Source organism: Emys orbicularis, chromosome 2 (genome assembly GCF_028017835.1).
Source record: "Emys orbicularis isolate rEmyOrb1 chromosome 2, rEmyOrb1.hap1, whole genome shotgun sequence".
Classification (NCBI taxonomy): Eukaryota; Metazoa; Chordata; order Testudines; family Emydidae; genus Emys; species Emys orbicularis.
The window spans coordinates 76,597,034-76,741,212 of NC_088684.1; the positions used below are offsets into that span (position 1 = coordinate 76,597,034).

A 144,179-nucleotide genomic window follows, 5' to 3' on the forward strand; every position below is an offset into this window, starting at 1 on the left:
GTCACAGAGTGTCTCTGCCCGTGCTCTTCTGCAGCATTAAGTGGACTTGTATTGCTCAAGAGCAACCAGTTGGAATTATATATAGTTAGTATTCCTCATTTGAGCTGGTGCAGGGAGGAATTGTTTAGCATCTGCAGAGCTCAGATGGGGTGACAGACAGTAATGGAATGGCTACTATGGTCAGCTTCTTGCTTACACTCCTGTCTTTGCCTAAGAAACCAAGGACAATTAAATTACCACAATGCAATGTATGACATTGGAAGAGTCCCCATCTTTACAGTAGTGGCCAAACATTCCATCATTTACTTAATAAAAGTAAAGGGGAGAGAACAATGCCACTACTATGCTTTTTTAAAAAAAAAATCTTGCACCTTTCATCTGAAAGGATCCTACAGTACTTTCAAGCTGTACATGAGAATCACCTCATCTGCCACAAAAATGCATCTATTTCTGGTACAGAGCACTGTAGCTATGTAACAACACATTGCTACCACATAGAAGTTTAGGAGAGGAAATGTTGAGCATCTTATCCAATACCCCAAGCCCAGTAAATATCTGCTATGCAAACCTTTTTTGTTTCATAGTAGCCGAAGGGAGGCTTGGGAGTATATGTTTCTGGGGCAGGCTGATATTTAAAAAGAGTGTTTAAAGTTTCCTGCCTACGCCTCTGTGTGTACAGTACTTTTATACAGAGGAATCAAAAATATTTTTGAAAACATTTATACTGTAATTTAGGTCATCATAGCATTAGTGAAACATTAAAAGGGATCCAGCTCACTGGACTGAATCAGTTTGAAAGGGTGGAATTCAACCCTGTGTATGCTTGAACAACCTGTACAATGCCACGCTTTCTTTGAGCTGCCTATGTCTCTAGGTTAAAAGAAAACTGTAGCCATATTCGTGAGCCCAGGAGCAAAAAAATACAGGGCAAGAAGAACTTGTCACCAGGATTAAACAGTGAAATGTATTTTTTTAAAGTTGCCAATTCCATTTGGCTTTGCTGAATCTAGTGCTGGAAACATCTATATTGTTAGAAAATGATATCATTTGAGACACTGGCAGTGCTAGCAGTCAACAGAATACAAACCTGCTTCTAGCCTGCTTTAATAATGATTTAACAACCATGAAAATAATCAATATTTAGGGCTAAAGTTTTATCTGGGCCTCTCGCCCCAGCTTGTGTATACATGAAACTGTGCACACTTGTACATGCCCCTGCAAATACCTGTGCATGCACTTTAAATATTCTAACTGTTTTTCCATGTCTGTTAGCCATTACATCCATAACAGCTATTTGTCTCCAGGGGAATTTGTGTTTGACCCTGAAAATAAGAGGCCCGATATTCCCTTACCAATTCCCTGATTATCCAGTCACCATGTTCTGGTATTTATATCTGGTGAATCAAAATATAGATTGGGTTATATCTTTTTGCTTTTGCATATATTTGTATAAACACCTAATTTTTAGATATGATGTTATAGAAAAACAAACAAACCCATAATATCTTACAATTGGATTTCAGGTCTTTGTCACTGACTTAGCCAATCAGTATACAACTGATTTTTTTTAATTGTATAATCCAGTCTTATTGGTTAAGAATGTCACAAGCTCAGTTTTCTTCCAGACTCATTTCATGGCTATGACAGCAAAATACCAGCCTTTCAAAAGTATCATTTTTGCAGATTGATATTGGAACTTTAGCTATATAGCAGTATTAATCATAGAATCATAGGACTCGAGAGGTCATTTAGTCCAGTCCTCTGCACTCATGGCAGGACTAAGTATTATCTAGACCATCCCTGACAGGTGTTTGTCTAACCTGCCCTTAAAAATCTCCAATGATGGAGATTCCACAACCTCCCTAGGCAATTTATTCCAGTGCTTAACCACCCTGACAGGAAGTTTTTCCTGATGTCCAACCTAAACTTCCCTTGCTGCAATTTCAGCCCATTGCTTCTTGTCCTATCCTCAGCCATTAAGAAGAACAATTTTTCTCTCTCCTCTTGTAACAACCTTTTAGGTACCCAGTCTTCTATATTAGGCTGTCTAACCATATTGAGGGGTTCTGGAAACATCATACACAAGTGTGGAAATTAAGTAATTTCTCCTCAAAATCCTAGGCCAAGATTTTCAAAAGTAACTAGTGATTTTGAGTACCTCAAATTTTTTGATGTCCATCTTGAGACACCTTAAAGGGGCCTGATTTTCAGAGAATGAATGCTCAGTACTTTCAATAATTGAGGCACTCAGAATCACGAGTAGCTTATGAAAATCTTGGCCCTGATGTGGAATTATATCCACATATTACATTACTTAATAGTCTTTAAGGGTTTGTGATAGTGAGAATGATTCTGTTTTACTGTCCAAAATACTCATGTTAGTATTGACAGTAAGGCACATCAATACTAACATGTTTATATGAAATCATTCTGGTTTATGTTGTTTTCCACACAGGATATACTGTATTATATACCAATATATCCTAAGGGCCAAATCCTTGCTCAGTTTTCACTTAGGCTTTTTTAGCTTGGAGGGCTTGTGTGTGTGGAGAAGTGTCAGCTGAGAGAAGATTCAGAGATGAGAGTGATTGTGAGCTGTGGGGATGTTAGGGAGGAGGAGGGATTCTCCACCTGGAGCGTAGGTCTGAGGTGAGGATGTGTTTCTTAGCAAGTGGGGGTTGTTGGCTAAAGGAAACTGAGAGGGCTTGGGGAGATTCCAAGCCAGGAGGTGAGGATGGGTTGCGTTGGATCGAGTACAGGGGGAAATGGAGTCAGACTGTGAAGGAGATTGTGGGTGAATTGATTCGATGTGTCTGAGGGTGATGCTATGGTAAAAACTAGATTAGATGGAGAGAGGCTGAGACTAGGAGAGAGCCGCAGGAGGGTCAGGGAAGGATAAACACTGTTTTTTCTCACTTTGTCATTTACTGTAAAGTGTCCTGGATTTCCATTTTGAGAAGGGAGTGAGAGTGCCTTTTTTTCTTCCCTCTTATTCATCAATTTCATTACTCCTCAGAGAAGCACCCTGTCCATTAGCCTATTGTACAGACCCTTCAAAAGTACAAATCTCCACCCTAATCTCAATACTCTGTTCTCAGAGTTGGATAGGAAGGTTTCTTATCCAACCAACCCATGTTAGTTTGTTTCCTCAAAGCACAGGAGAAACTGCAGCAAGTGAAAAATCTTCAGGTGCCCAATCCAGGACATCAGTCTGTTACTACAGGCCTTCAGGTCTATATCTGTGTATTTCTTGACCTCTAAGGTAACTTCCTAGTGGTTATTGCATCAGCTCAGGGCTTTCAAGCTGGGAGTTTAGTCAATAAAGCTCCAGTATTGTGTATTTATCGAGGATGAAGTGACAACGTTGAAAGAATTCATGACCAAGTGTTCAGTTTTTCACAGATCCCAAAATATTGCCCAAAGCCCAAGCACCAGAAAGAAAAAAAATAATCACACCAAAGCCTTAAGGCAGGGCAATCAAAATACACTTGCAAAGAATGGAACAGGTTAGAAAATGGAAAGCTCTCCTTGTGAACTAGTGCATGTGGGGTCAGCAAGCCTATACGGTAATTATCTTGACCTGAATATGTAACTATATCAATGAAGTATACAAAGCAAAGGACTGCTTTGACTGAAGTGATGAAAGCAGTTCTCTAAATCAGCTGTGATTCTGCGGTCAGAAAAAGTACACACTTTGGCAGCAGAGATATGCAAGTTGGCTACTCAGTCTAACATACTTTATGAAGCAGTAGAAGCTTGATCTTCAGATGTCCACTGGTGTGGATTTTGGCAAATATGGCCTCCCTATCTGTGATACTTCTGTAGCTCACACTAACTCTATTGTTTTAGATTTTTTACTTCAAAATCTCTATTACTCCTTTCTTTCCACCCTCTTTATTTTTCCTACAGCAGATCTCTTCCCAATGATAAGGGAGCAGAGGACATGCCCAGTAGAGGGACATGCCCAGTAGAGGAAGAAAAAAATGTTGACTTAGTCATTTTTTCTTCTCTGAGAATAAGCATATTTGCTCACACAAACTTCCTGGTTCTGCTAGAATAGGGGTCTGGCATCAATATCAATGTTTGTTTGTTTGTTTGTTAAGTCACAGAATCCAATTGTCCAAGGGCTATGTCTAAGTATCAGAAATATATTAACCCAGCTGAATGTCAATCCAGGGTTAACTCACCACTCATAAACTGTTCTGATAATGTTCCATGTTTGTAGGTGGTTTAATCATCAGTATTTTTGGAAGAATGTTAGAGAATAGATGGATTGGGGTCCTGACTTCCACAGCTCACCTAGATCCACAACTCTAGCTGCCTCTATGCAATCAGCAGTGGGGACCTGACCCACTTGTAAAGAATCAGCAGCCATGCCCCTTCTTTGAGAAGAGCAATTGAATGAGAAGGTAAGATTTGTCTCTTTGCTTCTTATTTGTATAGACTATTTGGCTCCATGTTTCAAATTAATGATTTTGGAGGGTGATGCTCGGCTTTAGTCACAAACAAAAGGGTCTTTTGGACCCATTCTTGTCTGCTGTTTGTCCATGTTTGCATAGAACTGGAATAACAGGAGTCTGTCAATCAACAGAGGTACACTGGCAAAAAAGCTAGTACAAAGTCATTGTTTGCAATATGCGTTGCTAATAAGTCCTGGCTAGCATAATTCTTCAGTTTCATAAGCATCAAATTCACATCAGATTTAAGGGTGAAAAAAGTAAGCAACGCCTCATTTTGTGTGTGTGTGTGTGTGTGTGTGTGTGTGTGTGTAGGGTGGGAGATAATGGGCCAGATCATCAGCTGGTGTATATCAGCATGGCTCCATTGACTGTAATGGAAACATGCCATTTTACCCCAGCTCACAATCTGACATGTTTTGCAAGTTCTGGTATTTCAATTAAAATTTAACTATAAAAGTTCAAATTCTGATATGTTACACTGGTATAAATTGGGAGTAACTTTACTGAAATCTGTGGAGTCATGCTGGATTTATGTTAGTCTCAGAGCAGAATTTAGCTGAAAGACAATAATATTTTAGCCAACATTACATTTATTTTCTTTCTTTGATCTTTATTTTAAATATCAAGTACTCTTAGAAATTCTTGACTAAATATTTTTCCTCCATTCTCATTGCCACGTTCTGTGTAACTAGTTCCTTTGATATAAAACCCCCTTGACAAAAGGTTGCCTCCCTTCTGCTCTATCTATCATGGCTGGTAGCAAGAAGAGAGAGAGAAAAATCACACAGCTGGTAGTACAGTGAACCCAAAAACATACAAAGATGTACCAGAGGGAATAGTCATCAACATAAAGTGAACAAGCACCCAGACTATTGATTACATGCTGCTCACAGAACACTAGGCATTTCTGCCAACTTCTTTCCACTCATACCCTGAGCTGCAGACAGCATGTTGTACTTTGCATCATCAGTTTTGATGAATAATGCACTGATAAACACTGCAGCCAATATTCTGGAGGAGCTGAGAAGCCAGATGTCATCTGGACCTCCAATAGTTTTAACCCTGGGTCTCTGACAGACACTGAAATAAACACTAGACATGCACTGCAGAACGGGCAATGCCTAAACTGTAAGGTTACGTACAATATTACATTTTACTGGAAAACATATGGAAATTGAATGGGTGTCGTAATTCTTTCACGAATAACTTCAAGTGATGCTAAGGCATTAAGAAAATACAGTGGCATTAGCTGTTTACTGGAAATATCTGCCAGGTACATTTTACTCCATGGAGTGCTAGGAAAATTTCTGAAACAAAAGAAACATTTCACCAGCTATAAGGACCCAGTCTTCTAAGTAATGGGCATCCTCATTTCCAGTTAAGTGAATGGAAGATAGGTGTTCGGCACCTCACAGAATCAAAAGGCTACTCCATTTGGAAGACTAAAAAAGTTCTTCCTGTATCAACATTTTTATTGGTTGTTATCATGGCAAATCTGCCTGTTACCTTGGCCATACAAAAGGTCATTTCTGTTCACTACCACAATGCATGCTAGTGTTTCTACAAGGCCTTGAACATAGTTTTTGGATTTACAATATATAAATCCTAACACTAAGGATAAAAGGCCTGATCTGCAAGCTACCTGTGCGTGTGCTTCCCAGGCCCATCTGTTGAAGCAGACTGAGCTCAACGGATCTCAAGGACTGTGACTGTACAGGTTTCAAAATGAGTATGGGAGGCATACATCTTATATGCCCAGTTCTGCCCTCTTATCCATAGACACAGCTCCCTCTGAAATCTCTCAAGAGTGCAAAATAGCATCAGCACCAGAAGGTGTGGAGACTAAATCTCTATGGGATCCAGTAGTCACAGATTTCAGAGCTTCAACACACGTTTACTGTGACATTCCTACCACTCATCGCCCAATAACCCAAGCACTCAATGTGCATCACACATTAGGGAATAGTACTTTGAATCCAGACAAGAAGGAGTGCAGAGCTAATTCATTTATTAAATACAATTAAGGGCCCATGTTTGCCCTCCAATACATGGGTTAAACTGTCTCTGAATGTAATGAGAGTTGCCTCTCTGTGTATGAGTTTGGAATTTGCACTTGTTACTCGCTATTTGGTTTAAACGCCTTGGTTGAAAATCCATGTGTCTAAATCTTTTAGGCTGCTTTGAAAATCTACCCTGGATACTACGGTGACTGATACCTTTGCAACTGCTTGTACAGAGTGCTGTACCCTTCCTAACGTGTGATTCACAAGAACCTTTTGGATTTTTCCAATAGGAAACGGGTGGTTAAGCTGTCACAAACCACTTGTGTGGATACTTTCAATTCTGTAACTTCTGGCTCCCCGAAAGAAGTAATCACCACAGCTGCTGATGCTAATGCACATTTTTAAGACAAGGGGCAAAGATATGTTTTGGATCTTCAAATAAAGGCCAAATAATCTGTCCAACTGTCTCAATCCTTGCTCTAAAGAAGGGCTTCTTAACTGGCACACAAAAACAGGTGTCAGGAGCTTGTGACCATTCTGTCTTTCCTAAATTGCTCAAGAAGAGGCAAGTCCCAGTTGGGTCCTGGTATGGAAAAAGCTGAGAGTCACTGCTCTCGAACACTAAAATCTTGACAACCATACCCAGAGTTACAATAGAAGGAGGAGAATCTAACTCAAAGTTTTATTTAAGGAAAAACTGCTTAGGTTAAAAATGACACACTGGCTTCTTAAAGCCTGTTTGTGCCTAATAAATTGGAGAAACTGTTCAAGATCAGTTATGCTATGTGAAAATATGACCCTGTAATGCTCCCAGAGTCAATAAGACCCCTGGTGCCTTCCTCGGCAAATGCAGGTTGTGTGATTTAAAAGCAACCCAAGTTGCAACTTTAATCTACCCACCTAATTTTCTAAGAAAACTGTGTAGAAAAGACTTGTGACTTGTATATTTGGAACAGCTTCCCTCCCTTTGCCCCCCTTATTTTTTTCCCCTCCATTTTCTTTTAGACATGAGCAACCACTCATTGTATACTTGGCAAGTGTCCTAAGATGAGCACTTACTCTAATCCTAACTGGGGGGGAAACATCAGATAATATGAGCCTCATAATGCTATTTTTTCATTTAACTTACCAAAAATCTGAAAGAGGCAGAGCATGAATAAGGACATTTTAACATGGTATAAAACAATCACAAAGAAATTGAGCTGGACCCGGGACGTGGTAAAACAAAATTGTTGATTGGGAAATGCTTATATAGATAAGGAGTAAGCTGTAAACAGACAGAGGCAGTGACTATAGTAGAATTTCAATTACCCTGACACTGATGGGTATAGCAGTAGTGAAGTCATTAAGGATGGATGCATGTTTCTAAGTGTGGTGTACAGAACTGCATCTTCAGTTTGAGGAGTAATCAACAAGACCAGGGGCTATTCTGGACTTAGTCCAAGGAAATGAAACTAGGTGAAATGAATAACATGGAAGCTAATAAGCCCTTAGGGCTAAGTTATCATAATATCACCAGATTGGAAACACTTCTGGGAATATTTGTGAATGGTTATAGACGCACATCAATATTGCGAGTGGAATGAGTTGAAGAAAGTTGATTGGTATCAACTGTGGACAATAATGACAAAGTATGAGGTATTTAAGAAATAGAGAGTCTGACATTGTTATTCATTTTGCCTTAATCAAAATGATAATAGCAACAAGCCAGTGAGGTCCAAAAAAGATATAATAAAAGTATCAGAAGGCTTCCCTTATTTAAAAGGCCAGGCATCCTTGAAAAATGGGAAGGTTTGGCAGATTTAAAATGAATGAAAACAACATCATGAGAATATCAATAATGAATAATATTCATTAAATATTTCAATCAAGACTGAAGCCAAGTTTCTGAAGTATATGCATGCAATGTAAATGGTGAAAGGAAAAAAAGAAAGGAAGATGATAATGAATCAGAGAACACTCTTTCCTGTCTGTGTCTACAACTGAAGGGACCCATCCTTGAACCATTGTTACTTTCACATGAGTAGGGTTACAGGATTGGGCACTTAATGAGACAAGCATCTGCCAGTATACAGGGCAACAATACCTTTGCCACTGGAAGCTGACCACCATCTCGTGGAGGAAGTATTTAGAATGTTTAGAAATGGCCTGATAAGAGCGTGTGAGACTCAGTGGTAGACTGTGGCCATTTCTGTTCATTGTAGCAATCTGGAAGTCCCCTAGGTGAGAAGCATGTCTTGCTGCATATAAACTATTCAGACTTTTAATTGCAAGTGTCATTTCTGGGCTGACTGTTGGTGCAAGCCATCTTTCTCTAAAATGACACAATTTGTGATACCAGAAAGACACTTGGGAGCCTAATTTCCATTCTGTTTTACTACTGGCTTGACAGCTAGAAGAATTGTAGGGCTAAATCCTACCCTGGTCAGTGAAAGGAAGGAGACCAAAGTAATGCCAAATGAATCCTTTGCAAAGGATGAGACTTCTGTCAGCAAAGGCAAGACATCTTATGGTAGGCAAGGAGAATGTGCTGAGGAGAGTATTTTGCTGCTTTTTGGAGAAGCAGTGTGCCCTTGGTTAGAGCTTGCTGCTGACTGCAGCACACGCTCTAGCCAAATGGGGGAAGGGCTAAGCATGCCTGAATAACCAGCAGCTCCTGCCCCCTTAGGAATGTGTTGTCTTGCTGGCAGTCTCTGCTAATGCCCTGAACTATATGAGAAAGATTCTGTCTTGCTGCTTGTGTGGGGGAAAGAGGTTCTCCACCCCTCCTTCAGCGCTATCCTGGGGCAGCGTGTGGCAGAATTTAGCCTTGGGCAGTGAAGCTTGGGTCCAAACTTCCCCAAAGTTCACAGGTGTTTAAATTTGGGAGTCCAGTTCAGTCCATTATAGAAATAGGCCTGAGTTGCAAATTTCAGATTCAAACTGCCCCACAGTCCTTAGGAGTTTGTATCCCAAATTTCAGTTTGAGCCTACCGCTACAATTTATGTAAAATTCTTCTCCTGATTTTCAACCAGTATTAAAGCTGGAGAGAAAATGGGCTAGATTCTCATACACTGGTTTCCTGTATTAGTGGTTCACAGACAACATAACAGAAGACTTAAAATTATCCATTGTAATTAAAAACCTTTCTTTACAACTACAGTTACCAGTTTATAAATGTTGATTCTTAACATGCACTTTCAGAATGCCACCGAGCTGATGAAAATGGCTAGCGTGATCTTTGAAAATGTAGCAGACTCTGTAACTAAAGAACACAAGCCTGAAATGCTGAAACGACGTGGAGATGCACATCGAAGAAGGTTAATTTACATTTTCACAATGTAATGGGCTTTGGAAGAGATCTCTTATGGGTGAGTAATATTTTAAATGCAAAGGAACAGATTCAAAATGCCAGATTCTGATCTCACTTGCACTGGTGTGAATTGGGAATAACACTGAAGTCAGCTGAGTTACACCAGTGTAAACCTGGTGAAGGTGAGAGAAGACTCAGACCGCTAACCTATCGATCCTCAGAAACATAATTCGCTAGGGTATATGGTTCTGAGGAGAAAGGTGAAAGCTGTTGTTCTTCAAACTGTGTGCTGTGAAAATGAATCTGGGCAAAAATTAGGTTTACTACTGTCCTCAGCAAGGAGACCTGAGAACCTTTTCAGCTAGTCTAGGCTCTGGAAAGCAGCACATATCCTGAGGAGGAGTAATCTTCTTCTTATGTGGCCAGGTATCAGCCACCCAGTCTCTCCTCAGGGCAGAATCCATGACTCCAGCTAGCCTGGCCACTTTACATATGGCAGTCAAGGCCCTTAAGATGACCTCAGGGGAGGCATAGAGCTCATCAAGCTGAAAATCCACCTCTGACCCTGAGGAATGGAAATGGGAGAAGACAACCCCCCCACTCCCTCAGCAACCACAGCACTCCAGTAAAGGTACATGTTGTCTGAGGGGGAAAGGATGCTATGTCTTTCCCTTGTGAGTCACCTGTGCAGCTGTAACTGCAGCCCTAATCCCGGAGTAACCCCTGCGATCCAGGCTGGATTGTGGGGAGAGGGCTGCTTCTGGGGGAACAGGAGCATATTGCATGATTTCTCTGTCCCCTGAGCAACTCCGCACCTCCCAGCTACAGAGTGGGTACAGATTCTCTCCTCTACACCAGGCTGATTATCCTTAGGACTGCTGCGTAACTGATTTACATGGCCTGCTGAAGCTTAGAGGCACCCTACTGGCCTTTACTGTAAACTGGCCTGAGGAGATGGCTCACACTCTGTTCACAAAATCACGAACTCTGTGGAAATTTCAGCCCTCCGATAAAGATCCGAATTTCCATGAAGATTAACTCGTAAACAGCTCTTAAAAAAGGGGGGTGGGGAGCGAGCAAGGTCACGCATACCTGTGCAGCATTATTTGTCTATTATGCAGGGTAGCAGGAAAGAGAATGTAAAGAAGAGAGCACAAGAGCACAAATACGGCAACTGTACCTAAGCACATACCCCTGTAGAATTTAATAACTGCAGGGGCACAAATATCTGTTCCCAAGGACAATGCTTTGTTTTGTTTTTAAGTGAAATCTGGAGAAAATGGGAATGATGGTAAGGCAAAAAGCTCCGGCAAGCTGAAATCAGGGTGTCCACCCTCTTTTCCAGCCATCACATTCATCTGAGAAACAAAGAGAAAAGGCAAAACTAAATTAAGGTACATTTTTAAAAAACCATACAGTACAGAATGGCTTACTAGAGGAGAGAGCCACAGCCTTTGTGACTGTAGGGCCCACCACATATTTGCACTGGTAACGAGCTCAGAGGAGGAGATTTAAAAGAAGACTTTGTATTGTTCATGGAGTCTCTCAAGCATACTGAGGGTGGAATTCCATCTGTTCACTTCAGTTCGGTTCAATGAACTAGTTCACTTTTAATGGTTCACTAGGCTGTGACACTTAGTAGAAATTATGCTAAATGTTTTTTAAAACCTTTACATTATCATTTAAGAAGCTGCATGACAAGATCACTGGAAAGCAAACCCTTTGATCTCTGTCTCCTGAGTTTCTTTCATCTGATAATGGAGAGCTACGTAGCATATGCCGTTAAGGATGGAGACTGTGGTGATGTGCTGCATGTTCATTTTGCATGCTGCCTTAATTTAATTCTATATAATTTTCCAGACAGTCACAAAAAATGCACAAAACATGCAGGTCATTGCACTGAGAGTCTGCAGTCACTTCGGTCATTCCTGTGTAGCTCTTAACACAACCTGAGAGCTTTAGCTGCAAAATGTGTCTTGCACCAGCTCATATGCGAAGTACCCTGTGCTACTGACCAGGTGGAATTGCTTGAATGACTCTTCAAACCAGGGCCTGCTCCAGGCACCAGATGAGCAAGCTGGTGCTTGGGGCGGCAGATTGTTGGAGGCGGCATTCTGCCCAATCCTAGGGCGCCACGGCCGCTTTTTGTTGTTGTTGTTCTTGTTCCGCTCCGGCCGCCCTGTAGGGGGCGGCGGCGCGGAGAACCAGAGCGCCCTGCAGGGCAGTCCTCTTCCTTCCCTCCCCGCCGACCGGAGCGGAGCCCTCGCGGCAGGCGGCAGGAGGCGGCGCAACGGGAGGGGCCGCGTGGCAGCGCCCCTGCTGTAGCCCTGGCCGCCCCCTTCTCTCTCTCTCCCGCCCGCTCCCTCCCCCTCCCCCGCCCTCCCCAGCTGGTCCCCCTGCACCTGCGCTCCAGCCGCGCCGCAGGTTTTTTTTTTTTTTGCTTTGCCGTCCTGGCCGCCCTGTTTTTTTTTTTTTTTTTCCGCTTGGGGCGGCCAAAAAGCCAGAGCCGGCCCTGCTTCAAACAATGTAAATCATTAAGTCTTTGCTGTGGTGCAGAAGGGTGATGGGGGGGAGGGAGCTCTCCATATCTGATACCTTCTCAATGGAATCTTAGAGAAAGTCTGTTTATTTTCCATAAACATTTTGGAGAAGACCAACTAGTGAGCAACAATTTGAGTTTGTTTGGGAAAATGTTAATGGTGAATCAGAGTAAATTTTGATTCAGTCATAAATTTAATTAACATTTGTGACAGATCCTGTTTTTTTTTTCTCCCTACCTTTTCTAGTATGTATGTTCAGTACTGATTCCTAGGCCTTCCTTTCTTTGGGTAAACCCATCTTCACTGTGGGATGTCTACATTGCCTTGCAGGGACTGGCTTGGATGTCTTCATTCTCACCGGAGAGACCTGTGGGGATCAGCAGAATGTCTTCACCTCCTTACATGGGGGAAAGGAAACACAGACAAATGGGCACAGACTCTCCAGTGGGTCTACAAAGCCTGCCAATATCTTCGCTGTGTTCAAGAGGACAAAGTACAGCCTTTCCAAGGAGCCAGCTAGCATCTCCACTGCATTACAAAGATGAGGTACGCTGAACACAGCCAGTCTGACCAAATTAATTCAGACCTTGAGCTGTAAAATTTGGTTCTAGATCTTAACTTCTCCAGTGTTTGGATCCTGTATTTACTGTCAGCCTATTATTGTGCTAGGGGCCAGCCACAACATTCATTCTCAGCTCTGATTTTCCCTATAACTGTGAGCTGTTTGTATCTAGGGTTTTGGTTCAGACCCATCTTTATATAAATGTGTCTTATGAGAACTAAAAACCTCAAAATCACAGGTTCTGTCACTGAGATAATTGCCATGATATTGTCCTAATTATGATAGCATCACTTTCGTTTGCCTAGAGGGAAAAAAATATAGGGTACAGCGTGAAATGACTGATGATGTTGCAGTGCATTTTACAAGCAGCACTTTAGCCATCAGGAAAGAGAACTCTTGAATAAAGTTTAAGTAAATCACTGAAAGATGTTCTTACTACAGTTTTAGATCCCCATCTGAAAGACACGATGCCCACTCTTCTCTTTGAAGCATAATACCTGCTGGTGCTCCCCCAGGGTGTAGATGGGGGACTCTACATTGCCCCCTACAGGTGCCAATGCTGCAAGAGCACTATTTGGCCATGAGTATTTATCTGCCAAAACAAAAAATAACTATTAAAAACCTAAATAAAGAAAAAATCAGCTAAATGCTGAACACTATAAATGGGCTCCCATTGTGCCCTGAGGCTTACCAGACTCAAATTCTTGACAGTACTATAAGAGGGGTATTTTTTGTGTGGACTTTGACTGGTATCAAACTGGCTCAGTTATTGCCAGGACATTTACTCAGAGATTTCTGTTCTGCAGTAGAGCTGCTAATTCCCCTTGAGCACTATTACTGTCGCTGCTTTTTATGCCTCTCGCCATGATACTACTCAATGCAAGTTACAATTAACTCAAAGGAAGTAGGAAGAGATGGATTCTGTCTATATAGAATGAGATGGGTGCAGAGTGGGGAAAGATGCTGATTTTCCCTAATCTGCCCTTGATTATTTCTTTTGTCCTTCAAATAGTTGGACTTTGGTTATTTTTACACCTTGTCTTGTTACAGAGGGCCAGTACAAGGCCTATGGGCCACTTGAACCCCACTTAAGCCCTCAAAATAGGGTTATTTTGGCTTTTTTGAGAGGTTAAGTGGGACTTAAATGGTACAGAGATTTTGTGTTGGCCCTCTGCACAGGGCTGAGTTTTACCCATGGACTCACTGCAGGTTCAGTCCTTTTGTTTGTGAGAACAGTGTCAAGGAGGAAAACATTTTCCTTCTGCTGAACAATTAGAAGAATAACTTAGGGCCAAAATGTCAAGCCTGGGAGCAACCAGTACTCCCACAGAATCCCACATTTATGCATTCAAATTTTGTCCATACAAATTGGCAAGTTATTATTTGCTGATTTAGGGATGCAAATCCAGGTGCAGTGAGTGGGGCCCATCATTTTTAAAGGTGCACTCACCAGCCCACACCTAAAAATTTGTCCCTAATCATTTTGCTTACATTTTCTGCAGTAAAATACTGCATTAAAAAAACAAAATTAAAAATATCACATTGCATGTGGTTTTGGTAGAAATATTATTTTCCTGATAATAAATAATATAGTCTAAGTGTTGATAAAGTGCATGGTACTGTACAAGAAAAATTAGTCCCTGGACTGAGCCGCTAACAAGCTAAGCACTGCAAGCACTTATGCCTGTAAGTAACTTTACACATCTGAGTAGTCCCACTGAGTTCAACAGTACTACTCAAATATGTAAGTTACTCACATGGGCCTTAATAAATAGGAGCTCACAATCTAAACAGTTCATATTTGTGAACTATTCAATAAGTGCATTTTTGACCCAAGAGACCATTGCAATTTAAAGACCTATTTTGATCTGCATTCTAATTTTGAAAACTCATTATTATTTACATGATAAACTTAAATGGCACGTTTGGATTTGTCATCATGTAGATCCAGATTTAAGCAATGTGAAAAAGAGGATTTTTAACTCAATAAATCATATTAGCTTAGAAGCAGCTATTTCAGTTGATCAAATCAATTTTGTTGCTGCTCAATGCACATCAAGCCCATGTAAAATAATTTGGTCATTTTTAATTTCTTTGTATTTTGCCTATAATACTCTAAGCTGTGTTGCATTCTCAAAGGAGGTGGCATTATTACTGTACGTGACACCACTTAGATCTTGGCTAGAATACAATGAGTGATGTGCTGCCACAGTTTTAACAAGAGGCTCCCACAAAATTTTCTGCCTCGCTCAGTGATACACATGATGTTACCTGGACAAAATTCTCTCCTCTTTTTTCTCCGCACTCTAAAAATGTACCAATTCCATACTCTTTTTCCTCAAAAAAACATCAATTTCACACTCTTCACCCAACCCACCTGTGATCCACCTCTCTGATCCATTGTGCTTTCCCATCCCCAGTAACTCATTCAGGCTCCCAGGTGTCTGGCTGATGGGTCTTGTCCACATGCTCAGGGTCTAACTGATTGCCACATTTGGGGTTGGGAAGGATTTTTGCCCCGGATCAGATTGGCAAAGACACTGGGGATTTTTTCCCTTCCTCTGCAGCATAGGGCACGGGACACTTGCAGGTTTAACCTAGTGTACGTGGTGGATTCTCTGAAGTCTTTAAATCATGATTTGAGGACTTCACTAATTCAGCCAAAGTCAGTCAGTCTATTACAGGAGTGGGTGGGTGAGATTCTGTGGCCTGCAATGTGCAGGACGTCAGACTAGATGATCATGATGGTCCCTTCTGGCCTTAAAATGTATGAGTCTGTGAACTGATTTCCCTTCTAGGCAGCTGTTCTTCAAAGCTGCAGGAGCAGAATTGGCATACAAGTGTCTTGTGATTTTTGCAATAAGCAGTGGTGGCAGGCTAGTCATGCTGAAGACTCTGGCTGTGTGATGGTCAAGTGGAGAGTGAGAACAGGTCACCTTGGATTCATGAGTTTGGCAGTTTTCACTTGAGTGCTGAAGCTCTCTCCAACTGATGTCAAAAGTGGGGACTGGGTATCCTCAGGATCATACTAGGGGATCTCTCCTGCGTGGTGCATAGGCAGACAGGCTTTTCTTTCTGCAGACTGGGGCTGAGCAGACAAATTCTGGTGGAAGTACAGATGGGCTACCATGGCTACAGGATTCCCATTGACTGCAGCAACAACTTGGCTCCATTTCTTCTCCAGCTGCTCCTTGTGTGCTGCTGGAGTGGAGGGCTGCAGAGGAGGTGTTGAGAGGACTAGTAAGGTTCCAATGTGTCTTTATTCCACGCACCTAAGCAGTGCCTCATCGTCTGCAGTGCTGTTTGTACCAATGCTAGGGGAGTGTGCTGTGTATGTATGCTACACACCACCATAAGTGCAGACATAGCTTATGAGGTGTCTCCCCCACATGCATACCTGGAGGTAGTAGCGGGAGAGGCAAGAAGAGAGTTCCCCGTCCAGCAGCTTGCACAGTTTTATCAATAATGCGCATTCAGAGAGGGGCTGAACATTTTAACAAGTAGGGTTGGCCTCAGCACTTTGGGGTGAGTTGTAAAACAGTTTTTTGCTGTCTCACTCCCAAATGTAACCAATTTCTGTCTGTTCTGATTATTGCACCACTATACACCGGGCATAAGGCTTTAAGTGAAGATTAGTGAGCTGATTTTTTAGGATAGCCCAGAAACTTAGCTGGCTCATACCTAAATTGTGTGTGTGTGTGTGTGAGAGATTTAGTGCCCACAGCCTCCTGCTATAGAAGTGGAGTGCAGCAGCATGTTCCTTCCACTCTCTGCAGTCGGTTTGCATCTTAAAGGCTAACTTTGCAAAGGAAAGAGCTAGAGGCTTCCTTTATTATTAAAACTGAGACTATCCTTTACAGAGCCCTCGAGTTGGCTCTGTTAACAAGGGGCTTGTGGGAGCCTCCACAAATCCCCTCAGTGAGGACAGTATACAGTTGAATTCTGGTCACACCTGTGACAACATATATGTATGTTTTATTAATCTTTCTTGGTGACTTATTCAGCAATTTTAAACGAGGAAATAAGGGAGAGAGGAATAACATTGTGAGGATAAACACAAAACAAATGAAATTGCTGAATAAGGGTAGCCTAGATGCCCCTACCAGATATTCTGTATTCCTATAATCCCCTTATCTTTGTTTGTTTGAACCACTACACATAGTTCAATAAACCAAACAAATGCAAAATTTACAAGAAGATATTAGGAGAGAATTTCAAGGCACAGTAAGCCATCAGCATGTCTTCTGGCATTGTGATTTTTGGTCCAAGATTAGAAATCTGTTGTACGAATTGTTCCCAGATCATATCCCACCGGCTCTGATTACCTTGATATTGGGAAAATGTCCCGGGGGACTTATATTGACTAGAATTGTTTGCAACAGCTGCCAATAACTGCAATTCTTTAGTATTACAAAAGCAATCTCCCTTCCCAGGAATATGATTTACAAAAATAAAAGAACTGACAAAGACAGGAAGAATGACAGTAAACTAGGGGCACATCTTCACTACGGAGCTAAATTGGTGCTGCTGCATCGATGCAGTGGCATCGATTTAGCGGGTCTTGTGAAGACGTGCTAAATCGATGGGAGAGCACTCTCCCATCAATTTCGATACTCCACCTCCCCGAGAAGAGTAAGGTAAGTTGGTGGGAGAGCATCTCCCATTGACACAGTGCAGTGTAGACACTGCGGTAAGTGGATCTAGCTACATCGACTTCAGGTACATTATTCATGTAGCTGAAGTAGCATAACTTAGACTGATTTACCGCGGTAGTGTAGACCTGGTCTAAGACTCATCTCCAAACTAAGGATCCAGTCTTGCAAACTTTTTCTCACGAGTAGTCCCATTGAAGTCAAATGGGAATACTTGCAGGAGTAAGAGTTGTAAGATCGCCCAACTTAAATTTAAATTATATCACTGCACTGAATTTGGGCCCAGTTCAGTACTTCTTTCACAAGAAAATCTCCCATTGAAGTCAATCGATATTTTTTGAGCAAGGAATATTGAATTGTGCCCATTACTTTTGTCATGGATATCTACCATTTTGTGCATTCCATATTCCACTGAAATCTTCTCTTTCTTGCTTGTAAACAAACATTTTATGTTTTCAATTATCACTATTACGTTTAATGAAAAGTTAGGTACTGACCGAGCAAACCTTACTCATAGGAATAATTGCTACTCACATGATTTCAATTGAATTACTTTCTTGAGTAAGAATAAGTTGTTTGAATGAGGGTTTGCGGGACCAGATCCTTCATAGCTTAAACACATTCTCATTGACATGATGTTGAGGAATAAACCTTACTTTAAAGCTTTAATGCAATTAATGTTTTTGTAACAACTGATATAATTCTGTTTTCAGTGATAACTTATTGTAGTTGACTATAATGTAAAGCTCCCTGCAAGCTGCCTTCAAAAATCCTCTATTAGGCACAGTGAGAGAAGCTGCATTAACTCGCATAAAGCATCTCTCACAAATAGTGTGAAAATATGAGAGAAAAAAAGACACATTAGTTGTGTCTTAATTTTAAGACCTAACTAATTCGGCTACAAGATATTGTGCTCAAAAAATTTTAAAATTCCTACCTGGTATCATGAAAGAAACAAACTGATTCATTTCAATAATTTTGCATCAGAAAAAGAGTCAGATACAGTAGTCAGTCTAATAAGTGATTAATAGCTAAAGTGAGCTGCTGGGACTCTATTTCCTATCTCCTGCTCTGTCTCCTCTTTAACACTCAGGTAACTGTCAAAAATGGACCTAGCTATTATAGATGACATGGGGTAAATGCCTTCATGTTGTCCTCCAAAGGTTAAGGTTTACCAACCTCAGTTGGAAGCCACAATCTCCAATAACCATTAATCCACTAAACTCCAGTACAAGTGAACATATTTATGGCTGCAGTCACTAAAGGGTGAAATAAAGATTAGTTTTTAGTTAGGAACGCAAAGCTTTTGAGATCAATACAGACCCACTGCTGAAATCAATCTAAAGTTTGGAATTTTTAAGTAAAGATTTACTGGGCTTCCTTGTACAGTTAATTTTCCAAAGGGGGAAGAGTCTCAGCAGTGCTACATAGTAATCAAATTGAGTAAACACTAGTCAGTTCGTAAACTGACCTCAGTTATGCACATAGCAAATGAGTGTACAGCAATAAAAACACCCCATAATGTGTATAGTAAATTTGCCAATAAACAGGTAAAGCCAAAATGAACATATAGACTAACATGATAAAATATTAGTAGCTACATTTGCCTATTTGAAAACATAAATAATCAATAGACATTAATAATGAAGTTGTTCGTGCGTTTCTTTATTACTGTGCATATTAAGTGTTTCAATTATTTCTACTTAGTTTAATAGATAAATGTATATGCACATTTTATGCATGGCTTTGAAAAGAATATGGGTTTGTTCTTCAAAACAAAAGCTACTGTTTAGATGAAAGAACAAGTGGACTGGAAATACACAGCTTGTTATACCCCTCTGCTGTTCATGTTTGATGCATGTATACAATTTATTATGCAATTTCTTGAGATTTGACAAAGTAATTGTCTGGCAAACCATAGCTTTAATGATGTTTTTTTTCTGCTTCATACCAAAGGTCTGAAGGTATTGTACAAAAATGACTTAATAGATCAGTGTCTATAAATGCTGTTAATGCATATTATATATATATGTGCAGTGGTGATCCAAGTTATTTTCTGAGTTACCGCACAATATGTTGTGAGATTCCATGTGGTAAATTCATTTTAGTCCACGGAGCTACTGCATGAAATCTTATGATATGTTGAACTGTAACTTCCAACTTGGGTCACTGCTGTATCTTTAGCCTATAACTGTCACTAGGAGATCTGTGAGTAGACCTAGGGCAGTACAGGGTCATAAGTGTTATAGCAGCACCACTTAAGTTAAAAACATGCCAGAATTTCCATTATTAATTCCATTTTCAAGGGTTTGTCACTCAACAGTTAAAATCCATTCAGGTCTGAGACCAAAGTCTGAAGCCAGCTGCAATATATATATTTGCTTTTAATCATATTCATTGTAAATCCTTGTAGCTGTTCTTAAGATAAAGGAGGACAGAAATCCTTACGTTTTATCATTTTAAACACTTTTACAGGCTCCTATAACTAAAATATGTCCAATTTAGAAAATGAAATTCCCTAGCAAAGGGCTGTTCTTCATTCTTCTTATCTCTCCATTATACTGTCAATAAAATATGATTGGCTAGATTCATAGCTGCTGGGAGTGGGCACAACTCCATGTCAGTCAATAGGGTTGTAACCTGTACACCAACAGTGAACTTAGATGTTGTCTCACAGGGCACGTCTTCACTACCCGCCGGATAGGCGGGTAGCAATCGGTCTATCGGGGATCGACTTATCACGTCTAGTGAAGACGCGATAAAATCGATCCCCGATGGCTCTGCCGTCGACTCCGGAAATCCACCGCGGCAAGAGGCAGTAGCGGAGTTAACGGCAGCGCAGCAGCGGTCGACTTGCCGCCGTCCTCACAGCCAGGTAAGTCGACCTAAAATACGCCACTTCAGCTACGCTATTCACGTAGCTGAAGTTGCGTATCTTAGGTCGACCCCCCGCTGTAGTGTAGACCTAGCCTCAGTTAGCTGTATGTGGCTGAAGTTACAAGTCAGTTCATTTTGTCCAGTGTCGGTTCTCAGCCCTAAGGCATTTGGAAGTTTTACTTATTGTTATATGTAAATAAATACATGCCATCGGGGAAGGTCTTGTGGATCAAGAATATTGTCTCATAGGTGGAGTGGGTCAGAAAACCTGCACCAAGTGCACTTGAGTGGTTCTGGCAGCCAAATCAAAAATGAGATGACACGCTGGTACTATTAGCAAGAGCCCTGACAGCATGTATCATTTTATTATACACCATCTATGTTTTTCAGAATTTACATTCTAAAATATTTACATTTTTGTTTGCTTTTGTTCTCATTTTTAGCTGAATTCATTGCTTATGAATGATGCCAGATTGCTGGCAATGCTGAAGACTAAAGTGTATCCAGTGGTATAACACAAGCAGGGCCGTATAAAATATTCTCCATTCCCCACTGAATCCTGTGAGGAACCATTGCAAAGATCTGGCAGGACACCTTCTAAAGATGAGAGGGTAGTAGAATCTCCATGCCAAATCAGACCTTGGACTCTCTATTTATACTCCAACAGGATGTCACTTAGTGCCAAATGTGATCGTGTTTTCTGTTACGTGAACTAGAAACTGGACTTAGACAACCAATTCATCTCACATAGGCCCCCGTCAGCTATCAGACTGTAATTGCTTTTAATCTCTATTGACTTGGGCCAGATTTGAACCAGCCACCTAGCTTGAAAGGCTCTGTATCCACCATCAATCACGTAAAACATCCAGTCCCCCATGCAATTTTGTTTCTCTATCTAATTTTTTTTTTAAGACAGAACGTTCTACCTAAAGTGGAATGCTCCACCAGGACAAAAAAAAAGCTAATTTCCTTGTTAATCCCCCACATTTCTGAGAGTGGCACAAAAACCTTAACAAACTAGTGACTTATTTTCCTCCTCCCACTCATGTTCTCCCTTCATTCAGTACGCCATTGACTAAGACTATGTCTTCATTGACAAAAAGCTGCATTTTTTAAGTGAAATAGCCAACTCGAGTTGCCAATCTCACTGTAAAATCCTAGTGGAGACAAGGCCCAGGTAGTTTTTACCTCACTATAGCTAGTCAAGGTGAACTGCAGGTGAGGTTATAGTGTTGACCTCAACAAGCATTGGCAATAAAGACATAGCCTAACAGTGCTTCAAGACTGCTGGGAAAGTAATGATATATAATCTCAGTCAACAGAGTGCCTCCCTTTGCCAATGGAATGAGGTTGTGCTATTTAAACACAGCCCTGTGGAAAGGCAGTCAGATGAGTATGCTGACCATGTAATTATATGACAAATTAAGGATAGAGTATAAGCCTTAACTTGCATTTTCTTTATTTTGTTTTTTATGCTTATGTTTAACTTATGCCCCCATCACTGTGTTAATGAATAAATATCTTAGGCTAGGTCTACACTACAGCGGGGGTCCGACCTAAGATACGCAACTTCAGCTACGTGAATACCGTAGCTGAAGTTGCGTATTTTAGGTCGGCTTACCTAGCGGTGAGGACGCGGGAAAGTCGACCGCTGCCGCGCTGCCGCCGACTCCGCTGCCGCCTCCTGCCGAGGTGGATTTCCGGAGTCGACGGCAGAGCGATCAGGGATCGATTTTACCGCGTCTTCACTAGACGCGGTAAGCCGATCCCCGATAAACCGATTGCTACCCGCCGGATCGGCGGGTAGTGAAGACAAAGCCTCAGTGGTCAAAGTTAACGCTACATTTTATTTTATATCATGATATCCGCAAAAGTCAATCAGCAGTCAACCAATTCTCTGCTAGATCTCAGAGGAGGGGCCAGGCAATTCAAATGAGGCACTGAGGGAAGTGGTACAATTGTTTGTGGTGTTCCTGCCATCTGACTCTGAAAATCATTGTCAGTGGAGGTTGGGAGATAAGGAATGGAAACAGGTTTGCAATCCCCTCACAAATTACTATTAGCATTCCCCTGGGGGGTTGTGAACAATAGACTGAGAACCACTTTAAATCTAAGAAATAAATACTATCCGAGTAGGAAGACTCACTCCAAGTACAACTACTGCAATCCAGCTGTTTCCACAACTTCTAGAGCCTACCCTTGGGCCTGGTCTACACTATGACTTTAATTCGGATTTAGCAGCGTTAAATCGAATTAACCCTGCACCCGTCCACACAGCGGAGCCATTTATTTCAAAATAAAGGGCTCTTAAAATCGATTTCTGTACTCCACCCCGACGAGCGGAGTAGCGCCAAAATCGATTTTGTCAATTCGAATTAGGGTTAGTGTGGCCGCAATTCGATGGTATTGGCCTCCGGGAGCTGTCCCAGAGTGCACCATTGTGACCGCTCTGGACAGCAATCTGAACTCGCATGCACTGGCCAGGTAGACAGGAAAAGCCCCAGGAAAATTTGAATTTCATTTCCTGTTTGCCCAGCGTGGAGAGCACAGGTGACCACAGATACCACAGATACCTCAGCTCATCAGCACAGGTAACCATGCAGGCTGATAATCGAAAAAGAGCACCAGCATGGACCGCACGGGAGGTACTGGATCTGATCGCTATATGGGGAGAGGATTCAGTGCTAGCAGAACTTCGTTCGAAAAGACGAAATGCCAAAACTTTTGAAAAAATCTCCAAGGGTATGATGGAGAGAGGCCACAATAGGGACTCAGATCAGTGCCGCGTGAAAGTCAAGGAGCTCAGACAAGCCTATCAAAAAACAAAGGAGGCAAATGGTCGCTCCGGGTCAGAGCCGCGGACATGCCGCTTCTACGCCGAGCTGCATGCAATTCTAGGAGGGGCCGCCACCACTACCCCACCTGTGACAGTGGATTCCGGGTCGGGGATAGTCTCATCAGCTACACCTGAGGATTCTGCGGATGGGGAAGAGGAGGAGGAGGAAGAGGAGGACGAGCTTGCAGAGAGCACCCAGCACTCCGTTCTCCCCAACAGCCAGGATCTTTTTCTCAGCCTGACTAAAGTACCCTCCCAAGCCATTAGCCAAGACCATGACCCCATGGAAGGGACCTCAGGTGAGTTTACCTTTTAAAATATAAAACATGGTTTAAAAGCAAGCGTTTTTTAATGATTAATTTGCCCTGAGGACTTGGGATGCATTCGCGGCCAGTACAGCTACTGGAAAAGTCTGTTAACGTGTCTGGGGATGGAGCGGAAATCCTCCAGGGACATCTCCATGAAGCTCTCCTGGAGGTACTCCAAAAGCCTTGCCACAAGGTTTCTGGGCAGTGCAGCCTTATTCCGTCCTCCATGGTAGGACACTTGACCACGCCATGCTTGCAGCAAGTAATCTGGTATCATTGCCTGACAAAGCCTGGCAGCGTATGGTCCCAGTGTTTGCTGGCATTCAAGCAACATCCGTTCTTTATCTCGCTGTGTAATCCTCAGGAGAGTGATATCGCTCATGGTAACCTGGTTGAAATACGGGAACTTAATTAAGGGGACAGAGGTGGCCGTTCCTACTGGGCTGTTTGCCTGTGGCTGAAAAGAAATCCTTCCCTGCAGTTAGCCAAGCACGGGGGGGGGGGGGGGGGGGGGGAATTGGCCCTGAGCTTTTCGCGTTTGGCTAGCAGGGATCTTCCCTGTTACCAGCCACGCGGTCGGGGGAGGGGTACATTGATCATCCCAGGGAATTCATGGCGGAGGGGGGCGGGGGGGTTAGTTTGGTTTCTGCAGGGATCTCCCCTGATACCTGCCACGTGGTGGGGGGAGGGGTACATTGATCATCCCAGGGAATTCATGGCGGGAGGGAGGGGCGGGGGGGTTAGTTTGGTTTCTGCAGGGATCTTCCCTGATACCTGCCACGCGGTGGGGGGAGGGATAAAGCGATCATCCCAGAGAATTGGATGGTGGGGGGGTTAGTTTGTTTTCTGCTGCTGAAGGTTAACAGGAAAACTGCAGCAGTCAACAGGCTTTGCTTGGTATGTGGGAAAGGAGGGCGCAGAAGCCGAAAGACAATGGCTTACCATGGCTGCCTGCAAGCTGAATTCTGTTGCCCGGACCTGCGTCTGTGATCTCTAACACCAAAGCCACAGGCACTCAATATTAAGATGGAAAATGCGACCTTGTACTGAAATCACATGTGCTATGTAATGTGAATAGTGTTTTTCACCATGAAAGAGTATAAGCATTGTTCTGTAAAATGTATCAGTTTAAAAACTTCTCTCCTTTCTTTCAAACCTCCCTCCAGCAGCTGCAAATTTTTCAAGCCTCCCTCCTCCGTCCCGAAGGCTATCTCAGATAAGGCGGCGTAGAAAGAGGACGCGAGACGACATGTTCACAGAAATAATGGAATCCACCCGCAATGAAAGAGCTCATTTGAATGAGTGGAAGGACACTGTATCTAAATTTAGGAAAGATGCCAGTGAACGTGAGGTCTTGAGGGACGCTCGAGATGAGAGGTGGCAGGCTGCAACGCTGGGGCTGCTGCGTGAGCAAACGGACATGCTCCGGCGTCTGGTGGAGCTTCAGGAACGGCAGCAGGAGGATGACAGAGTGCCGCTGCAGCCGCTGTATAACCTCCCTCCCCCCTCACCCTGTTCCATATCCCCCTCACCCAGACGTGTAAGAACGCGGGGGGGGGAGGCTCCGTGCACCCTCCCACTCCACCCCAATGGACAGCCCAACCAAAAGGCTGTCATTATATTGAATTTATTCAGTGGCCTTTTACTTCCCTCCTATCCTCCTCCCAAACCTCACCCAGATTACCTTCTTGGTTCTCTCCCTATGTTTATAATCACTTAATAAAGAATACATGATTTTTAAACGATAGTGACTTTATTTCCTTTGAAAGAAAGCTGGGGGAAGGGGGAGGGTGGGTTGCTTACAGAGAATGAATGAGTCAATAAAGGGGGCTGGTTTTCATGAAGGGAGAAACAAACAGAAATTTCACACTGTAGCCTGGCCAGTCATGAAACTGGTTTTCAAAGCTTTTCTGATGCACGGCGCTTCCTGGTGTGTTCTTCTAATCGCCCTGGTGTCTGGCTGCGCGTAATCAGCAGCCAGGCGATTTGCCTCAGCCTCCCACCCTGCCATAAAGGTCTCCCCCTTACTTTCACAGAGATTGTGGAGCACACAGCAAGCAGAAATAACAATGGGGAGATTTCATCCACCATGACCTGTACATCTCCCAGAGTCACTAGCTTGTGTAGCAGCACCTCAGTGATTGCTTTGGCTACTTGCATCACAGCAGCCCCCACAGTAGATTTGCCCACTCCAAATTGATTCCTGACTGACCGGTAGCTGTCTGGCGTTGCAAGCTTCCACAGGGCTATTGCCACTCGCTTCTCAACTGTGAGGGCTGCTCTCATCCTGGTATTCTGGCGCTTCAGGGCAGGGGAAAGCAAGTCACAAAGTTCCATGAAAGTGCCCTTACGCATGCGAAAGTTCCGCAGCCACTGGGAATCGTCCCACACCTGCAACACTATGCGGTCCCACCAGTCTGTGCTTGTTTCCCGGGCCCAGAATCGGCGTTCCATGCCTATAACCTGCCCCATTAACAGCATGATCTCCAAAGCACCGGGTCCCGCGGTTCGATAGAATTCCATGTCCATATCCTCATCACTCTCGTCGCCGCGCTGCTGTAGCCTGCTCCTCGCCGCCTGGTTTTCCAGGTTCTTGTTCAGCATAAACTGCACGATAAGGCGCGAGGTATTTACAATGTTCATGACTGCTGTCTTGAGCTGAGCGGGCTCCATGCTTGCCGTGGTATGGCGTCTGCACTGTTCACCCAGGAAAAAGGCGCGAAACGGTTGTCTGCCGTTGCTTCCTGGAGAGGGGGGAGGATATACCCAGAACCACCCGCGACAATGTTTTTGGCCCCATCATGCATTGGGATCTCAACCCAGAATTCCAATGGGCGGAGGAGACTGCGGGAACTATGGGATAGCTATGGGATAGCTACCCACAGTGCAACGCTCCAGAAATCGACGCTAGCCCCGGTACATGGACGCACACCGCCGAATTAATGTGCTTAGTGTGGCCGCAAACAATCGAATTTATACAATCTGTTTCCCAAATTCGAATTATATCAATTCGGATTAATCCCGTAGTGTAGACATACCCTTGGCCTACAAGCACCTCCTTCATCATGCATCATAAGCACTGTCCTACCATGAAGTTGCATAAGGAAATGAAGCAATTGAGAAAGAACATTGTAATATTCTGGGGATATGTCCTGGATTCCTGGTGGGACTTTGGGACAACCAATTAAGAGACTGTCTGCCACATACCACTAAAGAATCCCTTCTCCAGTTTTACAATGAGCCCAGTGCAAGTTTTAATCAGTCCTGGGTAAATGCACATACAGTCTCCAGTTCAGGAAAGTAGCCTTATTCAGGAAAGCACTTAAGAATGTGCTTAAAGTTAGGCATGTACTTAAATGTTTTTCAGAACAGAAAGAGACTTAAGCACAGTCATGTTTCCCTGAAATGGGGCCATAGTGCAGACGCAATTACTAAAACTTATATTATGTACCTGAGTGTATGAGCTCCCAGTCATCTGGTACACAACATGTAAAGGAGCAATGGTTAGAGGGTTTTAGTTACAGCATGGCTCTGTACAAAAGGACTTGCTTAACCTACCTTGCCTTTTGACTGTAATTTCCCCAAGCTTAGCTGCTTCCTTTAACAGTTCTGAGTTCTGCCCCAAAAACTATTTGTGACAACTCTTTTAGATGCAATAAATCTAATTTTTTTTCAAAAACTATTGGTTTTCTAAAAGCTTTATTCACTTAAAACACTTTATTTGCTCCATCTTGATTGCACATCAGTGTAATCTCAAATGAGTGACTAATTTTTGTCTGACTTGCTCTAAAGGCTAGTGGGGAGAAATTTGTGGTTGACTTTTGTGCAATTCACTGCTTTTAGGGTCAAAACCGGTCCTTTTGGTGCACCCACAGCTCCCCTAGACTTCAATTCGAGCTTTGGAGACACAGAAATACATGACTGAGTACTTGATGATATCATGATTCTTTGTAATATGTTATCAATAAATTTCTGCTCTGTATATATTCAGTTATAGTAACAATACTTTGCTACTTAAATATGTATTTATAATATTTAGCACCTTTTCCTGGAGGATCTCAAAGCACTTGACAAACATTAATTAACTAAGCCTTATAATACCCCTGTAAAATGCTGTAGAGTATTATTATATCCATTTTAAACATGAGTACACTGAGCACAGAGCTGCTAAAAATTAAATGATTCACCTTTGGTCAGGCAATGAGTCAGTGTCAAGAATAGAATCCAGATATCCTAACTGCCAGTCCCCTGCTCTAACCACTGAACAACACTTCTTCCTTCCATACATTTTTAAAGGTGCCATTATTTGAAAGTGGATTAACAAGGTTTGTCTGTGTATAGACATATAAAAATATATCTATACAGATAGACAGGTGAGGAGTGTCATACCAGATATATTTTCACAGTTACAATTTAACTCACATGTAAAAATGCACAAAGTGGTGTATTATATAAAGTTATCTGGAATAAGTGGTAATATTACTAAGAACACATCTTCCATGCTGTTGTGCTAGATGCTGTCCAAACATACGATATGACACTACCCCTGCCCTGAAGAACTGATATATCTTGTCTGTTTATTTAAGATTGGAGGGGGTGAATTTTAGTTTCCTATAATGAGAAATCACATCTACATGGGGTTGATACTTCTGAGTGCTACCAACTAGTCATGTCTGTCCTGCCATTTTCAAAGCAATAGTGGCAGAGATGCAAGTTGCTGATTGTGCTCAGCAGGCCGGATCAATCACACAAAGGCAAGTTCTGTACATTGTAGCCTATAGGATTAACCTGCTTGCTTGCATATATATATATATATATATTTTTCCTTATAGTTTAATATAAATCTATAAACCTATTACAATAAACGAAATACTTAAAGTAAGTTTGGCTGTAATGCAAGAGACCTACAGGCCATATCCTGTATGTTAAGCTAAGGCAAAGTTAGCATATCTATATTAAGACCTTTTACCCAGAAAAGTAAAGTTGACTTATAGCTTGTTACCTAAATAGATAAGTATCCACACATATGTCGAGGACCTTTTATCTAGACCGATAGACAATGAAGAATGGCATAGGGGGGGTTTCAATTTGTATCCAGAGACTTAACAGGTACACCATAAGGAAACTTATGTGTGTATGTACATGTCATCAATACGCACATACATACTAGCCTATGGAGTAAGCATACCCTAACATTTTGTGGGTGAGGAATGAAATTTGGGCATAGGAGGAAGGATTTCCGGCACTTGTGCCCTATAAAAGAGGTGACCCACCTCGCTAAAGTATTCTTCCTCCACTCTCTCTATCTATTCTATCTATCTATGATGACTGCTACTATTAGTAGGCTATACTTGTTCTTCTTAAACTTTAAGTTTCAAGGGAACTAGGCTAAGCTTGGTTTCCCTACGTTTTATTCTTAGTTTATTAGGTTTTGATTTTAAGTTTAAGTTAGTCAAGTAAACCCTAAATTAGATTTGATAATTCTTAGCATTAGTTTCCTCTAAGCACTGCATCCCTCACTCAAGAATTGAGAAGCCTGAACTGCAAGGCTGGTCCTGTGTCTCTTACCACCAGGTTATCAAGGAAGGGTGTGAGTATATTAACCAAAGCTTTGCTGCATATAATACTATATTATCATACGTATCTTTTGAATAGCAGTAATGCAATTATAACTTTGTAACTCTGGGTATTTTACCATTTACTTACTATTTCATTGATTTTAATAAAAAAGTCTTTACGACTATATCTGTCTCAGTGTGAGCTTCCTGTCATACCCCCGAGGGTCCTTTGTAAATTCTGTGGAGCCTGATTCGGGACAAGAACTTTTATCTTCTGATCAAACAGATTGGCGAGCCTAAGACCCATACTATTAATATTAATAATTAATTACTATTGGTATGATTAATTAATTAATTAAATAAAATAAAAATTAAATTGAGAAATTAAATTAATATTATTAATACACCCTAAATCAGGCTACAACATCGAACAATGAAGTAAGCTAAAATTCAGTTACCACCACCAGCTTTTACAACAAAAAGATAGGTGTTTCAGATTGATACTCACCTTTGTTCTTTATTAAGATCCTGTGCAAAGAGCACCTGCTGATTTCTGATCTTTATGATGGTGTCTATCGCGGCATGAATCTACTACAGCAACAAAATATGTAAAAATTCAAAAAAACGGACCACAAATTGAATATAGAATATACAGGGAATTTTAAAAACCATAATCATTTTTAAATGAATTTGTATTGAAAATATTTACCCTGGTCAGTTACTGAGTTTATTGTTAATTGGGAGTTTAAAGACAGGGCCCTATTTTGTCATGTTAATGCTCATGAAGATCTATTTCCTCCTTCCCATACAGTTGATGGGAAGTGGTGGTGGTGGTGATGCGGGGTTCAGCTGCATCTGCAGCAAGATCTTCCCTTTCACAAGATTGTCAGAGGATCCTCCATGGGTTCAAGAACCCACGTGTGAGGAATCAGGTGAAATGCAGGAACAGAGATTGGTGGCTAACATGTATTAACCTCCCTTCAGCAGCCAGCAGCAAATCTGCTGAAAAGTTAACAGCCTGAGGCAGAGCCCTCTATTCTGTGCAACTCCCATGTGGGGTTGGGGCGTTCCCCAGTTGTTGGCAAGAGGGCTCAGGAGCTAGTGTGGAAGCTCAAAGCCTGCATGTAGATGAGCGTGACCTTCAGTAAATTCTCTGAAATCTGTGATGTTCTCAGGAGATCTGTAAGTTCTGGATGGCCACTCCCCTGCTCATTCCAGTGGGTAAGGAGAACACCCCCTCCTCCCTTTTTGAAACAAGTTAGCAGTTTGGCTCGTTCAAGATTTAGGAGAAACCCCACAAGAATCAGAGTTTCCTCCCTCTGCTGCCTTGTGCAGGATTTTCCATGGGAGGAGGCAGTCTTGCCCAAAGAGACAAACAATAACTTTAAAAACTCCTACACCATTTAGGAGCCTAAATCCCCTGGACTTTTGAAAATTTTACCCAATTTGGTTTAACTCAGTTTTTTCTCTTGCAAAGACTTTGATTGCTGAAGGTATGACGCTGGCAGACCAAGTGCCAGTTCATGCCATGGCTTCACTGAACACTGACAAATGCATAGCTGGAAATCTGTCTGACTTTTCTGTGGGCTAGTATAGTTAAAAATAGATATTCGTGTTCTAAGAATATGTTCAGTGTTTAGATTTTATGGAAATCTAGTAGGATGCTTCATGTATTAATTCTACTTACAATAGCTGCATTGCATGGTATAAAGTTATATTGAGTGTTTGCATTGTAAACCTCTTTAATTGTGTAACTCACCAAACAGGAAAAGAAGCATTAATTAAGGGAAAGTGCTTGTCCTGCATACAAGATGGACCACTGAAGGCAAATGAGGCATTGTATAGCATCAAAAGACAGAAACCTTGTTGACTGCATTCCTCACTCTCTCCAGGAAGAAGAGGCCTGCACATGAACTCATCCCATCAGTTTGGATTCTGTGGTGAAGGGAATAAAAATTCTTGACAAGGAGAAACTGGGGCAAAGATTCCTAAACATAAGCGAGAGATCCCCATGCTATGTATCCTAAAGGATATACAGAGCTGCTTATTACAGATGGTTATATTACCTTTTTAAATCTAAGATGTAACTCATTTGTATGTATATGTTTCCTGTTTTAACCTTGCAAAAAACTCTCATTTCTTTTTCCTAGTTAATCAATCTTTAGTTAGTTTATTACAGGACTGGCTACAGACATTGTCTTTGGTTTGAAATCTGAGTACAAATGGCCTCAGGTAAGTGACCGGTCCTTTAGGACTGGAAGTAACCTGAATATTGTTGTGATTTTTGGTGTAAAGTGACCATCTATCACATAGTCCATCTTGCCTGGGTAGCAAGATAGACAGGAATACCCAAGGGGACTATCTGTGACTCCATACTGTTATAGTGGGGTTTAAGACTGTTATAGTGGTTTAAGAGTTCACATTTGTTACTGGGTTGGTGATATCTAATTACAGAACATCCAACCAATTTGTGAGCCACTTCAGACAGCATGAGAGAAGGTTACACATTTATAATGCGTAAATGGCCAAAGCTCATTTATGGAAATAAGATTAAGCTTCATTTTGATATTGGTTTGGGTAGCAAAGTGAAAAACAAAACAACAAACCATGGTGTTTTCCACTGAGCAAAGCATTTCAACGTATTAGTGCTAGAAATCTGCAAGATGTTGGCTGGGTCAGTCAAAACCTTCAAAGACATCTTTTTGCAGACATCTTTTTGCAGCATATGTAAGAGTATGTGACACAACATTTAATGAAGAACTATACAAAAACCTACTGGGATTATTTACAGCCATTACAGCAGTAATATAGTAAAGTTTAACAGCATAAAGATGATATAAAAATTGCTCTTCCTATCTACCACAATTTAGTGACACTTTACATTCAGGGAAGGCAGCACTGTACGGAGGAGGAAGGAGATTCTTGCTCTAACAGGAGGGAGCTTTTAGATAGGAAAAAACTGAAAAGATATGGCACAGTAGATTTTTCTTTTGGGTCACCAAAAAAGCAAGTTAAAGTGAGAACTGTCCTGGAAGTTACAGTCCAGCTTCTTTCAGTTCCAGCATTTCAAGATGAGACTGTCGACATCCTGAGAAATCTGACTTCCAGCTTGGTATCTTTTTGCAAGTTAAGGAGAAAGACAATGAGGGCTGCCTTTCAAGGAAACACCATTAGTGTTTATTTTAATGATAAGAGTCCTGTTATTAGCTGGAAAGCGTGGTGCTTATGGATTTCACACCAGCTAAAACTTTCTGTAAGTGCTCTTCAGTCTCCTTTCATGTACATTTAATTCAAGGACATACCTTCCTGCATGCACACACCCCTCGAATGGAGACTTGACAACAGAAGAACAGAGCTATAAATGTGAGGGTGTAGTATATCATGAGATAAAGTGTGAAGAACATGTCCTCTACCAAAATGCCCCTTGGTGTAAGAAAAAAGCCAAAATGCCTAAAAGAGAACTCCCTCCGATTGTTAATTCTACAAAGGAGTCAAAAAACCATGAGCTGTGCACGTTCCTAAGGCATCAGATCTGGCAGAAAGTTGAAAGGTTATGTTTGTGAAATAGCAGCTGCTTTCCTGCCATTTGATTCAGGTTTCTGCATTGCAAAGTCTCCAAACCGAAAGACAAATCTGACAATATGCTAATCTTCCAATAAAAAAAATGTGACTTCTGAACCCTTATCTGTTGAAGAGCTGACAGTGAAGTTCAGAGACGGTTGTCTAACCACACAAAAGGATAGAGAAAATATGCCTTCAAACAAGATCATAAATCTTGAATAGGGCAGGGGAACAAATGTAAAGGGAACGATTTACCACTAATACCATTCACTAGCCTCACTTTCCTCCTCTCCTATCTACCTCACCCCCAGCCCCATCACACATGCAAGGACGGAGGATGTAACCTGTCAAACCAGTAACATAAATGCAACGTTGGGGGAGAAAAGAAGTGACAATATATTGTCATTAAGATCAGACGTTATTTCCTTCCCATCCAGGGGGAAGGCAGAATACAAATATAGTGCAACCTGAATAGAACAGTATATACACAGACACACACACAAAAAGTTTGCATATTGCACAGGGCGCTTGAAGATCATAAATCTATGCATGAGAAAGATGTAGTGGAAATTTTGGGGGGGATTAGAGTTTATTTTTGTCATCTCTGTGAGACAGCTACTCATTCATCCAGATCACAGCTAAGAAAAAAGCTGGTCACAGAAATTAGCAGTTTCAGCTCAGCAGCAAAGTCGCCAGCCTGTGAAGGCAGAGAGAAATTGACTAATTAGCAATGCGCACTAAAACTTGACGGTTCTTTATAGAGAGAGAGAGGGAGAGAGGGAGGGAGGCAGAGAGGAGGGGGGGGGCTAGCTTTTTCCCCTTCTTTCTTCCAAAGATGTTTGAAATCGCAGTCATTTACGCTCGACAATTTTTACAATAGCCTTGAGCCATAATTTTGCGAGTCTCTCCAGCATCCATCCCCCTGTATGGTCTCTCTCCACTGGCCATGCACGACCGTTTCTCTCCCCAACCGTGGATTTCCTATTACTCTCGTTACGACTCACTGAGCCCCAGGCCCAAGGATAATGATGTGTTGTTTCTTGGTAGCATAATTTGTCACACGTACATTTTTTCTTCTTCTTCTCTTGCAGAAAGCTCTGCGCTCTCTCTCTCTTTCTCTCTCTCTCCTTCTCCCTCTCCTACATTTTCTTGCTGTTGCTAATTCATGGTGATCAAATGATGTACGACAAAATAAATTGTAAAGAGTGACTGCTCCGAGTTGGGAACCAGAAGGTTGGTTTTTTTGGAAGGAGCGATCAAACCTTTAAAAAGGAAGGACAATTGATTTTTTTTGGGGGGGAGCTTAAGTGAACCTTTACTTTGGCCGCTGGTTGTGGAGCAGGTAAGTTTCTGGCCTTGTGTCTAGCCGTCTGTGTGTATTTTCTTGTGTCTTCTGGTTTGTTTGTTGTTGGGGAGGAGCGGAGTGTATTTGTGTGTGTGCTGGCGGGGAGGGGGGGGAGTTGTGTAACAAACGCCTTTGGAGAATAAACTCCAATTGCAAGAAATGGGCAAACGAGGAAGAAAGAAGGGGAGGGAGAAGGAGGAGGAGGAGAGTGTGAGTGTGTGTGTGTGTGTGTGTGGTGGTGGGGGGGGGGGAAAGAATTGACCGGGTCCACTTAAAGGGAGAGGCTCGTGGAGATTTCTTAAACCCATGCTGGAAAGGCAAAGTGGGGGGTGGTGGGGTTCAGCCGGAGCGGGGCAGGGAAAGTGGCGCGGGAGACCTCCCCCCCCCCAGTAAATAAGGAAAATATAAGGAAAGCAAGTGCTCGTGAGGAGTGAGCGGCCGCGCTGCAATGGAAGGAGCCGGGCCCGGGAGGGTCCCGCCGAGCAGGGGGAAGAACAGTGGCGGGCTCAGCTCTCTCGGAGGCGGGATGTGGCCAGCCCCGGTCCCCTTCTTTCCAGCCCGCGAAGGTGCCGTATAGGGTCCCACGCGGCGCCTTGAGCCCCGGCCCCAGGCGGCGCCTCCCGGCGCGGCGGGGGGTCTCCGGGAGTGGCGGGAGGCAGCCGGGCAGATGCCAGCGGCTCCCCCCGGGCTCCCCCCAACTCGAACGTCCCACACTTCGCGGAGTTAAAAGCGGCGGCGCCTCCTGCCCAGAGGCGAAGAAACCAGAGGGCAGGACAAGCCCCGGCTCGCCCCCCCCCCCAATCCCCGGGGCTTCCTCCTCCGCCTGCCCAGCGCCAGGCTGCCAACTCCTGCCAAGCGCGCAAGTGGAGCGGCGGGAGCGCGGGGCAGCGCGCGGCGCCCCCCTCCCCCGGGGGGCCACACAAACGCGCGCGGGCTGCAGCGGGGCTAAGCGGAGCCCGGCGCTGTAGAGCCGCGAGCAGCAGAGGGGAGGGAGAGCAACAGGCTGGGCAGGGAGCCGCCGAGGCTGGGCTGACCGGGGGGGGGGGGGGGGGTTGTGTTTTTTCTCAGGGCATCGCTAGTTTCTCGGGGCATCGCAGAGTTTTCACATTTGAAAACAGCCCCCAACTCCTCGCTCCTCCCCTGGAAACAAGCCCGATTTGCAAACTGGGGGTGGGGGGGGGAGGCTTTCCAAGCCGCGCGCCTCCCTGCCCCTCTGCTTCCTTCTGCTCCCTCGTTACACAAGCCCTGTGCATGGAGGACAAAGCCCCCGCGCCAGGCACCGGCCCCGGGAGCTTGTGCAGCCTCCAGCCCCCAGGTGCACCCGGCGCCAGCTTGCTGCTGCTGTGCATGGCTTTAGGGCCGTTGCTCTGGGGAGGGGGCGGCTGAGTGGAGAGACTCTTTCGTTGCAAACATGCACATCTAGCAATGATGAGTGCTCCAGGCCTGCTGTAAAGCTCTGTGTTTATTGTTGTCCCCTTCCCTCCCCTGCCCCCTTTGCCCAGGTTGGAGGAGGGTTTAAAGGCAGGTGCGTTGAGGCTGCTCGCCATGTCCAGATCCGGGGACAGGACCTCCACCTTCGACCCCAGCCACAGCGACAACCTGCTGCATGGCCTCAACCTGCTGTGGAGGAAGCAGCTCTTCTGCGACGTGACCCTGACGGCCCAGGGCCAGCAGTTCCACTGCCACAAGGCCGTGCTGGCCTCCTGTTCCCAGTACTTCCGATCCCTCTTCTCCAGCAGCGGCGGTGGCGGCAACCCCCAACCCCTGGCTCTGGGGCCGGGCGCTCAGGACGGGCTGGGCCTGGGGGGACCCCCCAAGGAGCAGCAGCAGGAGGAGCCAGGCACCCCTTCTTCCTCCCCAGAGGACAAGCTCCTGGCTAGCCCCAGAGCCATCAACAACTTGGTGTTGCAAGGCTGCTCGTCCATCGGGCTGCGCCTGGTGCTGGAGTACCTGTACACGGCCAACGTGACCCTGTCCCTGGACACGGTGGAGGAGGTGCTGTCGGTCAGCAAGATCCTGCACATCCCGCAGGTCACCAAGCTGTGCGTGCAGTTCCTCAACGACCAGATCTCGGTGCAGAACTACAAGCAGGTGTGCAAGATCGCCGCCCTGCACGGCCTGGAGGAGACCAAGAAGCTGGCCAACAAGTACCTGGTGGAGGACGTGCTGCTGCTCAACTTCGAGGAGATGCGCGCCCTGCTCGACTCGCTGCCTCCCCCTGTGGAATCGGAGCTGGCGCTCTTCCAAATGTCCGTGCTCTGGCTGGAGCACGACCGGGAGACCCGCATGCAATACGCCCCGGACCTCATGAAGCGCCTCCGCTTCGCCCTCATTCCGGCCCCGGAGCTGGTGGAGCGGGTCCAGTCGGTGGATTTCATGCGCACCGACCCCGTCTGCCAGAAGCTGCTGCTGGACGCCATGAACTACCACCTGATGCCCTTCAGGCAGCACTGCAGGCAGAGCCTGGCCAGCAGGTAAGGGGGAAGCTGAATGGAGGACAGTGGCTGGCAAGGGGGAGGGGGTGGGGGTGATTCAGTCACAAACTTAGTGATTTTCAATAAATGCCTGGAGGGGTAAAAGTTGAGTTCAATGAAAAGATCCAACAAAGGAAGAGAGCTGGGGTGAGGAGCATGCAAAGGGGAGGAGGGAGCCCCCTCTCGCACACCCACACACTGAGCTGGGGGCGTGGGGCAGACACAGCCACAGATATCAGATATAAAACGCACAATCGCATCAGAGAAATACCAAGTGTATTACACCCTAAAGGAGCAAAAACGTGGGTAGTGTTGTTGATCCATTAGTTATGATCTGTGCGGTCAGTTTGATATGGAATGATTGTGCTGTGCAACTAACGTTTCTAGAAGGTTTTGCTATAGCCCTAGCTAGCTGTACCTCTTTGTAATATTTTAACCTACCTTCGTCTCCGGGAAAGGACTTTTGATAATAAAGTGTCATATCTCTTCAGTGTCATCTTGTTCAGTACAAATCAGACAAAGATGGAAATGAAGGATTGCAGTGCTACCCTTTCCCCCCAGCCCTGCCAAACAAACTTTTTTGTTCCCTCCCCTTTTCTCAGTGATCAGAGAAGTTGCTGATGCCGAAGTTGATGCTGATCTGTCTAATATCTGAGAGCAAAAGCTTCTGTCTTTTAAAATCTCTCCATTAATTTATGAAGCTACGACACCTTTAACGGGAAACTGACTAGGGTAAAGAGAGGGAGGGGTAATTTTCCACTGCACACCACTGTCAGTGCTGGGTGGTTGGAAATACAGCAAAGTGGAAAAGATACTACGCTGTTTTCCAGACACTACAACACCGTATAGTTTGGTATATGCGTAGCTATCCATTTACAAAACTGTTTTTAGAGGTGTGTATTGCAAACAGGATTACGATTTAGTTGCTGCCTCTTAAAATATAATGTGGGAAGAAGACTGTATGGTAAACAGGCATGATTTACTAGCATCAGTTTTAAATCCTATTACGAGCTCCCTGGGCTGTTTGCATTAGGAGTTAGTATCTTGTCAGCTTTCCATCTTCCTATTGTGGTAATCATCACAACTCCATAAGATATCACGCCTAATCCATAGCATTAAAGTGTAAGTGTTAGATTTGACCGTGCATGTAAAGATTCATGACTTGAGAAGTTCTTGTAATTATTATAGGCCATTTCCCCGCAATTTTCTGTCTTTAAAAAAGAGGATGCATCTTCAATACAATACATTTTAAACTATAATACATATACTTAAATCCCATTAATTGATTTTTGTAAGAAGAATTGTAGTCATACTTGTTCTGATATTATTGACGTTCAGATAAATTACATATTATGCATCAAAACTTGTGACTTCATAATGTTTATATCTATGACATCTCAGTTATTTTCGTATTAATGAGGTAATGAATCGTGATGTAGAAGATTGACAATGTGAGGTTAGTGTCAGGAGGTGAAAGCATACCATATAGTTTAATGAGTAGTTAGTAAATGGAAACTAAATTAAAAGGATATTTGAAGGGTTTAATTTTTCTTCTCTTACAATAGGCATGTACTTCATTTTGTTCAAAAAATGGAATGATATAAAGCAAACATGGAGACACAGTATTACAAAAATCAATGCATGTTTAGAAGATTTTGCTCTGCATTATAACTATTACTAATACTAACTGGGCTATTATTAATACCTGGTATTAATAGGAAAGAGTGGTATAATATTAAGATTTTAAATGACATGATATTTTACTGTTAATGCAGAATATTTTTTGAAAATCTAATTTTAATATGTACCCAGATGAGTTAGCTTTAGAAATACTGTAAGTGCCTTCCTTTATTATCTCTGTTTGTCTGTTTTAGGGTTTTGTTTACACCCATCACCAAAGTATCTAAATGATTCCCATTGCTAGATACTGGAATCAAAAATGAATACAAACATTTGCAGCAAAAAGTATTTCTGGTAAATATCCTTAGATTTCAACATTCAGAACAGTTGACTTTCAAAATGCAAAATCCACTACCTGTTTCAGTCTAGATTCTGCACACCACCCTGGGGCATGCTGGGGCTCATGTCCTGGTGGATTGCTGAGATACCAGGCTGTTTGGTTCAGTGAAGATACCTTCCAGCTTCACTGGTCCATATCATTTGAAGGATATGTAGTGGTGTTCTGACCACTGAATGCTTACAAGTGTCATGGATGCTGTAAGAATCTGATACTCCTGCTGCTGGAAGTGGTCTATTCCTTTAAGCAGGAAAGTACATAAAGGATTGTACTTAACAGACTTAAATTGGCTCCTAAATGGCAGTTGTTTAATTGGCTAAGAGAGACTATGAAAATCATATTTTTTATTTGGAATAGGTCTGGGTATTGTTGATAATATTCCAGACATCCTTTTATTAACTTTAAAAGGTGAATAACACACTGTCACCTTCTCAACTTTAACATATGTTTAGAAACAGTGTTGTAACTAGTTTCTGTTTTGTTTTGAGCATCGCAAGTGGTAGGTCTAAAACATTTTAAATCTAATTTTACAAACATACATACAACCTTCCATGAAGTGTTAAAATATTGAAGTACCAAAACAACTAGGATACAGAATGCATTTTGTGCATATTTGGGACTGGATTGCAGAGCACAGAATTGATAATACTCATTCAAGATCCATTGTTGTGTCTTGATGATCTTAAGGTCACCTCATTGTTCCATCAGATTGTACTAATCCGCACATGCCTTTAAAAATTCAGATCCCTCTCTCTTAGCTACACTGAAGTTCTGACAAGAGTGAAAATGTATCTACTTACTTTACTGACTAAATATGACTCAGAATACATACAAAGCACTGGTCTATTGAGTAAGAAGTACTGTTTTACCTAGTGAAATGAAAGAAATAAACGAAGACAAACTTATACACCTGTCCAGACAAGCTTTTGCTGTCTGCTATGTATATATTTGCTAAAACTATGATCTCTGATAGGCTTAACATTCAGTAAAAATGTTATTTTTAAGAAAAAAGATATGGCAACATTTTCTGGAAATATGAATTTGAAAAATAATATCTAAAAATTACTGAACAATAAAATAAATGGATGAAAAGAAATATTTGTAGGATTGTCAAAGTTCACTATTGGTTTCCTGGGAGCAATAATAACCTTAATAGATTAGAACTTCAAAAAAATGATAAAAGGTTATTCAAAAAGGATTCATGGGTCTTTAAGAACTAAGTTACTCCCTATGTACACTAAAGTTTTTAATCACTGAGAAGTAAACAGCACAGTGACATAGACATCTGCTTGGTAAGCATAGAAGAAATTGGGAAGATCACACACACACACTAAAAATTCACCTGATAACTTTCTTCCTTACGTAAAACAACACCTTTGTCTCTAATGTACTACTTGAAAATTATAGCACACAACTACTTTGGGATTTGACCTACTCACATTTCTTAAATTCTCACCAAGTAGGAAAAGTAAATATCAGAAAGCTTAACATATGGTTGTTTTGCTTTCAAAAGGAGCTACATAAAAATGGTACCATCTTACTTAACAGAGATGTCCCTTGAATGTGTTCTGAGTCATATCTATTTACTATACTGCGTAAAATAAGTTTTCACTCTTTTCAGCACTGCAGAGCCAATATAGCTATGGGAGAGGGAACTGGATTTTATTCTGGCTCATGCAGAAGGAACAGAATTATTTACTGAGTTCCAAATGCAAAATCTGTATTGTTGCTAATGCATGAGCTAGAAAGAGTCCAGTTTGACTTTCATGTTGGATTTTCAGGAGTCTCAGTTAGTAAAAGAAAACAGATTTCCACCTATAAACCAAGCAGATTCTTTCTGGAAGCCACAGAGACAATAAAGATGGAATCCCATAATGACTTTTTTTGCAAAGTTACCTTTCAGACTACAACTAAACTGTAATTTTTAAGAAAGTTTAAGAGTAATATTCCCATTAAACACTGTGGTATGCTAGAGGCTTGATCCTTCAAGGTGCTGAATAATTGGGCTCTGATTCAGCAGAGCACTTAAGCACATACTTAACTTTATTCTGGTGTCCCTTTTACTAATTTTGCACTGGTCACTTCTTTGACTTCTTTGCTCCTGATATAGACCCTGCTTCAGGTAGGTACTTAAGTACATGCCCAGTTGGATCACTCACATGCTTAAAGTTAGTCACATGGGAGAAATTTTGGATCCACTGAAGTCAATGGGAATTTCACCATTGGCTTTTCTTACTGAATCAGGGCCTTACTCTGGCATAAGTGAGAGCAGAATCAGGCCAACTCTTTTTTATGGAAATATGTGTATATGTGTGTTTGTACCATATGATAAAGAGGATAGTACATAGGTTGCTGTAATAACCTCTATACAAATATCCAGAGGTCTGGTAATACAGGGCCCAATCTTCTGCCATTGAAATCAGTGGAAAGACTCACATTGATTTTAGTGGAATTGGATCATAGCTTTCCATTGACTTCAGTAGGCTTTGGATCAGGCCTTATGTGCCTGAATTAATATCTGTAAATTGTACCTACAACAGGACTCTCTCAACTGAGCTGCCGAATAGAGACTGACATTGGAGGCTGCAGGGAAATGAACCAAAGAACTGTAGTCAGTTTAATCCTAATTAGTTTCAGTTGCCTTATGTGCATCCATTTGTGCATCCAAAGTGTAAGCATAGGTATGTTAATATATCCAAGACAGAGAGGGAGGATTAAAGATCTGACCATTGTGGAAGGGGATACTGAGACTCCAGCGAGACTGCTACTTAAACAGTAGGTCAGGACAATTCTTCAGCGGGATCCTTATTAGACAGATGAGATGATGAAATGCTTCACAACTACAGTGGGGTTAAGTGCTATCCAGTTTCTAGGCCCAACTGTAGTGTGAGCAAGGAGAAACACATCTCCTACAGCATCCCAAGGACTGTTTTGATGGTCTCCAGTGTGGGGACCATCAACGAAGTATAGGCTATTTATTTTTAAAAAGCACTTTTCTGAATCTCCGATCAAGTCCTCTGCTAAAGAGAGTTTTTAACCAGATCCTCTGATCCCATTATTTTAGCAGAAATTATAAAATATCTCACTGGGAGGGAGCTAATGAGGGTGGAAATCTCTTCACAGGGTTACTCCTCAGTCATTCGGTTTGGAAGGGGCTGGATGTGCCTTCACCCTCTACCACATGAAACCTGCTGTGGGGCCCGCTCACAAACTTTGAGGATTCTTAGGAGGTCAACCTGAGTCATTCAATGAGGCCTTCTCCCCACAGTGGCCCACTCCTTGAGAACACTGCTCTAATTGCAGTTTCCCCAGAAATTCACCTAAAGGAGGCGCCCCATCGGTGAGGAGGCTTCATGGAACAAGCAGAGGCAGGCTGTATTATCTTTTACATGTTAGTACTATGGAGCCAGAGGGAGGAGGATGTGCATGTTCCCCAGCCGTACTAGTGTTCTGAGTGGGATTTTCCCCTCCCAGCCCCCAATCCATTCTTCTGCTGCCCTTTCCCCAGCATGCATCCCAATCCCCTGGAGGGCAGAGGTAAGGATGGCTGAAGGAGGATAGCCTCATGCACATGTTTCCTTCTGCACATGGATCTTGAAGGCAGATAAGTTCCTCAATGGAGGAAGGAGAACTCTGAAATTCTGAATCTGTAATTGCTGGCTATTGTAAATGAAAGGTCTACCTCAGTAGAATCATTCAACTCCGTATTCAAAAGAGTGATAACCAACCTGGATATTTGTGAGGAAAAGCTGAAGACAGAAAATAAAATCAACAGCTAATGTTTTTTCCCAAGAAAGAGATCTGAGTTCTGTTAAACACACATTGAGGGAAAATCCCAGTAAAAATAAGATCACTATTTGATAGTTCAGGTAAGTCTTAGAAAATGCAGCGAAGTCTCTCTCTATCCCAAAAAGTGAATGCAGCTTCATCCCTGACAAAGGCCATGATTATTATTGCACAACAAGATGTCTTCTCAAAAGAAGAAACATATTTGAAGTTAGTGGGGCCCCTTAGGAGAAATTTTGGGCTGGAGTCCACTGTAGAGGTGATTGGGAATTTTTCAGCAAAATATTTTTTTCTCTGGAAAATGCTAATTTGTTGAAACCAAAACTTTTTGCAGGAATGGGTTAGTTCAATTAATTTCTCTACTCAGAAATCCACTCCACTCCACTTAAAATCAAAATAAAATGTTTTGATAGTCTCTAAACAAAGATTTCAAAATGATCAAAATGAAATGTTTCAATTGTCCTGAACTGATTTTTTGTATTATTATTTATGGTTCACTAAAAAATTTTGAGTTTGACTTTTTGTCCATATTCAGGGTGGGAACAATTTTGAAATCTATCTGATAAACCATTTCCCATCTAGCTCTATTCACCACTGGCTTTGCCATCCAGCTCCTGCTTAGTGTAACAAAATAAAATATATAGAAGTTTCAAAGGACTGGAAGTTAAAATCTATCATCCAAAATACTTCTTGGCATCATTTTTCATAGCTGAGATAATCACTGGCTCCTGAAACTTCCCTTAAGGACCATGGCACCCAGTATTGTTGCTAGTAGATATCTCTTGCTGTGTCCTTGGAAGGCAGACAGCCAACTTTGAAGAACTATTATCACCTGCCAAGTTTGAAAGAAGCAGACTGTTCAGGGAGAAGCTGGAAAAAGTAGAAGCTGATGCAGCAGACAAAAAAATATAAATAAATAAATAAAAATGTCTTTCCTTCAGAAACCCAAGAGGAAAAGAAGATAACCAACCTTAAAGGAACAGACAGCCCTTTTAGAGCTCCTGTGGGACTCAGGGAGAAATTTTAGAAAGAACTCAGGATACAAAAGAAACATGTTTAGGAACAGAGGCAATGGAGGAGACAAATCAAGCCAAGATCACTTCTACTCAGATAACAGCAGCAATTCTCATTTCCTAAGCCCTGCTTCCTAATGAAAAGGAACCACAGATAGCAGGAAAGAATAAATTGAGGTAGAGTACGCCATACAGCCACATACTGTTACGGACCAGGCTGTAGTCAATCTTACCCACTGGTCAGGGCAGGAGGGTGGCCTAGTGGAGCAGAGGTGACCAGGCCTAGTGGCAAGAGCCCAAATCAGGAGCCGAGATATCAAGTCCAGGTAGTGAACCATTGTCAAGAGCCAGGAATCAGAAGTCAAGCGTCAGAACCAGATTATTAGCTGGAGCAGGGGCAGGAGCAGAAATCTGGAACTCTGAGCTAGGGCGAGAAAACCAGGGGTGAATCTAGGAATACAGTGCAAGAGACAGGAGCAGGGAAGGAGCTGAGAGTAGGGAGCAGGACCGGAAACATAGCTGCAGGCATGGAACACTATTAAGCAGCCAGGGACCCTCCCCTGCTGCAGGGTTTAAGGATGTGTCTGAAGGTAATGCGCTGGGTCTGGGTTCAGCTGTGGGGACCCTGACACATATGTCCAACATTGTAATCAAGCAAAGGCCCATATCATCAGGAAACTTAATAACATTCATAGATCTTTCAAAGGTCTACATGCCAATAAAACTGGCATGGAAGGTTTCTATTACTCACTTATGTGGGTATGTCTACACTACAGGATTAATCCGAATTTATATAATTCGAATTTAGGAAACCGATTTTATAAATTCGAATGTATTCGGCCACACTAGGCACCATTAATTCGGTGGTGTGCGTCCAAGCTACCGTAGTAGCATCGATTTCCAGAACGTTGCATTGTGGGTAGCCAATAACATCTAATTGCCAATAACATCGAATTGCGGCCACACTAACCTTAATTCGGATTAACAATACCGATTTTGACGCTACTCCTCTCGTCGAGGAGGAGTACAGAAATCGAATTAAAGGGCTCTTTAATTCGAATTAAATGGCTTCGTTGTGTGGACGGGTCAAGCGTTAATTCGAATTAAAGCAGCTAAATCCGAATTAAAGTCGTAGTGTAGACCAGGCCTCAGCAAGCTAAACATTGTGAGTATAAGTTCATTCCATTGAGATCACATTGAGTGCCTCAGGGATTCATTGAGTTGTTAGTAGACATGTTTGCAAAGCTCAGGTCTCAGTGAATTTACAAATACCTGTGCTTGGATGACTTTCTAGTGTCGATATAATCATAGGAGTATAGGAGCAAGTATAGGAAGCAACTAACTCTGCAGCAACAGAAATACAGAAACATGGATTCATAAATTTCCACACACAAAAACTGGTTTCAATATAGTCAGTGACACAAGATGAGAAATACCTTTGACAGAGGAAAGATTCAAGAAGATAAGTTTGGCTGGCTATTCACAATGGAACACGGGCAAAGAAAGCACATATTAGTGTCTCACTCAAGCTACAAGGAACAGTGGTTTCATGTATTGATATAACAACCATGGCAGGATTCCATATGCGATAGCTGCAGAGATTCTTTATGAAGAACTGGTACCAATCTCTAGTCAATATGAATAATAAGCTAGTAATGTAAGGAGACAGTGATGAAAAGGACATTATTAGGTGTTCCTCCGAGAGAAACAGTAATAATGGAGGACAACCTTCAAGGATAGCAGCCCATACTTAGTCCATATAACAACACAGGGGATCTAACCACCAAATAAGAAGATATTCAATCTGTGTCCTGGAACTAAGAACAGAGAAGCCTGCTATCTTAACTTTTCAGAATAAACTCAGAAACCATCACATGTTAGTAACAACATGAAACTAAGTAAAAAAGTCTGAAAGGTACTCAGAACTCATGGGTCACCTCAGGAATCATTAGTCTTAATAGCGTGGGTGGAAATTCCCTTGACAATCATATAGGAAATGTACATAAAAGGAAACAAACATAAAAAAAGCATAGTGGTTAGCAGGCAACCTCATCAACAGTCACAGTAGTGCTTTAATCATGACATCTTCAATCATATTTCTCATTGATACAGTCAGCCTCAAGTTAGACTTCTGCTTCCAAGGTCAATCACAAGACAGAGATTAAAAAAATGTTCTAGGAATGAGTATCTTATTTCTTATTTATTTATGAAGTACTTATCCAGTGATCTGTGTGCTGGACAAAAATTAAAACATTTCAATAGATCAAGAAGATCACAGACAGACATCAATCCCCACAACAGGTCACTCCCCCAACTTGTTAACTTCCCCCAACCTCTACCCAACATCATACACCATTTCCTGTCCCAGATCCCCAACCCCTCAAATAGTCTGCAGGTCAATCCCCAATCATCCCTTCCTCTCCCTAGAAAATGAATGGGGAAAAAAGTTATTTCCTGGAGTCACCAAATGAAGGCTTAGACAGATGTAGCTATTAATTCTACTACAATATACACATTGTCTCTGGGTACTCTGCTAAGCAGGCCTATACAGATAATAAAAACAGAAAGAGTATATACCATCTTCATGGCATCAAACTGAATGAGAAAACTCTCATTCAGTTCCTCACAGGTGCCTCCTCCTAAGGAAAGGAATATGTTGGGGAAAAAAGTTGTTCTAACCAAATCATTTCTAGGATATTGTTATGTAGGGAACCTATAGAGCACACTCCAGGATTTGGCTAAAATTCATATATTGGCATTGAGACAAGAACTGTGACCCTAAGAAAAAAATATTCCCCACATCCCAGACTTCCTACAGAAGGGCGTGTCCTTGAGGCACACTTTGAGTACTCTAAAAGTTTAGACCCTTGTTCTGCCAGTTGAAGAAGAGCTCTGTGTAGCTCCAAAGCTTGTCTATCTTACCAACAGAAGTTGGTTCAATAAAAGATATTACCTCGCCCACCTTGGCTCTCAGTTATATTAGGGTCAGATAAACGATCCCAGATACGTATACATCCCCAACTGGTGTCTGAATCTAATAAAGCCTATCCAAAAATTTGTGTCCAAACCGAAACTTAAATTTGGTGTTCCAAACTGTCAGTAAGCCCACATTTGAACCTCTGTATCCTGGTATCTTCTGTCTGTTAAATGAATGTTTCTACTCATGGTTACCAGTGAAATGAGAGGATCAGCACTGGATACATTAGCCTTAGAAGACCTTATATTGCACTCCTACAGCATTAAGGTAGTTCTTAAAACATCCCTGCCACTTATGTCCAATGTCAGTTTACCAGCCATAAGAGACTATCTTCCCAAATTTCAGCCCTAAACCAGAGCATGAAAAAGGAAAGCTGTGATGTAAACGTGCTGTGAAAAGAGTTCTCCAAGTGCCCATAAAGAGTAAAAAAAGATTGATGAAGCCTCAGAACTTATTTTGTCTTTCCATCTAAACTGCAGAAGACAAAAAGCATCAAAGTAAACAATCTTCAGATGGCTCATATCTTGCATTAAAAGAGGCTGTATAGAACTTGGCAAGGTGGTTCTTTAGGGATTTATTGCAAATTCTGCAAGACCAATACCCTCAACCTGGGCCAAGAGGATGGCCACAGCAGCAGAAGAGATTTGCAGTGCAGCAATCTGATTCTCTGTTCGGACCTTTGTTAGGCATTATGAACTGGCCACTGTTCCATTCAGATGCATCTTTTGGGAAAAAAGTTTTCCAAGAACTGTCATGGGCACTGTGAGCCAAACTAATCCCTGGTGTGACTTCATTTAAACTAATGGACTGACACCAGGGCTGAATGAGGCTGTATATTTAAATGTATTTTTAACTTTTAGGTCAAATCTAAGCCTTAAAATAATTATTTGTTTATACTGGTAACTAACCCAGCTCATTCTGCCAGTATCATTTTCTTAGGACTCTTACTACTTATTATTTTGAACAGTTCTAGGTTGGCCTATATAGGCTCCATTCAGCAAAGTACTTAATTTACTTCAGTGGGATTTAAACATGTTCATAAAGTTGATCATGGCTTACTGAACTGGGGTCACATTTTTATCTACTAATTTCTGTTTTTTGATTAACATAACCACCAATCTGGATCCCCCCTAAAAATGCAGTTTTCTTCATTACTTTTAATAGCATACACAGTATGTGTAAAAAGTTAATAGATTGATATTTCTGTATTTTATTCCAATCTATTCTTTAAACATTAATTAATATGATGTTTTCTTATTCAGTTTGAAATCTTTCAGACCTGGAATAGGTGGGGTTTTCCTTCCTTCCCCAACAGAGAGAATTCTGAACTGCTATCAGTAGCTACAGAGATGAGGAAAGCCCAACAGGGGGTGGTTAATCAGAAAAAATAAATCAGCAAGGAAGATATTTTCCCTGGTATTGTTTTACTTTAACATGGAGATGGCAGGACTGAATAATTGCTTTGGATGGGGACTGGGTGTCAGGACTTCTGAATTCTGTGCCTGTCTCTACCACTGATTCACTGCATAACCATGAGCAAGTCACTTAGACTATATTTATTTTACACACGACTGGCAGGGCAACATGTAGGATATGTGTAACTTCATGCTGTTGTGAGAAGCAAGAAGTGTCCACAGTGCGGTGGATAGCTACACGTGTCAGTGAAATACTCAGGCATCAGGGAAAGGCTTCAGTAGCTCTCTGCTGCCAAAATCTTTCACTGCAGCAAGGAAAGGGTCTGGCAGGGGGGAGGCACTGGGGAAACCCCCCTGCCAAAGCGTTTCACTGCTGCCAGAGTCTTTACCTGCATCAGGGAAAGGCTCAGTAGCAGGGAGCTGCCTGAGTCTTTCTCCCTGTCTTCCTCCTGCCACAGCCTTTCCCTATTGGTGAAGTCTGTTCCTGCAGAGCGGAAAGGTTCCAGCAGCAAGGAGGCAGCAGGACACTACACTGCTAAAAATAGCAGTGTAGATTGGGAAGTATGGCTTATACCCACACCCATCAGGCGTGTCTTCATTCTACTCACCTAAGCTGTGTGTCACCGGCTCCACTGCAGTTATAGCTGTGCTAGGGTGGCTATACTTGTGTACTGAACACGCTGCCAAAAGAAGAATGCCGTGTAGGCATGCCTTTAGGCTAAAATTTTCAACCTGTGAACGTAAAGTTAGTTTAGACTTCTAAATAAGTGGCCAGGTTTTCAGAGATGCTGAGCACTTGCAGCTTCCTTTGAAGTCATTAGGAGTTGCGGGAATTCAGCATCTTTGAAAATCAGGCCACTCATATAGGTGTTTAAATATATTGGTTTTTGTTCCTGACTTGAGACATCCAAGTTTTAAAATTTTGGCCTTAAAATACCTTTGCTTCACTTTACACACCCGGAAATAGGTAAAATAAATTCCACATGGCTTGGGGTTCTCTGAGGCTTAATTAAGGTTTATTAAGTGTTTTGAGATTTTCATATTGAAGCAGCTATCATGGAAAATAATAATAATAATTAACAGGAGTATGTGTCTGCATCGGGGAGAATAGACCCCTTGGAGCTTGGGTATCAAAAACCGTTTACAGGAAAGGATACTTAGAGTAGCATATATCAGCTTGTAATACTACACAAGTATGCCTGCTACAGTCAACAACATTTCAACCTCCCCAGGTTGGGATCTACTAGTATTAACTGAGTATCAGGGAATATAAATAGCCATATTAGTGTGAATGTGAATCATGATCCTATTAATATGTCATGTGACATACAATGCTATGAAATATAGAATATAAAAATAAAGTGTTTCAGTTGTAATCTGAAGTGTTTCAGATGATAATTGCATATTACCAAAATAACTAAGTAGCAATGTAATAGGGAAAATATCTCTCTTAGGGTTCTGCTAGCAAATCACATGAGCTTTAGACTATGCTTTTATCATACTGTTTTTATTTAATTACATTCATGTTTGAAAATAGGTTACTACCTATGAACCGTGAGATTTTTCACATGTATCATGTTTTAATATGTGCATATAGGTTAACATTCTGCTGTAATACTATTACTGGATATAATATCAAACATGTATATAGTATGAGCTAGTAAATAAAAATACATATTTCAAAACCTAGAATAGATGCATTTACTCCAAAGCTCAGAAAAGCACCTTTGAATCTAGTCTACCAACCCAATAAAACATGCTTTATAAAGAAATATAGACACTTGTATTTACCCAATACATTGGAATGTTTCTGAACATAAATCAATTAAATAGTGCATATTTTTGATAAAAAAAATACAGTAATTATCTGGAAGATCCAGATGCTTTTCCTCAAAAAGATCCTGGCTAGTGAATTCATATGAACTTTTATAAAACTATTCTTATTTACCTCATTGACTAAAACATTTAAAAAATAAATATTTCTTTTATAGATGTGTCGTTCCCTCTTCAGGATACTGTAAATATACAAATTGGGTTTTGTTTAAATAAAATTGAGGGTGGATTGCATGCTGCCAAAGTCTTGAAATTCAAAGTTAAGTCTGACATTTCATTTTGCACCTTAGCCATTAAGCCTTATTTGTTCATTGGTTTTTCACTATGCTGTGAGGAGAAAGGGGTTTATTAGATGAAAGTTGAAAACTGAAATATGCTCCTTTATCAACTAGATCTTACAAGAGCATTCAAATTTTTATAATACAAGTAGAATTGATTGTGATATAACTATAACATATAACACAAGAGGGTTGGAATAAACAATTTATTCTCTATCATTAGGGATGATCATGCATAACTAACATGTCTCCAGTTTGCTGTGCCACTAGTTACATGTACAGTCACAAAAAAGAGTTTAGCATTCACTTATGTTGCACATTTTCTATCTACCATACTTTCATTAAAAGTCTTTATTTGGAAGAACTGAACATCTCAGGGAATTGGTAACATTTATTTGACAGCTAAGTCATAGTTTGAATCTGGTCCCTTCTGGCAATGACTGTGAGCCAATTTCTGATCTCACTTACATGTGGAGTCTAGTAGACTGGTAACAACCATCATTTGACAATAAATAGAAGTTTTGGTGCATAGGCCAAAGACTGAATTGTCAGGAAGACTGAATGACTCCCTCCAAATCAGGGTTCAAGCACATTGGTATGACAGTGGAGAATCTTGCTCTGTCACTGCCCATGCTGTATAAATTCTGTGGGTTTCCATTTTCTGTGCTGTCAATTTGACAACTTACAAAAGCCTTAAATTAATTTCAGAATAAATAAAGCTATCTGTTATAGCATCCCCTGTCTGTCTTTCTGATATGTTGTCATATTTCCCAAATATCTAGAACTATAATTGTACTCTGTGTAGCAACATCTCACAGTACCATCCAAAAGGTTTGATTCCTAAGCTTAATGTGGATGGAATCTCCCATTGTACATTCTCCCTCTGATTAAAATCAGGTGGGATAGCACATATCTAAAGGCAACCAATATTGAAAGAAAATCAAAACTTGCTAGAGTTTATTTTGCACCGTTTTTTAATGGGATACAGTATGAACATAAATGTAAATTAGTCTGTCAGACAGTCACAATAATAATGTAAACTGTATTTTAAAAAAACAGTCTATGGACATCAGTGATAAGGCTCCCTCTACTGGAGTGTATTACTAATAATGAAGTTTCTATGCAGAGAGTTCCCCCTATTGATGTGAGTACACAATTTAGTGATAATGGAGCTTGATTAATGGAGTTCTCTGGCTTTCCTTGCAAGAAATGTTCATTAAAAATATCTAAATTAGTGCCAATAACACTATTCTGCTCAACAAAGCAGTGGTGTATAGCAAGGGTGTATTATGGCAAACATGTTGTCCCTTATGGACAATAAATAGTATGGATGTATTTTAAAATGCTATATCACCATCATATATAGAATTAATTGTTTTATCAGGGTTCTTTATTTATCATTTTCAGGCTTAGGGTGACTGATAGAAATTCAATTATATGTTAAGTGACTATTAAAGCATCAGGACTCATCTGGGGGTCTGGGACTTCCTTCCCCTCTTCTCATACAATTGTGCTAAATCCATTAATGTTGCAAAGAAATGTACGTTCATCAGGTATAGTGGTGGAGGCCAGGGTGCATATAACCGCTTTTACTGCATATGAGACATTGCAGTCCTATTCTTAAGAACTGCCAAGCAGATTGGGAATCACGGTCACGGTTAATAGCAGCGAATTGCCAGCTCTTGATGGGTGGGTAGTCACTCCTTTCAGTGGTTGCCCCCTGGGGGAGAAGGTAGAAAAACAGAGAGAGGGAATTAGAGTGACTTTGCACAGTCGAGCAGGTTCATGCCGCTGGATCAGTAGCAAGCATTGGCAGGGCTCCACTCTGGGGAGGCTCACAACAACATCACAGTCTCATTTTTACCAATTGGTGTTGCTATAGCCAGTGGTGCACAGGGGGAGAGCAAAGAAAATGGGGGGGTGCGGGGGAATGGGAAAGCAGGAGTCTGGGCTAAATTAAACAAACAAAAAAGTACTTGTAAGTTAGCGTTTAACCCATAACTGCTTGCCTGGTGTTACTAATTGTACTAAACTATAGTACTGGAAGTTCAGTGTGTGATTAAAGAGTTGGCTCACAAACTCTCTGCATAACCTTAATTTTTTCAAGGTTCTTTGAGTGTAGAATGGCTTATAATAACGATTTTGACTAATACGATTTTTGACATGCAACTTTAATGCTTAACCTTAGTACAACTCCAGAGCATTTCATGTGTATTCAGCTGTAAAGAGTGATGATTTAAAGGGATAATATAAGAAAAAGGTCGTTCTAGAATGAACCTCTAACAAATTGCATAAAGGAAGCTTATTATTCCATGAGTAGAGGGATATGCAGCTTTTCTGATCATTTTTCTGCTTGGTTCAAAAAATTGTTGAGACATGATTGGGGAAAGAAACACAAAAAATGAAATAGAAAACTGCAAGCAGTGAACATTCTTTTGATGGTTATGATTTTGTAGCCACTAAAAATACTCTACAATAATGTAATTATTCATCTTTTCTCTTGTTTTGGGTGAAGAATTCGCTCCAATAAGAAAATGCTGTTACTGGTCGGAGGATTGCCTCCCGGACCTGACCGGCTACCCAGCAATTTGGTTCAGTATTATGATGATGAAAAGAAGACATGGAAAATACTGACAAGTAAGTGGTTTATTTTGTGTAGAGTTGTCTTGATGAATCTAAAACCATGGTTAATTAAATTAGACATTTTATTGATTTGTTTCCCTTCAGAGATTTGTTTATGTATCACAAGAGGTTTCACAATGGAGCAATAAATTGAGATTGCAGAAGATGCTAATTTTGTAATGGAATAGGCCTAATTTAAACTGGCTTAAAATCATTCCAGTAAGTTTTAAAAGTAAACTTGCAAAGCTTTCATACCGCAACACATATAAGCTAGTATTTTTCAAAAATAATGTGAAGTTGGAGGCAATTTCTCAGATTCAGCTCTCTGACTAACCATGCCTTTTAGAACACACTTTCTGTTGTGTTTTGCACTTTTGTTTCCCTCTTCAGCATTTATGTGTTGTCCATAGTCATTAAAGGTAGTTTCCCCCATTGTCCTCTACATCCGTTGCTCACAGCATATTAGTGGTATGTATCAGCTACAGTAAATAGTGCTTAGAGGCTTTATGTATAGAATTTTTCACCCCATTCCTTTCTTAAAGGGTGATTGTGTTTTACAGCAAGTGTTTTGCCTCAAGCATTGAGATTTGGAACTTATTGTTATATTGGTTACAATTCCCAATCTAACTTGGTCATGGAATCAAATCAGTTTCTTGAAAGCAGCAGGCTGTGTGTGTATTTGCCCCCTTGTGGTTAGACTGGCTGCAGTGGTCAATAAAACTAAATTTTAACCAAGGCAGTATAGATAAAATAATAAATGAACAACTTTGAGCCATAAATCAAAGCCATACTTCTTAAACTGGACAGCTAGTAAAACTTGGATTTCCTAATGGATTTCCAGTTTTCACAGTGAAACATCTTTTATAAAATTCTATACTTTTATACAAAATCTTTTAATAGGATGAAGCCAAAATAGTATTTGTTCATAAGACAAAGCAAAAGTAAAGATAGATGAGATGTAGTGCTTGAAATAATGCTTCTTCAAGCTGGTTTACACAGTGAAACTAAACTGGCATAATCTACGAACTACAACAAGAAGACTCCCTAGGTACCAATACTCTGAATTAGTAGTAGATGATGTTGTGTAAGAAAAGCAATATTAAAGAGAAGATATGAACTATAGTCTAGAAAAGTCTGCATTTATCACTCCGTTCTGGTAGACATGTCAGTAATGACATTTCAACCATCAAAACTATGATGATATTGCCTTTTATCATGACAGTTTACTTTTAAGAAAAATCTGTAGGATAATAATAGTCAGTACAAACAATGTGTTTTGTAAGACAAGTAATCTATTCTTCTGATGTTATTTTGTAAAATACAGTACCTCACAGTGAGGCACAAGTGAACTAGAGCTCTCTGTAGAGTAGGAGATTCCTGACTCATGTTCTTGGCCTACAACGGAATGACTGATATTATTTCATTGCATACTCACTGTCTAGGACAGAGGTGGGCAAACTACAGCCCGCGGGCCACATCCGGCCCACGGGACCGTCCTGCCCGGCCCCTGAGCTCCCAGCCGGGGAGGCTAGCCCAGGGCCAGGGGTTGTATAAGGGGCCCCGGGGGCAGTCAGGGGACAGGGAGCAGGGGGGGTTGGATGGGTTGGAGGCTCTGAGGGAGGCAGTCAGGGGGCGAGAAGTGGGAGGGGGCGATAGGGGGCGGGGGCCAGGCTGTTTGGGGAGGCACAGCCTTCCCTACCCGGACCTCCATGCAGTTTTGCAACCCCAATGTGGCCCTTGGGCCAAAAAGTTTGCCCACCCCTGGTCTAGGACCTGGTCAGTGTCCTGAATCTATTTATATTTGCAAATATACTTTTATAGGAATGAAATTTGACAGCTGATTATTTAAATGGATACTATTCATTAGTTTGGGGAAAAATTGAACCATGCTAATATTATATGTATAGTCCGGTAAAGAACATTGTTCAGATTCTAAATTAATTGGCCCCAGTTCATACACAATGTAATTGAAATGACTGAATTTGAGTTACGCAATGGATGAATTTGGATTAGTGCCCATTTTTTAAAAAAGTATCATTCTGAACTTCAAGAAGTTTTTAAAGAGTATTTTTGTGCAGCTTACCAAAATAAAGCATATTCTTTCTGTTGCCCTCTAGCAAGCAGTTATCTGAGGGCTTGCCTACATGGGGCAGCAGTGCGCACTAATATGATGCACAATAACTGGTCTGTGTAGACCCTGCTGGTGTGAATTCAAAGTTCCCTAGTGCACGCTAGCATAGGACTTTTTGAAACCTAGCTTGAGTGAGAGCGACCAGACTGTAAAACAAAACTGGAGTTACACAGAGTGATTTGGTTAGCAGCACAGAGTGATCGGATTAGCAGAGTGATTGGATTACTACTGATGAGTTGTAACTCAGCTGTTGCATCCCCACTGCATTGCTAGCTCAAGCATCAGCCCCCCACACCCCTCAGCAAGTGATTTACCTTGAGCTTTAAAGCACCACTTAACTTGAGGTAGAGATTTGTGTGTGTGGACAGGTGTCAAGTTAGGGGTAACACTCAAGTTATAACTCAAGCTAACTGTGCTATGAAGACACACTTTATGTCGTATTGGGAACACAAAAAAATATCAATATTTGCACAGTGGAAAAGGTCAAATGTAACAGGGACATCTTCTTAGAACGTATTACAGATACTCCCTAAATAATGAAAGGTAACAATTTAAAACCTTTATGAAAGGTTGAAATAGCCATTAAGCTGTTTACAATTCTATAACCCCTCCTCCCCCCATCACCACCACCATTACCTAGTTCACCACGAAGCAACACAGGAACCAAGGGAAACAAGGAAAGGTGAGTAGAATTTTCTTCCGAATCTCTCCATAAAACATAAACTAACACTACAGAACAGTGGTACATAAACTTGAAGAGCAGGAGAGGAATATCATAAATGAATGGATTTGGAGAGAACCAGAAAGTAATCACAGCACAACACCCTGACATTGCATTTCAGTCATGGCATTGCATCAGCATGTGTAGTGGTGTTTAGTTATCACAAGACAGTGCCACCCTATATTTGTTGCAGAACATGAGACAAATATTGCAGTGCAGTTCCAGTACACTGTGCCATCTTTATTTTCTGTTGTAATATCTCTTTTATTCGTACCCCACAATCTTGGTTCTTAGAAATGGAATATTTCTCTGGTTCTCTCCCATATGGTTTTCAGTGCATAGTGTCTGAAAAAAATAATAGTTTTCCTATTTTTACCCAAATTCCTGACTGCTAGGGAGGGAGGAGAGGGTCCTCTTTTGTATCTGTCTTACCAGCACGACCAGTTCAGACAATGCTGCCCATCCCAGAGCCACAGGGCACCCCCAAGTCATGACGACACCATCAATTGAAGTGAAAAATTTACTGCTCATTCTGCAGTGAACCATAGGGTGGAGCATGAGCTGCATCATGCTGACAGAGTGCTGTGATGATAAGCCCCATGGAGATTCAGGATTTCTCCCGCTTTATCTCATCAATGGCTGAGATACAATGGATGTTCTTCCTTAACAGAAAACCTCCATCAGCTGTTTTCCTAACATCCCTCATCCACTCCCCAGAGGCCAAATTCCATGCTCATTTACACCAGTGTAAATCTTAACAAATGCCACTGACTTCTTAGAGTCACTTTGGATTTATACTGGTATAAATATGCACAGAATTTGGATCCTGGTTTGTCCATATTACCTATTCTCCCCATCTCTCCCTTCACTCCTACAAGTGGTGTGTCATCGGAGCATGGGGCAGGTGAGGGTGGGAAGAGAAGATAGCAAATGAAATCCTGCAACTGGGAGACTGTATCAAATGACTCAGGAAGGAGCCCCAGATATTCTTGAACTGGGCCTGTTAACCTGTTAGAGAGTGGTGGTTACCCGCACCTCTCAGAGACAGAGTGGCTTTTGCACCAGTCCATTTGCTCAGTGCTCCATGAGATGCCTTATGTGAGATACAAGCAAAGCAAGAATATCATCCATTGGAAACCACAGACTCCACAAAAACCATGATACTCAGGGGTATGAAAAGAGTTGCAGGTTGAGCACCACAGCTGTTCAGTATGAGAGCTTTGCAAAATAAAAATTTTGCTTTGTTCACACTAGATGACTAGATCCGTTGGCAAGGGATACTGCCCTCTTCTCTGTTCCTGGCTTCGCAAAGCAACTAATGCATCAGGACTAATGGGAGTAATTCTGAAGGTATCAGGAAAATAACTCACCTTTTTCATAGGACCAGAGAAGGAGGGGAGACATGCACCCATTTCCGATTTTAATGTCATCCTCTATAAGCAAGACTGTTATGGCTCATGGGCTCATTAGATTTTTTACAGTCCAGTATTATTGTGTATTTTCCCCTTTTCCCTGCTAGTACTTCTCTCAGAGTAGCTGTTTCTTAGGCTGGGAACAAAGGAGAGAGCGGGAAGTGTGGTGTTTTAAAAGAATATATTGTCATCTAATTTTACCTTCAATGGGCTCAATTCTAATTTGAGATAAATGGATGCACAATGCTATATATCTTAAAATATTTGTTATTGCACATTCGTGTCCAAGCACAGTAGAAGATTTTACAAGCTACATGGTAATGTGTAGTGAACACATTTAATACAGTAAACTGTTCTTTGCTGAGTCACCCATATTCTCACATGTGTGCGCGCACGCACACACACACTTTAAAGTAATTGGGTGTTATCTGTGTCTTATAGCAGCAATAGGCTACTACTGCTGTCAGTAGCACTAGTTAATCTTGAACTGACAGGTGTTCGGTGGCCCCAATTAGCAGCAGAAGCATTGCCCTGCTGCTGGGTGCTTCATCACTTAATACCCTCTCAATACTCCTTTAAACTGAGTAAACTACCTGGTGGGCATTGAAGATGATTCTTTCAGTATCACATCCCCATGCCTGCTGCTGCTGCTGCTTATATTTTAATTATCAACCATAAAACCTACCAGGAATCCCCTTGTTTTAGCCTACCACTTTACTTTTTCTTCGTAACTGTAACATTTAAGATTGATTGAATTTTTTTAAATACCCTATGTTTCATTTGTTAAAATTAAACTATAATAATTGTAAGTTTCAAAAGCCATAACCTATAAAGATTTTTTTGTGTTCAGACTTGCATAGCACTTCCAAAAAACCCTACTGCTAAGGCAATGATGTATTACTTTCACTTTCATTATATGTTTTTAATCAGAGCGTGACTTCACACTAGACAAAGCGATGCTTTATGCATGGTCTCACTTGTTTTTGCTAAAATCTTTTGACATGATTAATTTTACTTTAATGCTTTTGTCTTGTTGTAATGGTAAGGATGATGGGTGTAAACCAGGGCAAAAATACATGCTTTTCTATTGTAATACCTCTTAGCATTTAAAATAAATCTTAGATGAAAGAAAAAAAGATCACAAGAGTGTGGTCCAACGGGAATTAAATTTCTTGCTACCTGAACATAGACTACAAGAGATTAAAAAATGATGCAGTCATTGTTTTTTATTTTTACTTTTGCTATTTCTTGAATAGTAATATATTCATCTGCATGATGAGAAGTGATAAGAAGATGGTATCTTACAGATTTCTGGATGTACAGTGAATCCTCCCTTTCAATGCAGGATTTTCTTCTTTAAAACATGAATGGATAAAATATTAGGAAATGTTTCTGAAAGCTTAGAGGGCATATTCCATTTGGTATTAAACTGCAGCTGGTCTTTCTTTCACATCACTACTTCTTCAATAACATGCTAACTGGAACTTTCATCAAGCTCTCAAAATAGGAACACATCATACGGTTAAAACCACAAAGAGGATTTGATGAGCACTGAAAGTAGTGGCAAACACATCTGTGGGCAATAAAACATTTGTGCTCAATAAGTATGCCAGTTTGGGTTTTAAAACAATTTAAAAACCAACATCCTTTGTCCAACCAAAGAGTAATAACGTAGGTGATATATAAGAAAGGGTGACAGTGAAGCATTCAGAAAGACATTGGATTGGAGAGTTTTATTTCTCTCTCTCTTTCAAAAGGACCAGTCCTTTCTTTCTTATTACCTCATCCTTATTTTAATTATCTTTCTGTTTTCTGCCTGACCATTTGATAGACTTACTTGTTTAGGGTTGCAATGTTTGGACCATTATACACAGAAAAGTGATGGATTGGGAACTTTTGAATCTCCTGCTTTGTCCTGACTGAACTTACTCTCCCTTATGCCAGCAGCCAATCACACAACATCTAGAGGGTGTTGTACATTTGTTCTCCTCTGTGTCTATGACTCACTGATAACGATACACAACTAATCACTTAGTTCATTCTGTGTACTCATATAAAAGTAGCCTTTCGTCTCCATCTTTCACCAGATCAATTCCATTCCGGTGTTTTCAATTCCACTCCAGGTTATGTCGTCAGTGAGGTAACCCATGCTTTGAGTAATATGGTATGTGTTTTTACCATATTTTGATATAGCAGGCTCTCCTTGGCCATTTGCCTCCACAGTCCAGCCCCTTTTTGCATCTGCCACTCTGGCTCATTCAGAATATAATTTAAATATATCTCCTTTACTATAAACCTCCTTGGATCTTAAATAATAATACTTTGTAATTATATAGCGACTTTTAGTCCATATCAGTAGTTCTAAAAGCACTTTTTAAAGCTGCACAAGCATTATTATTTCTACATTTTACGAAGAGGGAAACGGAGGCAAAGGACAGTTAAATGACTTGCCCAAGTTCACACAGCAAAAGTCAGCATTTGAGAACCCAGGTTTCCTCATTCCCCAACCTGTGCCATGTCCGTTGGACCGTGCTGCTTTCTCTTCCCTTCTATGTTCCATGGCAGCTCACAGATATTTCGTTGCACCAACTTTTCCCGCTCATGACAGTACTTTTTCCTTCCTGGACTCACTAAGCACAGCATTCTCAAGCCTTCTACTCTTTTGGAGTGGATTTGAAGTGCTGATTCCCATGGCAAGCCTTCTATTTGAGGGGTCACTAAAACAGTTTCTTGGCCCTTGACATATTTGTAAACATTTGGCCACCTTTTCCTATCCATTCCTGAAAACTCCTCTTTAGTTTTTCCTTGCTCATGTTGATCACTTCTATAACATCAGTTGTGGTTTTTGTCTCTCCATTTAAGATTCTTGGGAGACATTTTTAATTGTGTCTAAATGCCATTTCTGCCTTTAAAACTCTCTCCCTAAATGAATTCATCCACTATAGAAGTTTTGCTTTTTTAAAAATAAGGTTAGAGCAGTTTTGAGGATTTCTTTCTGCTAGAGCTCCCCCCCCTCCCCACACACACACTTGATTTATAATTGAAAAATAACCATAAAAGGTAGTGGTGAAGTGGGGAGCAGGGCTGAACTAAACCTCTTGACGTGTCCTCAAGTTTGTATTTATCATTTACATGCGTAAATCATACACATGTGTACATCACAAATTTAGCTTGCTGAGCAGTTCTTGGCAGCCATGATAAATTTCAAATACCTTACTCCATTCATTCCGTAGTCTCAAGCACCAGGGCTTCTGCTTCAGTGCTGTGTCGAGGTTGGTTTCAGCACTGCATTGAAAAGCTTGAACAAGCATTGGCACATTACGAAGGCAGAAGCCTTGACACTCCCTGCTAGATGAATTTAATAAATGTTTTGGAGATCTATAGACGTAGTGACCATACCCCCCCTCCAAATACACACACACACACTGTCTCTCCTCAATAAATAAATGTAATAATTACATTAAATGTAACTGTTTTAGTATAAATTCCTTCTATTTGTTCCATTCATATATTTAGTTCATTTTTAAAAGGTTCAAAACAGCAGAGCACGAACATGAAAGAAGTGACACAAATACTTAGAAAAGCTCACACCAGGGGAACAAATATACAGTAATATGTCTGAGCTTGGGAGTCTTATTTGATGTGACCAAGCAAATTTCCAACAGGCCAGAGGTTTACACCACATGGGCAAGTGACAATATAGCTGTGAGAAGCATGAAGACAGTAAGGAGTAATTTTTGTGTGTGATAGGTTAGCCACACAACTCTCATTCTGAGCATGATGCATGGGAATTCAACCATGTAACTCCCATTAATGATGCACGCCTGCATATCTAAGAGCAATATGGAGCTCTGAGAATGAGTGAAAATACAGTGAGTTGTCAAAATGCATGCTCTATTTGTGTATTAAATATTATTCTCTCCTGCATTACCATTTGAAATAATTTCCAAGAAATGTCAGCACTCTTCCTTGAGCTTAGGTATTTGTCTTTTTGATTACACTATCCTTAGCTACCACTTTTACACTGATGGTATTCAACTGTTCTTATTTTTTGATAACTTTAATGACGCTGTGCCTGGCTTGACCAAGTAACCTTGTGACTTCATTTCATCTTCTGTCAGCTAAAAGCCTCAAAGACAAAAATGCTTCTCTTAGACAAACAACGCATCCTCCAATAACTCAGTTCCCTCTATTTATCTTCTTGACTCAGACCTTCTGTTTGCCTCCCCTATTCATAATCTTGGCACTGTCCTTGACTCTGGACTTTCCATCTCTTCCCATATTCCATGTGTCATCGTATCTTGCTTCATCACCTCCACAACATTGCCTATACATACCATTGCCGTAACTCCATCTCTATCCATGATTTCATCTCCTCTTGATTACTATATCCCCCTTCTCTATGGCCTTCTGAACTCCTAGCCCTCCAGACTCCAGCATGTATGGAATGCTGCTGCTTTTCCTTCTCAGATGTACAAAGAAGTGTGAACCACCTCCATGCTCAGAAATTCCACTGCCATCTCATCATTTCAAGATATAATTCAAAATGACTATCCTTGGGTCAGATTCACTGCCTACGCTCAGCCATGAATTGTCAAGCCCTGAGTGATGGAAAGTCAATCTGGAGCAAAGCTAAGGACACAACTGCTTGCAACCTTTCCTTAATTGGTAGAGAGAAGGAACTCAGAGATGACTGGCACAGCCCAGAAAGTGAGGTGATCCAGCTGGTAGAAGGATGGGTCTTAGACAATCAGGAGGTATGCTTATTTAGCATGTTTCCACGGTAGGCTCTGTTGACAGGCTTCTATGGAGCCTTATTCAAAATTTAAAGCTGCTGACTCCTGGAGATACTGCTACCTGCTTGGAAGTAAATCAAGACCCTTGTCGTAAAATCCTTCTTGGACTATCTCCAGCCTCACAGACCTGATATGCTTCCAACTCTATTTACTCATCTAGCACTCAGTTCTCTTTAACAGTACGGACGCTGCTCGTGGGAGAATCTTCTCTGCAGTTCCAGCTATCTGGAACAGCCTTCTTGCAAAATTGTGTTGTACTGAATGAATAGCATCCTCACTGCAAACGTGGTTTTTGGTTTCTTGCATGACTTCAGGTAAAATTAATGTGTTTATTCTCATCTAGTTGCACTGGAATTCACGTAGCATTAATGGGAGTGAGGCATGTATTGAGATGAAAATGAACTCTAGTGTGTTTCTGGTTGTTTGCTTCAAAAAGTATTCCTTTTGTTTCTGTATCTATTGTGATATTTTTGATTTTGTACAAATGGATTACAAAGAGGATGGTGAAGTTCCTGTAGCTGAGCAAAAATATTCTCATCACAAGAAACTCTCACCAAAATAATCACATTTTTGCAAGGAAGTGAAACACTATTCAGACTTCTTTCAACATTTGTTTTTCATAAAACAAAAGACAGTTTCCTTTTGAAAGCTGGGACACTGTCATTTTAATACACAACATTTGCAAAGTGGATTTTGATAACTTGTCTTACCTTTTTTTAGTTTCACATATAGCATTAATGGTGAAAGGTGAAAATATTAAATTCCTAGCCATTCTTGTCTTCATTGGTTCAGTTCCTTGTTTGACTCTGCTGGGCCATCATTTGTGGAATGTAGCTCTCTTCTTTTTCTTGTTCAGGATCCCTTTTGTTGAGAGTCATATTTTTATTTTCTTGATTTCTATTTAGGTCAGGTCTGAAATGTTATCAAATATACAAGGCCCTTTGTTTTTGATTTTCATTTTGTTTTAAAATTTCCTGGGAACTTATCAGTGTTTATTACAAACATTAAAAAACAGGTGAAAATCAGTGCCAGAAATTAACTTCACTGTTTTCTGGGTAAATATCAGCATTAATATTGGGAGACCAGAGGACAGAAAAAAAGCAACAAATAGGGAAAAGTAAAAGTATTGAAAGTAAAAGCAATTTAATGCTGTGGTTTATTTAATGAACTGTACATTAACATTATGTACACATATGCACATGCATTGGTGTGTGTGTGTGTGTATTCCACTACACTGTCCTACTTAAACAGACAGCCTCACATTTGCACTTAGATTAATTTATTATTAACATAAACACATCTGTCTATTAATATATTGGATTTTCTTAACATAATCAGTATTTTCATGTATTTGAGTGGTCCAAAATTCAGGTGAAAATCAGTATAAAATGAATAATAGCTTTTGTAAAACCCCGGAATTTTTTTGTAAAAATCAGTAAAAACGGAAAACAAAGCCTTAAAAATTCACGCGTGAGGGTTTATTTCTATAAGAAGAATGACTTCATAAGCATAATGTGTTGTACCAAATGTTATATCGATTATTACTTTCTTTTATCTGAATACCAACGTAAATATCTGCATAAAAGAGTTAATGTGTTTTTCACAGGGCAGCTTTATTTTTGTGTGCTCATCCTTCTTCTTCCGACTCCACTTCCATTTGGGATTGTGCACTTGTGGGGTGTGTAACTGAGAGGTGTCCACTCTCACTGAGAAAAAAGTGTAAATGAATTGAATAATAATGTATTAATCTTAAAAAGGCATTTTGCCCTAGTGCACAGAAACCCTGCGTAACTAGAGCATATAATTTTAAACGAACCAGGCCCTAAGAATGCCACAATGGATGTGATGTCGACAGGAGCTCATAATTCATGCATATGAATTACATCTGAATATCCGGAAAATCTCTCTGACACTGAGATCTATTAGATTGTGGAATAGTTTCCCTTGGGGAATAATGGAAGTCCCATGACTTTAGTTGTTTAAAACCAGCCAGATCGCTAAAAAAAGGTTCAGCTCTTTGCCTGACCACAATCTTTTTTAAAAATGAATTCATTGCTTTGGAAATGTGCCAGTCTGACAGCCTAGGAGACTGAAGTCCTCATGTCATTCATAGAACAGAAATAGCAAAGGTGGTTATAGTGCAAGCTTCCTACACTGTCCCTGTAATGTAACTCACCTTCTTTGTGAATATGGCCAGGTCTACAATAGAAGTGCTTTGCTGTTAAAGCTATACTGGTAAAGTGTTCCTATTGTGGATGCAACTTATATGGGCAAAGCTATGCTTTTGCCAGTATAGTTTATTCCAGCTCCTCCCAAGTCATACATGCTATGCTGGCCAAAGTGTCCACTGAAGTCATTTGGGAATCTTTTCATTAACTTCAGCAGCCTTTGGATTAGGCAAGGGGTAGTCAATAGGCAGATCACGGGACAAATGCAGACCACCAGATGCTTTTGAACGAACCACGAAATCTTTTTATTTACTTATTATTATCATTATTGTTATTGTGGTGTGAAAAATGTTTCTTTGGAGTCTGGACCTTGACTGTACCTTGAGCAAGAAATTTGGACCTTGACAAAAAAATAATTGATTACCCCTGGCTAGGCCATCAGTCCTTGGGATTTGTCTGAGTCTGTCAACAAGAATGCCAATTAAGGATAATTGTGGTATTTTGCGGGCGGGGAAGATGAGAGGGGAGAGGGTTATGTGAACTCTTGACCACTAGGAATTAGCCTGAGAATACCAACATGTTTCACTTAGCCCACAAAACAGCCATAAACTACTAATGACTTTCTGTGTGGCTTCAGCTTTCAGTAGCCATTAATCTATGAATGCAGAGTTCTAAAATTTCCCTTTTTATAACAAATAAAGTATTTAATTCACATGTTTTGGCTTTCATTAAACAAGTAAACATGAGATGGGTAAGGGTAAAGCACTATTAAACAAATCGAGTTTATAGTACTGTAAGGGGAAAAAGTGAATATTTTAAGTAAAAATATTGAGGTGGCTGCAGCTTCCAATAGCTTCTCACCTACACCTAAGCCTTTATTTTGAATGTTCAAATGGTTTTTCTTCAAAAAAGTTAACTGGAAGAATTGCAAATGCCCTGATTTGGGTCAAGCAAAGAAGGAGGAAGTTGGAAGAGCACTGTTTCTGGATCAGTAGGTTCAGAGGATGATGTCCAGGAATATTTTGTTAAAATATATTCGGATGGTATTATTTAAAATGTGCTTTTCATTTCCCATTGAAATAACACAAAAGGCATTTAAAGTGACTTCAGACCTTTGCCAGATCCAAAAAGATTGGCTTTCTGGTTGAATAGCAAAGGACTATTGGAAAAAATATCCAAAGGCCATGGAACTATTTTCTGTCCTCAGTTATACCTGTGCAACCTCACTGATGTCAATGGCATTGTGTGCATGTAACTGATGGCAGAATTTGACTCATGAGCTTGTCCTATGGTTGAGGTAAAATTGAAAGGAAATCTTTATTACTAAAACATAAAATCATATATAACCAAAAGGTGTGATAGCAGAAAAATGTTTGTACATGGTGGCCCCAGTTCAGCAATATATGTAAGCATGTGCCTAAGTCCATGGCTATTCAGCAAAGCACTTAAGTTAAACATAGCTTAAGTACTTCGCTGAATAGAGGTCTATAAATGTATGTATGCCATTGTGCATTTAGATAGGACAGAGTTTATCTGCATTACCCCCATATGACTGAAATTGTTTTTTTTTTTAAAACATGGTAGCCAATACTACAGCACTGACTTGTCTGTGGCATCCAAACCTCAGTTTTCAGACTGGTACTCAGGCAGTCCTTGTCTCCCAGCTATATTACCCCTAATGTATGCAGAAGCTCATTTAAACTTGATTTTATTCAGTAGAATTATAATTGTTGGAATAAATAGTGCTGTGACTGGCGCCCATCAATTTCTGCCTAAGCAGAGAACTACACCCCCGCGCAAAAGGCCCATACAAGGCCCTATGCAGCACTTAAGCCTTTAGTGTTTTGTGGGCCTTTTTCAGGGGGGGGAATTTCATTGATTGAGAACAGATAGACAGTGTCTCTCAACCTTTCCAGACTACTATACCCCTTTCAGGAGTCTGATTTGTCTTGTGTATCCCCAGTTTCACCTCACTTAAAAACTACTTGCTTACAAAATCAAACATAAAAACCCAAAAGTGTCACAGCACACTATTACTGAGAAATTGCTTACTTACTCATTTTTACCATATAATTATAAATCAATTGAAATATAAATATTGTACTTACATTTCAGTGTATAGTATATAGAGCAGTATAAACAACGTATTGTCTGTATGACCTTTGTGTTTGTAAACACTGACTTCACTAGTGATTTTTATTTAGTCTCTTATAAAACTAGGGAAATATCTAGATGAGTTGATGCACCCCCTGAAAGATCTCTGCATACCCTCAAGGGTACGTGTACCCCTGTTTGAAAACCACCGCAATCGAAGCAGCAGCAATCATTCTCCCCTCTGCTCACAGAATGTTTCTAGCCAAGCAACAGAAATTCCAAGAATGAACATTTAAATGTTCTGAAATTTGATTTTTCTTAACTCAAAGATTTATAATGGCAATAAAGCCCTTCCTTAGTGTCTCCTTGTCTGGGGGAATTGTTTGGCTTCACCCCAGCTGCTTCATTTCCACAGCCAGGCCTTCGCTCACAGAGAAAGGACTGCTATGGTAGGCTTTTTTCCTATAATACAATGCAACAGCCTGCTTGAAATGGTTGCAGCTGTTTAAGAGCTCTCACTTGAGATTTTTAATATAGGAAACACAGTGATAATCTGTAATCTCTTATGGGAAAGTCCTGCAGAATTACATAGGCATGAAACCAATAATGTTCTATAGAAATTAGAATAGTTCTTTTAAAAAATTGAATTGATTAGATAATGCTAATCTTTCCATAGATTTTTAATCATCCTATAGAATTTAATAGAGAACAATTTTCTATAGAAAAATCCTCATCTTCTAGTAATTTCTATAGAAATTTTCCCTAAGGGTTGATCACTTAATCATATAGCACTGAGGGTATTTGCTTGTGTTTGTCGTGCAAAGTTATCAGTTACCCTTTCTCATATACAGAATGCTTTAGCCATATAAAAGACTGGATTGCATGGGAGGGGGAGGATCATTGCAGAGCTCCCCTATCAGGTGTAGGTGTAGTTCCTATGGTCTCAGTGGGATGCAGGAGCTGACCATGCAGGGGCCCTATGCCATTGGTGGCTCTGACTCCAATACCTGTGGATCTGAGGGCAGGGGGAACATGATCTCTCCCACTATGGCCAAAGTACCTGCATTGTGTAAGCAAAGCTGTAATACCACACCAACATAGTAAAGGGTCTAAATATGACTCAGAATTACACAGGGCTCTTTGTACATGACACATTTCAGTTATAATAAACTAGTGCCTTGTTTTTGAATCTCTAAGGGAGATATGAAAAACTGAAAGAAGTGAAAGTTACCCCTTTCTTTGCAAGGTGACAACTAGAATTAATTCTGAGTAGGCAGGAAATGCTGATCCAGAATATGAGTGTCACGGTAGAAAATATTAGCTAACGAATTCTGCATTAGAGCAAGACTCTCAATTACTTCAGTCGGAGTAAAACAAAGCCCTTAGTGGGTAAGGGAGGGGAAGCATTTGACCGTATGTAACTTAGCAGTGATTTATGATGATTCATGGGAGTTTCACCAGGGATAAATAGCTGGAGGCCTGGAAAGAGCCACTTTGACTAACAGTTTTGGAGGTGGTTTTGTAAAGCCTTCGGGGCAGGGACTGTCTCTTGCTATGTGTTTATACAACACCTAGCATCGTTGAGTCCTGGTCTTGATCACAGCCATTATAATAAAAGAGAGTTATTCTTTGCGAGTACATAGTTTAAACCCAGAAAGGCTGTATTCTTCACCAGTTGGGAAGGCTGATGTGCTGAAAATAGACTTAATTTACTGATAAGCAGTGAAAGCATGGGCAGCGGGTATAATAGGCCAGGGAAGGCTAAACTGCCACTGATTCGCAACCGGACACCTGGGCTGTGGTGGCCCTGCCTCTTCCCCTCCCTGCTCCGCCCCTCCCCCAAGCCCCCCCCCCCCCACTTGCTGCTGCTGCTTGCCTGGTAAGTCTTCCTCCTCTCTTCCACTCCACCCCCTTCTCTCCAGAGGTCCTAGCCGCTCGCAGCATCCCTCCTCACTCCCCTTCCCTGTGGGGGCGGGAGACTGAGGAGGCCAGTGGCGGGTGCGGGGGTGAGGAGGTGAGCAGCGTGGGTCTTGCTGTGGGTGGAGGGATGAGGAGGGGAGCAGCGAGCAGGCAGGGGAGTGAGGAGGGGAGCGGTGGGCAGGTGCGGGAGTGAGGAGGGGAGCATTGGGCAGGCAGGAGGGTGAGGAGGAGAGTGGTGGGTGGGCAGGGGGGTGAGGAGGCAAGTGGCAGGCTGGCAGGGGTCTCGCAGGCGGGGGGGCTCTGTTGGGAGAGTGAGGAAGTAAGCAGCAGGCGGGCTGGGGGGTGAGGAGGTGGGTAGGGGTCTCACAGTTGGTGGCGGAGTGAAGAGGGACACAGTGAGCCAGCAGCAGGCGAGGGGGTCTTGCGGCGGGGTGGGGGTTATCTGTCAGGGGAGTGAGGAGGGACGCGGAAAATGGCAGGAAGGGGGGTCTCGCGGCGCGGGGGCAGGAGTAGGGATGAGGCAGGGGAGTCTCGCTGCGGGTGGGGGTCTGAGGAGGGACTTGGCGGTGGGGGGGGACTGAGCGGGGAGGGAGCCGAGCAGAAGCCGGGCGGCGGGGGGAGTCTGGGCGGGGCCAAGGGTGGAGGAGGCGGGACAGGGAGCTAGCGTCCCCCAGGGGAAGCTTCACCCGCCACCCATGCCTGAAAGGGTCAATGGAACTATATTCAGTTTAATGAGACACAGTTATCCCTGGTGTCACTGCATTTAAATCAATGTGCAAAGGGCAACTTGAGTCTACTAGAAACCTGAATGGTTCCTATTCAATGCTACTTTGCATTAGTGGCATTCTTGAAGTCCTGAAGCTGATGATCCAGCACTTTGCCTGCCTCTCCATATACCATCTTCTGGAAGACTTGGGGCTGTTTTTGTGTAGTACAGATTAACCAGTTTTTGTAACAAAGGAGTCTCTTCAGTTTCTTCACAGTTTCTTCACAAAAAGAACAGACGAACACGGCTGCTACTCTGAAACCAGTTTCTTCACAGTTCACTTCGGGTATTAGACTCCACTGCACCAGGGACTCCTACTGGGTTAATAATCAAAGATAGTAGATACTAATTTACTTCCAGAAAACTTTTTCAAACCTCCCTGTAAATGTACCATCTCCCTGTTATGAAGTAGCCACTAGCGAAGAGAAGGAAGTTCAGTTTGATAGGCTGATGTTAGTGCATTGAAGTGAGTCTGGTGTTAGTATATTAAGTTAGATTCTGTAGTCGGGGGGATTGCTAGTTCACTGGTACCCCCCGTGCATGCATGAAAATAAAGAGGCCTCAGGCAATTCTGATCCAAACACAACACGTGGTCATTTTTCCACTACAGATTGTATGCAGCCCTTCATTCTCTCTCAGAAAGTGCCTTTCTAAATTACTTCCCCTTTATCTACATGGGAGCTCCCCATCTCTTTCTGTCTCTCAAGAGCTCTGGGTAAGCTCGAAAGCTTGTCTCTCTCACCCACAGAAGTTGGTCCAATAAAAGATATTACCTCACCCGCCTTGTTTCTCTCTCACTCACACACACACAAGCCAGCCGGTGACCGGAAGGCAGGGGAGAGGGGTGCTTTCCCTGCTAGCCAGCATAAAGAGAGAGAATCTGACTTCATTGTCTCACTGAAAATGACAAAGGAAATGTCCACTATTGAAAGCATGCTCGCGCCTTGTGTCTTTGTTCTAACTTTCACCAGATTGGTTTGTTTTGACTATTTCTGCCCACCATCGTTTCTTTGTTATTTTCAGTGAGACTTGACCTTAGTCCTTCTGTTGTAGGGAAAACTCCCCTACTAGCTCCCTTTCTCTGGCCCTGGAAAGAGAGAATGAGAGAGAGTGTGTTTATGCAAGTGAAAGGGACGCAGTTCCGAGCGGTACTCTCCCTTTGTTTTTACTTTGTCTGTAAGTGTTTTGCTACAGAACCATCCCTCGGTGCCCAGCTGCATAGGGTCCTGCTCCTTATGGAGTCCTCTGGTAAGTACAATTGAACTTACTATACAAATAACTCCCATTGGAATTAATGAGATTTACTCTTCTTTAATGAGAATAGCGCCCCAGGATTGTATGAGAGACTTAATTAAGGTAAGATTGTGCCTCACTTGCTGGCATCGCATGACACTGTCATGGGGAGAGCAGCCTCTTCAGTGAGGAGTGGACATGTAAGGGCAGAGAATGGCCTCAACTCTACCCTTCCAACATGCTGGCCATCACTGCCGAGCCAGTGTGGCCCAAGAAGTAATCATGTACTGTGGTAGACCAGCAGCAGATTGCTTTTCCTCTGGAGGAAAGGGGAAGCCAGGGAGGGAATTGTGTCTCTCAGAGTCATAGTTCGATCCCCGGTCTGCTCAAAGTCCTGGGGCAGTGTAGCTACAAGCTTCCCCTTGCCATGGGTCTGGGAGTAAACTCACAATTTAGCCCTTAATTAGTGCCTGATTTTGATTGCTGTTGTGATTTTATCTCACCTCTCACAACATTTGACGTTTTACCTAAAGCTCCCACTCCTGAACTCAAGTAATTAGTTTCATTTGTAAAAAATAAGTTTCTAGCCCTCGTTGAGGGAAAAACTTGTTGAAATTGTTACCCACGTGTACATTTAAAGGCTCAAAAGCTAGAAGGCAAATACAAGAACCCCAGGCTACTTTTTTTTTTAATCTCATTTTTTTTAAGCCAATCAGATGATCTTTTAGGGTCTGACTCATGAATGTTTGAGGCTGGCAGTAGTGCACTGTGAGTGAATTATTAGGCCCCTAGTGTCTGTAATTAGGCCCTTAATTTAGGAGATGAAAACTGCTATACAAATGGTTAGTATACATATTTATGAAAATTATACCTATTTTCAGCATACTTATATGATGTGAATGAATATATTTTTGAAACCTGGAGGTGATACTGACCTCAACAATTGTTCTAAACAGATTTTTGTGATCAGTTACATATTCTAGCTATTGTGAGGAATGCTTTAACACTAAAAACTACTTCTTAATGTCAGAAATATATTAAATCAGAAGACATATTATTTGAAATTGACTCCAGGTCTCTCAGATAGTGCAGCTACCTGTCCAGACTAGGTATCTAAGGGTGTAGCTACAAGGAGTATGAATCATAGAATATCAGGGTTGGAAGGGACCTCAGGAGGTCATCTAGTCCAACCCCCTGCTCAAAGCAGGACCAATCCCCCACTAAATCATCCCAGCCAGGGCTTGGTCAAGCCTGACCTTAAAAACCTCTAAGGAAGGAGATTCACCACCTCCCTGGGTAACCCATTCCAGTGCTTCACCACCCTCCTAGTGAAAAAGTTTTTCCTAATATCCAACCTAAACCTCCCCCACTGCAACTTGAGACTATTACTCCTTGTTCTGTCATCTGCTACCACTGAGAACAGTCTAGATCCATCCTCTTTGGAACCCCCTTTCAGGTAGTTGAAAGCAGCTATCAAATCCCCCCTCACTCTTCTCTTCTGCAGCCTGAACAATCCCAGTTCCCTCAGGCTCTCCTCATAAGTCATGTGCTCCAGCCCCCTAATCATTTCCGTTGCCCTCCGCTGGACTCTTTCCAATTTTTCCACATCCTTCTTGTAGTGTGGGGCCCAAAACTGGACACAGTACTCCAGATGAGGCCTCACCAATGCCGAATAGAGGGGAATGATCACGTCCCTCGATCTGCTGGCAATGCCCCTACTTATACGGTTTGATCTTTTAATGAAGCATTTCTCTACTAGACAGAACAGACGGCAGTTGTTAGGCTACGCACAGCAAGTGCAAAATACTCACAGTAGCTGTGTTGCACATGCAAAGTACAGTCATATGAGGAGTGATCTAACCTTGTGGTTTGACTTTGCAAATATCTCAAATGACTGCATTTTGGGGGCATTTGAAGAATTTGTTAGAATTTTGAGATTTTATTTACCTATAATTTAAACTTAAATTGTTTTTAAGGGCAATTGAATTTTTTTAAAACATTTTTCTTCTATCTGCATGCAGAGCTGTGCTATGTGTTAGACTAAATCTGTGCTGACCAAGTACCCTGGATTAGATATCTGTATACGGTGCTTGTTTTTTTCATTTGCAAGACTGTAAATTCTTCAGGGAGGGGCAGTTTGTATTTTGTGTTTTGTATGGCACTGAGCAAATTGTCTGTGCTTTACACATAATAAAGAAAATAATTTTCTCTACTGCTGTGCAGCTTTTATCACACTCTCCGTATTTGTTTTTCCTCTATTCCATTTCTCACCCTCTTTTTACTAGATTCTTTTTCTCTTTCCCTTTCTGCCCTTTTTTCATTCTCTTCTAACTAGAATTCAAACTCAAGGAAGCTTCTATTAAATTTTCAAATACAGGCTGTGTGGGAGTGTTTGTTATTAGGCAATCCTACTTGGTTCATTCCTAGATCCGACTCCATTGTTATGGTTATGTCCTCCCTGACACAGCTGATGATGGTGGTGCAGTATTCCACTGGAATGTCTGACAGTGTTGCTGTAGCTGGGATAGGACTACAACACAGATACTAGTGTGTGCATGTGTACATACAAGGGGTAGGGCCATTTCTGACAGGCTGCGGAACCATGGTGGCAGGAGACCCTGTGCTGGGAGAGGAGTTGTGTGTATGCTTAGTCCACTCCTTACTCCTCCTTTGCACACCACATTAGGCATCAGCATAAGTGGAGCATCCATCTCTGTCTCATGGACAGGGCTGCTGCTCAGGGAGGATAGGTGGAAACAAAGCCAGGAGCTGGCTGACTGAGCTGCCTGAGCAGCTGTTTAAAACTGTTCCTGGTGTTTCCACACAGCAGCAGCAGGGGGCACCTGAAATTCCCACCCTATGTTGTTCCCCCTTGCCACCCAGCATTATACCAGTTGGGAGGGGGGAGCCTGGGTCTCAGGCAGAGAGAGAAAGACCCAGGCTGCATCTGTGCTGAGTGCTCCCTTTCTGGCACCCGCTGAACCTCCAAATCCGCCTCTTCGGGGGACAGAAAAGGCAGGAGGACAGTGCTTCCCCCCTACTGCCAGCCAAGAGGAAAGGAAGCAGCCCTGCTCTCGAAAAGGGGACTAGAGGAAAAGATCCCCTGCTGCTGCGCTCTCCTTCTCTCCCTTGGCCAGTTGAGAGAGGTAGAGAATCCCCCAGTGTCTGCAGAGAGAGCAATCTGGACTAGTGGATGTGGGTCTCAGGTGAGATATGTGTGTAATAGGGAGTCTGGGTGAGACCACGTTTTGGGTAAGGGTGCAGAATTGTTGTTTTATGTATCTATATGTATCTATCTATATATACACACACTATTCGTAGCATTAGGGCAGGCGGGTCTAGGCCCACCCATAACTACAAGCCTGTGCCCTCAATTAAGGGGGAAGAACCACTAGCCCAGGCTACAATTGATTTCTGTGGACAACAAATGAAAAAAAGGAGCAGGAGTGAGGTCAAAGGTAAAAAAAATCAGGAAACCAGAAGGGCACGCTGAGCAGAGAAACCCCGACAGCACCCATGCTCAAAGGTGTCTAGGCAGTCAGTGGGTACTGCACAGAGGAACTTTGCCTGGAGACATGACTGAACAAGGGAATGGAAATAAACCCACAGTCGCAGGGCACCCCCCAATCCAGCTTCCTCCTCCTGGAATGATGGATGGCCATCTTGGCCAGCGCCAGGAGGAGGCTGACAAGGAGGTCCTGTGGCTTTGTGTGGCCACAGATGGGGTGTGCATAAATGGAGAGGTGTGTGAAGCAGTGCAGCCAGAACTCAGTAAGAGGTTCTGGAGGATTCGGAAGAGAGGTTGCAATGTGATGCACCCTACATAGATGTACGCCAGCTTCTCCTTCTCACCACAAAAGGAACAGGTGTAAGCGGAGTTTGTGAGCCACACCAGGTATATTCCCATGCTCATGGCTCCATGGAGGAGTCGCCAGCTAATATTGCTGGTGGGCTGTGGAGCCAAAGTGGAATACTGGCTGGCCCATCAGGGTTCCTCACCTTCCTGGGGTGGCAGCAGGACCTGCCACTTAGTGTCGGGGTGGGACACAAAAGCGAGGAAATGGATGGTCTGAACCATGATCATGTACAGATATACTCTGGGCTGGGTTTGGAGGCAGACCAGCTGGATATTGTGCAGCCAGCTCAGGTGGCATGTTAGGAGCAGCTGAGGAGAGAAGCGGGAGGCAAGACTGCCCTCACCTCCTGGAGCACACGACAGGGCAGAGCACTGTGGCATCCACCCAGTACCTCTGATCGTAGTCCAGGAGGTCTCTGAGTCTGGTAGTACCAGCCAGGATCAACCTCTGGAGCAACAAGGGGGACACCACCACCTGCACACGTAGGAGTTCTACGAGGAGGTTCATGTAGTCAGCGGCTGCTATGGACCTGGTCACTGAAACTACCTTCCAGGTCCTGAAGAGGTCCTGGTAAAAGAACAGCAGCTCAGAGGGGTTTGGGGAAGACTTCTTGGGTGGAGATAAAAGAGCTACTGGTTGTATTGTAGGCAGTGGGAAAAGGCATGTGCTAGCATGCTGCATGCTGGACTATCTGCACTGTAAACGAATCTCTGCAGAGCATGAAGGTGGAAGGCATGAACCGGTCCCCATCCTGCCTCCCATGGGGGCAGCTCAGGACATTCTCAGAGACCAAGTGCAATCCTGGCCAGAAATATTCCAGGATCTTCTTCTGGAGGCTGTCCAGGGTCCCCAGGATGGGCTCATGGTGTTGAACAGTGCCACAGCATGGACAGGACCAGCTGGTTGACACCAATGTCCTGCCCCAAAAGGAAGGGTACCGGAGCAGCCCAATCCACTTATGCAACCAGTCAGACACCCTGGCCTCTAGATTGATGCAATTCTCCAGAGATCAGTGGCAGAAAGGTACATGCCCAGATAAAGCAGTAGACCCGCACTCCCACTGGATTGCACGGATCTCAGGTGGGAGGGAGTCTGCCTGCCAACTGACCTCACATCAGGCAAGAGCTCTTTACTCAGTTGACCGCAGTGGAGGAGGCCATCAAATAGAGGGCTTGGCAAGCCTCCGCCTGCACCAGGTCTCTCAGGTCCTGGGCCACAAGGAACATGTCATCAGCATACACCAGCAGGACCATCCACAAGTCCGGTTCCTGAATCACCAGCTCTCCTCTTGTGGAGGAGACAAAGGAAGGGCTCGATAGCGATGATATAGGGCTGTCCAGACAATGGGCAGCCCTGACGAACCCTTTGACTGAAGGTGATAGGTTTGGTCAAGGCCCAGGTGAGCTTGACCACTCCACAGAGGCGTACAGCACCTGGAGAAACCCTGAAGCCAAAAGCCCACAGGGTGCCCATGAGATACCTGTAATCCATCCAGTCAAACACCTTCTCCTGCTGCAGAGACAGGAGGGTGAATGACAGACCATCCCTACATGCTAGATGGACCAGATAGAGGTTATCGAAGGTGGTCTGGCCCTGGATGGTGTGGTCTCATCGGGATGGATCACATCCACCAGCACAGGCTGCAGTGAGATGGCTTTTGCTACAACTTTGTTGTCCATACTGAAGGGCAAAACGGGGCACCAATTCTTTAGGTCGCAGAGGTCCCCGTTTTTAGGCAGCAGGGCAAGCATTGCCCACCTGCGTGACAGGGGGAGAACCCTGCTCCCCATGGCCTCAGCTCACAGTGACACGGTCTGGGCTAAGGACAGCATGCACAGTCAAACTCCATGATCAGCCCTTCGATGCCCTGAGATTTGTTGGTGGGCATCAGACAGAGGGCTTCCAAGAACTCAGCCAGAGTGAGGGGTTGCTCTAACCTTTCCTGGTCGCCCTCGCTGACTGTAATGAGTTCGTCCCACAGGAATCATTGTCAGTCGGATCCAGGGAGAAGAGGCTGGCATAGAAGGCCCTGGCCCTTCCCTGCATCTCCACCAGATCTATGAGAGGGGTGCTGTCCTCCACAAGGAGACAGGTAATACACTTTTTGGCACTCCTATTTTTCTCTGGGTGTAGAAGAATGAGGGGCTGCAATCGATCTCCCAAAGGAGCTGGATGCGGGATCGAACGAAGGTTCCCTGGGCCTGATGGTGATAGAGAACCCAGAACATGTTCCACTTCTCCTGACACTCTGCAGAGGGATGGATCCCCAGGGCAAGATGCCAGTCACCTTTCCAGCTCCAAAATCTCCTGCTCCAACTGGTCTAACGTTGCATCCTTCCTCCGGCTGTGACCCTGGGCCCAAAGTGGTGGGAAAAGGGAAAAGGTTTCAGAATGGAGAAGTAAGCAATAGTAAATCCCTTGTATATTTCTGAAAGCCTGGTCATGTTTCCAATACTCTACTGCCTTAGCCATGATGGCTTTCTTCAGGGAAAGAGGAAGAAGACAGCTGTAATATGTCTGACCTTATTCCATCCAGCAACTTCACTAGCGTTGAGTAAAGTACAGTGTTTCCTTTGAAAAGAAGTGGGTGTTTTAGAATGATTTTTTCTGGAAGTCTCTGTTTTGTACCACAGTTCCCTCAGATCCTCCCTACCCATCCTGATTCCCATAATGAGGAACTACTCTCCTTGACAAAGACAAGCACATTGTTTTTATCCAGGTTCCTCAACATTATTATGAGAGAGAGCTTTTGCCATGTATTGGTAAGGAAGGGAACTGTGCCTGATATATTTCACTGGGACTGAAGTATGGAGTAGAAAAGCAGATGTGTGTGGACTGCCAGAGGAATCACTGACTGATTCTTGTGCAGTTTGGGTTCGGGGAACTGAAACCAGATAAGACAAAGCAGGTATAACTGATACTGTGCCAAATCCTGAGCATTGCTGAGCACTTGCAACTCCCATTGCAGTTAGTGGGCAGTCTCTCAAAGGAAATTATAGGGGCTTTGTACCTCTCAGGATTTGTGCCTAGTGCTTTTGTTTTTTGTGCACTACGTTTGATTTCTCTCCTTTCAAACTGAACATGAGGAACAAACAGAAGTGAACTGCTTGGGAAGAAACTGGCTATGTCTTTTTTGTGTTGCATTTCACCTCTTTGTTTTTGCTTGGCTGCAAAAGGAAAAGCTTAAGTATAATTTAAATGATTTTCTGAGAGGGGGGTGGGAGGGAGCTGAGAACAATGTGCACCATCTAGTGGCTTAGTATGGAACTGCAATTTATGAAGAATGGTAAGAAAGGAATGCGACAACAGGCTACTGCAACTATCACAATTAATTTGACAGACTTTGGAGTTCCTACAGCATTTATGTGGCTGATCAAGAAACGCCAAAATAGATGCAGTATGTGACCACAAACATGGATACAGAGATCACTAGCTATCTATCAAAATTAGACACATGAAATTAATTCCATTATTAGTAAAACTTATTCTATTGTCGTGTATAAATGCATTGTAATGAGCACTGTAGTTAAGGTTGTAAACGCACTTCCATTCTCAACTTGTACTTTCATTCATTGACAGTTGGGGCTGCATAAATTTGTGGCCTTTTTTGTGAAATTTTCCAGATTTGTTTTATTCACTTACATGCCCTGAAATTTTAAGTTTTCATTAAATTTCTCAAAAATGTTAATTGGCTTTGAAAACATGTCAGATTATTTCAGTGTTGCATGTTGCTATAATGAAAACAGATTTGCTCAGATGTAGGTATGCTTTGGTATCAACAGTTTGCTAAAACAGGACTCAGTTTTGAACTTGAATTCACAATGAATTGTGAAAGTGTTCATATTTTGCATATGTTGAATTTCTTTGAAAACAGTTCACACAACTATACTCATAACTGTCTCAAAGGACAACGTTGTTTTTCATTTGGTGGGACTAAATTTGTTTAACATATTTACTGTAACTGAAAAACTGCTCAAGTGCTAGCTGTTGAAGTTACCAGTTTGTGCATAAATATAACAGATAACTTTACATTACTGTTACTAATTTTGGGGAGATATTGTGCATGCTCAACAGTTGGGTGAACCACCATGGACATTGATTTCCATAAATTTAGCTCTTTATTCTGCATGTGAGTTATCTATGAACAGACATTAATGTTTATGAATGTGTTCATTATTTAAAATTATTCCTGAATGATTTTATATGGACATATGTCAGCCTGTGTATTGCTGAGAAACTGTTTGCCGCCACTCTTTCTTCGAGTAATAACTATATGTAGTTTGATACTTACGCTGTGTGATTGCTCACTTAAGGAACATGGCACTGTTTGTTTCCTGACTGGATGAGTCCCAAACCCACAAAGAGTTTTCAAGATGGTAGTGCAAAACCTCTGGCACGAATGCTCATGTCAATACATATTTGCCTGAGTGTTTGTGACACTTTCTCATACCATTATTCATAAAAAGCAAATAAAAGGGGATGCAAATATTGTCAAAACAGATTTGTGTTTTTTATTCAAACAGATGTCCTCAAATTACCCCTATGTGTAGATCAACTCAGTAAGTAATTCAGGCAGGTTTTGCATAACTCAGCTATTGTGCTGAACATGTCAAATTTCTTTGCCCAAAGCTTGAGGAAGCGCCTATGGAACAGTCCATTTCCCTACCCAGTGAGTGCCTTTCTAGGATGGGAACTGCCACCTGTCCCACTTCCTCCCTCTGGTGTTTCTTTCTGGGAAACTTAATTTTGCATTCCCTAGCTTATATGTGAGTAAGGCCAGGTCTACACTACAGACCCATGTCGGTATAACTGCGTCGCTCAGGGGTGTGAAAAATCCACACCCCTGAATGATGTAGTTGTACCAACCTTAACCCACCGTGTAGGTAGTGCTATGTCCACAGGGGAGCTTCTCCCATCCACATAGCTATCATCTCTTGCAGAGGTGAATTAACTACACCGATGAGAGAGTTCTCTCCCATCGGCATAGGAGCATCTTCACTTAAGTGCTATAGCAGCACAGCTGCATCAATGCAGCTGTGCCGATGCAGCATTTTTAGTGTAGACCTGCCCTAAAGTCTCACTCTGAACACTGAATTCCATAAGAGTTTGCACTGTAGCTAGCACATTTTCAAAATTCGCTTTTATTGTCCATTTTGTGTGCGAACAAACTGTTGGGCCAGATTCACTCAGCCAGGCACAGAGAGATGCCATGTACAAGAGCCCTGGTAGTGGTTATTTGCAGCGCTACCACTCCTCTAAGGAATTCCAGGGGAGGAAGTTTCAAGCTCTTTGTAAGGTGCTGGCTTGTGCCTAGTCCACAAAGGACCCACTGCCACATCCAGAGTCTCTTTCCAGGCACAGTTTTATTTTCCAAACATAGGGAAAACATAAAAATATTTCCTTAGCTCACCCTGCTCTACAGCTCCAAGGAGATTTTCCCCTTTGCCTTTCTCAGTCCCTCCTGCTTCAGGGCCTACTGCAGGATTCTTCTTGGCTCTTCTAACTGGCCATCACCTCCCAGGGCTCTTGAAGGCACTTTCCCCCCTCAAGTTCCCACTGCCTCCCCTCCCAGGGGACTCTGGCAGCCCCCCCCTAGGCAACTTACTGCTACTACTGCTCCTGGCCCCCTTCCTTACTGATAGCCTGGCTTTTTATAGGAAACATCTGTCCTCTTCCTCAGATGTGCCAGATTAATTAATAGGTCTGGCTGGCCCTAGGCCCATGGTCTTTAACAGGGCAGACCATCCTGTTACATGCCATGGTATCTCTAGGAGCCCCACCTGTAAAGGCTGCATGTGGGCTGCCCACAAGAGAAACTTGTGGCCATCTTGTGCCACTGAAATTTGCCTTGATGGACTTTCCACTGTCAGGGACCCTCAGCAACTCAAACAATTTTTAGGCAATATAGGCACATCAGAGTAACTATGCCAGTAAATGCACATCCATGGGCCCACTCACTGTTCTTGATCACACTGGGAGTTTTGGACACTCAGAAATTGCATCAGGCTTCCTTCCATGGTGTACCTTTACTGGGGGAGAAAGTAAGCCATCACTGGGCTTCTTCCTTTCCCCTCTACTGTGTTTCTGCTGCTGGTGGAGTAGAGCCCTGCTGGAAGATTCCCTTTTATTAAAAATACTACAGTATTCAGCAGTAATAGTCCAAAATTTCATAGCAACACAATTATAAAAGTTGTATTTTGGAACATAACTGAAGAATACTGTAATATATTTTTATAAGGACCACTCTCAAAATATGCTTTCACTATATGATGGAGTTCTGAAACCTGCCATCCCCATGAAGATCCTGCTTAGTGCAAAAGTCCCATTTTTGGCCACTCCTAGAAAGATTTCAGTGCTGATGGGAGAAATAGCAGCACTGGGGTCCTCTGGAGAAAACTTGTTACTAGGAGCCAGGAGGTAAGTAGAGATCAGGGTTTGAAGCTACAGGATTGAAAGTTAAGCGAATGAAAGACCAAGCCTTGCGGGAAACGGGGACTCAATGAAAGAAGACTGTTAGGTAAGCCTTTGAGTGGAAACTTTTTAATCACTGTGGGGCTGGGAGAGTATCTGATAGGGATCTGAGATTGCTGGGAAGCCACAAGATAGAGTTTGTGGTTGGTTTGAGTCGGAAAGGTTTGCTTCAGGGAACAGCATGGTGACCATTGAAGTCAGTGAATCTTATTCTCAGGCAGAGATGGAGCCAAGAACAGACACAGAAAAGAGATCTACTGAGAGCAAGCAATTGGGCATCAATTGCTTGTCATGGGTGTGTGGGGGGGGTCTTCTTTTGATTCAGTGCCACTAGAAGAGGGAATGTTTGTCCTCAAATAGCTATCTTTAAGGATCCAGCAGCCTCTCATGGGATGGCACGGTATTTCTTTCTGGAGCTCTGGTGGTTTTGCTGTGGCTTCATCTCGTCAGGGTCCATTCATCATTTCTTCTGTGATGAGATTTTATTGTGCAAAATGTCGTGCATGAGTGTTTCATCATAAGACTATTAGTTGTGACGAGATGTCATCCCTAGTAATATATGTTGGGCTCTAATTTAGAGATCATAAATCCAGGCCTGAGTGTGTATACAGTATATGCTATTGGGGACAAAACATCACTGATGTAATATTGCATAGTTCACTGTTGTGGACAAAATGTTGCCTGATGAACTGTCGGCCTCTAGCTGGTGTGGACTCAGTAAAGAGATTTTGGCAGTGACGCCAGGTGGCTTGTGTAAGTAGAGAAAAACAACATGAGAAAATATTCATGGATCCCAAAAGAGTCACTATTAACATTCCCATAATAATGTACATTAAATCTCACTACTGTACTTCATAACAATAAGATTGGCACAATTCTGTAGACTTTGCATCTCAGAAAATGTAGTGGCAGTTTGGCTGCACTGAACAAAATCTCTTTAAGGAGTGCAAAGAGAAGTCCACGGGTGCTTTCTGAGCAGTACATGACTACAATAACATCAGCATGTAGATGCACGGAGCCAGTAAGTACTAGAATGTAAACTCAGCATCCTCCTGCTGTATCTGGGCACTGCAGATGTAAGTCCAGGTGGATAACTTAATTTTATTATTTATGTAGGGCCCAAAAGTATGCTAGGACCTTTACAAATATATGGGTAAAACAGACAGCACAAGGCTTAACACCACTTAAGTTTCCACTAATGCTTTCTGCACAGGGGTAAATTTCACCCATGTAACAAGACAGGTCTCTGCCCTGAAGAACTCACATTCAAAGCACTTTAAAGTACTTGATTTCGGTGGGAGCTATAGGTGCTTGATACCTTTGAAAATCAAATCGCCTGTCTAGGTGCTTAAATTGGATTTAGGTGTTTATTTTAGGCATGCACTTTTGAAAAATTTAACCAGTGGAGATTTTTTTAAACTGAGAACCATGCTGGACAAATCTTGCTAGGATTATTCCAAAAAGAGAAACAAAATAATTAACAACCGTTAGTAACTTACTTTTAAATGCTGACTATTGTTTATATTTTCATTAAAATAGAGTATGTTGCTAAATAGAAAACATATATAATATGCGTTGGGTGACTCCTATGATTTTTATTTGCCCAGATGCCGCCTACTTGATACTCAGTTTAGATTGAATTGAGGGGACGTGCTGAGAGGTGAAGTTATGTTGGTTACTTCCAACCTCAACTGAATGAGGACCTCTACCCCAATGTAGATTTAATAGCATGTGTCCATCTTGTGTGTGAGTGTTATAATGGAGTTAAGACAGGGCTGGTGATGATGTAGAGGTCACCAAGTAGCAGAGGGACTCCTGAGTCATTAGCTGAGCTGATAGAGTTATTCTCCGCTATGTTGCTGGAGTCTCTGAGACTTCCTCTTGGGTGACTTCAACATCTGTGGGAATAGGGACTTGTCTTGATCAATTTAGGACCTGGTGTGATTAGTATTGGACTGTCCCAAGTGGTTTCTGGCTCAGCTCATCCACACTCTATATTGGAGCTGCTCTAATACTGGAAAAACAGAGTTCACAAATATTTGCTCAAATTTGAAATAGCTGATCAGTTCGACCACACCTACATGAGAACAAAGGTCTTTGTTATTCACTGTTTGTCATACATTATTCTCCTGGTTGAAGTTTCATTCATCTGATGATGATCAGAAAATACCAAGGGGTGAAATCCTTGCTCCATTGAAGTCAATGGAAAAACTCTCATTGACTTCAGACTTCATTGGGGCTAGAATTTCACACCAGGTGCTTTACATGATCAGTCATGCACCACAAATAATAAATAGTTAACATTCAAAGTCAACAGTTCACCAAAAACTCCTAGGTTGGCATTTATTTTTATAAACTCTTTGTTGAATAAAAACAAATAGCAAATAAATTAGTAAAAACCATCTTTATGTAAATGATTTGTGAACAGAAGAAAAGATTAACCATATCTGGTAATTTATTCACAACAAATAATTCAACCAGCTGTACTCTGGATCTTGTTTTGGGGGTAGGTTTGGAGGTCAGGGGGATGAGATAACCACAGTCCCCTGCGTTTTTGAGTTTGCAGGTACCTGATCTGTTGGACTAAAGGACCTACTTTATTGGTCTGCTTCCCCAAGGCTGATGGAACTATCTGGATTCAGGTTACACAGGAAATGAATATTATCCAGCCCGGAGACCACAATATTGATGTCCTGAAAGGCATTATCCTCTCCTTTTGTCCTCTCTTATTGACATAGTGACCATTAAAACACTTTCTTGCCCTACTTCATCTTCACAGGTCATGATGGTATACTGATGACCTACAACAGATGACAAGCATGACTGGGGCATATAGAGTTTTGAAATGCTATGCTGTGGCTGTGCTGTAGGTGAAGAAAGGTTTCTTTACCTCCCTCACAGCACCTGAAAAATCCCAATCAGATAAACTGTTCTAGGCAGTGAAAAAGCTACGTATCTAATTTGTTTACATCAAAGACCAGAGTCAGGTATAGTTTTTGAGGGGATTTTTGGCAGATAAGATTGCTCAGATTCAGGCTGTGCTGTCTGAGCTCTTGGTAGCTGAGGGGTAAAAACAAGGGAGGCATGTGTGTGTGTGTGTGTGTGTGTGTGTGTGTCTGTCACAGCTCTCCTCCTTTGGTGGAAGCAGGAAGAAAGATCCCCATTGTTGTCCCCACGACGTGGGGCATACCACTCGTGTTCTTTCGACCTGCTCATTGGTTGGTGCTGAAATGAGGACAAGCCAGCCAGGGGAATTTGGAGTGGGAGGAGCAAGAGGAGTTTTTTCATAGCTGAGTAGTTTTTAGGGCCCATCAGAGATTGTGCCTGGGATGAGAGAGAGTTGGCTGAGACTTAATCTGACAAAACTGAATTGGGGGAGCAGTGCAAAGCATGGCCAGCTGTGTACCAGGGGAGTATGCCTGTGTGACACAGGTTCGGAGACTGCGTGTGCTGTTGGATCCCCACTGCTTCTGGATAGCCATGTCGCAGCACTGGCCAATAAGTGCTTTTTTTTCCTATTAGTCCTTAGCTATAAGGTTGTAGCGTTATCTATGCCTTTTGTCATCTCAAATATGGCCTACTCTAATGAGTTCTGCAGGGGACACATTACTACATGTGTATATTACTGGAATGTCTTCTACATGGGACTATAGCAGAAGAGTATTCAGGAGCATCAGCTCAAGCAGAATGCAGCAGATCATTTGTTTAGTGAGGTGTTTCGCAGGCAGCTTATTCCACAATTATTTCCACTGATTTCCGGGTCATTTTCTGTTATAATTCAAGGTATTGGTTTTGACCTAAAAAGCTCTAAAAAGTTTGGTACCTAACTACCTGAGAAATTGCCATTCACCCTTCAGGCCACCTGAGCCTCCTGGGTTCCATTTTTGGTCCAATGGAGCCTGAGTTCATAGATCTTTGGCTCCAAGAGCTTTGAAGAGAGGGAGGATTGGAAGAGGTGATGTCTGCTTATTTTATCTAATCTGTATCTGTCTGTCCGTCTAGGGTATTTAAGGCAGAGGCGTAGCGAGCGCCCTCCATACCCTCCGACCGGAGGGGGCCCCGCAAGGAAGGGGGCCCCTAAAAGTGGCAAAATAAATACCGCATTCCAGTTTCTGCATTGTAAGGGGCCCCGCCCGGACATATGTTCGGAGGGGGCCACCGTTCGGAGGGGGCCACGTTCTTTGTTGCTACGGCCCTGATTTAAGGCATTTATCACCTCGGGATCTAAGCACATTCCTCAAATAACCAAGGCCCTTCCTCTTTTTTTACTTAGTGGTCTTTTCCCCTTTCTTTTAACTCTACTAGTTCGTTTAATAAAGTTGAGAATTCTTGCACAGGGCTTTATAAACATGTGTTATTAGATTTTAAATCTGTTTTGAAAGTGCCTCTATCCTACTCCTTCCTAGTAAAGTGACCTTTTTAAATGGAGGGAAGTGGGTTTAGATGACAGTCATGATAAATGCGGTCATGTTCACTCAATAAAATAAGGCCCAGTGCATTTGAGGATAAATCAGTGAAATGTACAGCCCCACCTGTCTGTCTCCATCATTCATTTCCACTGTCACTTTCACAGTGGCTGATGGATCACAGTTGCTGTAAAATTAGACAGCCTTTAATCTCATTTCATCCTGATTAGCTTCTCTTTACCCTTTCCCTCTAACTCACTGACTGACACGCTAAAAACTCACACTGGGCTGTGTTTGAGCATGGCATACAAACTTCTCTTCAAATACCTTTTTCGTGGGGCAGGCAGGTGTTCACCTGAGTTGAAATCTAAAAATGAGAGGCTGAGATTCATGTTATTAAAATAAATCAGCAGCCAAAGGGACAGATAGAAAATTAATGAGAGTGTTGGTCTATATGGCCAGACCATGTGGTGGGCCAAATTCTGCCCCAGTTACATCCTTGTAACATGAATGGCATCAATAGATTCCACCAATGCTATTGGAGCCTGAATTTATCTTTTGGTTTGTTCCACCCATATGTTTTGATTATACATTATGACAAGTTAGGCTGTGTGCAAAACTAAGACACCTGTTTTTTAAAAGTTACATTTTAGAACTAGAGGTTTTTTTCTCTTTTAAAGGGCATTTTTAGAGCTATAAAATTTGTGCATTCTCATAGTTTTCATTCATAACTAATTCAGAATTATGAAGGACACTGAAAATGCTTAGGTGTTAAAAATGTAGCTTTGGGGATATTGCAATTTCAGGGCAAGAAGGTCCTCTCAGATACTAACTGATTCTGCCTCCTTCAGAGCTTGCAGAGCACAATATCACAGTCGAGATTCATGTAGCCCTGAGCACAAAATGTTGCCTATAATGTTACAGGAAACTAAGCAAAGCTAGTGTAGACTCATGTCATAGTCACCTCTTCTCTTAAGGCCTCTTCTCTTAAGGCCTTACTTAGGTAAACGTCCCATTAACTTTATTAGGAGTTCTACCTGAGCAACAACTAAAGGTTTGGGCTATTAAAGTCCAGTCCTGCACCAATTAAGTCAGTGAGAATTTTGCCATTTAGTTCAGTGGGAGCAGGATTAAGCCCTTAGTTTTCAAGGTTTAGTTGTCCTCATAAGCATGGGACTCTTGGATACATGATCATTTATGTGCATGGCAGTTGCTGAAAAACTTAATATAATTTCTTCCTCTATTGACCCTCTCTGTTTGTACCAATGTGGGGGAGTAAACAAAGTAATGCAAACACAAAGGGTAACCAATATTTGTGGGTGATGTATTGTGTGCATTTTGTTTTTTGGTAAATGCAAGATCTTTCAGGAATTGACTAAAGGAGAACAAGAGAGAACTTGGTTATGGAAACAAGTCATTGGCTTGATCCTAATTTTACAAACTAACAGAGTAGCTGTGTAGGTATTAGTTGGTGGCTCTGCTTGCTAGGGCTGGAGAGTCCCTTTTTGGCATGTAGAGAAAGAAACACTAATGTCCTATGGAATACAATCTCATCTTGCAACCCATGCTACATGAAAAATGGCTAAGGTCCAGTTTATAAGATAAGGTTTACAAAATGGGGAAAGTGACTGAGATTTAAAGAATGGGGAAAATATTTTGCATTTGGGAGAAACACTGTGCATTGACTAATAAGATATCAAAACCTCTGGTGTTTAAATTCGTTCAGCATACTAGCAACCTGTATATAGTAAAAATCCCTATAGAGTGTCTAGTCCCAGTTACTTCATGGTTGTATAAAATTTACCAGTAGCAAATAACCTTCATTAATGCATTTCCACTAAACCAGGCTGCGTAATTTAAGAATTGCTTCACTTATATGGCTTGTAAGAGCACAGACTATGAAAATAATATTCGACCTTTACTAAAAACTAAAAATGCACCTTGCTTATTCATCATTGCCTTGCAAAAACTTCAGTAAGAAGCTTAAATGAGCCCACTTGATCTTTAAGAAAATGTGTCCTAAATAACAAAGCTATGCATATTTCTTCTTATTATTATTTGCATATGCTATACTGCACAACTGCATTCTGAGAAAAATAAAAGATAATAAAACAAATGAAATGAGAGATATATCACCCAAAATAATCCAAGTGTGAGATAGGCTGCTTTTTTTTTTTTTTTTTTTTTTTTTTTTTTGGCATTGGCAAAAGAGCACAAAGTAAGAGCTGGCCCTGAGTCATATTGATTTCCCACTGCAGTGGTTTCCTAAGTGCTCTGTTGATCCGTGTCAAGCAATAAGTTCCCTGCCTGTACATGCACATCACCTCCCCATTTGTCCTCACCTAGATTTAAGGTGCCCATATGATGAGCTGAACAAGGACATCATTTTTCCTACTGGTGTCACTGGGCCAAAACTACTGCATGTGGTACGATAACTAATACCATGTTCGTTTACATTTACCTTATGATATTACAATAGTGCTGTATAACACAGATCAGTACACATTATGGTATATAAGCAGTCTGTTTTTGTACCTTAGCTCTTGCTGTGGAAAATGGAAATGAAACGAAAAATAGTCTGATGGTTTTAGCCAGGGCCTATAATAACAATCCGAAAAACACCTCCCAAAAAAGGATATTGCAGACCTAATATCACAGCTTTGATCTTTGTTAATGAAGGGCTTCCTGATTAGATGAATAGAAAATGTGTAGTTGTGCTGCTAATGACATTGTACAGGAAATTAAGCGTATACATTTGGAGAAAGCATTAAATCAGCAGGACCTTAATTTAAAAACTTAAAACTGTATGGAAATGCAGCTTGTTCATTGCTGTGTAATAGAAAGCTAGTGAACACACTGACTCTTGCTGTGGAAGCATTGCCAACAGAATAAAGCTGGGATGAGGTTTTTTTAATGTGTCCTAGAATTTTCTGTCTTATTTTCAGAGAAATATCAGACATCTTGGTCCATTTTCGTGTGTCTCTTATTTTTAGAATGCCCGTAGATGTCAGTCGGACAGGTGTGGGTAGTCTTAGTAACCATATTTCATGTAACATGGTTATTCTTCAGTAATTTGCAGGATACCCTTATGTGAAATTATTGTTAATCAATCGGATTTTGGCTGCTGCAAATTCACTGCACATACATATTTAGAGCTATGCATTACCTACATATCCAGTTCCAGATTTTGTAGAGTCATGTTTTGTACCTTTGCTAAAGTAAATATTTTTAAATAAACAGAGTGCTAAGATAGAGAATGATAAAGAATACTTTGTTTTATTTGCAGTTATGCCATATAATAGTGCCCATCACTGTGTTGTGGAAGTAGAAAATTTCTTGTTCGTTTTGGGAGGAGAAGACCAGTGGAACCCAAATGGTATGTACACAACATTAAAAGAGAGCATGCACAGATTCTAATATATCACATCAAGTGATGCAGTAGGCAGTGAATGATCCTGATTGAGTTATTGAACTGGTTAAGATCACTTATGTCCCAGCCAGTGACATAATAAATATCTGAAGCTTTAGTTTCTCCAGTATTCCTCAGGTCCCATCCCTTGGGAAATGCCACAGGCATCAGAACAGACTCTTTCAAGTGAAGGCACCAGGCAGCAGCTGTTAAGAATTTTAACCCTCATTTCCAGTTTCCTTCCAGTCATAATATAATAATGCTATTGTAGTAAATGAATGCTCTCTTTCCAATGTCTAACCAGACACTTGCAGCTAAAGTTGTTAATGTGTTAATTATCTAGAGTCTCAAGCCTCTTAAACCGGTCCTTTTTCTAGTCTTGTACAAGAGCTTTCCATATAGATTATCTGCTGCTACCTTCTTTTGATTTGATTACTTCATAAATTTACTGCAAAGAGAAATTAAACAATTTAACAGGCTTCTGAGCAAAGCAAAAGGAGAACACTGTGCCTTGCAAAATTCACAAAATTGTCAAGACATTGTTAGAAAGCTTGCACATGAAGAACGAGTTGTAGTTGTAGCAGTCTGTCTAACAGAGATAATTATGACTGAGAAACCATAAAACAGCTTGCAGGTACACATTTTTACTTTAAAACACCAGAAGATCCAGCTGAAATTACATATACTGCATATATTTTATTGTGAATGCCCCATTTCAGCATCTGCACTAAACCAAATTATAGAAAATTGTTACATCTGTTCACTTCCTAAAATCTGAGACAAACAATCCAGTCTACTCTATAAGCATATTTCCGGTGCAGTTAAAAACATCACTAAATGTCTTGAGAGAAAAACCCTTCATCTCTGTTGTTGAATCTCCTGTATTCTAAGCAGGAGCTTGTTGTACATGTTGTTTCATTATAATTATTATTAGTATTGTGGTAGTTCCAGGCTCCCCGGCTGTTTTTTGGTGCTCCATTGTGCTAGGCGCTGTACATACACATAGTAAGAAACAGACCCTACACCAAAGTGTTTACAGTTAAGTAGTCAAGACAGACTAAAGGTTTGAGAAAGGAAGTATAAGTATTCACATTTTACAGATGAAGAAACTGGGATTAAGTGATTTGAACAAGGTCCTACAGGAAGTCTGTGGCAGTGGCAGGAATTGAACCCAGCTTTCCTGACCAGATGGTCCACCAGTCCATCCTTCTTAATATCTTAAGTGCAAAGGTATCTAAATCAACTACTAGAGCCTGAAGTTCATTCTGTGAGTTGAAGACACTCCCCCTAGGAGTAAAACAACTTCCATGTAAGAAATTGGCTCACAGGATCAAGTTTTTCAAACTCTGTAAATACCAGATAAACGTAATGTGTGAACAGAATGAATCTGGGACAAGAGCACTAATGATATTGGTGATCACTATACACATATACCCCAATAAAGATGGATCTGATACATTACAAAAAATTGGACATGAATGTCATCCACTATACATTGTCCACTTATTCCTGGACTTCTTCTATACTCTATTTAGACTAAATAAAGGATGTCATCACTACACACACTAGGCCCAATATCATTTACATTAAGGGCCTTTTATACAACTCTGGCAGTGTAAGGGGGGGGGGTTCAAAAGGGGTGTGAATGTAACTGACCTGTCAGAGCAGTGTAAATGGTGTGTAGTGTAAATGAGAATTCATTGTTCGTTTCTTTGTTTATGTGAATCAAAATTGGGCCTTCATTGCTGCTTCTATGTTCATTGGATGGAGGTTCCCATTGGGATGGGAGAAACTAGGGGTAGGGGCAGTGGGTATGAGCCACCAAACTGGCAGACACTTGAGGAGCTCTGCTCCCAACCCCATACAACTTGGAACCTCTAGAGAGAGCACCTGAACCCTCCAGGACATATTTTGGACTCCTTCTCCATCCTGGCAGCCTGAGAGCCATTTTGTCATTTGTGGCCTCCTTTCATGGCTATGCAGTACCAGCCACAAACGGGACCCTGTGGGGGTGAATGCTGCCAAGAGCAGCACTGAATATCTGTGGGATCTGTAAGGGAGTACATTGGAGAATGCAGCTACTCCCTGGCAACACTTCTAGCACTGCCTCACAGAGCCCTGACTCTGCAGAATTGAGGGAGAAGATTTTCTTGCAGGATTTGGGGGAGGGGAAACAAGCTACACCTCCCATTCACCTTGCACAGATTTGCCTAATCTGACTCCCCCTGTGCTCACTTCACTGGACAGGAACAGCAGCCCCTTTATTTTCAAATGCAGTTCACAGTTTCTTACATAGAGGGTACGTCTACACTTACCTCCGGGTCCGACGGCAGGCAATCGATGTTCTGGGATCGATTTATCGCGTCTTGTCTAGACGCGATAAATCGATCCCGGATCGATCCCGGAAGTGCTCGCCGTCTACGCCGGTACTCCAGCTCAGCGAGAGGAGTACGCGGCATCGACGGGGGAGCCTGCCTGCAGCGTCTGGACCCACGGTAAGTTCGGACTAAGGTACTTCGAATTCATCTACGTTATTAACGTAGCTGAATTTGCGTACCTTAGTCCGAAGTGGGGGGGTAGTGTGGACCAGGCCAGTGAGAAGTACTTCCTAACATGCACTTCCAGGCTGACGTGCAAAGCAAACTGGTGCATGCAATTTTCTTTCAAACTGAATTCCAAGAATAGATTGGAGGATCCACATTAAAGCCTGTTGTGCTGGGCAGTTTGGAAACTCCTGTGCTAGCACCAATGCATAATGTGTTATGAAGTGTAGGACCACAAAATCAGAGGCGTGTAGAGTAACAACAGTTAAAAAGCTGTTATACCGCCAAGGAGTTCTGAGGGCACAATAAACTCGGAGATCTTGGTTTGTAGTATCAATAGCAGCATTAGAACCATCCCAGAATTCAAGCTTGTATTCAGTACTTGCCCATGTTCTGTAAATCTACTTTTTATAATATAAATATATAAACAGATTTTTTAAAAAGACCTGGAGTTAACATGACGTGTGCCTGCTTACTACCAACCCAACTGCTTTTCTTGTATGTTGTATCTGTTGCCCTCAACCTTCATCTCTTCATTGTTTTTACAGATTGTAATCTCTTTGAGGCAGGGACCATGGGTGAAATCCTGGCCTCACTGAAGTCAGTGGCAGAACTCCCATTGCCTTCAACATGGCAGAATCTCACCCCCTCTTTTCAGATATATTTGTGTAGTACCCAGCAAAATGGGGCCTCAATCCTGATTTAGGGACATGCTGGATCTGGCAGAAAATACTGCACTTTTCAGCAGTCACCTACCACATCCCATCCTGTAAGCAACATGCTCACACAGAGTACAGAGGATAAATTTACTTCCAGAAGTAGAAGACAACATGTGCCTTTCTCTAAATCCTTGTAGAACACGTTCTTAGATTATTAGAGTTAAAAACTGTGGCTGGATCATTGTTCTTATCTATGAGTTTGATGTTTATAAATGTATCCTGGGGTTTATGTACAAAACAAGAGGCAAGGGGGACCAATCCTTTAGATGCTTTGACAATGTCAAATATTCACCTAGCAGAATACCCTCTGATCATTTATTTAACTGTGACGTATACGGTTGGGTTATCCTACTATCTTTTGGAGCCTCTAATTCAATTTTTAGTCACACATACATAAACAAAGGTTTCTTTTTCAGAGACCCTCATGTGTTGAAGTCTCAGGTGTTACACAGAAATTGCAATACACTCTTTTGCTTCAGTCTTCTTGTTTTGATGTCAATCTGTATGTAAAATAAGGTGCAATCTTAATATCATGAAGGCATGCATACAATTCTGGGGTTTGACAGCAGGGATAAGCTAGTTAACTGGCTTATGTTGCTCATGTTTCCCATTTTAGCTAACACACTTGGAGTAAGAGTATATTCTCCCCCCAATGTACATGTATAACTCCTGCTAACTTACACCGTAGGTGGGTAGTAGAATAAAAATAAAATAGTGTAGCGGTCACACAACACATGTTAATGATCTGTGTAGCTCCTGGTTATTTAAACAATCTTTTTCACCTTGCTCCAAATAGAAATGAAGTGGGAAGGAAGGAAAGTACATGTTATTCCTGTGGTTTTTCAAACTGCCACAAAGTCCTCTAGTCATAAAAATGCCATGAAGAAGCCCCAGCTTGAGCAATAATTTTCTGTTGTGTCATGAGAACTTTATTTATGGTGGATTTGAAAATACCAGGGCTTCTGTTTTCAGATACAAATTTCCAAGTTCTTATTACAGAAGAAAATAATATTCTTTACGTTTTTATTTATACCATTGATATTTGCTAGCTCAAATACTGTAGTGCCCCATTTATTGAATAACAACATGTGCTGAGTTCATACATTGTTATAAAAAGGGGACCCTTTATAAAAAACTGCCAACGTGTGAAATATATTTAATATACTAAATGGTGATGTTAAATACATGAAATAAACAGTTGAGTGTCAAAATAATCTATCTTTACAGGGAAACACAGTACAAACTTTGTCAGTCGATATGATCCCAGGTTTAACAGCTGGATACAACTTCCACCCATGCAAGAGAGGTAAAAACCTGCTACAAATTTTTCACTATTTCTTTTGTTGTCCTAAGAGGAGCTGAGGGTTGTCTTAGTTCTGGAAACAGGGAATGCTGTAGAATTAGTTTCAGAGTAGCAGCCGTGTTAGTCTGTATCCGCAAAAAATTTGTTAGTCTCTAAGGTGCCACAAGTACTCCTGTTCTTTTTGTAGAATTAGTAAAGTTGTTGAAGATAAAATCTCAGTGTATTGTTGTTTCTCTTTGTGCTTCTAATTTTATTGAAGCATTCCAAATTCAAAAGTTGAGGGACCAAATCCTGCAGTGCTAACTCCTGCAAAATTCCCCATTGACTTCATGGGGGAAGAGTTGCCTAAGTACGGACTGCAGGATTGCGTCCTTTTCTGAAGTCTCCAAAATGTGCTGCAGAGTTTGTCATTTTCGTTTTCTGAATGTTTGGTTGTCACGTCCGAGGCATGTTGCATGAGCCGAACGTCAAAGAGTGTGCAGTAGACACAGGACAGTTACAGTACAGTGTCAGTTACAGACAACAGAAACATTGAAACCCCAATCCTCCTCTGTGAGGATATATTTTTTTGCCACTGCAGCAGTGCAAAGAGATCTTAAACTTGACTTAGCTGGCAGGAGCAGCCCCACTCTGTGAACTTGGTCTGCTAGCAGGAGTTGCTGGCAGCCTGCACAAATTAGAGCAGCCCCACTCCTCTGTGATCTTGGTCTGCCAGCAGAGTTGCTGGCAGCCTGCACAAATTAGAGCAGCATTTGTGGTACTCTTCTTTTGTACTGTAGAGTGGCCTGGCACTAGAACAGCACCAGGATCAGAGGAATGTAAAGGTTCCTTAAACCTACCTCTGCACCATACCCCTGCATCCTATCACGAGGGGGGGGAAACCCCCTCAGTGGAATGTTGTAGGTTTTAAAATAAATATCTGAAAGCCAGGAAATCCTTAAACTCTGCTAGGCAATGTATACCACTATGGACATTGTTTAAGATGGCCACAGGAGAAATGTCAAATGATACAGGATTTAAGAGAGCTCCAGCTGTAAGGGCTTCTAACTAATTTGCTAGTAGTGATACTTAGAGCTGTGTGAATAATGGATTGTTTGGTTTGCTGGCAATTCAAAAAAAAAATTAATGTCGTTTTTTCGGGTTCACCTGAAACAAAATTCTTTTAAAATTTTTCAGCAAAATGAAAATTCAGGTAGAAGGAATCATTTCAGATCGAACAAAACATTTTGCGCCCATTTCCAGCAGTTTGTATGTTTTTAATTTTTAAAAAAATAAAATAAAGGGAAAATTTCAAAATGAAAAGTCATCTCTAATAGAAAAACCAAAAGGTTTTGTTTTGAAAAGGCTGAGATGAAACATTTCAGTATTTTTGGAAATTGTTTGTTTTCAATCAAAACAATCAAGTTAAATCAACATGAATCTGCATTTTTGGACGAAAAACATTTTGGTCAAAAAATTTCACCCAGCTCTAGTGGGTATCATACTTGTCATAGCCAAATACACTGTAGTTTGTCAGGATGTAAGGACAGAATTTGGACTGTTCTGGAGTACCTTAACACTGCATTTACATGCTTACAAATATCTGGGATTCTTTTTTCTGCCTTTAAGATAATTAGAACAGCAGTGTTCTATTAAGGGCTTTTCCCTTAAGCTATTTTTACACATACTGTATTTTCAACCTTAACTCTACTTTAATAAGGGTTTTGTTTCTGGGAATTGTATGAGATCTGATACAAAAAACTAACAGTTTGTGATGGGGTGTATAAACACTTTAGGGGATCAGCCAGGATACTTTTTTTGACAGAAACTCCCCATACACTGGGGCTAACTCCATAATAGTCATGGAAGAAGTGCTTCGGTGTATGTAAATCAGCCAGTGAACTTAGAAATTGGCTACTATTCTTATGGAATTTGAAGTAACTCTGATCTAAATCCTCACTAGATCTTATGGGAGCAAAAGTCCTGCAAAGAGGATGGGTAGGATGTCCTCTCTTGCTTATCCAGACTTAAGGAATGGCAGCAAGTGAGGCTTATTTGCATTAGAAAAGAGCTCCTCACAACTCAGAAAGGAGAAGGGGGGGAAGGGTGTAAGGGAGACAATATTAGGACATGTGATGGCCAGCTTAGTAGCACTAGAAACAGTGGAGAAAGCTTATATTTGTGTGTGCATTAGTGTGACCTTAACTTTGTGTGTTGTGTCAAACAATATGCCTGGGGGGGTCTGTGCTATTCTCACTTTATTTGTGATATAGAAGAGAGTGAAATAAACTACAAATGATCAGAGGAGGTGATGTTTGGATCTCAATTAGGTATGGGTTTCAGATTTGAGGCAGAATCTGAGCTTGGGCTAAGATTTGTGTTTGGAGTCAGTAGTGATGAAATATCATGAGTTGTTCCTGTGGAAATTTCGCTCAGAAATGTTGGAAATCTTGTGGGGTTTTAGCTACATCTGAACCAGAACCAGGAGGCCCCTGCCTGTTGTGAGTGTGAGCACAGAACCAAAGTCATAGAAGTTTGAACCAACTGAAAACTTAAAGCTTTCCCTGGGCCTCAAGGTTCTGGATTTGACCCATCTCTTGAACAAACCTGGAGAGTATTTTCTTTGCTAGTTACCCCAGTGGTAGAGTGTAGCAATTCTATAGGCGCCATCAAAGTAGTTACTAACATACTATAGATGCTTTTAGGGCGTGATACAGCACCCATGGAAATCATTTGGAAGACGGCCATTAGCTTCAATGGGCATTGGATCAAAACCCCTAGTGAAAGTCAGCTTTAGTTTCTGGTGAGTTTCTACCAAGAACTAGAAATCCTCTGGAGCCTTCTGACTGCTCAGCATTTCCCCCTTACTCTGCCTGGTGATAAGTTCAAACGGTTAGTAACTTAAAATGTTACAAAATTTTGTTTCAATGTAATGTTCTAATCATAATAGTCCCTTTTGCTGGGGGCTTTAGAGTGAGACAATTAACCTTCACCTCTTCCACTCAGGATACATAACTCAGGCAGTGGGTCAGTTATCTCTGGATAGAGCCTCTCTAAGGATGGAGAATTTGCTGAAAAATGTGATTAGGTATTTCTTAAAAAGTGTATTGTTACTTGCTAGCCTGTAATGACTTCCTCAGATGTGTTACAGCCTTTTGCGTCAGGAGCTAACATAACAGTTTTTAGGAGACAATATATCTGATTACAGAACTGCAAAGCAATCCCACCTCCACTTCTTACTCAGGCAAAATGCCTGTTAAAGTCAATAGAGAGACTAGGTGGGTGAGGTAATACCTTTTATTGGACCAACTTCTGCTGGTGAGAGAGCTTTCAAGCTTACATAGAGCTCTTCTTCAAAGTCAATAAGCTTTTCTTTTCTTTTTTTCAAGTAAGGAGTGCAGGATTAAGCCCTATGTCTGTTGGCACAATGCAGGCACCATTGACAATACAGTCTGTTTAATGGGTCCTTTTGACTCAATATGATCCATAAAGGCAAGACCTATGTAGGGATTTTAGTCTGAGAATAATCAACCAGATAAACTATAATGGCTCCTTGTAGAGGAGCGGACTCACCCCGGCAGCGCCTCCTGCTGGTCATCCTCGGGAATTAGCTCTTCGACCCAGGAGCGCCCTCTGCAGGCCAGTCATCCGCTTGCCGTTGGCCCCCGTGTCCCTCACAGGACCCTGATGCCCTTGTCTTGGGTGCTGCCCCCCTGGCAGTACCCCACTTTCTCTGGGTTTCCCCACCCAGGGGGACCCCCACCCACTATCCCCACTTTGCCTCAGTTTTGGCTACTGCCCAGTCTCCATCTAGCCCCCGTTCACTGGGGCAGACTGCAGTATCAGCCACTCATCATAGGCAAAGAGGTTTGGACTGGCTGCCTTTACCCACCCTCAGGCTGCCCCTCTGCAAGCCCAATACCTAGGTAGGCTAGAACTAGGCCCTGCAGCCTGGGGAGTTGCTGGCCCAGGGCTTCCCAGCTCCTAAGGCCTTTCCCCAACCCTGTCTTCCTCTAGGTCCCCTGGGTGAGTTCCTAAGCAGCCAGGCCTGTCTCCCTCTCCAGGCAGAGAAAGGCTCTGTCTGCTTGAGCTCCTGGCTCAAGCCTTTATAGGGCCAGCTGGGCCCTGATTGGGGCATGGCCCCAGCTGAGCCAGCTTCCTCCCAATCAGCCCAGGCGTCTTGCCCTTCCACAGCCCTCCTCCAGGGCTGTTTTAAACCCCTCAGGGCAGGAGCGGGTGACCACCCCGCTACACACCCCACCCCTCAAGATCACCACCCCTGGGGGCAGGGGTGTCTCCTGGCCTGGACCAGTCGCCCATGCGCCTCCAAAGCCGCCCGCTTCTTTTCGGACTCCTCCAGCTGCTTCCGCAAGCGGACCTCCTCGTCCACAACGGCCGCATATTCTTTAGCAAGGTCCACAGCGCTCGCTTCGGCCTCGCGGAGGGCCCGCTCTGCAGCCTCCAGCCGCACACACAGGCCAGACTCCCCCAGACCCTCTTCCTTCAGGGTCTGGGTGCCCACAGTTCCCTTCTCCATTACCGTCTGGGTCCCAGCCTCCTGCCAGCCCCACTCGGTCTGGGTTTCCTTCTCTGCAACGGGCTCCGTGACACTCTGGGTCTCACCCTCCCGCAGGGTCCCCTCTGTCCCGGTCGCCACCTCCTCTAGTTTTGGACCCTCCAGGCCCCCAGGCACCTCCTTCAGGCCCGCCTCAGTTTCTACGAGGGGGCAGTGCCTCCTTATATGGCCCAGTTTCTGGCAGCCCCAGCAGACTTGCCGCTTCTTGGCTGTCATGGGCCTTTCAGGATCCCTCCGAGGTCCCGCCCCCTTGCCGGGGCTGACCTGAACCCTCTGCCTCGGGCCTGGGCACGCCAACCGCAGGTGGCCTTCCCGCCCATAGGCCCAACATATCTTCCGCCGCCTGGGTTCCCTCACCCCGTGGCCAGCTTGAGGGACTTGCCGCTTTCCCTATTCGGGGTGAGGCATCCTGCCTCCAACCCCGTAGGTACAGTCCCATCTTATGGGTCCTATCCTGCCACAGGCGTAGCAAGCCCGATGCTCTGTCACCGGCCTCCTGGCCCTGGCAGTCCACTGCCTATGCCCTCCGCGGTTTCTTGCTAACTCCTTCCCAAGGAGTTTCTGCAGGGCCCACTGTTCTTCCGCCAACTGGCCGACTTGTTCTTGGAGGGCCCATAGCACCTCCCACAGTTCCTGTTGGGTCTCCCGTAATCCCAGCAGCTCTTTGGCCCCCTTCCGCCGGGTCGCTGCCCCCGGGCCACACCCAGGAATGGTACCTGGGGCCTCTGCATAATAAACTCCAGCATACCCGGAGTCCATCATCCCCTGCTTCAGTTTCTCCACCTTCTCAATGTCCAGGCAATAGTCCCACTTTCTCTAGCCCCTTGTGTCAGGGGCGGACCACACTGCCCGCATTCTCCACCACGTGTAGAGGAGCAGACTCACCCCTGCGGCGCCTCCTGCTGGTCGTCCTCGGGAATTAGCTCTTCGACCCAGGAGCGCCCTCTGCAGGCCAGTCATCTGCTTGCCATTGGCCCCCGTGTCCCTTGCAGGACCCCGGTGCCCTTGTCTTGGGTGCTGCCCCCCTGGCAGTACCCCACTTTCTCTGGGTTTCCCCACCCACTATCCCCACTTTGCCTCAGTTTTGGCTACTGCCCAGTCTCCATCTAGCCCCCGTTCACTGGGGCAGACTGCAGTATCAGCCACTCATCATAGGCAAAGGGGTTTGGACTGGCTGCCTTTACTCACCCTCAGGCTGCCCCTCTGCAAGCCCAATACCTAGGTGGGCTAGAACTAGGCCCTGCAGCCTGGGGAGTTGCTGGCCTAGGGCTTCCCAGCTCCTAAGGCCTGTCCCCAGTCCTGCCTTCCTCTAGGTCCCCTGGGTGAATTCCTAAGTAGCCAGGCCTGTCTCTCTCTCCAGTCAGAGAGAGACTGTCTGCTTGAGTGCCTGGCTCAAGCCTTTATAGGGCCAGCTGGGCCCTGATTGGGGCGTGGCTCCAGCTGAGCCTGCTTCCTCCCAATCAGCCCAGGCGTCTTGCCCTTCCACAGCCCTCCTCTAGGGCTGTTTTAAACCCCTCAGGGCAGGAGCGGATGACCACTCCGCTATACTCCTTTTAAATGCCTGTCAGGTAAATGTGGGTCTTGTGCACATGCAGTAAATTCTTAAGTTAAAAATCTGTGTAAAATCTGTGATGGATGAATTTTTATCTCATATGCTGAAATCCATATTAGACTGATCTCATTTTTGAGTTATAAAAAAATATTCAAACATCTAATCCCCGTTATGGACTCAGTGCCACAGCAGCATGTTTTGCTTTTTCTTTAAAGCCAATTATTTTGTGCTGTTTGAGTTAATACTTAATATTTACTGGTGTATAACACTTTATGTGAATATTAAATAACTTGTTAGATATTACATTAAGAAAGGCATAGTAAAAATTGATCAGTCCTGCCTTCTTACTCCATCAAGTAATCGTAGATGGACCAATATTCTGATCCAATCACAATGGGATACTTTTTGAAGAGCAGTGCATTTAAACTAAGTCCAATAAAAGGAAATATCGTTATAGCAGCAATATTGCCCAACCTATGGAATTCACTGCTGCTAAATGTCAGACTCAAGTGATGTTTCTGGATCTGAAGAGAAACCATCAGGTCGTTTCAGCCCAGAATTGCAGGTTACAAAGCTTAGTATCATTCAAAACATTTCCATGATATTTAATTTTTTTCAGTTAAAAGTTTTTATTTAAATTTTCCTCTACATTGTTTATAACCTAAAAAATACAGCATTGTACCACTGCATGAGAAACAGAAAGTGAAGCTGTCTGGAAACTGCCAGCCTTGTTTCACTGTCCAAAGCCAAGTGAAATGAGAAAGTAAACAATACAATAGAGACAAATAAAGTAATTTAAAATAATTTTAATCTATGGATTTATTAGTAAGTAAACTAAACATAAGTAAAAAAACCTTTTCCTTAAAAAATAATGTGATAGTATTCTTTTAAAAGATCCAGACTTTGATATGACCACTAATAACATTAATAGCTATTCAACCTAATATTGGTAATCAAATTTAATGTTTCAGGGCATAAATTCATTGCCTCTGAGGATCAGGAAGGAATTTTGTCCCCTTTCCAATGTACAGCATTGTAACATTTAGCTAAGTTCATTATGGGGTCTTTTTCACTATTTACTGAAGCATCAAGTATTGGCTACTTCTGGAGGCAAAATGCAGGACCAATATTCTGATCCACAATAACAGTCCAGTATCATTTTTCTTACTAGAGTGGACAGTCTCTTCCCAGTTTTGTTGGGGGGAAATTCCTAGGCTGAGACTTTTCATACTATATTGTAGTCTGGAGCACATTTTACAGAATTAAAAGACTTTTAACTATGCACTGCTTTTACAAGGTGCTCCTATAAAGTATTTCATGGAGAAAAAAGATGAGGGAAACTTGAAATCCTTGCTGTTGGAGTTTCTGCTTATATACACATATTTAATCAGAAGACTGAAGCATGCTTTTTCATTTTTGCTCCTAACAGTGACACTCTGTGGATGAAACCAGGAGTACACATACAGGACAATATTAAGATTTTGTTGTTGTTGTTAAAATAGTAAGATCTGCCAGTTGTAACTAGTGCTGTATACTGAGATTGAACAAAAGGTAAAGAGACTGCCAATTATGTAGATGTTATATTATTGATGTCAAATTGTAATGTCTAAGCACCTGGTGCATTGCTGACACTATGTAAATAACTAATTCACATACGCAATTTTGCACAAAGAAAGTTCATTAAAATATACTTTACATTTTATTGGACAATCACATGCCTCCTAAATCTAGTAAATATTGTACAGGCCTCCAAAGCTATCATATGGAAAGAGGATGTACAATATTTTTGGCAACAAAACCACATAATTTGTGAGTTGCCACATACACCTCTACCCCGATATAACACGAATTCGGATATAACGTGTAAAGCAGTGCTCCGGGGGGGGGAGGAGGGGGGGAACGACCTGCGCACTCCGGCGGATCAAAGCAAGTTCGATACAATGCGCTTTCACCTATAACGCGGTAAGATTTTTTGGCTCCCGAGGACAGCGTTATATCGGCGTAGAGGTGTACTAAAATGGCCATGGTTATTAACAAAATATAAAAAAATATATATCAAAAGGCAACATGGCACAATAAATTTCCATAGACTCCAAAACTGGCAACAAACCCTCAATAACCCACCCCCTACCATACAGTCCAATCATACTCACAAAAAAAGTGACTTAGCTGAACGTAGCTATGCAGGAAAACAATAGGGGACATAGATTTTATTCAAATGTCCTGTAAATAGCCAGTACTAAGAAAAGATGGAAGAGTCAAGCTTATAAATGTTTAGTTAACCTGTCTGAGAATAAATTGATAGAGTACAAAATGTGTGTGATGTGCTACCTGATAATGCAGAGAATACATGGCAGCAACTTCTAGCTGACCACTGATTGATGGATGAAATGGTCATAATTTATTTTAACAGCTCTTGTTGAGGCCAGGAGCTATGTCCAGAGCCATTCCTCAGCCATCTTCTGCCGTGTTCTCTTTTGGTAGTAGGTGTGAGCCTTGTTCCCTCTGATAGCATTGCCATTCCTGTGGTATTTAGGTCTTGCGCCTAAGGGCTTGATCCTGTATGTTTGAGGTTGCCCATGTACCCACAAGTTAAAAATAAAAGGCAGCACAGAAAGTTCAGAACAACCCAATTACTCATAAGCAAGACCACTGCTTCATGACACCAAATCTCTCCTGCCTCATAGTAAGAATAAGGTCATAGTTGGGAGCAGCTAGACTGCATCAGACTTGGTCATTCTACTCCCTTGACCGACTCTGCAAGGGAGTGGCAACACACAAGATTTGAAGTTTCAGTTTAGTGTGGAGGATTATGCCTACTGTTTAGCCTTACTAACACTCACACATAGCCTCAGTTCACCTTGTGCTCACTGCTTTGTTCCTTGCAAAGACTTGCAGGATTGAGGCCTAAGTAAAACTTGACAATCTGTGTGATGCCTTAAGGAAGTTTATTTTGTGATTCAGAAGACTGGCTGTGTAATAGACAAAGGGCACCCCTTTTCAAACTTGGGTGCTTAGATATCAATTTAGGTGTCTTATATTAGCTACGCACATTTGAAAAACTTGTCCAATTGCTTTCTTTAGATGCTACACTCGCAATTTATTAATTGGATATAGTGTTTCAGTTACACTGAGTAATTAGAACTGTACCTCGTAGAGTCTAAAACGCCAGTATCAGTCTGGGCTGTGACTCCCTTGGGAGTGTTGCAAAAGTAAGGACTGGAGGATTGGGCCCTCTAAGTCTTGTCAGCCTAAATTATGTACTAGTCCTAGTGTACAGCTATTCAGCACTGCTGTTTTCTTCCGCATACTGATGCTTTTTACAACTAAAGGGCCTGATGCTGCCATTCTTACTCTGGGAAATCTCCCATTAACATCTAGGGAGTCTTCCATAAGTAAGGATTGGCCCAAACTAGGAAAGTCTCAAAACACCCCCAATACTCTATTTTTATTCCCGTGGTAAACACTTAACATTAATTTTGAAGGAGCCAGGAAAGCAAACTGTAGGAGAAGTTCTGTCAGCACATAGCCCTGACCAGAAACAATAAGTAGTTTCCTGTGTACCTGAGTTGCATGTGAAACCAGGCAGATGGCTAAAACTTTGTTCAGAGTTAGTTAGTTGGACCTTTGTGAGTTAAAGGGCAGAAATGTAATACTGTGCCTAGCTTAAGGAAAGTTGTTCTATTTGCAATACTGCAGAAAGAAGAAAAAAATGATAATTGAAGAAAAATTTTGATGATGTGGTTCTCTTAGTAAATTGGGAACAATGACCCTTGAAGGACCATAAAGAAAGTGAATGTCAAGATAATTTATTATTGTTACATTATCTACCTCATTTTTCACTTTGTCTTACTAAGTTGTTATATTCTTACAAAGTACCAAATGCCCCAAACATTAATAAGCACCTTTTTATCCTTCAGTGGTGTTAAGAGCAACAAACAGCTTTTTGAAAAAAAAAGGTATTCCTCACCAGATGTATGTGTGTTAATTGTTTTGACATGAAAAACAAGGTATTCATTTGATGCCGAGCACATATTTCATTAGCAAACCAGATCCAATCTTTAAATGGCCCTAAACGTTTGAAACCCACAGACACTCCTTTTTGAAGTAGAACTTGAAGTAGCAGCTAATTTAGTTCAAAGAGTAGAATGAAAGAATTGTCTTAGTAACTAATTGGATTATTTTTATTTATTTATTTACTCTAGGAGAGCCAGTTTCTATGCATGTCGGCTTGATAAGAACTTGTATGTGATTGGTGGAAGAAATGAAACTGGCTACTTGTCCAGCGTGGAATGCTATAATTTAGAGACAAATGAATGGCGTTATGTATCTTCTTTACCGCAACCTCTAGCAGCGCATGCAGGAGCAGTGCACAACGGCAAGATATATATTTCGGGCAAGTCTCTTTTCGTATTACTGCTACATACAAAACTTTACAGGCAAATTCCTGTTGCAAGGTGACATCTTCATTTACATTTCATTAATGAAGGTATATTTCCTTTGTAGGGGGTGTTCATAATGGAGAATATGTCCCCTGGCTGTACTGCTACGATCCTGTAATGGACGTCTGGGCCCGAAAACAGGACATGAACACAAAGCGAGCTATCCACACTTTGGCTGTAATGAATGATCGACTGTATGCAATTGGAGGAAACCATTTGAAAGGTCACCTTTTTATAGCAAAACAACATTTCAATGGCCTGTCTCTGGACAGAGGATATTTCTGTTAGCTAGTCATTGTTAAACTAAGTTTAAAAACCTTGAAACACAATTTAACAGGATGCTTGAGCCAGCAGTTTTAAAAACATCTTATGCAAATTATTTCAAAATTATAACAGTACATTAAATATATGAGTAATGAATGCTTTAGATAATAAAAAAATAGGAGCTTCCATTACTCTAAAGCATGGACAATTTGTCATTACCATGAATTCAGTGAAACAAACAGATTATTCTTTGACCCAAATGTAACAGCAATATTTTCCTCTAAATCATTTTCCAAGATGTGAAGTAAGAGTTTTATTCAGAGCCGCACAGAGAAACAACCCCCTGATTTAATGAAAAACCATCCATTAAATATTAGGACTAGAAACTTAAAATCCCTTTTTAATATTAAATGTAGCCTGTGACTTTAAATTCTTTATTAATTCGGTGTAAAGGTCTCTTGTTTTCATCTTTTAAAAGCTTTTCTTTAATGACTAATGTATAGGCATCCAGTGTTCTTTTTTGAATACGTACATGCCACTCCCATTAATGTTAAAAGGATGCTGTCTAATCTAGACAGTTTAAAAAATGAGTTTAAAGAAGTTTCATGCACCTCTCCTGCCCCTGTGTCTCCCTGACAATGTCTGTCATTTTATAATCAAATTTGTGTTTTGTCTCCCCCGTTGCAGCATGAAAGAGCCTCACAGACAAAAGGGGAAACTAACTGACAATGCAGGAGAAGTAGTGAAAATGACTATGGGTAAAATTTTCAAAAGTGCCTAAATGACTTATGAGCCTAAGTCCCAATCAGACCCTAACTCACTTTGGGTATGTCTACATTGCAAGTGAAGGTCTGATTGTAGCATGCGTAGCTTTAATCAAGCTAATATGGGAAAAATAGGGCTACGTATACACTAAGAGCAAGGGGTGGGATTGTCCTGCTTGTTTACACATACTCAAGCTACCTCTCATTGAAATAACGCGAGTATAAAATAGCAATGTAGCCACAATAGCACAGGCTGCAGAAGCACAGCTGAGCCATGCCGAGTACATGCCCACCAGTTTTAGTATGTGTATACGAGCAGGGGAATTGCACCCCTAGCTTGTAGTGTAAATGTAGCATAACAGTGTAGACATACAAAATTTCACAGGCAAATTGCTGTTGCAAGGCAACATCTTCATTTACATTTCATTAATGAAGGTATATTTCCCTTGTAAGGGGTGTTCATGATTGAGACTATGTCCCCTGGCTGTACTGCTATGACCCTGTTATGGACGACCCTGTTATGAAGACGCAAGCTTCAGCATGTGCTAGCAACCAGAGTACAATCCCTGTAGGGAGCTTGAGTGTGTACTCTGGTTGCTAGCCTGTGCTAAGGCCTGTGCCACTACATCTGCACTGCTATTGTTACCTGTACTAGCTAGATTAACATCAACAAGGTTATGACTACCTGTGATACAATCATATCTTTGTTTGTAAACATAGCCTCATGCACTTTGGAAAATTTTCCCCTATATGCATAGTTGGCTGAAGCACCTTAGCTGGTACATATGGGGACCATAGGGAAGCATAAAGTCCCCATAGTAAATAGCACTGTGTCAGATAGTGCCTCTATGCCAAGTGCAGAACTGGGTTAGCCAGTTCTGTGCAGCCTACAGGAGCATTCTAAGGTGGGACAGGCCAAAAGAAAGAAGGAATCGAAGCTCTCTATATACTGCACACCTGAAAATCAGGCCACTTTTAGGTGCCAAGTTTGAAAATATTGGTCTTTGAGTACTTTGAAATGTTGATCTTTGAAACAGTTCTATACTAAAAAGTGAGGTTGACCCAGCTACGTTGCACAGGGATGTGGAAAATCCACACCCCTGAGCGACATAGTTAAGCCAATCTAACCCGTAGTGTAGACAGCGCTAAATTGACGGAAGAAGTCGTCTGTCAATCTAGCTACTGCCTCTCAGGGAGGTGGATTAACTACAGTGATGGGAGTGATTAACTACCTGTGCTGTCACTGTCATGTCTACACAAGCGCTGAAGCTGCACAGCTGTAGCAGTTTAAGTGTTATTCTAGTCTAATTTCCACAGAGCTCCACCATTCTTTTTTCTATTGGAATAACAAAATTAAGAGGTATGTAAAAACTGGAAATGTTCCCCTCTTCTTTTAAGCTCTATTTTGTCCTTCCCTGCAACAGAGGAAAGCAATAAGTAAAGGGACTCTATGCAACACTATGTACATTTAACTAAAGAGAGTGTATTTCCATAATTTTAATATTGCTCCCAGACATGTTTCAGTATTGGACTCTTATTGTTTTATAAATAGAGGGTCAGATCCTCAGTTTAATAAATAGAGAGCATCACTCCATTGGAATAGCACTGATATATACCAGCTGAGGATTCGGCCTTAAGATCTGGCCTATTCAATGTGGGGGTTGTAAACAAAGTGCTTTGCGTTCCTTGACTCATATGTTCCATAGAATAGCAAAATGTTGATTAAAGTATATTTGAACATGTGTTGATTAAAATTAAATGGAACTGTAATACACACTTTAATAAGGTCTCTTTACTCAGGAAGTTGTGACAACAGTTCTGATCTCCCTGGTGGCATCTCCCAATTTTATCAGACAAATAAAATGGAACGTTACAATTGTATTTTCTGCTGTACCATGTTGTTGCCTTGTATGCTTCAGCCATGGCTGAGTTGCTCTCTGTTGTGGGATAGTTGCCATCTTTGCTCCCAAAATGCTGTTGTTTTGAGAAAGAGTTCTTTGGAAAACATTTCTTCTTATTTGCCCAGTGATGAGGAGCTCAAAGAAGAACTGTAAGCGAAGGGATGGGAGAGTGGATTGTAGTGTGGATTCTGCAACAAATACTGCGTTGACTTGGGGTAGTAAAGATGCTCTGATAGCTCAATGGCAAAGCACTCATTTGTGAAGCTGGATCTCTACTAGTGTCAGTGTCTTTACCTCATCATAACTAATTGTGGGTATACTACAAAGTTGGGGGGTGGTCTTTGACAGATTCTGGGCACACTGGGTTGATCTCATCATAGACCCTTGAAAATTCTGCTGTGATGCAAAATCATTTTGTCACACCTGTTCATTCCTGACATAAACTAATAATTTTGCAAGCGTCATTGTTATGGGCTACCTATATCACCAAATACCCTTTCACAGAAAGTCTTATATTCTCCTCTTTTCTATTCCCTTTGATGAGAAAGAAGATAGAAATATAAAACAAATCATATTGGCGTATGACTAAGACTGTAATTTTATTGCAGTGTTCCTAAAATTGTTTGGGCTCTCTTGAGATTTAAGGTATTGGAGCATGTAATGGGATCATGGACTCCTGTTTTCTATTTCTAGCTGATCAACTCAATCCCTGTGTAAACTTGGACAAATCATTTAATGTCTCTGGGCCTCAATTTACCCATCTGTAAAGCAACAGTAATACAATTTACCTCAGAGGGGCATTATAAGAATTATAGAATCATAGTAGTTTCCACAGTCTAGACTGTAAGATGGTGCCAATTCTAAACCACATTTTGACCCCTTCTAAAAGATTCACAGACTTGATCGCTGAAAGAAGAGAAGTTATCAAAAAAGAGTGGATTTACACTTTAAAAAAATTATTCTAACTTTTTTTCCACTCTTAACTCAAAATGGCTTAACGTGAAGATCTCAGAATTGTGTGATGCATTGATCCCCAATGAAAGCTGGAGCACAGATCTAGTTTTGCCTTTTTTGAGTATCTAATTCTTTGTTTACATATATATTGTCTGTAGGCTTCCACATACAGATCTTGATTCTTCCATTTTGCTTGTATCTTGTGTAGCCATTTACATTTGTGCAAAGTGGGCATAAGTGCTACCATTCCAATTTTATAGAGTTTTAGAATATCTTTGCACCTACTTTGCACAATTGTAAATGATTCCACAAGGTACAAGGCAGTGGAGAATCAATCTCAGAGATCTAGATGCCTCAGATCTCCTTGACAATCTGGATACAGACCTGCAAATTACACAAGTACAACAGTGGTGGTGGCATTGGTAGGTGCTCTTCTCCTGACAAAAGTGGTATCATAAGGCTTCTCTTATGTGGCTTCTTCATTCTTTCCTTGCTGAACATTCCCTGATGGTGGCTTCAAGCAATTACTCATCATCTCTAAGGGAGCTCATATGTGGTGTTCCATAGGGCTCCATCTTGTCTCCCTCCCTGTTTCCATCCTTGTGTACATGGGGCCAGTAGGAGCATTAGTGGGGAGGCATGGGCTGCAGTATGTTCATTTTGTTGATACCCATCTCTCCTTCGCTATCTTGTGTGATCCAGCCAGTGCTATTGAATGCTTTACTCAATGTCTGGGTGAGATTGGGGCATGGACGAGGTCTAGCTGGCTGAGATCAATGCCGATAAGACTGGAGTGATACTAGTTTGGTTGCAGGGAGCTACCAGAGAGAGAGAGAGAGCGTTATATCTACCTCTTGCTTGGAAGACTTGTACCCACCTTTTCACAATCTGGGGCATCGTTCCACCCCAGCTGCTGTTTAATGATTACATAGCAGCAATGACCAGGAAGGCTTTTTTCCATCTCAGTCAGGAGAGGGTGACCATTCTTTTTGTGGATGTGGTCTTTGTCCCCTCATGACTACTGTAATGCACACTAATGAGGCTACACCTTAAATCAGCTGGAAACTGAAGCTTGTTCAGAATATGGCAGCCTGCTTATTAAGCAGAGTATCTTTCTGGAAGCATATGACACCAGTGCTTCTGCATTGCCTATCTGTGGTTTCTGGGTGAGGTTTAAGACGTTGATTTTGAATGATAGAATCCTAAATGGCTTGGAACCTGTCTACTTTAGGGACAGCTTCTCGCCATGCATTATTGCTGCAGAAGTCGGCGCTGGTGCTCAAGCTGGAACCCCATCTGTATAAAATAGTAGCTACTAGCAAGACATTCTACTTGAGGCAACCAAAACTTTGAAACTTACTCCCCATCCCGTGATTGTCCAGAATAGCTTGGATCTGTTGATCTTCAGGGAACACTGCCCCCACTTCTGGGGTGGGATAATTGGTTGGTGAGGAGGAATATTGTTTGGGGTCTGCTTTCATCATTTCTTAACTTGGGGTCTGCTTTCATCATTTCTTAGTTATTTTCTAGTTTGGGATGAAGAGAAGTCTCTGGTTTGGTTAGGTTTGTTATGCAGTTGTATTTTTGATTCATGACAGAGACCCGGAGTCTTTGGGTTAAGTGCTTTTTAAAGAGTTAGTATAAATTGAAATAGTTAAAGAAATAAACATTAGAGGAGTTGGCTTACATATCTGTATATTGGGTAAGATTTTTCATCATTCTTTTCTAAAATGACTTTTTCTAAACTTACTAGTGTTAGGAAGAAATAGAATAATTTTATTTTTATTTTTTTGAATAATAGAGAAATTTCCTTATAAAAAAAGATTCATTGAGAAAGTGCTAAGGTTCTGTCTAAATATTTATTAATTTAAAACAACATTGTTGTAAATAAAATATTTGTAAAAAGAAAAAAACCCAAACATTTGAAGTCAGAAAGTTCTAAGTTAAAGTTAAAAAACAAACAATTGAAAATTAAGAAATTTTAGTTTTTCAAAACCCTGAACACTGGAAAGTCTCAAAATACTCAGAACATTTTCCATCACTAGCTTTATCTTTCTGTCCCTTTACCCTCACTTCTCCTCCAGTTACAGGTGGAAGACCCTCACTAGTGGCCATATGGAATAAATGCCAGTTTTCCCTGAATAACTTAGATTTTTGCATTATGATAACATCTGCAGCTATCCTGCTGGCCTGTATCAAGTACAGGGATATTTTAGGCCTTTATTGTAAGGGTAGGCTATTTGGGAGTTTTTCATCAGATGATCAGGATGAATGTGGAAAAAGCTGACCTCTGGTTTTGGTGGCATGGGACTTCTGAACTATATAAGTAAGGTTAATAGCGTAAAATTGGGCATCATCTATAGTTGTTGTGTGTGGCCCATTTGTGGAGGGTAATATAAGACAATATGGTTGCTGGCCTGTGGGAGATCTCTGTGATGGGGAGTGGATAGTTTTGCAGCTCATAGGCCAGTATGGTATCTTTATTCCTGGATAGTAGGTGATTGTGGAAGTTAAATGCAGGATAGTGGTGGGGGAGTTGAGGTTGGTATTGGAACTGTTACTGTGTATTTTCACACTTTTTTAAAATAGGTATGGGCCCAAACCAAAACACTGCATACAAATTCACCACAGAATTTCAGATCCAGACTTTGCAGCTCCTGACTTCCATATTTTTTTAGAAAATTCCTATTACTATTACCATTCATCAGGAACTATTAGAGGTGGCCGCAGTTGTACTTTTGAAATAAATGTGGCTTTTTAAAAGGATATAGAAACTTAAAGATGCCTGCTTTAAGTTATTTTCTAAATATTTTATTCAGGTTTCTCCCATCTTGATGTCATGCTTGTGGAATGCTATGATCCAAAAGGTGACCAGTGGAATATTCTTCAGACTCCTATTTTGGAAGGTCGCAGTGGCCCTGGATGCGCAGTTCTTGATGACAGTATTTACCTTGTCGGAGGCTACAGTTGGAGTATGGTGTGTACCTGTTTTCTGAAAATGGCTCCTCGTGCAATTTTTAGTTACTGTCTGAAAAAAGTTGTGCCTGTTCTTTTTTTCCTTCTAAGAAATGCTGAAAATAGAAATCAAGGGCTGTCAAAATCTTGGATGCATTGAAAATGTTCGTGAGGCTGATTTACAGCTTGGTTTGTAAAGCTGACATTACTTATTGATTTTCTGATGGAAATAATCTTATTTCATTTCCAATTTTATTTTATTATGAAAATATAGATTAAGGGCTAAGTCCCATATTTTTAAAGCTATATAGGCATTGCTCCACTTAGCGTTGCACTGCCAAAGTTATTTAGGAGCCTAAATCTTATTTACAGAAGTGATTTAGGCAATTAGGACATTAACTGAGAGTGGGATTTAAATGACTAGGTGCCTAACTCACTTTTGAAAATGGGACTTAAGCTCCTAAATCAATTAGGCTTTGCAATGCTGAGAGCAGCAACGCTTAAATAGCTTTAAAACTCTGGGCCTTAGCCTGCAAACACTGTTGCTTAAGTTACATCCATAAAATACACACATACATGTAAAACAAGAAGCTCCACTGAACCCTGGGGATTGGTCATGCAAAACAGGTGCTGTGAAATGTTGTAGTCTAAAGGATTTAGCACATAGTTGGGTATCAAAAGGTCTGGGGTTATAATCCCAGCTCTTCCGCTGGCTCCCTGCATGACCTGGCGCAAGTCACTTCACAATCTAAGTTCCCCAGAGGGGACTATTAGTACTTACTTACCTGTTTTATTCTGTTATTGTGAGGTTTAGTTGATGTCATACAGTGCTTTGAAGTCAGGATTGACGTCAGTGGTACAGGATTCGACCCATAACGTACTACATAAAATTAAGTGTTATTGATTGAACTTTCTGTGTAAAGTGCCTATTTGTAAGTGTGTATCTGCCTGCACAATTGCCTTTTGGCACCCATGTACGTTTTTATAGGTTAAAATACGTGCAATTTTTTTGAAAATGTAGCCCTACATGTACATTTTGATGTTATTAAACAAGTGTAATTTTAATGTATGTTTGAGATCTTGCTTCCCTTACTTACATGAATAGTCCCATTGACTTGGACTGAAGTATTTTTACCAACACATTGAGCCTGGTTCTCCTCAAACTTACACTAGTTGTACAGCACGGTAGCTCTATTGACTTCTGATTTACTGCCGGGTAAGAGAAAGATCAGCCCCTTTATCGTTGACTTTAGAAAAAATGAAGCAAAGCTTTGGTAATGTTATTTGCATGATGTACATGAGTATATGCACTAATGAAGTTGGGGAAGAGGACATGGGTTGATTTAAGACAGCTTCAGGGTTTTTTTTTAATCTGAGCATCAGTCACTTATAGAGAACTTTTAGCATTTTTTCATTATTTCAATTTCCTTTTAAGAGAAGATATTTTAGAATAAATTATTTTAATTTGTACGAGGTGCAGTGATACAAAAGAGGGGTATAATTTGGCAAAATTGAGTAGTGATTTTGGGTCACTCAATACTTGTATACCTCACTAAAGACACTTTTAGAGGAACAACGAGGCGTTCGGTGGCACCTTGAAGACTAAAAGATTTATTTGGGCATAAGCGGAAAGCCCAAAAAAATCTGTTAGTCTTTAAGGTGCCACCAGACTCCTCGTTATTTTTGTGGATACAGACTAACTTCTGATACTTTAGAGGAACTTGGTTTTGAGAGGGTGAGAGTTCAGCACTTTATGACAATTGAGCCTGTTTAATGTGTCTCAAGTTTTGCTCTCACAATGTTTCAATAAGGTTTTGTTCTATCATAGGGAGCCTACAAATCTTCTACTATTTGCTACAGTCCTGAGAAAGGAACCTGGACAGAACTAGAAGGAGATGTAGCTGAGCCACTTGCAGGTCCTGCATGTTCGACTGTCATACTGCCAGCCTGTGTACCGTACAACAAATAATATTCGAGAAGCACTGAAATGAACAATATTACATTCTGGAAAGTAATAACGGGTGACGTAAATATTTTAATAGAACAGAATTCCTGGCAAAACAAAACTACCATAATTGACCCCTTATTTCAGATTTATGCTTTAAAAGCAAACTGGGAACAAAAAGTCTCATCTCAGATAGATGCCGGTGTCTTGTGAAGCAAGTAGCTGGAACACACCGAACATTACATGCTGACAGACTGCCATTTCAGACTGATTTTAACTTTTTTCCCGCTACAGAAATATTCTTCACATGGGTTTTAACTTTTAAAAATGAAGGCTAAATGTCCAAATACAGCCTGAAAAGACAAGATCAGTTTTGTGCATTATATTCTACCTGCATGTGATCTATGTGAAGTCATGAGGATGTTGTGTTCATGAATGCTTCAAAACTCAGATACTGAAAAGCTCACTCTGCATTGCAGAACTGTCTCCCCCTCTGTAATCCTAACCTACAACTACTTCATATGCTCTGCAAGCAACACAGCATCAAAAGATCATAAAAGGTAAAGAAATGTCATTCCATTTTTGCACAACTTGGCTTCTCATACACTCTGCCTTCAAAGTCCCCATATGTAAGTGTAGTGAAGAGCAGACTCCGATGAAAGTGATGCTTTACAGAGCACTTCTTGCAATAGTGATTTTAAGGATGAGGAACAAATTCTGCTCTTAGTTACACTGGTATAAATGCAGAGCCACTCCACTAAAATCAATGGAATGAATGTTTTTATAGCTGGTGTGACTGAAATCTTGGCCTAAACCTCAAATTCTGGGTTTACAAAGTAAGTTTTTCTCATAAGCAGTTAAAAGACAACACAAGTCCATTAATACAGTAAACATACAAGAATTCTTCTTCATTTTCACTAACATTAGAAGTGAACACACTTGCTATTTGCTTTCAAAGACAAGAACACTGAATTTAAGCATAATGGTACCTCTTTGGACTTTTAAATTAGTATGCATAGAATTGAAGGGACTCTGGTAACTGGCTAAAATCCTTGTCTCTGATTTCACAATTTGAAAGGTTTTCTCTGTTGATCCAGAAAAATACAGGGCTGGATTCTCCACTGCCTTATACCTTGTTTAGTTATTTACATCTGGTAAAGTGAGTGCAAAATGCTATCAGATCAGAACAGTCGCATGTTACACCCACTTTACACAGTTGTACTTGATTACATAGGGTGCAAGGCAGTGGCAAATCAGGCCCAATGTGTTTTTATGCTTATGTCTTCCTTTTGCAGCAGTAACTGACTTACAAACACTGTGCCTGGTTCTCCACTTCCTCTTGGCTTGCATAAGGATTTCGACCTGTACACAATGCATATAAAATACTTCTTCGAGTGCTTGCTAATGTCCATTCCATGTTAGGTGTGTGTGCTCACCACATGCACCAGTGCCGGAAGTTTTTCCTTCAGTGGTATCTGTAGGGACCAGCTCTAGCACCCTCTGGAGTGGCATGCATATGCGCCAGTAGAAGGGGCACCACCGGCCCCCTCAGTTCCTTCTTACCGCCAGTGACGGTACTGGAACATCTCCTTGCTTTGGCAAGTACTCTTACCTATGTTCTTCCTATTATTTATTGTGTTAATAGTTCTTAGATAAGTAGTTCTTTTGTTCTCTTAATAGTTAGTTAATAGTACAGTAGTTAAGTTAGATAGTCCCCTAAGGGACTTAGCCCAGGGATGGGGCATGCCTCGGTCCCCGGACTTCAAGCCTTGTGATCACTGCAAAAAGCCTATGCCGATCAGCGACCCTCATCAAAGCTGCTTGAAATGTCTGGGGGAAACCCATGTTAGCAATAAGTGTCACATCTGCAAGAGCTTCAAGCCAAGAACTAAAAAGGAGCAGGACATAAGACTGAGAGCGCTCCTCATGGAGCATGTCTCCAAACCACCGAAATCAGACTCCACTCCGAGCACAGTAGCATCAGCACAAAGTGTGCCACTGGCACTGGCCTCCCAATGCTGGTCCGAGTCCCCAGTACCTGCTAAAATGCAAAGGAAGCACACCAGGAGAGGGTGTTCTGCAACATCCCGTACTGAAAAGGAAAAGTCCGAAGAGGAGCATAGGCCCGTGTGGGACAGCATGTCTCCGGAGCCTAGCCAGGCACCTGCATCGCCGGCTAGGCAACCCAGCCCTCCTAGGAACCCACCAGCCACCCCGGGTAGTGGCAGAGGTTCCCAGCACCTGGAAGTCCCATCCATGCTGGAGGCCTTCCAGGCTGCAAAAGACATCATGTCTTTGCTGGTGCTACCGACGCCCCGTCAAGATGTAGTTGTCTCTAGAGTGAAGCCGGCACTAGGGTCCGTGCAACAGTCTCCGTCTGTGCGGCATCGCTCCCCAGCACCGCGGCGGTCGATGTCAAAGCGGGATCCCCCGGGAGGCGCTTCTGACCTGCCCATACCGACTGGCCCTGTTCGCTGGACTCTCGGCACCAGTCCCTGAGGTGTGGCATCGCTTGCCCTATGGTCAATGCAGATCCATAGCATGCCACTGGTACCTGGAATCATGGCACCGGTCGCCGGAGAGGAGGCATCTCTCCTTGGGGCAACGAAGTCCACCAGGATCATGATGCTAATTGCCGGGACCACAAGACCAGTCCCTGGCACTGAGACACAGATCTACGGACTCACAGCACCAGTCTCTGGGGTCCCAGAGCTCTAGACGTCGATTGCTGGTGTACCATCGCCAATCTGCCAAACTCCGCCGTCAATCCCTGGACAGATGGCACCAGGACCTGGAACCCCGGTACCTGTCCCCCAGCCACAGTCGCTGGGATAGCAGGCATGGAGGGGCCATGGATGCAGCATCAGCACTGCTTTGTTCCCCTTGGCAGAAACTTTCCTCCTCAGGCTTAGAGGCTGAGGAGATAGTGGGTCCCTCTGTCCAGCCACACACAACCAGATCTGGGGGGGCTCCTCCAGGGCCACCGGCCAGTGCATGGCCCCAGGGCCAATGGCCAGCCCGGTGGTACTTTTGGAACCCATAGGAGTTCCCCCAGGTATCGGAGACTCAAATGCAGCACTCAGTGTCAGGGGCGTCAGAGAGGAAGTTGGCAACAGACTCCCGCCCTCCCCTGGAATCAGAAGAGGGATCTGATCAAGAGGCCCAGAAGCACCCTCCGGCCTCGACGGAGACCACCCATGGAAGGGATGCTGAGCCAGCCCCTCCCCCGCCTTCGCCTCCTCGTCATCCTCACCCGACAAAGCAGTGGCAGGACTGGCCAAGACAGTGCCACAGGATGATCCCAAGGCACACCAGGAGCTGCTGAAGAGAGTGGTTGCAAACTTGGGATTGGAAGCAGAGGAGTTGGCGGAATCCAGTGACACTTTATTCGACATTCTGGCCGCAGTAGCCACATTTAGGGTGGTGCTCCCAGTACATGAAGGGGTAGTAAAGCTGGTAAAAGCCTTATGGCAGACCCCATCTTCTCTCCTGCCCATTTCCAAGCAGGCAGAGAGGAAGTATTACGTCCCTGCAAAAGGGTTTGAATACCTGTATTCCCACCCAGCCCCAAACTCTTTAGTGGTCTCTGCGGCCAACGAGAGGGACAGGCAGGGGCAATCCAGCCCAGTTCCCAAAAATAAGGATGGAAAGAGGCTGGACTTATTTGGCAGAAAAAATTGTTCATCTGCCAACCTCCAATTATGAATGGCAAACCATCAGACCTTACTCAGGAGGTATGATTTAAATGTGTGGCAGTCTGTGCCCAAGTTTGCAGACTCGCTGCCGAAAGACACCAGTCAAGAGTTCCTGGCCATTTTGGATGAAGGGAGAAATGTGGCAAGGGCCTCCCTTCACGCCGCCTCCAACACGGTGGACTCAGCTGCCAGGTCCATCACAACAGCCATGTTGATGACATGAGCATCGTGGCTGATGTCTTCTGGGCTATCAACGGAGGCTCAGCAATCAATCCAGGACCTCCCCTTCGATGGCCTAGCCCTTTTTTCAGAACAAATAGACATGAGATTACATGGCTCAAGGTCTCTAGGGCTACTCTACATTTCCTGGGTCTCTATACCCAGTGGGACCCCCATTAGAAAGAGATTCAGACCACAGCAACCTCAAAGACCAACCTGTCAGGCCCGACCGGAGCCCTACCACAGGAAGGGCAAGGGCTATAAGTGCAGACAAGGCCAACAACCAGCCCTTCTTCCCACTTGGGCTCCTCCCGCTACCCGCCTGGTAACAAGCGGGTGTTTTGAGGGTATGCCCAAGGGCGACCTCCCAGTCTGCAGCCAGGATCCTGCACCCCTCTTGTTTTCAAACCACCTTTTTCCTTTCCTCCCGACTTGGGCCGCTATAACATTGGACTGGTGGGTCCTCAGCACTGTGGCAATGGGGTATACCTTACAATTTATTTCTACCCCCCACTACCACCACCCTTCCCTGTCCATCTTCAGGGACACTTCTCACGAGCAACTTCTCGCCCAAAAGGTGCAAGCCCTCCTGTGAGTTGGGGCCATAGAAGAAGTCCCCTTACACCTAAGAGGGAAAGGGTTTTACTCTTGGTATTTTCTCATTCCGAAGGTCAATGGGGGTCTGTGCCCCATATTGGACCTGCGAGGCCTCAACAAGTATCTCAAGAAGTTGAAGTTCCGCATGGTCTTCCTGGCCTCCATTATCCCCTCCCTGGATCCTGGAGACTGGTATGCCGCCCTCAACTTGAAGGACGCGTATTGCCATTTTCCAAGGGCACAGAAGATTCCTGCAGTTTGTGTGGGGCAGTCCCACTACCAGTTCATGGTGCTTCCATTCGACCTGGCTATAGCGCCATGAGTGTTCACGAAATGCATGTCGGTGGTCGCAGCCTACCTCAGGCGCCACGGCATTCAAATCTACCCGTACCTCGATGATTGGCTCATCAAGGGTCGTTTGCCGGTACAAGTCCATCGCAGCGTTCAGTTGGTGCAAGCCATGTGCCAAAACTGTGTCTCTTGATAAATGAACAAAAATCCACATTGGTCCCAGTGCAAAGAATAGAGTTCATGGGGGCAGTTCCGGACTCTACCTGAGTCAGGGCCTTTCTCCTGGAACCCAGATTCAAGACAATGTCTGGTCTCATTGCCCAACTGACGAGCCACCCTATCACCACAGCCAGGGTATGCCTCAGACTGCTAGGGCACATGGCAGTGTGCACTTATGTAGTTTGACACGCGCAACTGAGGCTCAGACCCCACCAGATGTAGCTGGCGTCAGTCTACACCCCAGCCAGGCACCACCTGGACAAAGTCCTTACGATTCTGCATCGAGTACTTACTGCTCTGGAATGGTGGTCCAACCCAGTAAACATGTCTGAAGGAATACCTTTTGCAATCCCAAAAACCACACTGGTGCGAGTGTCGGACGTTGGCTGGGAGCCCACCTCGGATTGCTAAGGACCCAGAAGTTGTCCCGGGAAGAGTTGGCACTGCACATCAACGTCAGGGAGCTCGGGGCCATCTGTTTGGCTTGCAAAGTGTTCCTCCTGCAACTATCCCATCAAGCAGTTCAGGTATTGATGGACAATACAGCCTGCATGTTCTATGTCAGCAGGAAAGGAGGAGCACGGTCCTCAGCCCTCTGTCGGGAAGTCCTCCAACTGTGGGAATTCTGTGACCAGCATGTCATACACATCGAGGCTCTACATTTTCCCGGCGTCCGAAACACACTGGCAGATTGCCTCAGCAGGTCGTTCTGTTCTCACCATGAGTGGTCCCTCCACTTGGAGATCGCCAGAATGATCTTTCAGAGGCGGTGAACTCCCCAAGTGGACCTATTTGCCACCAGATGGAACAGGAGTGCCACCGATTCTGCTCCCTCCAAGGGCTCGACAGCAGATCGCTCTCTGACACTTTTCTCCTGTCTTGGGCAAGTGACCTGATGTACACCTTCCCGCCGATCCCACTTATAAGCAGGACCCTCCTAAAAAATCAAAAGGGACAAAGCCAAGGTCATCTTGATCATCCCAGCATGGCCGCACCAGCATTGGTTTGGCATGCTCATGGACTTGGCAACAGCGTCCCCATGGATGTTTCCCAACCACCCAGATCTACTCTTTCAGGATCACTGGAGGTTGCTGCACCTGAACCTCACCTCTCTCCACCACACAGCATGGATGATGTGTGTCTGAACCCAGAGGAGCAGGCCTGCTTCAGTCAAGTCCAGCACATTCTGTTGGAGAGTAGAAAACCCTCCACTAGAGCGACTTACATGGCGAAGTGGAAAGACTTCTCCTGCTGGGCGTCGGAGTGGGGGTTCTCCCCTACTCAGTCTTCTCTGCAGTCCATTATGGACTACCTGCTTGACTTCAAACATCAGGGTCTAGCCTTCTCCTCGATCAAGGTGCACCTGGCGGCCATCTCAGCCTTCCATCCCCACGTCCAGGACAGATCAGTATTCGCGCATTAAATGACTATGCCCTGGTCTACACTGGGGAGGGGGGGGGGCTGTCGACCTAAAATACGAAACTTCAGCTACGCGAATAGCGTTGCTGAAGTCAGTCAGCGTATCTTAGGTCAACTTACCTGGCCATGAGGACGGCGGTGAGTCGACTGCTGCCGCTCCCCCATCGACTCCGCTTCTGCCTCTCGCGAGCTGGAGTTCTGGAGTCGACGGGGAGCATGTTTTTGGATTGATTTATCCGCGTCTACATGAGACGCGATAAATCGATCCCCGATAGGGTAGTGAAGACCTGCCCTATCAGGTTTCTTAAGGGCCTTGAAAGGCTTTTTCTGCCAGTCTGGGGCCTGGTGCCCCTATGGGTCCTTAACCTAGTCCTCTCTAGGCTCACTGGCCCTCCCTTTGAGCCTCTGGCCTCCTATTCTCTTTTGCGTCTGTCATGGAAGGTTGTGTTCCTTGTGGATATTACTTCAGCGAGGCGAGTCGCCGAGATTAAAGCCCTTACGTCGGAGCTCCTGAATACAGTGTTCTACAAAGACAAGGTTCAGTTGCGTCCCCACCCTGCCTTCCTGCCAAAGGTGGTATCGCCTTTCCATGTTAACCAGGACATTTTCCTCTCGGTGTTCTGCCTGAAGCCTCATGCCTCCAATGAGGAGAAGCGTTTGCACACCCTGGATGTCAGACGGGCTCTGGCGTTCTACTTAGAGCATACCAAGCCCTTTCGCAGATTGACTCAACTCTTCGTCACAGTAGCTGACAGGATGAAAGGCCTCCCAGTGTCTTCTCAGAGGCTTTCATCTTGGATTACTACCTGCATCCGTACTTGCTATGAGTTGGCACAGATTGTACCTCCACCAATAGTGACGGTCCATTCAACTAGAGCTCAGGCATCGTCAGCAGCCTTCCTGGCACAAGTCCCTATCCAGGATATCTGCAGGGCCGCAACGTGGTCATCGATGGACACCTTCACAACCCACTATGCCATCACCCAGCAGGCCAGAGATGATGCTGGCTTTGGCAGAACTGTGTGGCAATCAACACATCCATGAACTCCTACCCACCTCCGGAGATACTGCTTGGGAGTCACCTGACATGGAATGGACACGAGCAAGCACTCGAAGAAGAAAAAGCGGTTACTAACCTTCTGTAACTGTTGTTCTTCAAGATGTGTTGCTCATGTCCATTCCATGACCTGCCCTCCTTCCCCTCTTTTGGAGTTCTGGCAAGAAGGAACTGAAGGGGAGGGACCGGCGGCACCCCTTATAGTGGTGCATATGCGCACCACTCCAGAAGGTGCCAGAGCCAGTCCCCTACGGATACCACTGAGGGGAAAAACTTCCGGCACCATTGCATGTGGCGAGCGCACACACCTACAATGGAATGGACATGAGCAACCCATCTCGAAGAACAACAGTTATGGAAGGTTAGTAACCGCTTTTTCCATTCTGGATCACTGGTGTTTTACATCCACTTTGCTCTCAGGCCAGCTCCTCGGCCGATGTAAATTGGCATAGCTCCATGAAAATCAGTAAAGGCACTCCAGTTTACACTAGCTGATGATCTGGCCCTTCATTTGTAAAATTGTAAATGCTTACACTGTGAAAGACAGTAGGGATCAGGCTGAGTATTTCCAAAGCTGTGCAAATTTCTGTTGATATAAATTGATGATGATGGTACATAAACAAGAAGCAAACAGCTACTGTACGTTAGCTTCTGCTGCAGTAGGAATAGACAGGGGGGAAATCATTGTGTTTTTTACATACCGGTATATAGAAATAGAAAAAGGACAAATTTGTTGGAAATTAAACTATACATTCAGGCTTCCAAGAGAGTGATATAAACAATGGAGAATAAATACTGTGGGACTGTTTCTCCATGGCATCACTCCATTTTTATGACATGCAGCAGAATTACACTGAAGTAAAACTGGAGTAATTCAGTAGAGACCGAGGCTGTACAAATGCAATAAAGCAATTGGTGAGGCAGCTGCCCATGCAGAAAAAGTTGTTTAAACAAATTATTTTCCAAAGCCACAGATAGCATCACTAAGGAACTCATAAAGGTGGAGTGTATATCCTGAAATCTCAATCCATTTCTACTGTAGAGTGCAATTTTAGTTGGTTTTGTATTTATTTGTATTGTTCATATCCAAGGGATCCCTTGTAAAATATATTTGGTGCAATCATGACTTTTTTCTTTTTTGTTTAAAGTGTATAAATATATATGAAAAGGAAACATGTTACAATATTAAACGAGGAAACCTAGAATGACATTTAAGATCAGGATAAGGTCTGCCATAAACCACTGACTGTTACCTGTCTCTACTAAAATGTACCATTTTAAATGGGTATTTGTTGTTCTTTTGAATGGTTCTTTTTTTACACCAAGATAATTTAAAGATTTATGAGGCTTGTATGTAAATCTTTATGTTTCAGAAAGGCATGACCAAGGAAATTGCTAACTGAATAAGTCACAAAGAATGTAAATTTTGTACAGTATTAGAATGTGTAAATGAAGCTTGCTTGTAGGGCGAAAACTTTAAATAAAACTTTATGTACTAATTCAACTGTCTGCCATATTCCTACTTATAAAGTGTATGTATAAATAATATCTACATTAAATTCTTTGGAAGTTTTTTATCACGTAGATGCGTAAACATTTTTATTTTGCAGATATGCAAAACCGTTTCACTGTTCTCCGAGAGTGATATACTCTATGCTCTAAATGTAATTAATCAAATTCTTCCCTTCAGTGCACATGCTTGGCCTATGTTTAAATCAGTGAAAGCCCCACATTCATGTCCGAGGGCAGAATTCGACCCCAGGAAAATACAAATTTCACTGCACACTTCTGAAATACACTTCTTCAGGTCTTTGAGTGTCACTTACTCTGCCCATTGGGAAAGGAAAAATTAATTCTCATCCATTTCATAATAAATTAAATGAAAGAATCCTCATTAAATTAAATCCAAACTCTCGTTTGTATTCATGGGGATTTTTTTTGTCCCTCTTCAAAATTTCCCTAAAACTGTGATTAACACTTCTGATTATGTGTATTTCATTCATTAGCCTAGAAGCACTAATGCAGGTGGGAGGTTAAGGAGCTGGGACAAGTGGTAGCCTTGGGCTGGTAGGAGGAGGAAAAGGATGGATCTTGCCGGGTGTGGTGCTGTCGAATCAGCAGCAATGGTGGTATTATTAGAGGGCTGAGGGGCACAGTGAGTTTTTAAAATCCCTGTTCTAAAGAGGACAGGGGAGCCTGTAAAAATCTTCAGCACAGAAGGGAAGAGTGGTGGCAGATAAGAAAATGGACTGAGAGACACAATGGGGAGGATTTTTTTAAGTGTATATGTTGAGTACAGAATGTGACAGGAGAAGGGAAGAAAAAGAGTGAGGAGAGGATTTTATTCTTATATTTTATGTGGGAGAAAAAGCAAAACATAAGAGAAACTGGAAACAAAGAGGAGAGATGGGACAGACACAGAAAAAAAGGAACGGGCTAGGAGGAGCACATAGGAATGAAAGGAAGAAATAGGAGCAAGGCCTGAGAGAGGAGAAAGACACGAGTCAGAGGAAAAGTAAGAAGGAAGGTTTAGAAGGGGTCAGGGGACCGGGTCTCCTGGATCAGGGTCAAAGGAGAAACTGATGAGACGGGATGACAAGAAAAGAAGGGGAGGTGGTTCCAAGATACAAACTGGAGGACAGGAGGAATGAAGAGCAGAGTGGAGGAGAAGCAAAGGGAAATACCAGAAAAGGAGAGAAATGAAGTAATGTGAGCAGATTTGTGACAGCTGCCGTTCTGCTTTCCAAAGCCAATTCATTTAAAGTGCTATAGCTATGAGTCACAAAAAGGACAAAATCATGTCTGCTGGTGTCATAGTGGGCGGGGGGAGGGGAGAAGGGAAGATGAGGCATTTTCCCCTCTATATGCAAGCAGGGTAGTATCCCTCCATATTGCTCAGGAAGCACAAGAGGAGAGAGAGGCTTGCTAACCTGTCAACCCACACACATGCCCTGAAAGGGGACATGGTCTGCTTTTTCAGGGACATGTCTTCCACCAGCTAATTGCCATCCTGAAAGGTGCTAAGCACCCACAATTTCCATTGAAAAATGAAGCCCTGAAGTTTTGTATAGGAAGCCAAATGTAAGGCTATTATTAGCATTTATTTATTTTGTATTTTCCTGCTATTAAAATGCAGGCCTGAATGGTCTATCTGCCTCTCAGGGCCAACCTATGAGGAAAAATCATGCAATACCTCACAAAGGATTGAATCTGACTGACTCACCAATGTAGTGCTGTAGTTCTCTTTGGGTACATCCAGACTACCCGCCGAATTGGCGGGTAGTAATCGATCTATCGGGGATCGATATATCACGTCTCATCTAGACGCGATATATCGATCCCCGAACGCACTCCCGTCGACTTCGGAACTCCACCAGGGCGAGCGGCAGTAGCGGAGTCGATGGGGGAGCTGCGGCCGTCGATCCTGCGCCATGAGGACCCAAGGTAAGTCGAAATAAGATACGTCGACTTCAGCTACGCTATTCCCGTAGCTGAAGTTGCGTATCTTACATCGACATCCCCCCTCCCCCCAGTGTAGACCAGCCCTTTGTTGAAAGGGTCATCTCATTTTACAGATCCTCCTTAAACTGAGCATGCTGGGTGTATGTGAGTGGAGACAGAAACTGCAGACAAGTGGCAATACATGAGCACTAGCCTTAAGTTATCAAAATATATTCTGCTGTACAATTGAAGATACAGATCCTGTTTTTTATTATATACCAGCAATAGAAGAGGAGATGTTTTGCCCTCTGGTTTGTTTAGGCCTTTAACAGTCAGACCAAAGAAGTAGCAATGGTAGTGCTGGAGGTCAGAGTGGTTAGTGGTAAGGGAAACTACACTAATGAATTCTAGAGGGCTTGTAATGCCATAAAAGATTCAGTTAATCTGCAGCATAGATGTTGATCAGTGGAACTGAACCTAACTCCCTGGACCTTGTCAGATGTATTCTGTGCATGTCGGCGTTCCACACCAATTACAGATTTTAGAAGATGCTCTCATGCAAAACTATGTGCCCTAATATATAAGCCAGCTCAGATGTAGCTAAAATTTAAATGTGACTGTGGCAAATCTCTGTGATCCTGATATATGAAAATCCAAATAAATGATTTGTTCACAGAAATGAAAAATAACTTCAGCAGGAAATTTCAAAATTACTTATGCAGGATTAATCCAGTTCAATGAATGCATCTTACATTGATTAATAAAGCATCAATGAATTACAAAATAAAATTAGAGGAGACTTGTGGGGCTGTTATATTTGTATCCCTTACTGAAGCTGAAGACAAGTGTGTATTGTGACAGACCCAGACCAGTGGGGTACAGGAGTCTGGTAGAGGGCAAATATACTGGTCACTGGATGAGTAGTTTTCTGTTCCCTGTGTGACCAGAGCAGGGGCTGCACTAGAGTAATCAGGAACCTGCTAGAACCAGTTAAGGCAGGCAGGCTAATTAGGACACCTGGAGCCAATTAAGAAGAAGCTGCTAGAATCAATTACGGCAGGCTAATCAGGGCACCTGGGTTTTAAAAAGGAGCTCACTTCAGATTGTGGTGGGAGTGTGAGGAGCTGTGAGCAAGAGGCGCAAGGAGCCGAGAGTGAGAGGCTGAGGGTGTGCTGCTGGAGGACTGAGGAGCACAAGCGTTATCAGACACCAGGAGGAAGGTCCTGTGGTGAGAATAAGGAAAGTGTTTGGAGGAGGCCATGGGGAAGTAGCCCAGGGAGTTGTAGCTGTCATGCAGCTGTTACAGGAGGCACTATGGACAGCTGCAGTCCACAGGGCCCTGGGCTGGAACCCGGAGTAGAGGGCGGGCGGGCCCGGGTTCCTCCCAAACCTCCCAATTGACCTGGACTGTGGGTTCTCCCAGAGGGGAAGGTCTCTGGGCTGTTCCCCAACCTACATGGTGAATCTCTGAGGCAAGAAAATCCGCCAATAAGCGCAGGACCCACCAAGATAGAGGAGGAACTTTGTCACAGTATACTTAGAAGAGAGGTGGTCAACCAATGTGTTATTTTAATTGTAAGGGACTGAATACAAATATGGATTTCCTAATTGTTTTGTTTTCCCCTTCAACTGCAATCTATTATTGTATCACTTTACTACTTCTTTGAAGAACAAAGAAAGTCACCATCTTACAAGCCAATATGGTGACTAAGTACAGAGTCACTGGCATGCTTACCACAGTGACTCCACTCATCACCTACATGGCATCACTGGCAACAAATGCAGGAGCCTCACCCTTAGCTAACCCAGCTCTCTTTGTTGTTAGTACATTCTGCCTGCCTATGCTTGTGCTTGGACCCAAATTAGAATTCTTGTTCTAGTAGCACCATCCATTTAGGATTCATTGCTCTTGTATTTAAATGGCCTTAGAAATAAAACTAAATGGATGTGAACAGATACAGGGGAAACTACTTAGTTGTTTTTTAACAAATTTTGCTTTCTCCCAAATTAATGTTCTCCACCAACATTGAAAAAGCAGTCAGTTGGATTTATGGAAAGTAGCATCATCAGACTTGGGATTCTGTTCTTCAGTTCAGAAAACTGCAATTAATCATCACAATGGTAACAGAAGAAATGTGTATTAATGGCTGAGGTGAATTAGCTACAAGTATCTTGCAAATTCCTCTATAATTCCTTCAATTTTGAGTTGCCTTCTTTTCTGTCCCATGCTGTTATAAATGTGTCAGAATCCCACAAACCTAATATGGGGCAATTCCAAAGTTATTTTTACCTGTTTGAGGAGTTCACAGTACCTGTGGCTTTAAAAATGCAAGAATTCAAAGGAAATATAGGTTGACATTTCTTAAGGCAATGGCAGCAGTAATTATCTGTAGTCCGCCATAAGTAAAGCAAAAACCTGGAAAACCAGAAACTCCTTGGTTCAAGGGATAGTAGTTATTATTAAGCACTGTCAGTGTACTCAGGATTGTGCAAATCTAGAGGTACTTTCACCAAGAAATTTCTCATGTAATCCATATCATCATTACAATTTACATAGGACAGCCTACATCAGATTGGTAATGGACGATGGAGCCTTTTGCTTCTAGGACACTGGTTCAAATTTCAGCCCAGCTGGTGGTTATTATTGCAGTAGCACCTTAGGTCCCCAAACATAGGTGCTGGAACTATGGATGCTGGGGGCTGCGGCAGCACCCCCTGGCTTGAAGTGGTTTCCATATTATACAGGGTTTGCAGTTTTGTTCAATGGCTAACACCCCTGTCCCCAAACAGATTGGCAATAACAATGTTCTTATCTAGTAGCTGTTTGGTGGACAAAGTGCATTGAGTTTAGTGTTCTCCATTCAGTTTCCAGGGGGGAGGTAGCCACCTCACAGACACCACCGTCATTGCTAGTATTAATAATCAACCATCACAGCCAAGGTTTGAATGGGCATAGAGACGGATCACTCCCTTCTCCTCTAGAAGTGACTTCTTCTAAACAGTGCTGAGGAACACTGGTGATGCAGCATAGGGCAGCTCCAACTGCCCATGTTTGCATGTTCAGTGGACAACACAACTTCTCCTTCAGGATGTCAATCCATTTCATTAGCACTAAATTCACAGCAAAAAATAAAAACAAATATAATCTAGAATAAACACACTGGAAGAATTGCACTCCTGGCTCTCTTGCTTTGCATCTCATCCCGTGTGTTTTATGCAGTTTCTAGTGGTTTGCCATTTGCTTCGGTTTGCGTTGACATTTGTGCAAAGTAATTCCATAGAGCTTTTCTTCATAAAAAGCTTTGGCCGATTAAGGATACTTCACATTAGCTGGATAAATACATACCAAACTTGTTTGGATTGTGAACATTGACTCCTTAGACTGCTAAGCTGTATCACTTGGCTCAAGGAACAAATTTTCTTTTTGCTTGTGATGTAATTACAGGTATCCAAATTTTGTGTGTGTGTGTGTGTGTGTGTGTGTGTGTGTGCATTCGTGCTATCCTACTTTGGTTACATACATCCCAAATACAGGTCTATTAGTGTATGAATAACCAAATGAAGATGCATAGAGCTTTATTTTGTATACATAAGGTTTGTAGGGTCACTGTGCCCATTTTTTTCAATACTGTAAACTTATGGGTAATAGTGAAGCTCTTTGAAACTCTTTCTAAGAAATCACACCTCTAGATTCTGAAGATCCTATTAGTCACAGCTGGGAGCATAACCACAAGGAAGCTGTATATAGCCATAGTAGGAGAGCACATTACACTGTAGGTCGAAATCATGATAGAAAGATTAGCTTAAGGGAAGAAGTAAATCCTCAGACTCAGAGATTTAAAGTTCTTTATTTCCATCCTATTTAGGTCTTCATATAACTTTCCCAGTCTAGAGCTGATTGGGACAGATATTTCAGCATTTTTCAATAAGTGATATATTCACTTCTTAATAATCAAAGGTAAGGAATAAAGCCAAAATCCAGATATCCAGTATTCTCAGACCCGCAAACTTTACTTATGTCAGTAGTGTTTACCCACACAAATGAATACGGATCTAGTCTGTTGTCAGAAAGTGACCGTTTTTTTCAGTGGATGGGCTTTAGAAAAGACATCTTTCATTTAAGCTCCTTTGCTTCTCTTACTAGAGTAAGATGAAGCACATTTGTGAATAGTTATGTCTGTCACAGTATTACCATCTCTGAAATGTGCTCTGGGCATTCGCTTTTGCTTTGCCATCACATATTCCAGTGATTTCAAGAGCTACTGGATTGCGCCAATACCTGAAATGAAAAGAAAAATAAATATCATGATTTTTGTCTTTTCATTTCAGGCATTGGTGCTATTGAGTATTCTCTCTTGAATTTAATCTGACTATTCCTGGCAGAAAGCACTATCCCTGGTAGTAAAGGTTTGCAGGCTGGGGCGCTCTGTATTATCAAGAGCTTGCAACATTCCAAAATAAATATTGGAGGAGGGGTCACATGTCGATTCTCCACCCAAAGGAAAACATTTTTAGAAAAGTCTGAAGAAGTCTGTCTTGCAGTTTGTGAAGTAGCCAAATGCAAAAAAAAAGTGGTTTGTGCATGTTTACAAAAAAGACATTCACAGTTTTCAAAAATGTTTGTACTTCAATAACACTGAAATGTTTCATTTTAAAGGTTCTAGACCTGGCACATGAGCAGCTCAGCTCTCAGTGAGGAATTCATGTATTTTAAAGGTATCAAAAAATTGGCTGGGAAATAATAATATATGTATTTGAAAATCATGTGCCCTCTTGCTTTTAACAATAGGCCAAAATGTGGCCGTCCGGCTATAAACCATATTCCACGTATATAGATTAAGGGGCTGGGCTAGGTTCAGCCTTGGTTTACACTAGAGTGGAGGAGATTGTAATGGCACAAGGCATCCACAACCTTCCTTCTACATTGGGGCCAGCCAACCAGGGACGAGCACAGCCCACAAAGTGGGAAATGTTAGCCAGGAAGGATGTGTAGCCAGGAGATGTGCTGATTCTGCAGTCTTCCTAGGCACACCTCCTATACAGCCCCCAGCAAAACCTTACACTGACCTCCCTTCCCTTAGTGAGAGCAGTGACAGGAACACTGCTTGGGGCTCCACTCTCTAGGGGTGGAGCCCCGCGGGGTACAGTGGGTCTCTGGTTCAGAGGTAAATCTGACCTATTATGTTAATATAGAGCATGATTCTGCACCATTGCAGTCAGAGGGGGTTTGCCCATTGACTTCAATGGGAGCTGGATCAGGCCCATACTGCTGTGTTACAGTTTCTGGGGGAATTAAAACTGAATTTCCTATCTCTCAACCATAATGTATCAATTTTTTCCATTTTCTATGTCGCATTCTCATCATCAATACCTCTGTTTGTGTTTTCTCTTCCTTTGCAAAAACTGTTGGGGATGAGCTTCATGCCCAGGAAAGAGAGGGACGAGTGCCATTGGTTAATTACCACAGGTTTAATGAAGCTAGGGGCTCTGCAAGCTTTCTACACATCAGTGGCTCTGCAGCCCAGAGTTCAATTGCAAAATTCTGCTATTGCAGCCTTTAGCCTCTCTTGTGCAAAGAATGCCTGATGTGTTGGCTGGGCATTTGGAAGTGGAGCTAAGGTGAACCTATGAGCTCCTTTTCTCTTGCAACCCAAAAGATTATGGCCCAGAAGTGAAAGGCTAATATGGTCCTTGGGTTCAAGGACTGAAAGGGGGCCATGCAAAAATAAGTCATATCACTTTAACACATCCTAGCCCCAAAATGGTGAAGAATGAAGTCTCAAACTAACATAGGTTCTCATCAACAAACTGATAGTTCAGCTAATCTATGGAGGATGAAGGAATTCACAAGTGTTCTCTCATACCTTTCCAGAATTTTACTTATGATCAATTTATGTTGTCAGTTCATTCCTGAACTGCACCTTGTATTTCAGAGCCTGGGTTTCAGATTTCACCGATGACAGTTTCATCATTTACTGCTGGGCAGAGAGCTGAAGAATTTCAGCTTGACATCTGGAAGTCATACTGAAAAAGAATCCTAATTTGGTCGCCTTACTTGTTTGGGTCTAATTAGAGAATGAACTGTCCTCTGCTTTTCCCAGATAAGATTAATTTCTAATTGATTTATAAGGTGATTGGAGATTACCATAGTGATCAGTATTGCAACTGTCATTTTGAAAAAAGAAGACAAGCACTGATTATGTGCAATTCGGGGCAGCGTGCAATCTCTGTCATGAGACCTATCAACATGATACTTAATTTCACTTGCAGTGAGAGCTATAACAGTGGGTAGAAACACACTGGGCCAAATTAATTACTGATGTAATTGTAAGGGAGTCACATTGCACACAAAAAGGAAGGCCAGGCTGTAGTCCTTCAGAAAATAGAGTCATATATGGTAGCCCTTATTTTATCCTATGAATTGGGGCTGGGGGGTAATGTCAACTCCAGCTGGCCAAAGGCATGTGTGATGGGGTGTAAAAATAGCCAATAAGGGATTGTGGGACAAAGTCGCTGCCTCCCCAGCTGCAGCTAATTGGTTGACCAGCAAGAGTTGGGATAAGAAGCTGCAGCCCAGGTGAGAAGGGGAGGCTGCCAGAGAGGCCCAGTACTACCCTGGGTCAGCAGCAAACTGCCCAAGGAGCAGGACTGAAAATTGACTGAGGTGAGATTGCTGGGGGGGAAATCCTAAACAGGTTTCCCTTCTGCTCTCCATGAGCTACAGCAAGACTGGACTCCCTAGGATCCTTCTACCAAGGCTGTGAGGAATATGACATAAGGTTTTGAGAACAGCAGGAGCTGAGGGAAAGGTTAAAAGAACAAGCTCTTAAAGGGCCAGTGTACTTTCAAGGGGCCTGAGGCCAGGTGAAAGCGTTGAGAGCCCCTCTCATGTGATACCAGAAACCAGAGTCTGCTTGGCTGAAGCACAGACCCATTGGCCCTGAGAGGAGCTGGTGAGGGCCCAAACATGGAGGAGCTTTTGTGATAACTAGCCCAACAAAAGGCCATGTCCTTAAATCTACAGGCACCTGCTAGGGAACAGCAACAATGGATGCAAGCCCTTTACCTGACAGCTGCTCCAGGCTCAGCAATGCCAGAGCCCCCTCACACTCTGGCTTTAGAAATGGGGTTCTACTGTATTCTGTGCTTCTCCTGAGCATGGTCCTAGAGGTCAAGGCCTGAAAGAGGGCCATGCAAAAACAAGTCATATCACATACCTTAATTTCCTTATTGCATTTGAATTGACTTCTTAAGTTGGATACTGTCTAGTCCAAGTGCATAAGTAAGGCAGGTACAGTATGAGTAATTAGTGAAATTAAGCAATAAAACCCTAACTTTCACATATCCAAAAGGTTCCTGGTCTGACTCCGCAGTCCTATTGCAAGAAATGGAAGTTTTGCTTGAGTAAGGACTGCAGGACCTGATTGTTCATTAGGTGACTATAGAGAATGCAAATTCCATTATTACAGTGCATGGTTGTTTTTTTCTTCTAATTATAGTGCATGTATATGTTACCAAACTGAATTCTGGTTTCCTCTTGCTCCAGTTAGTCTCCAACTTCAGCATGACCCTCTCAGTGAACTGGTGCCATTCCATGCAGGCTCAGGAACTGATTCAGGCTGTTATGTTCCTTTTGGTTTAAGTTCTATCCATCCAAAGCCGACTGCTTTCACATGCAATTAAGCTGCACCCATTCCTGTTCTCTACAGTGCACCTTCCTGAAAGTTCACCAAGGGCTTGATCTTGCTCTGACTGAAATCTGTGACAAAACTCCTGTTGACTTAGGTGGGAGCAAGGTTGGGACCATTGAGACACACTTCCTCACAAGTAAATTCTCCATTGTGTAAGATGTGAAATGAGCATTTCTGAGCTTCTTGCTGGTGGTATTTACATAGCTGATAAATAGCTGCACTGATAATGGGTGCAGAGTGGTACTCCATGTGCACTCAAAACTCCTGTTGACTGAAGTAGAGGGACTGGTGTGAGAGTGCAAATCAGTTTCTATCTGGCTCTTTTTTTTTTTCTTCTGCTTTATGAATCAGTGAAGGAATTTAGAAGGGGAATTAGACAGGCTGTGTATGAACTTGGAGGTGTTTGGGACAGACTTTGCTCTTTCCATAATTAATTCTGAAATATTTTTACGTTTGTTGTTGATTGTTTGAGTAAGGTTTCAGACTTTTAGGGAGTCCATATGGTTAGAGGATGTACTAATATAAGGTAAGTACATTCAGGCAACAACTTCTCCAGTTCAAAATAGCACCTGATCAAAGGGAAGTACGGCTGATGGGTGAGCTGGGACCTGATGGTTATGGTTTCTTCATTTGTGTTTTTCTTGCTGCTGTATAGCATGGCCCGTGTACTGCAGCCTGGGGCCAGTTAGGTAGTATTTCATTTACAAGAATAAAAACAAATGTAGTTTGCAAATAATGTACTCTTTAATATTCCAGAAAAATGCTTAGGGCCAGTTGCTTCTCTCTATTGCTTGCCACGGCAGGAAGAAATTTACTATAGACAGCTACCACAATCCCTCTGAGGGTGTGGTTCAGAAACCCCTGAGTGGCATACTCCTGTTGCTAAATATGAAATAGGAGGGTGGCAGCACAAGATGTAGGCAGATATCACATCTAGTGCTGCCATGAGGGCCTGGACAGGGTGGAATAACCCCATATGGGACATGTTCCTCATGGAAAGATGCATAAGTTGAGGCTAGACTTTGAGTGCAAGTTAATGGTTGGTCATTCACTAGCACTGATCAGCCTGCTCACTTGGAATCCTACAGGTCAGATCAATTCCAGAATCTTTTGTTCTGGATACACATATACCATGCTCTGCTGCCATCTATGTGACCAGATAATCTAGGACAGCAAGAGGCTTGGCAATTTGAGCGCATTTACTAGTTGAACACAAAACTCCTCTCTCCCCTCCCCACCCTGATGCATATTATCATAGATGGTGGTGGAATCTCCTTCCTTAGAGGTTTTTAAGGCCTGTCTTGACAAAGCCTTGGCTGGGATAATTTAGTTGGGGATTGGTCCTGCTTTGAGCAGGGGGTTGGACTAGATGACCTGAGTTCCCTTCCAACCCTGATATTCTATGATAACACTCTGCACAGCTGGTCTTTGGATTAGTGGGTCTTCTGGCCATGCCTACTTCTCCCTCTGACAACTTGTGAAGTGTGACTTTTCATAGGCAGGATGCCACACAGTTTTTGTTTCTGAGCCCCCGAGTCTATTTTGACAGACCTCTTTCCCTTCACACTGATTTATACAGATAGGTAGAGTATAATGTACAAGACTTCTTTTAACCAAATTAATTTTTAAAATATACAACTGTTGTACATTCAAAACAAATTTTCAACTACCAGTTCTTGATCCATTCTGTAAGTGTTCAAAATAAACTCTTTTATGAGAATGGCTAAAGGAGAATTCGAGGGAAGAAAGAACCTGGTGACTTCAGGGAAAGAGAGTGATTCAGTGCAAAAAGGGTAAATTTCATCTTCACATTCTTAACTGCGAGGACATTCTGCACATTTCAGGAGTGCACTAAGTGGTGCGGTAAACCAGTAAATTAGAAGAATGTAAATTCTTTAGTAGGAATTGCATGCAAGGGGAAAATGCTTCCTCATGCTCATATTTGTTTTCATGAAAATAATGTACACTCTTCCTAAAATCATACTGGTACAAAGCTAAGTAAGACATCAAAACCAGTAATGGATATTACACTGGCCTGAGAAATGGCAGTGACACAACTATTTTCTATGTTTATGAAAATTCTTGTGATTAACATGATAAATACCATATTCACAGCCTGGCTCCGTGTGTGTAGCTCTCTGTCTTATTTATCTCTCATTAAACTAAATTGTATTCTGATTGGCTGAGTGACCTCTGATGTTGTTGTTTGATTTATAGAGTGCCTTTTGCAAGCTTCAAAGCACTTTACAGAATATATATATATATATATAGGATCACTTCACCCACTGCCTACGAGCAGTCACTTCTGGGTTGGATATGGTGGCCATAAAATGCCACTGAAAACTCTTTAGGGTCAGAAAGTGATGAAGAATTTTGTATCCAGTGTCTTCTAACAATCCTGCTAGCCAGGAGCTGTTCCATAACTGCCTTGAAATCAGACTGGAAGTATATAAACCATGTTTTTTAAAATGACTTTAGTACAAATGTTGACTAAATTGAATGTAACCAAAAATAAGCATGTAAAAGAATATTTTGTGAATTCAATATACAAGAAAACTGAGTAAGGCTAAATTCTCTTCTTAGCCTCCTGCTGTAAACTTCTTAAGCTTCACTTATCAAGATATCTGTATGTGTGTATAGCATTGTCTAACTGTCTGGATACACAGGCATATTTTTAATCATGAAAGGTTTTTACTTGCAACATAGGTGCTAGAACTAAGAGTACTAGGGGTGCTGCTACACCCCCTGGCTTGAAGTGGTTTCCATCATATACAGGGTTTACAGTTTGGTTCAATGGCTCTCAGCACCCCCACTATACAAATTGTTCTAGCACCCCGGACCTGCAAAAGCCCCTGTGTGCACGTGGCTATGTATGCACAGGTACACATAGGCACTGGCATAGGCAAATATTATTCGTGTGTGTGACTACTGGATGTGTAGTGGTTTTTTGTGGCTGCACTGGTCCCAGAACATGAGACACAAGGCAGGTGAGGTAATATCTTTTGTTCAATAAAAGATTCTCACCTACCTAGTCTCTCTACTTAATGTGTATTAAGAGAAGTATTTGTGCGTCTGTACATTTTGCAGGTGCAAATCAGCCTTGGGTTCTACTCTGGTGGTGCAAAGGAACCATTGCACGGCTCAGGATTTATTTTCATTTTTCTTTGTTTACCTTGACCTAAGAAAATTGTTTCTACTGTATACATGTGGGAGAGTACATAGGACAAATAAGAGTCCTCACTAATAAAGGATATTGTGCAATGTACAATATTGCCTAACTCCTGAGGGGAAAGAGGTTTAAAATAGATTAAAATGTACAAAGTAGGCAGCCATCAATTAACTTAAAAAAATTTCAGAGCTTTGCTCCCCAAAACGGCTCCCACAGTCCCACTTGGCATGTGGCCGCTCAGCTGCCATGACACAATGGGAGCCCTTCTTATATGATCCTTGTTCATATTATTTATAGAACATGAGACTAATTTTTTAATATGACAACTTCATTTGCAGTAAACATTTGTAATCTTTTTACACCAAATATAGATGAGATGCTCCATACTTTTCAGTATATTATACCTTGATCTTCCTTTGAAACATTTGAATGCCTCTAATTTAAAAAAAAAATAAGTCTTTCCTAAGGTACAAACATAGCAAAGAGTACCAGAAATATCTCTGCAAGATTAGATCATTAAAACTGCTTAGACTTGAGTGAAACACATTGTCTATCTTGGATGGTTTTGAACCCTTCTCCATTAAAATGATCCCTGGATATGAAAAAATGTACCCCTCTTCCAAAAAGAAAAATTAATTTCACTGGCTACATTAACAAGCAGGTCTGCACTCCTTTTATCTTTCAAGAATTCTATGCCTGACTGCATTTATGTTCTCATTTAGCATCTCAAAATGGGCACTTTCTTTCAAGAAGGGTTACTGCATGACTCACCCGCTTAGTTAATCTGACTAATTAGCATACTGTTGCCCATTAACAGCATTATAACAACAACTGTAGCTCTCACTACCTCACTGTCTTGAAAACAGACCTCTTCTGATTTGCAAGGGCATGTGTTGCACCCTATCTTTTGTTAACTCTAAAGATATCTATCACACCAGCAGGATTTGCAGATAGCTGTGGAACAAATGGCATAATTCTTAATATCCTGCAAAAACCCTTAGTCCATAACCTTTTCTAGTGACTTTTTGGAAATTTTATTTTAAAACTAAGTCCTTAAGTCTGCAAGAAACCTCTCTGGAATCCAAGCAGCTCTCATGCCTCTCTTCAAATTCTGTTGAAAGACACAGAGTGGGGAATTACAGAAGAGTTTTGTGTATATATGCTAATTCATAAGTGGTAGATCAATATGAGTATCTTTAGTAGTTGAATTAACATTCATAACTTGACCCTATTGCCCACTAATATTTTTGGTGCATATTGCTATTCACAGAGACATACATTCTAGAATTAATTTAAGATTTGTGGATTCTTGGAAGTATAAATCTATCATGTAGGCATGAATTGCAAACTAGAAATATTCTTATTCATGAAGGTGATTCTGGGAACCACAGGTGCATAAAAGATTAGAATAGAAGGGCCAAGCTAGTGCTTTTCAGAGCTATTTGGAATAATTGTGGAGAGGGGTGAGGCTTTAAGTGTTAAAATTTAGGTACTTAAATCTTTGAACATTAGACCTCTTTTAAAGGTGCCAAAAATATAGAACTACCATCTTCCCAGAGGAAAGACTGGCTTTCCTCCCACTGGGAACAACAGGAAACTGTGGTCATGTTGAAAAAAAGCACTTTGTTAAGGCAGCATGTAGCCTCCTTTCCACTGAGAACAATAGGAGGTGGCAGCCATTTTGAAAAAGGACGGTTCTTCATGGAATTCTCTGAAGAATATTAATTAGCCCCTGTTTAGGAAAAATGAAAATGAGCAAATAAAGAAATCTAATGTGTCTTTAAAGATAAGTTTAATTTAATTTGGAACTAGATTGTGCATTATGTGCTAATCATAATTGTACACAGTTATTTCATAGCATCGATACGAGGCAGAGTTAAGGTTGTTTGGGTGCCATAACTGGGTATTTCCATATCTTATCTTGTTTGGATTTATTTTAAATTTAACCTTAAACTCTGAATTTTCTGGGTATAAAATGCTTATTTGGGGGATAATTACAACTTCCCTGTATTATTTTTACCCTTAAATTATTGATATGTACTCAACCGTAACTCCACATTTGTGTTTTTTTATCTGGGAATATATGCTTAGAATTTGGGGATACATACATTTTATAAACTGAACTAAATAAATGTACAAGACCTCAGACAGATCCAAACAGCCAATCAGAAGAAGTCTCTAGACAATCCACATTCAAAGCCATATTATGACATATGTTGTCCTGTTGAGCCTCTACTCAGGTAGACTAAAAAATAATAGGAGCAAGATAAGTGTGACTTTTCAATATGTATCTCAAAGTGCTGTTAGCTGGGAAGCCTAATTATGATCACTTAAATGCCAACATACTTAATCATTTCACTGCTGACCACTGTACCAGAAACATCCATCTAATGTGCTTCTTCAGTGTCACCTGTATGTAAGTGAAACACTCTGGTGTCACACATTCACATGGGCACTCCATAGGAATAAATCTGCAAAATCTGAGTAGACAGATTGTTGGACATGATATAGAAAAGCATTGATTATTTAGATAATCACAATCTTTGTGTTTTGTTGTTAGAAATCAGGGAAAACATTTTATTTGGATTTCTGGAACTAAACCTCTTAGACTTCAGTGGTAGGTGAAATCCTGTGGAATACTGTTCATATTGTGTTTACACTATGAAATTGTGCTACTGCTGACAATGATATTCAGAATGGTTCCTCCTACAACTGATACTGAAAATTGTTAACCTCTAATGTAGATGGGGAGGGGAAAACCTACATAAAGTGTGAATGAGAATTGCTTCCATCAAGTCTGTAATGACGTTGATAACAACATCATCCCATATACATTAGTAGACAAACAATTTTCAATACCAGATGGAGGCAACCCATTGCTGACAAACATCATCAATATTGGTTCAGTATCCTACAATAGATAGGGCCTAAATGCTGGCAGAGGTGTGGAGGTAGCCAGCTACAGAAGGCCTCATTTTGCTTAACCGCAACACTTGACCTTGCCATTGGTATGCCTGTGCTCTGTGACCCCTCTGGAGGGGAACTGAAAAGCAGCAAAGCTGAGTTTACTGCAGATTTTCCACAGTTCTGGATGGAGCGTGCTGCTAATTGAGGCTCCGCTCCTCAATCCTTGATACGTGAATATTTTCTCAACAGCTAATGTGCCATGCTGATATATTGTAGAGGACAGTAAATTGACTATGTGGAAGACAGGAAATTTTGTTCCCCTGCTGCACAGCAAGGATGGGAATATAGGAATTTTGATTGCAGTGAGGCCCTCAAATCAGCAAATCATTTAAGCATGTGCTTAATTGTAAGTGCCTGAATAAACCCATCCCCTATTCATCAAAGCATATACTTCAGTGCTTTGCTGAATCTTGACTTAAATGTATGTTACTAAAGATCACCCTACAAAACCATGGGTAGCACTAATTATAACGCTGAACAATGGCTGCTGCAGGTTACTTGGATGAAATAGCTCATTCAACATTATCATGTATGGTAAAGGATGAATCCCAGTCCAATTTGGCTTGCACAGGGAGCACAACTTGGGGGCATACAGTATGTCAGTCTCTGCAACACAGATTTTCCAAAATATGCAACAGTGCATGACATATTGGATGGCAAAAATTAAGCCCCCAAAATGCATTTGGTTGTGTTTCAGTTTTCTGACTCTTCTGATTCCATTAATCATCTGCTTATTTATTTTAGCAGGAGCCCATCTGAAAATACAGCTATGAGAATTGTCATTTGATTAATAGATATAACCCCCCCCCCCCCGAAACTATGCAATTATTTTATTTTCACAAAATTAGGGAAGGCAAAAAATGAAAGAGGATTCTACTGACCCCTATATCCTGTAAAAAGTGCTTCAATTTAGAACACACAGACCACACGCAATTAAGTGGTCATGAGGTGAAAGAAAATTCTGTTCTGGATTAGGCAATAGCTAAAAGACAGAACAAACAGGAATAATTCTCCTGTGGCTAATTCTCCACAGGACAAAAGATTAACAGTTGAGTCTTCTGAGGTTCTATAGTTTAGACCGGTGTTATGGACGTGGCAGTAGTAACTTCATAGTTAAGTTTGTTTGAAATTTACACTTGAAGCAGGACTAAAATCCCCGCTTTTCACATTTTAATGATTGAATTTTGTCTTACAGATTAGGTCTTCCTAGGACAAGTGAATTCTCTTTTTTCCAGTAACTGATTAACTTTGGCTGAAGAAACTTTTAAAAGGGAGCATTTTAGAAGTTTGGTTTGGAGAATCTTTCTTTCTTTAGCTAAATAACTGAACTCTAGACTTCACACAGTCTGATAGTATCTCCCAAGTAGGCCACTTCTCAAATTTTGATATAATTTAACAGAAATTATTTCCTTCATTTGGCATAAATTATTCTAGTATGCCAAGAGTAAGTGACAGCACTGAGTTTCACAGGCTGCTTCCATTTTCTAATACCACCTGACTGATTAGCTGTGTGCTGTGCATATTGTTGGAACTAGCTGTGTGCTGCGCATATTGTTGGAACAGAGCTGTGCCGTCGGGAGGAAGGGAATGGGGCTGTGTTGAGGATTCAGAGGGAGATCCTGATTATTTGGATTTGAACATTTCTAGAGGTTCTGGGTTAGAAGTGAAAGATCTGTTGTGAAGTTATAGAGTGTGTGTGTGTGTGTGTGTGAGAGAGAGAGGGGCAACGGACGAATCTTGCAGATTCTTGCATGCATGCTTGTCCCCAAAGAGTCCTCATTCCAAAAATATATCTGTGCAAATATTGATCTAGGAATCAATCTTTTCCACCATTTTTTGTTGGGGCTCTGGATGAAATTTTGATTTGTTCTTAACTGTAATTCAAAGAAAATGCTCTTGATTTAAAACTGAGCTTTGACTTGGGGAAGACAGGTCATCAAGATAATTAAATCAAGTTAGAACAGAACATTGATCATTTCTTACCTTCAGTAGATGAATGTGTAACCCACTAAACTTTGATTACACAAGTACCCCCTAATTCCATTTTACTGCAAGAATAGTGAGTGGGTTCAGTTTGTTTTGACAGCGGAACTCCCACCTCTGGATAACACAAGATAAATATGCAGATTTGGACAGTCATGGATGCCCATTCTCTAAGTTGCTCCCATTTGGAATACAGACACCACAATGTAGTAAAGCTGCTCGAACTAAAAAATATTTGAGAACAATTTGAGGGTTACCTAAGACTCCTCATATACAATCTTATCACTACATCAGTACAGCAAATACTGTGGAAACAAACAAAAACCAAACATATCAAAAGGCCACAGATCCTATGCATTTAAAACATGCACTGCCAATTTGACATTAACGTCACCACACCACCCTGGACTGAACAAACAGCAAATGCCCAGTTCTTTGAATAGGCTGGTATTTTTCTCCTTGTGGTTACCTTCTTGTTGCAATTAGTAAAAGCAGGCCTATGGGTATCAGCTTTCAGGGCAGAGATCTTCACGTCCCTTCCCATAAAGCTGTCTCCCTCTGGGCCTGGCTGAACTAACTGAAGAGTTTGGTGCCTTTTTGTCTATATGTTTGGGAAAGGAATTGGCCTCCTCGCTTGGAGATGCCCATGCTCCAAGGGTTTATGAACCTTTTCCTTTGTTTCCCTGCTAGTCCCAGACTAGTTTGAGTCAGTGGACAGCTACTCCGCTCTGCTGGCAAAAAAATAAAACAAAACTGACTATGATAGTTTAAAAGGAACCGCAACAGAAGCATGGGTTAACAAATGCATTCCCCTGTTACTCCTCTGTTAAAATGGTACTAAACATCCCTTGTTCAAAGATTTTATTATGTTTAGATGAAGGGTATGGGCTTTTTAATCTCATCTTGCCTTCAGAAACTAACATTATTTTGAGGTGTGTGGAATGGAAACACAATAGCTAATCCCAAAACTATTCTGTATAGAAGTATTGTATTCATATAAAAATGTCACAAATAATAAAAACAGGATAAGCCTTTAAAAATTCTCAAATGTTCCACCATAACATGCCCCATCCTTCAGACATTTTTTTTAATCCAGATTCTCAAGTAAAGGCAAAATTTACGAATTCCCAGACAGATTTAACCAGTCAACCGAATTCCCACATCATCCAGTTCAAAGGCCCCAATCTCTTCTAGCCAATTCAAAGGAAAAAACCCTCTTGCTTCAACCTCTGTGATGAACTCTCTGAGGAACAGCTCTGTGCTGAGCTCCCAAGGGAACAGATTCTGCCACCCATAAGCTGAATAATAACTTTGTTCCACAAAGAGTCCCACTAGACCAATGCACTCTGACTGCTTTGCCTTGCTCTGACAATGCCGCCACCACCACCCCTCCCACTCCTGGCTTTCTATGGGTTGCTCTGCAGCCCACAATAGCTGAAAAGCCTTATAACTGCATATGATACAGAGATTCCCTTCCTGTGCCTGACGTTCCCCCTCCTGGCCCTGCCCCCTAGCATGCCCATTACTCCAGAGATGGTGATGAGGGCCTATGTAGAGCACTATATGACTGTCCTATGCAGTGTCTGCACCAAAGGACTCTGTCACCGTTTATCTGTTATTCCACACTTATTAGGGCTACTTCCCTTATGCCAAGTGGACCCAGCTTCTCCCTCCATTTTCTCTGACTCATAGGTAGCTATTGTACTACAATGTGTAAATTGTTTCTCTAGTCTATAGCTAAAAGCTTTTAGCGGTGTCAAAGAAAGTGCTGGCGGCTGAACTCCAGCCCAAATGAAAAGTTGAAAACACACTGGGTTCCTTTCTATCTTCTATGCAAGCCAGAATTGTGTACAGTGTCTCTCCCATTCAGGCACTTGCCACCCTACAGCTTCCATGCTGTGATTCCAATTGTGTGGAACCTAACTGACATCTTCACTGGTGCTCCAAGTGGGGCAACATTTTACCCAGGTACTATCAATTGCAGGATCAGAACCTAAAATCATGATTGAGATTCCAAACACAGATTAATCATACATGATTACTATAACAGTCTGTAGCCACGCCTGATGTGATGGGTTGGGCACATTATTGCTGTAAGCCTCCATGCTGAAAGTCTACATTAAAAAATTCAAACACTTGGCAAATGTAAGTAATTTTTGGAATAAATAAATTTACATACGGTGAAGGGGTGTGAATCACAACTGTGGCACCTCCTGCTGGCTGTCCTGGAGATTAGCTCTATTCACCAGTGCGCCCTCTTCTAGTGATGTCTTGCCACCATCACTTCTGTTCCTGGACCCAGGTCACTTTCAGGACCGCGGCGTCCTCTTCATGACATATCCCTCTGGCTGTGCCATACTCTGTGCTTCCCCCATTCTGGGGGAACGGCAGTACTCTGTCCAGCCACTTCCTCAGTGGTGAGTGGGGGCAAGGGGGGACCTGGGCCCACCCACTACTCTGGGTTCCAGCCCAGGGACCTTGTAGATGGCAGCCACGTGCTGTGTCCCCTCCAACCCCTCAGTCTACTTCCCTGGGCCACTTCCCCGCAGACCCAACACCTTCGCCCTTGTCTCAGAGCCTCAGTATGCCAGCAGTCGTCTGGGAGCTCGCTCTCAATCCCCTGACCCTGCCCAGCAGTGCTCTGTCCAAGGTGCTAGCTTTCTTCCTCCTGCAAGGCAGCTAGTTCTCCCTCCTTGAGCTCCAGGGAGCAACTGAAGTTGCTCTACTCTGCAGCCCTTCTTATATGGGCAAGCCTGGCCCTGATTGGCTGCCTCCTGTACAGCCTCCTTAGGGCTCTATTAATCCCTAATGGGCCAGTGTGGGGCAGATGCCCCATTACACATACCTATATTACAGCGGTTCTCAAACTGTGCTTCGAGACCCCAGAGTGGGTTGTGACCCTGTTTTAATGGGGTTGCCAGGGCTGGTGTTAGACTTGCTGAGGTTCGGGGCTGAAGCCAAAATCTGAGCCCCACCACCCAGGTCTGAAGCCCTCAAGCTTCGGCGCCTCCCAGGATGGCAGGGCTTGGGCTTTGGTCCCCCAGCCTGGGTGGTGGGGCTCAGGCTTTGGTCCCCCTTCCCAGGGTCGTGTAGTAATTTTTGTTGTCAAAAGGGGGTAACAATGAATGAAGTTTGAGAAACTCTGCTATATTAAATTATACACAAACTTGACAAAGATTAATAACTATTAACCCTTTTAAATTTACAATTCCCAAAAATTAATAGTTTAATATACATCTTGCAGAGAAATTGTTTGTAAACTTATTTGCGATGTATGCATAAATAAGAATGCTACAAGAATGATACCACAAATGCCTTCCTGCCAAACATGTACAACACAAAGCTGCTCATATGGAAACATTATCACATACCATCAGGGGTGAAAGTAACTTACAGGACTTACCGGTACTGCCGGAGTCCTGAGGGGGGCGTGGCCTCATCCAGAAGAGGCAGGGCCTCTCAAGATTTAAAGGCTCTGAGGCACCGGCTGTGGCTGGGAGCCCCAAGCCCTTTAAATCTCGGCCCCAGCCCGGCAGCTGGGCTCGGGCGTGGATTTAAAGGGCCCGGAGCTCCCGCGGCTGCAGGGAGCCCCGAGCCTTGCCAGGCTAGGGCCAGGCTTTAAAGGGCCTGGAGCTCCCGCGGCTGCGGGGAGCCCTGAGCCCTTTAAATCCCCGCCACGGAAGCTGGTGCGGTCCGGCACGGTGTACTGTCTCTTGCCGGTACGCCGGACTGTACCAGCTTACTTTCACCTCTGCATACCATATGAATAGATCTTACACGTCCATACTAACAAGATAGGATCACAGAAATTTTGTTCACCCAACTGGTACAGGCAGTAATAACAGTTATCAGAAGTGGACCTAGTGGTGTGGAAACAGCAAGGGTAGTGTTTCCACAGGTCAGACCAGGCGGAAGAGGAGAAGGTATGTGGGGAATGGATAGGAGATTCCAAGGACGGAGAGGGAGAGAGAGAGAGAGAGAGAGAGAGAGATGGGGGGGAGAGAGAACAGCAAAGGGAAAAAAGAGGGGAGTGGCAATAGGAACATAAAATTTGTCCAACATTATGGCTTACATCTCAAGGATTGGTGTCCTGTGTTTTAGGAATCTATGTCCTACATTGCAGGAAGAATAGCTGTGGGGTCTAACTTGGTGGTCCAGCAGAAGAGTTAATACTGTCTTTCTGGCAAAATGTGATATTCATCTTAACAAAACTGTCAGATTCCTGAAATTCTCCTGTCTTAACAAAATATTTTTTTCTGTTTTAGCTGAATCATGCAGCACAACTTCAATATGTCGTCTTGCTGTGGCTGCTTTTCGCAGCTTGTGTTTTTTATGGGGCTTAGATTATGTTTCGGTGATTCATAGTACTTCAGCCACTCAAGAGCACTTTTTCAATTGGAAAATTCACTCGAAGTGAATGCATCATCAGCATGATTGTCCATGCATGAAAGAACTACAATCAAAACAATGAGTACCATTTTTTAAAACCTACGCTTAAGCCAAGAAAAACAGTTATCATGAACTATTAAAAGACCTTATTTTTCAGTTTCCAAGAATCTGTTATGGAGAACATGGGTTATCCTTGTCTCTGAGTCTCTTATTCTGAGAATCCTGAATTGCAAGTGGAAAGAATTTAATGTACATATTGTTTTAGAGTCATTAGCATGATACAGCTCGACATAATTTAATTTATATACAACAGATGTATCTACTACTGATTTCTGTGGCAATTTTTTCTAGGAAGAGGCATATAAGATTTAAGTATTGCATATTCCTTTGTTTTCTTTTGTGCTTTCAGAATGCTTAAAAAAGGAAATTGCCTGTAAAATCTTTTAATGATAATTAAAATATCATTTTGTGACTGATAATCACATTAAAGATAGCAGGGGCAAAGTCAGATAGTTGAATCAAAATGGGGGTCTGCATTTTTGGCAGTTAGTTAAAGAAAAACAAATGTTGGTGGATTTTTTTAAGTTTACTCATACTTTGTTCATGGCACTTTCCAAACAGTTTAATCCCTAATAGCACCAAACCCATCCTTCAGTCTTGCCCCATTGAATTGATTTATTAATTCACTTATTTAGATGTATATGATAGATAGACCTTTTTTATGTAAGGCTCTAAGTACCTGTGCCATGTAGGAAAAATGCAGTCTCACTGGTACAAACAAATGTGAAGCCAGCAATCTCCCTAAAACCAGAAAAGAGCCAAAAATAAAATAAAAACCAGCTCTGCCCCCCTACAATAATGTATAGTACTTAACATAAACTTCTCAAGCGCCTTCAATGCATGGAAGCCTAGAGCACCAGAGGACACCCACAAATCCCAGCCCTCATCCTCTCCCTCCCTCCCTCCCAAATAGCCTGTGATAACCGAGGGATTTTGCCAATTCAGGCTATTTCAGACTGGAGCGGGGAGGGGTACCTCCCCAAATTGGTGGCCTCTCAGGGACAGCTGCCTGCCAGCATCACAGATTACTAATGAGGTAGTATGGTACAGAAATAGGTGGTCTCTAGCAGGCAGTTCCCAAGCCTCTGCTGCTGAGCATCATAGAAATGCCTATAGATACATACATAAATCAGATTAATTCTGTAATACAGAATACCGCAGTGTAAGTGATTTTGGTCATTTACCTTGATTATTGACACTTCTGTTAATTGCCCTATTTACTTAACATCTATTGTGATATGACTCACTAATATCATGGATCTAAGTACAGGAAAAGATTTATATAGTTTAC

At 42.2% G+C, this 144,179-nt stretch overlaps 1 protein-coding gene across 1 annotated transcript; it reads left to right on the forward strand.

Annotated features, from left to right (window-relative positions):
• The first annotated feature begins 35,540 nt into the window (after positions 1 to 35,540).
• Positions 35,541 to 111,715, forward strand: KLHL14 (kelch like family member 14). The gene is made up of 8 exons (XM_065399962.1): positions 35,541 to 36,469; positions 52,304 to 52,425; positions 87,672 to 87,761; positions 92,284 to 92,362; positions 102,672 to 102,862; positions 102,973 to 103,131; positions 109,611 to 109,768; positions 111,575 to 111,715. The coding sequence occupies exons 1-8, from the start codon at positions 35,541 to 35,543 to the stop codon at positions 111,713 to 111,715; spliced, it is 1,869 nt and encodes a 622-aa protein (XP_065256034.1).
• The last annotated feature ends 32,464 nt before the right edge of the window (positions 111,716 to 144,179 follow it).

Excerpts from the sequence above, each read along its gene's own strand:
- KLHL14 (XM_065399962.1), top strand. The coding sequence starts at position 35,541 with ATGTCCAGATCCGGGGACAGGACCTCCACCTTCGACCCCAGCCACAGC. Across the intron at positions 36,470-52,303 it reads AGGCAGAGCCTGGCCAGCAG|AATTCGCTCCAATAAGAAAA; the intron begins GTAAGGGGGAAG and ends TTTTGGGTGAAG. Across the intron at positions 92,363-102,671 it reads CTTCCACCCATGCAAGAGAG|GAGAGCCAGTTTCTATGCAT; the intron begins GTAAAAACCTGC and ends TATTTACTCTAG.